General features: G+C 41.7%; 6 protein-coding genes across 9 annotated transcripts; 3 read left to right on the top strand and 3 right to left on the bottom strand.

Moving 5' to 3' along the window:
* Positions 1 to 1,453: 1,453 nt before the first annotated feature.
* gpr151 (G protein-coupled receptor 151) lies at positions 1,454 to 3,476 on the bottom strand. The gene has a single exon (XM_085247927.1). It carries the CDS (start codon positions 3,269 to 3,271, stop codon positions 1,946 to 1,948), a length of 1,326 nt encoding a protein of 441 aa, XP_085104053.1. The 5' UTR covers positions 3,272 to 3,476; the 3' UTR covers positions 1,454 to 1,945.
* Positions 3,477 to 6,450: 2,974 nt separating this feature from the next.
* On the bottom strand, positions 6,451 to 48,119 carry ppp2r2ba (protein phosphatase 2, regulatory subunit B, beta a). Of its 2 annotated transcripts, none has more exons than XM_085290164.1 (10): positions 47,184 to 48,119; positions 18,306 to 18,403; positions 16,974 to 17,139; positions 15,013 to 15,125; positions 12,545 to 12,722; positions 12,070 to 12,234; positions 10,016 to 10,185; positions 9,330 to 9,421; positions 9,101 to 9,224; positions 6,451 to 7,365 (listed from the first exon to the last, which is right to left on the bottom strand). In XM_085290164.1, exons 1-10 carry the CDS (start codon positions 47,260 to 47,262, stop codon positions 7,210 to 7,212), a joined length of 1,341 nt encoding a protein of 446 aa, XP_085146290.1. In that variant the 5' UTR covers positions 47,263 to 48,119; the 3' UTR covers positions 6,451 to 7,209. The 2 variants fall into 2 exon arrangements, with proteins under 2 accessions (XP_085146290.1, XP_085146293.1); XM_085290167.1 differs by lacking the exon at positions 47,184 to 48,119 and adding an exon at positions 26,050 to 26,811.
* A 118-nt stretch (positions 48,120 to 48,237) lies between these two features.
* On the top strand, positions 48,238 to 51,836 carry rpl26 (ribosomal protein L26). The gene is made up of 4 exons (XM_085290175.1): positions 48,238 to 48,395; positions 49,063 to 49,234; positions 49,330 to 49,470; positions 51,671 to 51,836. Exons 2-4 carry the CDS (start codon positions 49,067 to 49,069, stop codon positions 51,797 to 51,799), a joined length of 438 nt encoding a protein of 145 aa, XP_085146301.1. The 5' UTR covers positions 48,238 to 48,395; positions 49,063 to 49,066; the 3' UTR covers positions 51,800 to 51,836.
* Positions 51,837 to 54,405: 2,569 nt separating this feature from the next.
* Positions 54,406 to 56,306, top strand: atp6v0e1 (ATPase H+ transporting V0 subunit e1). Of its 2 annotated transcripts, none has more exons than XM_085290193.1 (4): positions 54,406 to 54,631; positions 55,134 to 55,181; positions 55,737 to 55,860; positions 55,955 to 56,306. In XM_085290193.1, exons 1-3 carry the CDS (start codon positions 54,528 to 54,530, stop codon positions 55,828 to 55,830), a joined length of 246 nt encoding a protein of 81 aa, XP_085146319.1. In that variant the 5' UTR covers positions 54,406 to 54,527; the 3' UTR covers positions 55,831 to 55,860; positions 55,955 to 56,306. The 2 variants fall into 2 exon arrangements, with proteins under 2 accessions (XP_085146319.1, XP_085146318.1); XM_085290192.1 differs by having other exon boundaries at positions 54,407 to 54,631; positions 55,952 to 56,306.
* A 247-nt stretch (positions 56,307 to 56,553) lies between these two features.
* Positions 56,554 to 60,582, top strand: bnip1a (BCL2 interacting protein 1a). The gene is made up of 6 exons (XM_085290191.1): positions 56,554 to 56,683; positions 57,903 to 57,995; positions 58,094 to 58,185; positions 58,267 to 58,371; positions 58,841 to 58,959; positions 59,148 to 60,582. Exons 1-6 carry the CDS (start codon positions 56,603 to 56,605, stop codon positions 59,342 to 59,344), a joined length of 687 nt encoding a protein of 228 aa, XP_085146317.1. The 5' UTR covers positions 56,554 to 56,602; the 3' UTR covers positions 59,345 to 60,582.
* Positions 60,583 to 61,665: 1,083 nt separating this feature from the next.
* On the bottom strand, positions 61,666 to 63,798 carry nkx2-5 (NK2 homeobox 5). 2 transcript variants are annotated; one of them, XM_085290188.1, is made up of 3 exons: positions 63,663 to 63,798; positions 63,214 to 63,551; positions 61,667 to 62,716 (listed from the first exon to the last, which is right to left on the bottom strand). In XM_085290188.1, exons 2-3 carry the CDS (start codon positions 63,455 to 63,457, stop codon positions 62,103 to 62,105), a joined length of 858 nt encoding a protein of 285 aa, XP_085146314.1. In that variant the 5' UTR covers positions 63,458 to 63,551; positions 63,663 to 63,798; the 3' UTR covers positions 61,667 to 62,102. The 2 variants fall into 2 exon arrangements, with proteins under 2 accessions (XP_085146309.1, XP_085146314.1); XM_085290183.1 differs by having other exon boundaries at positions 61,666 to 62,716; positions 63,214 to 63,781.
* Between the last annotated feature and the right edge of the window lie 68,243 nt (positions 63,799 to 132,041).

Genomic DNA, 132,041 nt, shown 5'->3' on the forward strand with positions numbered 1-132,041 from the left:
ACAGATCAGTTAATCTGTTCCATAGATTTTTTTATTGATTATTTTATTATTATGAAGTAAACACCCGACTGGGGGCATGATTTCCAATATGACAAGTGATGTATGTAAGCTCTGTGGTCTTGAGCAATCACACAGAAGTGTGAGGGAGTTGTTACTTGGGGCAGGTGCAGTCTGATCAGGCACAATAAGTAAAACAAACTCTAATGCACGCACTAAAAAAACGTGTGCATGACACCATTAAATATACAGCTATACTATATTTTGCATATTCGGTCTACATTATAGCATGTAGAGGAAGTGCACAGGCTCCTCTTGGCTGAAAATAAAATGATTTAATGGTAGCATGCAAATCTTGGAACAATACAAAAAAATCTTATGAAGTTTAATTGAAGGTTTGGGTTCAAGCCTGGAGTTTGATTGTTGTGCACATGCTTTTTGGAAATCACTTCACCTGCCAGTAACTGTGCCAAATGAGCAAGCGAGATGCCTGCCAGATATTAGCAGCTCCTGGGGTTTCTGTTGAAATTGGATAAAATCCCACAACTGCAGATTTACTGGCTCATTTACCAGACTAAATGCTTCAGCCAGAGGTGCCAACAACCATGGCTGTAAATAACATCCGTGTACTTTTGTTAAAGATAGTACAACAGCCACGATTAATTTTCAGTTACTGTTTGTTTTTGTTTTGCAATAACATTGCATTATTTCACCGCTGAAACAGCAGAGGTGAAAACTTCAGTCCACTAATGAGGGTCTAGCTTTTTGTTGCCTTCAGTGTTTATGGTCAGGTCACTACCCCAGGGACTGATGGTGGGTTGTATAGTTAAGTGTTGCTCTGATTGATGTATTTTGCCTCTGGCAATAAAAGGTCAATATAAATGATTAATGAGAGGAAAATGTCATGAGGGAGGGGAAAGAGAAAACAGGGTGATTAGAACCTAAACTTTCCTCTGCTCTCTCTTTTTTTCAACCTTTTACCCTCATTTTAGGATGTAAAACCCTGAGATTTAACTACACGTAAAAAAATAAGAATGTAGGTCTTTCATTAGGGAGGAGGAGGAAGATTATTCAGAATGGGCTTGAGTGTTAATCACAGCAGCAGACAGACAAATTGATTACAGATCAGCAGAGTTTCCACTCGTGATGTTTATCCCTTTTACTGTGATACCTGTTATGTGTGTTTAAATCAGTGAAGAGAGAATTCCTTGTGAGATTCCAGTAAAACTGCATGTGAGTTCAGGCGACAGCTCTTTCTCTCTAATTATAAAACTTCAGCAAATCTAATGAATACCCTTATGAAAATACATTCAATGACCCGATCAGCTTGAGACATGTTTGATGCATCCCTTTAGGATGCTACTGTATGTGCGTGAGTGCCACTGATTAAACCAATAACAAGAATATTTTTGACACCACAAAAACAACCACACTTGAGTTAAATTTTAATACTCTTTATTAGATCACAAAACAATCCCCACAGATCTTTTCATTTTTGTGCAAAAAAGCTGGTCTATTTTAGCATTACTTTATAACATTCAGAGAGTATTTACATGCAGTTATTGCACAGCTGCAAAAATTATTTTTTATATGTTCAAAGAGCAGCATGAAGTCCAAATAATATAAGCTGGCAAATATTCCACAGAAACACCAGGACATACAGGATATACAGATCTGTTCTACTGTGTAATTTACATAATCATTATTGCCAGAAGTTTCTATGTACAGCCACCAAAAATCACCTTACTCTAAATATAGTAATGCTAACACATTGTTGTGAATTCGGTCATTTACACAGATATAGATGTAGTCCACATTCACACCGATTGCACTTCTTACCTTTGAATAATACTATAAACACACCTGACAGAATTACAGTTATTTACAGTTCAGCACTCTGCAGTCCTCTCAGCTTCGGTCGGGTGATGATCGGCTGAAAAGGTGGTAGCTATTTTTTTCCCTCTATGCTTTGGTTCTCCCACGGCACAGGGTCGTTTTCCTGTGTGAGTGATCCACCTTCCCTCTCGTGCCAGAACTGCTCCACATCAGGCAAGACGCTCCCATCTTTAAGACTCACGGTGTCCGCTTCCCTCCCTCCTCCTTCTGCTCCGACTTGCTCCGGCTGAGGCTGAGCCTCCCTGGTGGCTTCCTTGCTGCAGCCTGATTGAAGGCTTCTCTCCCCCCGCAGCTGACCTGAGGTCTCTGGTCTAGGACAAGGGGACTGGAGAGTGGTGGGGTTGTGGGGTCCAGGCTTAGGTGGCAGTTGCTTGCGCAGGGTGAGGCGTCTCCAAAGCCCCCTGTAACCCTCTCTGAACTCCTCGGAGAGAGAAAGGACAATGAGAGGGTTTACCAAAGACAGAGAGAAGGTGAGCAGCTGAGCAGAAAGGATAAGGAGAAGGGGAGGAGAGGAAATAAGGGGCTGAGCTCCTTCAGTTTCCTTTTCTGCAATCTGGCGCTCCCAAAGCCACACAACCCAGTGAGGAATCCAGAGGACAGCCATGGCCACAGTGAGGCTGAAAAGCATTAAAGTGAGCTTCCTGGATCTGATCTGTGTACGGAGATTCTGACTCTTACTGGAACGGCGCTGGCACTGGCCATAAGCCTTCCAGAAATACATAAGGGCAATGCTCAGAGGTGCACAGTAGACCCCCAGAGGATACGCTTTCACATACACAGACATGAAATCCTGGGCTTCAGGAGGAACCGTCATTACGCACACCAGCCCACGGATCTCTCTCTGCAGCCGAGCAAACAGCCAGTGTGGGATGGTGACAGTGCAGCCAGACAGCCATATGAAGAAGAGCACCACCAGGATGGAGCCCAGGTGTATGCTCACCTGCTTGTTTGGATTTGACACGTAGCGGTAGCAGGCTTTGGCCATGATGGCCACGGTGAAGCTCTTCACAACCATGCAGGATTGGAGAAACCAGTCGGCTGTCTTGCACACCACCCAGCCTAGATTCCAGCTCGTCTTGGAGTATGAGGCAGCCCTGAAAGGCACTGTAAACATCAGCACCAGCCCATCTGCAAACATCAGGTTGAAAATGAGGGAGTTGATGAGAGACAGTTTGCCTTTGTGCGCATTAGAGAACAGGATGACCATCGCAGTGAGATTGCAAGCCGCGCCCAGGATACAAATGACTCCCAGAATAGCTGGCACCAGGACCCTGAGCTCAGTCGTGTCTAGGTGCTGGAAGGAATCGTGTTCACTAAATGACCACATGTCTACAGAGCTGTTCACCACAGTGCTATTGGTCCCACTAAGCTTATCCATTGTTTCCAGAAGATGCTGATCTGGTCACAAGAAGATAATAAATGAATTTTAAAAAAATAATTGAAGGCAGGCAGGAAATGTAGGGGAAAAATGCCCTGGGCGGAAAAAATGTCCAAAAACAATGTGACAATATATCTTGGAGTTTACACCTGTTCAAATTTAAGCACCAGAGAAGCAATGACTTCGCAGTGTACAGAGCACCTGACAGTCCTCTGGTTTATCCCGAGATGCGATGATGCAGCATCTCGAGCAAGTTATAAAGATGCTGTTTGATTGACAGCTGCTGTCCCCAGCTGGCAAAATGTGTGTAGACTACACCCACATGGGGCCAATTAGGAAAATCTCAGCACAGATGAATATACTGGATTGGTGCAAATGATTCATTAAAGTTATGGTCTTAACAGTAATCAGATTCCTTAAATAAGAGTTAAAAGTAACAGTGCCTACCCAAGGCACTACCATAAACTGTGACCTGCATTCACTAGACATCCTGACAGAGTATGTGATTTATCAATGAGGTGGTTGGGACATAATCACAAGCTTCATTTAAAATGTTTCTTTTGTTTTGTTTTTTTTCAAAATTTCATCATATATAAACAACAATAGATATTAATATTGAGCTTCCTCCAACGGGTGGCTGGCCTCTCCCTTAGAGATAGGGTGAGAAGTTCAGCCATCTGGGAGGGACTCAGAGTAGAGCCGCTGCTCTTCCACATCGAAAGGAGCCAGCTGAGGTGGTTCGGGCATCTGACAAGGATGCCTCCTGGGTTAGGTGTTCTGGGCATGTCCCACCGGGAGGAGGCCCCGGGGCAGACCCAGGACACGCTGGAGAGATTATATCTCTCGGCTGGCCTGGGAATGCCTTGGTGTTCCCCCGGATAAGCTGGAGGAGGTGGCTAGGGAGAGGGTGGTCTGGGCTTCTCTGCTTAGGCTGCTGACCTGTGACCCGGCCCCGGATAAAGCGGAAGAAGATGGATGGATGGATATTAATATGAATAAACCAACCAGAACCAATCAGAAGAAGTCTCCTGTAAATGTGCTCAGATGAACAGTTTTTATAATTTTGTCTTTGTAAACCACCACAGTGAATTTGAAGTTAAACACTCATGGCATTAATTGTTTAAGAAATACAGCCCCTCATTTTCAGCGACTCAAATGTAACTTCACAGACTAACATCATTTTAATTTTAACACGTTTTAATACTTGGGTGAAATTCCTTTAAATCAACGAGTGCCTGAAGTCTATCACCAAATGTTGTGTTTCCCTACCAGACCTTTCATTGCAGCCACCTTTAGTTGCTCTAGTTGCATTTTCTTACTATCAGCCTGTCACAAAAACACATAATTTGTTAGAGTTTGACATACAATCATACCAAAGATAAGTTTGAGAGGCATAAAATTATAGTTTTGCAACAACAAGATCTATTAGCTGGAAAACTTCATAGGCAAGTTGAGGACAAAAGGTAGCCAACATCCAAAGAAGAGCTTTGAATGTCTATACTACTCAAAGAAATTACAGAAAGCTTGCCTCAGGATGTTCAGACTGTGGTGAAAAATAAAGATGGTCATAGCAAATACTGATGAAATGACAACAAACAGCCTAAAATGTAGGAATATGTAGTATGAGGTGTGGTCCAGAAATTCATGTGTAGTGAATTAAAGCTGAAAATTGCATCTTGATTGATTTAAAATCCAACATAGTGATATACAGGCACAATATTACAAGTACTTATGGACCTAGCTGTAACTTTGCTTAACCTCCTAGGACCTGGCATCCACATATATGGACATCACATTTTGGGTTATTTAGACCAAAATACCAAAGACCAAAATTTTGCTCTCCTAAGGCCTGATATCCACTTACGAGGACATTATACTGCTACTGTTCTATCAAAATTGTAAACAAATATCCTTATATGTGGCTCTTATTTTTCTTAAAAACAAAAATAAGGTAAAAAAAAAAATCTGTTAATTCTTTGTTTTTACATTCATCAGGCCCCAATCAGCCCAAATATCAAAGAGAAATTAAAAATGCATGCTGTGGAAGAGTTCGGGTCTTAGGAGGTTGAGGAAAATCCCATTTCATCAGCTGGACTGCCTTTATTTGTCTTAATTTTTGTCCACACGAGGGCGCCCTAACACCACAAGCAGAAACGGTCTTAGCCCATAAAACATCTTACATAAAGTTTGATAATTGATTCAGCAGGTGTTAACAGAGAAAGTCCACCAGTGCATGATTTGAACTTGCACATCTTTATTCTTTTTTTTATTCAAAAGAAAGTCCAGTAAGCATAAAGACTGCATGGTATTTCATTGCATTTCAATACATTCTGAGCTATAAAAGTCTTTTTTTTTTCAATTAGAGTGTCACAAAGGAGGTTGTTTAGAAGACATTACTGTTTAAAGGAATCACACTTAATTATTCCCTGATTTCACAGAGTTCACTTAGACCTTTGACTGCTTTGCTTTACGGGAGTTGGCCGGTAAGAGCCGAGTGCTGAAAGACAATCTGCTACTGTTCCATGTTACCCATTTTCAGCTTGATGAGAAACATGGAAAGGCATTGCAGCAATCTAATATTTATATAAAAAAAACTGAATAGTGCCCCAGATGATCTGCAGATGTACAAATATAGCTATACGCAGGCTGTCAGCTTCATCAGAATCAGATCCAACGCATGCAAAGAAAAAAAAAAGCTATGCTAGCATTGTTAGGCCAAGAAAATCTCAAGTTTTAAATTCAATATGTCAACACGATGAGTCGACCAATCTACAGTCTACAGATCATTTTTAGTACTATCCAAATAAAGAGAAAATGTGGCAAGAAATTTAGAAATGAATGTGACTTTGTTTGTGTCTCTTGCAAACTGACAACATCAGACTGACTTGCAAGGTGAGAGCAACAATTACTTTGTACATATCACAGCATTCTCCCCTGAGCTCACAAGCATGAAACCAGTGCTCTAATGTAGAATTGTGACTACATTGATTCAAGCACTTTTTCTACTTGGGACCTGTGTGGAGCTTTTTTTGTGTGTGTTTGTTTATTTAGAGAGAAAGAAAGAAAGAAAAAGAACAAAAAAAAATCCTAAGTTAACATTTCATTTGAAACATTCACACACTCCCTCCTTGTAGCCATTACCCCTCCTCCCCACCCCACCCGACCCTCCCCTCCCCTCCCTTCCACTACATCGAACCCCCACATACCAAAAGAAGGCACCACAGCTTCTAAACAGACTCATTGACCGAGAGAAGGACTCAACAAAAACAAAAGCGTTAAATAAAACCCAATGACACAGCCTGGAAGGGCTTCATTCACATTACAGACTACAGCAGTCTCACAAGGAGACACGAGATTGGTACTAGAAAGACTGTCTGTGTTGTGTCACAGGCAGCGAGAACTCAGTTTCTGCGGGTCAGAGATTAACAGTCTTTTCCTCTTCTGCAGCACATTGCGCTGTTCAGGAATTTTGCCTCACGTAGAGGCTGCAGGGTTGATCACATGCATTGCAGCATGAGAAGACCGAAAGACAGGGGGCACTGTTGCTACATGACAGTGAGCCACCATCACGTAGGCCTGGTTTCTGTCAGTGTGCTCTATTTTCTGTTCATTGTGCCCACATCTGCCTCTGTCCTTAGGGTCCAGAGTGCTGCTACGTCATAATGTGATGGTAGCAATCCTCTTGTTGCATAAACGCATGGGAAACAATTCTTCGGGTGTCCGCATGGCTAAATAAATTAAATTATAAGTCAAATTGAAGAAGTTCATTCTTGATTTCAAGGAATCAAGTTGTTGCTTCCTAAAACATGTGCTGTCCACTTCCCCCACTTTAGTCACTGGATACTTTTACCCTGGTCGTCATCAGCAGAGTCGGGGAATTCAAGACAGCAGCCCCTTACAGGTGCAGGGTCAGGGGTCAGCAGGGGGCAGGCTGCCCTTTAGTTGACCTTGTCCTGAAAGATGTATAGGTTGTTGGTGGCTGCTACAGCAATGATGTTTTCATGTGGGTGCCACGTCGTGTGAAGGATCTTCTTGCTGAAGTCAAGGCTGTCGACGCTGATCTCATCCTTACGCCGCTTCCCACCTACACACACCTGGAGGACAACAACAAAAATGAAGAGGCATTAAGAAGTGGGAGTGTGGCAGCTCGCACGTTTCACTGATGTCAGTCATTTGAAAGATGACGGGGTGGGTGGGGTGCTGACTAGGCTTGTAGCTGGCGTCAATGGCGTCACTGAGCTGGACCTCTAAACCGTGTTGGTGCTAAGCGTTAAGAGGCCCATGCTCCAGTTTTGGTGAGTTAAAAGTCTGGCTGTATTTATTAGGTATCTGTGTCTGCGAGATATAAATGGATGCATCTTGATAACGAGCCAAGCTAGTGTTAGCTGATAGCTTTGCACCCTTCCAGATATGGTCAGTTTGGTTCAAAAACCTCTAATGGTGATAGCCAAAATGCTAAAAATAGGACTTAAAAAGGGCTATTACCAACATTTGTTTCAGGTTTGGTCACTTTACAAAGTTGATATAAGATTGAGTTAGCAAATTAGCTAGCCCCATAGCTAGCTGGTATATAATGATGTGCTACGTGATCGCTAGCATGACAAAGCTATGTTAACATAACATAAACAGTAAAGCTGGAGGGCAAACGCTAACAAACGGAGGACTTTTTTCCACACGATAAAAGTTAACATAAGGGTTCCCAATGGTTAGGGGCAAATGCAATTGCATGGCAGAAGACATTACTGTAAACTGACCAAACGTCAGTCAGGAGAACCACCTAGATAATCCATTCACAATACAAGGTTAGTCATTAATATACTGCTGCACGGGCTGGGCTGTAGTTACATCGTAAGGGTTTAAAAACTGAGCTTTAAAGTGATTAGCAGTAATAAAAACCGAGAGAAGCTGACAGTGATCACTGACTGTTTTTAGGGGCTTGTTGAGATTAAATAGAACAAGATACAAAGCATTAAAACATGTTAAAACACATGACAGCCTTATTAAATGCAGACTACTTTGGGCCCGGAAGCAGTATTCATCACGTCATCACTTAAAGACCGGATTACTGCAGTTTGAAACATAAGACTGCACTGTGTACATATACTAAACACATTTCTTTTGTTCATTTGTGTGTTGTATTCAGTCATGATTGTCACTGTTAAGTCAGGTCTGTTTTGATATTGAATTTCTGGACTTGTACAGCAGATTTCTAGTGAGGACATTTTTATCAAAGTTACAGAATATAAGGAGGGGAAGTGAATTGTTTTTAGTGACACCATTACTTTAAAATCTCAAAACCGACTGGTCACAAAAACTGCTGGTATTTACTTAATCCTTTTTTTTTTTTGTCATAAATGAATATCATAGATGAACTCAAAGACATCTGGAGGTGCCACTTTCAATCAGTGAAAATTACAGCAGGAAATTTCACTATTGACCAGCTTTTTATAGATATTCAATAAATCATTTGGCTTAGGAAATAATTGACAAATTAATCGATTATGACAATCATTGCTTAAACCCTGAACTAATTACATTATCAATGAGTCTGTCAATGATTGCCTCTGATACTTTGGTGAAAACATGTCAGAAAATAGTGAAAATAATGTCAATCACAGGTTTCCAAATTAACAAATTGAATACTTTTGCTTGACAAATCAAAAGATATTAACTGTCACAGATCCACACAATCCAGCAAGAATCACAATTTTGGAGAACCAGTGAATAATTAGCATTTCTCCATTAGAAACTCACTTGCGGTGAGGCATTATAAGACTAAAACCAGATGTCTTTGAATTTAAAAAGGATAACTTGTGTTGGTGATGGTACCTTGCGAGGCTTCAGAATAGCTCTGGGTTTGCTGTTCTCTCTGGATGCTTCCAGTGTGACATCGCGTTTGGTATTTCGGTCGAACATTCGGAAAAAATTGTTGTAAGAGCCGGTCATTATGACGCTGAGGAGGGAAAAAAGAAGAGAGGGGGTGTTATCGAGAGGGGTGGCTGGATGGACCGAGCGGTTGGTAGATCTGGTCGATGGCGGCGCTGAAAAGAAGTCTCACCTGTCTGATCCATTCCAGACGCACTCAAACTTGTCAAAGATGCAGTCGTTTTCGTACAGAGAACACAGCTTACCCCGTAAATAGTCGTGAACCTGAAGAACAAAACCAAAAACATGACAATCTGCAGTACTTTTTGGATCAGTCTTTATAGGCCTTTGGAGTTCTTCGCATTGCCTTTTAGTGGGCAAACACACCGAAACCATAAGCTGCACCACCATATGCTCTGCTTTCAGTAATCCCTCAAGACCTGGTGACCTGTGCTAAGATGCTAGGTAGCAGGTGGAGGCTGAGGTGGAACTGGACAGAGAATCCCTTGAGCCCGGTTGATGGCCTTATCAATCATGATCTGCCCTAAGATGGCTTCCCCTGATCAGACAGCGTGGACGTGACTGCCGTGACCACACAGTGGGAGGTTCTGCCCTCCGGGTTCCATCAGCGCCTATACTATCCGTCTTCTTACGGACATTCAGCTCAATAAGCCCTCCTGGGGTAATTGCTACACATGACACGGTTACAGATTGGCAGGGTGACAGTGAAACAGGATTATATTGAGTGATAAGCCTGAAATCAATAAGTTTTGATTTGATCTGGGCACAGCGGTTATTTACTAACTTCAGCAGCGGAACATTTTCTTTGGAGCCCTCAAGCTATCCAAAAAGCACACGAGAGAACAATGAAAAGCGTACCTGGTACGTCTCGAGCGGCTTGTTCTCCATTTGAAGGTCCCACACCTTTACAGTGAGGTAGTCTCTTGTCATCAGGTAGCGTCCGCTGTGGCTGAACTTCACGTCAGAGATGGATGAGATGATTTCAGAGAAGAAGGAGCGAGTGGATGGATCCTCTGGCTCCTCAAAGTCTACATGTAAAAGAAAATGTATAAAGCAGTTATCTTTCAACAGAAGATTTTACACTGTTGGTGCTCGCTGCTTTAAAGACTTTAAATCGCTTCAAGGAGGAAGATTCGGTTTGGGCAGTGGAGGCTGCTATTAGAAAACAATGACAGCCACGACAATGCCTGGATGCTGAGTTTTCTGCAGCAGCTGCATCTCCTCACAGAATTACATGTGTGTTTAGGGAGATAGTTGTGGGTCAGCATGGTGGGTAAATATTGGTTATGATTCATATTGATTTTGGCAGCTGCTGTTCTGTGTGTAGGCCAGCACGCTGGGGATAACAGACAGGCATTCCATCGTTAGCTGTCAAGTTATTGTTCCTCCTCCTCCTCCTCCTCTTTTCCTCCCACCCTTCCTACCCTCTCTCTCTCTCTCTTTAAAAAAAAAAACCAAAAAAAAAAAATTCCCCCACCATTCTCCCCCCACTTCCACTCAATCCCACTCCTCAGCTGAGGCCTGGAGAATAGCTCTGTGATGTGTCAGTGGGGAGTCTAACTAGGGATGCAGTGTGAGAGATGAAAAAAAAATGGGGGGATGAGGAAGGGATAAGAAAAACAAATCAATGTCAAAGTGCTGGGTCCATATGAGCCCTGCTGGATTTGTATGTGCGCGCGCCAGCGAATGCGTGCGAATAAGAGCAAGTGTAATGTGTGCATGTATATATGCATGTGTTATGTGTGCCCCTGCCCTCCCTCCCATCCAGATCCACGGGTGGATAATAGGGTCCCCGGGGAGTCAGCAGGGGGGCTGTTTGGTCCCTCTCTCTATTTGTCCTGGGGCTCAGCTCACTGGCAATCCTCGGCGGCCATTCATCCTTCCTGTAAAACTGACTGATAGCAGCGTGCTCCAGAATTTATTTATTTATATATATATATATATAGCCTTCTATATAGAAGGAGATACACTATGATTGTGAGTTTGTGTTGTGTGTGTGTCACAAAAAGGAGGAGTGGTGTGTGAGTGCAGGAGAGAAGGCTTTACATCGCTCTGAGCCGTAAACGTTAATGCAGTGAGACAGTAGGTTGGTATTAACAGACCTCTCCTGAGGCTAACAAGAGCACCTGCCTGCTTTGCCTGTGTGTGTTTGCTACAAGCACCTGTCTAGGAATGGCACACACATGCCAAACAATCAGAGTATGAAGCCGACAACTTCAACTGCCCAATGTCTCCAAATGTAAACATTTTTTTTCCAGCTCTCATGTGATGCTCATGTGAAATTCAACAGGCCGTGTTGGTGCTGGGTCCAGTGGATCCATCAATACGTCTGAGGAAATGAGTGACATTATTGAACAACAGGGTGTGTCCATGAGGGACTAATGCGATTGCTCTTAAGCCATTGATTTCCCAGCAAAAATGTCAATGTATTCATTATTCATTCAGCTAAAGTGTATCCATGTGATGTCAAGCTTCGGAGAAGGCCATTCATTGTTTGAGACGCGCTACAAGATTTATTCGTGTGTTATCAATCGTGGCATATTGAGCAGGGGAAGCCCACATGTCACAGCTGAAAAAAAAAGGTGGAGCTGAGTGTGAATTTACAGCCAAGGTGTGGAATATTGGAATCGGGCTATATTTCCCTTGTTGACTACCATCACCTCAATGGCAATAAAGGCATCGATGGAAATTGTTGATTTTTGCGGTTTTGCGTCCCGTGAATTTTGCAGTTCTCCAGTATCTAAATTTTGTCTGCCTTAAAGGAATAAATTAATACAATAGAACAAAGGTGTTCAGTATTTCAGTGAACCTTTAAAGAATTGTGGCTAGATAAAAACAGCCACGTTTCTGGTAGGTCTACCTGAACACTAAGACACTTATTAAATCTGCTCCCATGATGCTCTGGTACTCACATTTGCAGTGCTTGTCGCAGAGTGCGGCTTGTCTCATGTCACAGAGGCGTATTGAACCTTTGCTGCTACTGTAGGCAAAGGTGTTACACTCCTGCGGGTGGAACTCTGCAGAGGTGATTACTTCCGTCAGCTCCTCCATGTTGGCTGGTTTGATGTCCACAATGTCTGAGAGAGAACCGCTAAGGAACAGAAGACTACAGTGGACATGTAACCCACAGAGTAAAATGAAAAATCGTGCCACTACTGAAATGCAGCCCTGGAAAAAAATACATATTTTATGTACAAACTGTTACTAACAATGATTTTTTTAGAACCTCAAATCTATTTATCACCCTATCATTATTATCATTATTAATTAAAAAGAATTAAGTGTGATTTTGAGTGTTTTTTTCTTCTCTTTTTTGTCTTTTTAAAAAATGAAAACAATGATAATCATAGGAAAAAAAAAAAAAAAAAAAACAGAACAAGAGGATACTGAAGCTGCGGTCGGTGATCTCCAGGTTCCACAGGTTTATCCGAAGGTCATCGGTGGAGATGAAGGTCTGAAGGTCGGAGTTGACAGAGATGGAGTTGATGTGGTAGGTATGGGCGTTGCTGAACACCCGTCTGGCTGTAGCCTCGACCATCAAATCCATAGGCTGAAGCACCGGCACCTGGAGTGAACATTTAAGGGAAAATGTAAAGTAATGCAGACAAATATGCAAGAATAGAAAAATCAGCTTGAGGTTTTTGAGGGTAGTAATTACTAGGCTGGCCTTCTGTGAGTGTATCTGTGTCTATACTTGTGTCGGTGTGTGTGATTGTCCAGATATTTTAGTGAGGACCATTTGGGCAGTTTTGTGTGTGTCTGTGTGTGAGGCACAATCGGATGACTCCGGGGATTTATTTGACATTTACTCCGCAAATCTTAATGACACAGAAGCTCAAGGGCTGCTTGATGAGTTGGTTCAATCAGACCGCAAATATCTCTCTGCTACACAGCTACCCAGTAATCACGCCTCCTTCTCTTTCTCCAAGTCACTCCTGCTTTCTTGTTTGTGTGTGTGTGTCATGGAGAAAGAGAAAATGGAGAGAAATCGAAGGAGGTGGAAAAAAAGACATGGCCCGAGGGCATCGGCAGGCCCTGCTGAGGAATGATAACTGAACTCTGCAGAATTAAGACAAGCTTGCACAGACACACACACACACACACGCAGACACACAAGAACCCAGAGTTGCACATTGCTGCTCGGGCTTCAAAGAAGCCCAGTACCAGTCTGCATGCAGCCCCCCGTTGGCCAGATAAAACCCAGACAAAGAGAAGAGAGGGGAGGGAGCGAGGAGAACAAATCGGCTGCTTCTTCCCTTTTTCTCTCGTCCGTTGCTGGCACTGACAGAGACATGGCAGCCCAGCAGGCTGCTGTATCTCCGTGGATGTCACTTTATTTCCATGTCTTTCACTGGCTGTCCAGAGAGACACAGAACATATTAACCCATAACCCCCGAACACTGACAGTTGTGCCGTTCAGCTTGCCCCTTGCAGATTCGCTGTGATCTGATTGTCTTTGTAACATAATATATTTATACATTTCTGCCTTAAAAATAATACTTCAAAGTAAATCAGTAGGTTATAATGTTTTATATATGTCTTTATGAGATACTGAATGATAAACTTTAAATCATTGTATGAATTCTAGGATGAATATTAGTGAATTCCTCCCTCTCCTCCTCTGCTTTCTCCCCCTGCTGAGATTTCACAGCCTCTAAACAGGATTGCCACAGTCCCGGCCTGTCCTCCAGGTTGCTATGATCCCCTGGCCAGCCAGACAAAGAGGGACAGACACGCTGAACACAGCACTAATCTGCAATGGCAGACACACACAGACACAGTCCTGTGTGTCTGTGTGTGCCCTCTTTTGTGTGAAAATTAAATAGGTAGCGGAGTGATAAAAACGAGAGAGAGAGAGAGGATGATCCCTTCACGGTGTTCATCTCAGCGCACATATTGATCGCTCATTCTCAATTTCTTCTGCCAGAAGTTCAAAAGAGTCCAAAGATAGCAGGTTGCTTTGTTGGTGTCAGACTCTCATTTATCGGGACTGAAACTGATCACAAATGAAAAAACAACTGTGACACACACAGGCGTGCAGCATATGTCACTAAGAAGTTTATGCTGGATTAAAGGCTATCATAGCATAAAAGGCTGAATGCTAAATTTTGACTTAATCAGCTTATCTGAACTCTGCTTGCTTGGATTCCATGTGCAGGTCTTTCCAGAAACGCTGGTTCATTCAAAATACGTGAGCCTGGGTTACAAGCAGCAGTTGTGGGATCTGTAAAACAGGAATCTACCAAAAGGTTAAATGAAAGATGCTACTGCTAGGTGATGCTTTTAATTTCATTTTTAAACTGAGCACCACAAATATTCTTAAATATTTCTGATATCCATGCATAAATAAATAGTTCTCCATCCATCTACCCTCTATCTGTTATCTGGGTCATGGGGGGCGCTGGAGCCTATCTCAGCCTCCACAGAGCACAAATATACTTCATTTTTGTTATTTATGGATATAGTGGCAGTAAGTTGTCATGTTTTACTTTTTTCTATAGTAGTTTTTTCAGTCTTAAGCCACCCGGACCACTGATGCATGGCTTCAAATATTTCATTTTTGTCAGATTTATCGCAGTCTCGTTGGGTCATCCAGCCTCCCCTCAAATAGAAAATCTGTGGTTTTTAGTGACAGAGAATAAAAACTCTGCCATCACTGACTCTAATTTTCACGTCCATAAATTGCAGTCCATTTCATTGTGGACTAATTCAAAGTAGTGCCATCGATGCAATGTTTTCATTCCACTCAAATGTTGTGCACTGTCTAATAAAGTGAGTGTAATCTAGTCGCAGCCTATTTTCACCGCAGTGTATGTGACATCATGGGTGTTGTGACATTCAACAGTTTCACATACCCGTAGAGTGGTGATGGTGGATGGGTCTCGGATCCGTCCGTCCTCATCCTTCAGGTTGTAGCCTTCAGGGCGCTTATCCCTCTCACTGATCTTCCACAGCTTCACTGTCTTGTCTGAGGTGGACACGTCACACAGGCGCACAGACATACACAAAATACAGTTAGATCACGGCTCAGCAGAGTGAATCTCAGATACAAGATGGATGCGGGGGGCTGGGGATACAATCTGGCAAGTAGCTGGGCAGAAGCCAGCAAGGATGATGAATGGCGACTCCTGCGTAGATTCTGATGTCACCGATATCAATCTACAAGTTGACTTAATTTCCCTGCTGCTGTTTATACCCTCGCCCCTCCCCTCCCACACCCTGGAAAAGCCATCTGGGTTGCTTTTCAATTTTTGCATCATATAAACATCGGTTACATCTCATCTTCTTGGTCTACTGAAGTGGATGGCAGCCGCAGTCAGGTTGTCTGCTTTTTTTTTTTTTCCTCTCCCCTCTTAATTTCCGCTGCGATGCCGGTGTCAGAGCAGCGAGGCCATCGCCACAGGACTCTCCACCATCTGCTCCAGCCACCGCAAGCACGTCTGTAGCAGCCATGCGTGAAGCCCACAATCTGCAAGACGTCTCTCAGCTGATGTGTGTACTTGTCTGCTGTGGCTCTCGTACATGTACGGCGTGTGTGGTGGCACATGCCTTAATATGTGGCCCTGCTGTGACAGCCATGCATGAAGCCCTTAATCTGAAACTCTTCTGCAGGTGACACTTGCTCACCCAAGCAAAACAAGCAACACTGTGTTCTCCCAAAAAGTCAAACAGACACTGTCAAGTGATATTCATCACACCTCCTTTTACATCAACTGCAAATCTGAGCATTCTGCAAAGTGACGAATGAATCATTTTGCACAGTACCTGACTAATAACACTAGCTCACATGTAAACATACTCCAGTGTAGGGCTGGGCGATATGGCCTAAAATCCCTATCGCGGTATAATTTGAAGCACGTGCGGTAACGATATATATCGCGATATATTATTTTCTTCTGTATAAGGTATTTTCCACACTATAAGGCACACTTAAAATCCTTTAATTTTCTCAAAAATCGAGAGTGTGCTTTATGTATGAATTCTGGTTGTGCTTACTGACCTCGAACCGATTTTGGCGTGCAGAAATCTGTTAAAAAATGTTTTAGTACAACTTTGGTAAGCCACACTGCTTGATGAATTGTCAGAGCATTACGGCTGCCGTAGTGAGGAGCTTCGCGGAGTAATCTGGGTCCAAAACTCCGTCCTCTTCAGGTCCCAAAGTCAAACGAACACAGAGTTAAAAACGGTCTAAATTCTTTCATCTTTAATAAAATCATCAGCGATGCTGCTTTACCAGGTGTAACAATTAAGTTTAACATCCAGGCATCCATGAAAACAGAATTTATTAAATTTAACGGAGTTAGAAGTTAACAGGAAGTTAGCTCGCTAGTTTCCACCTAAACATGATATACCATGTTCTGACTGAGAGATTTTTGAAACTAATTCAAACGTACAGCTCTGCTACCACTTCCAACATAAATGAAGACAGAAAACTAAACAGCATTGGTGTTTGCAAGGTTACTGAAGTAGGACTACCTGGTATATAATGTTGTGCTACGTGATTGCTAGCGACACAGCTATGTTAGCATAACATTAGCGCAGTGAAGCTGGGGAATGAACGCCAACTTTTTTCCATTCGATAAAAGTTAACGTGAGGGATTCTGGTGGTTAGGGACAAATGCAATAGCTGCGATGCTTTCAACCAAAACAGGCGCTGCTTGATGACGTCATCAACATGCGCTATCACGATAGAGCGGTGTAGTCAAAATCTTTATCGTTGGCCAAATTTATATCGTTTCTATCGTATATCGTTTCTATGGTTCTTTTGACCATTCTGATAGTTGTGCTGCTCTTACAGCACCTTAGGTGTACTGACCGTTGGTGGAAAGCAGGAAATATGCTGCATTCTGCTGAGGAAGCCATTTGATCTTGTTGATCTTCTCCTCAATCTCCAAACTCTTCAGGTAGTCAAACTCTGGCTCATGGCTCTGGAATGTGCTGTAAACATTGTACTCCCCACGACGCTGGGGCTGACTCTTACTCTGCAGAGGAAGAAAAAAAAAAGAAAGTGAAGCACAGGTAGACTTTGTTTTTTTTGGTGAAAGTTTCATTAGATTCCCGTGATTATAAGACAGGTGTAAATGATTCAATATTAGATCTAACATTTTGGAAAAGATGTAATTTATCTTTAATTTATCTTAAATTCCCCCTTAGGAAGCTTACTACCAATAATAATAATGCATTTTATTTAAAAGCACCTTTCAAGACACCCAAGGACACTTGACAATAGAATAAAATACATAGTAGAACAATGACAAAACGTAATAAAACACTTTAGTCAAGCTTTGCATTTGGGGATCTCCTCTCCTAATTCTGGTTTGACAAAATTACATCAAGCCCCTACCTCCACGGATGAAAAGTAAAAGTTACATGGAAATGATATCTCGTTCTGAGGCTGCGAGATAAGGGTTTTGGGGGGGTCACCATCTTGTTTGGAAAAATGAGATATGACCAGGAGGGGCAGGTCATTCACTGGCTAACAACTTGTGACTGAAACAACAACAGTTGTTAGCCAATGAGCTAACGGGTAGATAAAATAATTTACAAAAAAAGACTTAATTTTTATGCCGTATGACCCATAATATGAACCATAAACGCAGCAGGTAAGTGTTTAGCATTTCCCATATGTAGGAAAATGGGAAAATATAGGATCAGAAGTCTTTTATGCAACCACAGCCATTGGCATTTGGTGGCCCTCAGACAGTATGCAGGATAGGTTTAAGGAACTTCCGCGAAGACTTCATTTCCCGACCTGGAAGCTATACTTTTTTTTTAGTAATATTAAAATGTTAATACCACAGGAAAAATTAATGAGCGATTTCATGGTGGCCACATCCATTTTTTTATACAGTCTATGATATATTTACATAGATTCTGGAATATTATATGTTGAGTAACAGAACAGACTAGATTTTCGAATTGGGGCTTTCAACAGTACTTTTGTGCCACATTGTTACATGTCTTCATAATGTTGGTCCAACAAAAGCTTTTTGTTTTTTAGCATATTTACAGCTGTCCTTTTGAAATACATCCTCTTGCTTGCTAGTTATCAAAAAAACAAACAATCCAATGTTAATGCTTTAAGGCTGTCAAATCCTTTTCAGCTGAAGGACAGCATAATTATCACTGCATTGTTGGCATTTCCTACCTCCTGCTCCCTTTGGAAGACAACCACTCTGCCTCCTTTATCCCCAGTGGCCAACAGCTCCCCCGATGAGTTAAACTCCACCGTTGAGATAATGTCAGCTGCAACACAGGAAGCAGAGCAGACAGGGGGAGAAAATGTCAGTGTGAACAAACCTGTCAAGTATCTGACAGAAAAAAGGAAACACTTTTTCAATGGGATCTTCTAGAAAACACTTCAGGAGAAAAGGGAGGGGAATCTCATGACAGTCCCACAGAGGACTCCTCGGTGCAGACAGCCCAGTTTGGAGGAAATATAGGTTAGGAGAAACCACTGGATGAGTCACTGCATGATAATTGAGACTCTTGTCTGATTGAAGTGAGCCAATCTGTGTTATTTAATTGCACTTCTGCTTATTAGAGGACTCTGCCGCCGCACTCTTGCTCATCACAAAACACATTCAAAAAGCTTTAATGTGTTTTAGCAACATCAGTTATCAGTTGCCTGTATTTTACATTTTGAAGCATCTCTGCATAGCTACAGGTTCACCAGAAAGTAAATATCGGACACCTACCCTTAAGGTAGGTTTTCCTCTCCTCAAAGACATACAACTGCCTGAATTTAGGAAAGGCTAATGGTGACTGTAATTACGTATTATACAGCCCAGGGATAAATTGTCATATCATAAAGTCTGTCTCTCACACACACACACACACACACACACACACACACACACACACACACACACACACACACACACACACACACACACACACACACACACGCAAACCACAGCAGAGGCTAGCCCGGTTTTAAACAGTGACAATAATATTAGGCAGAGAGAAAGAGAGAGAGCGCTTGTTGTTTTGTACCCCCCACGCCCTCTGTGGACCTGCTGCTGGTGGAGCTCTGAACAGGAGAGGGGAATGTTGCTATGGAGACCGTTTCCATCTCTAGCGGCAGTCAGAGAGAGCGAGAGAGAGAGAGAGAGAGTGTATGTGTGTGTCAATAGCTCTCTGACTTAGTTGCTGATGCTAGCTGTAATTCAGCAGACAGTGAGAGAGAGAGAGAGAGAGAGAGAGAGAGAGAGAGAGAGAGAGAGAGAGAGAGAGAGAGAGCTGCAATAGAGTGAAAAACCTGCTACTGCATCTGGGGGAACGAGTTCAGTTCAATGCAGCACACAAGTTCAGACAATAGAGTCCCCATAGACGGACTCATCGCTTCACAAAAACCTGTCGTGCATGGTGGAAATGACCATGCATCCTGTCTGTGTGTATACTGTGAATCTGGCTCTGTCCTCCTCCAGTTTTAATTTAAATGTTAGAGAAAGTCACAGATGAGGCCAGAGGGATTCTTACGAGCACGTGTTGATAATGACATGATGTGGGAGGGCAAAACTAATTATATTTGAATGAAGAAATAATGACCTTTCACAGAGAAGACAAAGTCTGACCTAATTGCAGCCTGGGAGAACCCTTCAATGCACCATGCTGGTGTTGCATGTACTGTAGCAACACATGCTAAAGGCGCTCTGTAAATGCATTTGTACACCTCATACATGTAGTGCATGTATGAGGTCTCTCTCTCTCTCACACACACACACACACACACACACACACACACACACACACACACACACACACACACAGTAATGTCTTCCAGTACCACCAGGCCAAAGTCACTCATGTGAATCGAATGGAATCGGCTTAGCATTCAGCATTCTTTAATCAAAGCTGGTTTCGCCCTTTTTTGCCCTTCTCCTCTCTGTTTCTGCCCCCTCCCCATCCCCCCCCACTGCCTCTCTTCTTTTCCCTTCCCTCATCATCATCATCATCCACACATTAAGTCACTGAGGGGAAACAGTAATTGATGGATGCTATTTAACAAGTTTACACACGAATACATCCTTCAATCATCTCTTTGAATGATCAACCAGGCAGAGCCAGTGGAGCTGAAACACACGCTAACGTGATGGAATGCTCCCTTAAATGAGTTTTTTTTTCTTTCATGCAAATGATTTCAGACCAGACATGACTTGTAATTGCGTTTGTGAATGGCAAACATCTTCTTCAAATGAAACTTTATGACAATAGAAAAATAAATTCGCAGCACTGTCACAGGTGGGCAGGGTGTCTCAAATGATTTCTGCTGTTGTCAGTTGTTACATGACCAAGATGACTTGAATTAGAGGGAAGCCAGACACTGGACTGATCAAATGCTTACTTGGATGGACACACACACACACTTTCTCTCTCTCTCTCTCACACACACACACACACACACACACACACACACACACACACACACACACACACACACACACACACACACACACACACACACACACAACCAGATGAAGCCTATAAATCCTGTGGCCAGCCAGGTCTGACAAAGACAGGTCAGCGCTTCCTGATGCATCAGAGGGATGCTTGAGATAACACACATCCATCACCAGTAATAACTCAGACGAGCCTGCTGGCCTGCTGCTCAGATGTCTACATGGAAGACTGAATTAAAACAGGCATGGCACAGTTCTTATCTGCTTCTATCCAACAATCTGACCCCCAATAACCCCTTCACTGTGCAATATAGAATTGGCAATCAGACCAGCTGGATGGAAACATAGATATGCATCGATTCTGGAATGAAAACCCCGTACGAAGAGCCAGAGACACAGGAAAACCAGGAAGGGAGGGAGAATATTGAGTTTATTTATAGAGGCCTGTGCACAGCACACCACCCAAAAGAGAGAGGTGCCACTAAATGCAATCACAGAGAAAGGAAAGGTCTGGGGAGAGAAGTCGGTTTCTCAAAATAGCTCAATAAAAGCTTGTACAGCAAGATTCACTGGCACAGACACCGGCAGAGACCAAAAATAAGAGTGCCCTGCCTAACCTCTAGACAACGCATAATCCTGTCAGGAGCTAAGGCAACAAGAAAGCAAATTGACGTTGATCTCGTGGCACTGCGGAGTTGTGTAAGACACAAAGACTTGAAAAAGGTGTGCCTGAATAGAAAGCAAGTTGCATAAGGGGTGTGCAGTATTTCCAGGTAGAAGGAGGGACGTGAGCAACCTGGTGCTGTGCAAAAGCTTTGTTAGAGGTAGAGAGGAAAGGATTACAGCACTTGTGCTGAGCTGCCTGCGTCAAAGGATCAAGCCGGAGGATAATTCAAGTCTGTTCTCACACTCCCTTTCACCTGCCAGTCTTGTTCCCTCAATGACAATTAACAAATGTGTCTTTAGTGCCATTCTTCCTAGGGAATGAATAAACACACGCTAGTATTACATGCTCTGGAAATGGAGACCATTCATGTGCTGAACAAGCAGCTGATAATAACTTCAATTCACACCACCAACAATAGAGATCAATCACATTTTTGAATAAACCCCACTACCTACTGGTCCGGTACCCCGTCAGATGATTAAGGGTTTATTCAACTCGATTACCTTCACATAAAGCAACAGAGCACAATGCAGGTCTCCTCATCAGAAGAGAATGACTCTTTGTAAGATCTGGAGTGAACAAGCTAATTAACCTGGTTTCTCCAGGATCAGCCCCATGAGACTGAGACAGGGTGTGTGTATTTTGTGTTCCTTTTTCTTGCATGTGTGTGTGTGGATTCTTTTGTGCATGTATCTTTGTGTGTGTGCATGTGTGATTTTTTTTTGTATCCCCACACTCCAGGGAGTTGAGGGTGAAATGGGCAAGACGTGATACTGCTTCTCTTCTCACACTTCATTAACACATCGCCGTGGTACACATCTGACTATAGACACAACACGAGGCAAAAATGGAGCAGAGGAAGAGGGGATAGAGGAACCAGCATTCATCCCCTGCAGGCCCTAAGCTGAATACCAAGAAGAGTGATTTCAAATTCTTGTTATTTGGTATTCTTTTAGAAATTGAAAATAGAGAGCAGGGGGGATGGTAGGAAAGCGAGGATGCGCAGTATTATAATCCCCCACCAAAAACAAAAGCTGACACTCACGCTCGATCTGTCTGCCTGCGATGCTTTGGTGAAATCCCTTTCATCTTCCTGTTTCCATCAAAGATTAGATGGCTGCTGTACAGACTAAAACCTTACATTTATTAGTGACCTTATCACCAGCACATGTAGCATTCTGAGTGGCGCTGCTTCCTCGACAGGACACGGGAATTAGCTATCAAAACTTACAAATATATCCCATTATAAAATCCCAGAAAGGTCAAGAACTGCTTAGCCTTGAGGCTAGCTGCACCCCGAATGACTCACACACAGTACGTCTATCCCAGTGCTAACTCATCTACTGACCAGGAAGCCATATCACAGTAGAAAAATAGGACATTTTTGTCATCGTCCTACAGTAGCAACACCACGGGTATTCTTTAATAAATTCTCATTAAACTTTCATGGTGCTTCAGACTTAATAAGAAGCTAATCAGGGGATGAAAGCAGCTGCTGAATAAGGAGTGCGACTCGCCCCAACTTCACAGCTTGCCATTAAGCCTCCGCTACCCCCCGCACCATCTCCATACATGTACATGCACAGTCTTTCTTGCACTATGTGGTGAGGCGGGGCGAGGCGTTTTGAGTGCTTCATAGTAAATAATGGATGGGACCTGAGGGTATGGTGGGCTAAGTCTTTTTATGCCGGGGTCCTAAAGTGTGGCCCCAGGCCGTTTGCCTTGGCACAGCCGACAGAGCTCTGGCTCTGTTCTCAGCAGCAGCGGCGGCAGCAATAAAGGCTGTGAGCCCTCTGTAGTGGGACTGCATCAGTATTCAGTGGGGCTAGAGAGGTCACATCACACACAAGCTTGTATCAGACAGATGTATAACAGCAAAGCAAAGAGCAAGAGGTAGAATGTGAAGAAGAGGGGGGGCAGGGGAGAGAAAGAGGAAGGGATTACATATCCGACCAGTTGTTCTTTAAGTCATTGTTCCACTAACAAAATTGTAAAGGACCAGAAATCAATACTAAAGCAGGCGTTATGTTAGGTCCTGCCTCACAGCCAGAAAGCTATTTGCATTTTTAAACCCAATGTGGTGCTATTTCATCCATTATCACAACATCCAAGGAGGAGGTGGCTGAAAATGAACTGTTGTAGGAGCACCACAGTCCACTGACTCAACACGCGTATACACAGCCACGGTGAGAAATCATCCATTCTGTCACCATTAGCAACGTGTCATCTGCAGGCGGTTGCCGAATGCAAATCAGAGTGTAATACAATTTTCTCCCCTCTAGATAATAATGATGACTCTGGAAACTTCACTTTAAAATTGAGGAGACTTTGAAATTTCATGCCTGACTACGAATGACTACAGCGTGTTCAACAGAGTCAGTGTAACCACCCACAGACCCACCAAGCACTGAGGGGTGGGATTGGTGCAAGACAAAGGTCAGCTTGAGTGACATCATTAGAGTATCCTGCTTTTGTGGACAAGGATTGCCTGAGGGGAAACCCAACCAACTCACTGCTGCTCATCAGAACCATTGTGTGTGTGTGTGTGTGTGTGTGTGTGTGTGTGTGTGTGTGTGTGTGTGTGTGTGTGTGTGTGTGTGAGAGAGAGAGAGAGAGAGAAAGTGTGTGTGAGTGTGAGAGAGAGATAACGTGTGTGTGAGAGTGAGAGAGAGAAAGAGAAAGTGTGTGTGTGCGTGTGTGTGGTCTGCACATACTGGGTCTGATAAAAAATGTGCAGTTTGGGGAATTCATAGAGATGGGCAGAAGACTGACTTTATAGCACTTAAGGGTGACAAGGATTTAGAGGTTGAAAGGAGACACACACACACACACACACACACACACACACACACACACAGTAATTCATGATATATGAAGTGTGATGATCAGTCATAAATTACAGCAATAAAACATAACAAAAGCAGACATCTGAAAAGCACAGATGGGCTTCAGACTGGATGGTCCTTTGCTTTGGGAGGACATATTTGACAGTCCTCGTGCTGAATGAATGAGATGGTAGATGGAAGAGTGGGAGAGACAGAGAAGGAGCGACAGGGAGATGAAGATTCCCTGCCGTTTTTAAATCTCAGCGCACACATCAAACAAAGATATTCATCGCACCCTCTCGCGCACTCGCTGCGAACCGGTGGCAGTGAGTTTAGTTGTGAAAGAGAATCATCTAAGCCCTAGGCAAATAATGGTGCTCTCCATTTGAATGAAGAAAAGGAAGGAAAAGGGACGAGGGGAAACGGCACAAAAGCGTGCAAGAATGAGAACATACGTATGTCTTTTGAGCCCTGACTTTGTTTCTCCTCCAGCCTGCAATGGCATCTGTAACCTGAGCCCCACAGAAGCTCTGTGGTGGCTCTGACCCACCCTGCAGCCACTCATAACCTCCAACAACATCCATCCTGTTCAATTGTGTAGAGTGTGTCCATAAATATCTTATCCCATGTGGAGCTCCATAATATTTGAAATTACATTCCTCTTTTCACTGATTTTGTTCCTCACCCAATCTTATGGTAAGTGGGTGGCAAAATGTGTCTGGTGTGAAAAAAACTAAAGGATTTCCCAGTTCTGCAGTAACTATTTATACAATTGGCAAGCCTTCCACTGAAACACTGCATCAAACTGAACAATAAAAACCACTCAACAGAATAGGACAATTAAGCTGAAGATGGGAGATGTCCACTTATTAAGGAATTGAAAATTGAGCTTAATCTGTGGTTAAAAATATAAAGTTATTCATATGTGGCCCTTGGCATTTACAACAAATACAGTACAGAAGGGCATTTAGCCTCTATGAAGTTTGATTGTACTGCAATAATTTTAAAACAAAAAGCCATCAGACCTCAATGTTTTTGTAATCTCAATGCTATCAGTGCAGCAGATAATGTCTATGAGCAATCTGCATAATTGCATAATGAGATCAACCACCATTTTCACCTATAAATCAGTGTTTTATGTTCATTAGCGATCCAAGGAGCTCATAGAGAAAAGCTGGAGCTAATTGGCAGAACATAAGGGAAGTATTAAACATCACTTTTAACAGGTTGGAACTCAAAAGGCTGATGTCTGTGGTCAATGAGGAGAAACACATGCATGGAACAGAGCAACATTTGTAGCTGCAGGGTGGGAAAAAAAGGTTATGTGCATTGCATACAGTGAAAACGTGTGTCTGTGGATGCATGTGTGCTAGAGAGAGAGAGATGGATCCATATTTCATTGTGTTGTCTCCTTGAATTAGGGCACCTTGCCTGCTCCTTTTTTTTTTTTTTTCAACAAGTGCACACAGAAGGAAAAAAAATACATTTTTTCCCACTACTTCACACATTCTCTTTAAACTCAGAAACTAGGGAATAAAACATTCTGTACTGGTGCCTCTACAAGGAACAATCCAAACAGATTAAAAAAACCCTGATTACTCTGATCAAGATGCTTATTATAGCGCTAACCGGTGATGGGAAACCACCCCATCCTGCCCAGTTATTACATTCTCACTGGATCTTCACCACAAATGACCAGAATGTTCCCGTAATAACCCCAGCTTATTCTGTGACTAAGGTGATTAAACGAGCTTTAAGTGATCCCACCTTTATGCATTTAATAGTCCCCGCACAGCATCATTATATAGCCTAACATGAGGATATTTATTTTTATCATCTATTTATGCCATCTTATGTGTAACCTGCTGTCATTTACGGGCTACTTAATAATTAGATTGACCAATTTCTTGCTGTGATATTAGCATCCCTTTAGCTACAGCCGCAGGTTATTTACTGTCAAACACCTTTAAACTGTGTTTCTTTTCAACATCAAAATACCTTCGGTTGCATAGTTGTGGTCGCGAAGGAAGCTGTTGTTGATTTTCCGGGTGTCACTCTCCTCCTCCATTGAAAAATCGGCTGATTCGAAATCCTGAAAGCGGCAGACCTGCTCCCATCCTGCCCGGTACCGTCAGCAGGCGGGCTGTGGGACCAGCGGGGGGCCTGTCATGGCTCCAGATCTCCGGTGTAATCAACACAATCGCGATCAAATACCTGTGATGACGACGGTGCACGGGGCAGGTCCTGTCCACACCTCGGGTGGCATCCAACAGACCGACCGTCCGCAACGCAGTGACAGTGTCGACTCCAACAGTGGATTTAATAGCCTAATTATTGCAGCGCGTCATAGGTGCGTCTGCCTCAGGGAACTCTTCAAACGCGTATCTCCCAAAAATGTCAGCACGGAAAACCTGCAGCTTAGAGCTGATGATGATTTCAATAAACGTGTTCTTGAAGGTTGAACCTGAAGTAGCAGCAGCAGCATGGGCGCACTCCGTAAATCTGTTCTGGAGGACTGGAGTTTAGGCAGGCGAGATTTTCCCCTCCCAGTGCCAGCGGGGCGGGCGGGATTATGCGTCAACAAGCTTGCTCCGATCACCTCCGCATTTCCATGTCATAGCCTACAGCGATGCATCTCCACTTTTTCTGGATCCAGATTCTGCATGGTCTCCTCGCTCTTTCTCATTCATTCATTGATCGAAACGGCCCGGCGCCTGCGATCCCTGCAGCTCAGCTGACTCACTGTGCCGGATAGCGCAGAGCTTCACTGTAGCTGCCCACTCTGCTGCTGCGCTTCAGCAGGGGCCCCTCCCTGCTGCTTGACGGCTGGCTCTTTAAAAACCTACAAGCAGCAAACGTGACGCTCAGTTGAACCACCAGGACTAGTAAAGACTTCAAAATCTGTTCACAGATTTTTGAACCACCGAGGTTTGTGTGTGTGTGGGTGTAAAGTCACTGGTAGCAGGTTGCTCTTAAACTACCATTCCTCCATTCTGCTTCAGAGGCATCTATGCACTGCAGTGGCTTGTGTTACTTTTCTTCTAATTAAGACCCTAAAAACAGCTATTCAAGCCACAACACTGAGGTTTGGATGGATGTGTTATGAGGTGCATGACATGTCACATTTCTGTCCGAACACATGACAGAGGATTCAGAAATTAAAGGCAGAGAGGGGTCACAAAGCAGAAAGACCGAGACAGAGAGAAGGAAAGGTGAACTTAAACTAGAGAACAGAGGTGACTAGAAAGAATAAGAAAAAATAACCAGAGGCTGATTAATTAGATTAGTAAGGTCACCATCTGCGGCTCTTTCGGGAAAGATCTGATTTCACTGCTGAGTTTAATGACAACGCACAAAACGAAGCTTCTTCTGGTCAAATCATAATCTTTAATGAGTGTGTGTGTGTGCAGCATCAGAGTGCAATGCATCTCAGCTCTATCTACTCACTTTACGCTAAATCTCTTTGGTACCACAAAGGGACTGGGTATCTCCCCTGCACAAGCCTCAGCGCACATAGCATCAGCAGAGATTGTGGAGCCCCCTCTACTAAATGCATTAGCTCTCTAATCCACAGGACCATTTGCACATCCAATCCTCTTCTCCTCTACTAATGGGGATCTGGCTGTGAGGGAGGCATGCTGCACATAGCAAAAAAGACAGGGGCCTCCTACACATGCTGTTTTACACCCCATCAACCTCCAAACTCCATCTCCATCAGAATACATTACGGGGCATTATCCATGCAGGGGGATAATGAAGGCTGCTGGAGCATCCGTGAGGACTCGTGGTTCACGTTTCCATATTTACAGTCCTCCACACCTTTAATGAAATCAGCAGAGAAATGCTGCCATCCTTGACCCTCTTAGATTTAACTGAGTGGTCAATAGCATTTCCCACCTCTATCAATATTTAAACAGGATATACGGGGACAAAAGAAACACAAAGCCCTCCTCTTCAACAAAGACTTTGGCTAAGTCACAGCTGAGCAGGCCGAATAAACTGAAATGGAATCGGCGAGACAAAAGGGTTTTATAGAATGAAGCCACATGGATGAGCGGTTCAGTTTTGTCAGATTTTGTTGGGAGTTGAGGGGGGAAAATTATGAGGCAGAAACATGGTTAAAGCACAGATATTTGACTGTATAATGAAGGAATAAGTGGAGACTGCTGCTTGGAGCCAGAGCCTGGGATCAATGCTACAACATCCATACAATATCCTCTCTTCCTGCCTTGGTCCCATTCGCTGTGCATACAAGTCCTTACCTGCATTCCATTCCCCTCCAGCACTTCATAATGTGACTAAGAAAGTAATTACAGGTTGATACACTCATATTCTCAAAGCCTTCACTCAAAAGGCCCCAAGTTTCTTCACCCCGCGGCTCAATTGATGCTGTCCTCCTCCTCAGAACACCAAGCTACTTGTTCTCCTCCGCTACCTCAGCTCTCTCGCTCATTACACCCCATCTCCCACTCCACTGGGTAAGACACTAGTGACTGAGCGTCTACAGCCCAGCTGCTGCGTGTCAGACTTGTAGGAAATGCTCTGGGGGGCGGCCAGAATTGGAGAGCGTGTCCTCAATTCTCCTCGATCGTGTGGACAAAGTGGGTTAAATTAGACTCCAGCAGCACCAAACATAGGGACACAATCACGTGGCAATGATATTTTAGTCATGGCCAATTGCTTTCCTTGATGTGTTGTAATTGCTTGACCCGGGGATTCCGGTGAAGGGCTACAGGAGGCAAAGACGCTGTCTGCATACCAAAAAAACGCATGCATACGCTTTTACATATAGATACTTGAGAACACCGCAGCTGTTCGGCACAGTTCCCTATACTTCTACACCTTCATTGCAATTACCTCATATCTCAGAACTTCAGTCAATAGTGTATTGATCGGTGGATAATGTCAGGTTTAAATAGGCGAAGATATTGACTATTGTCATCAGTTAATCCAATAAATAGGAGGTTGTGGTAAATAAATCCCAAAGCATATACGCAAGGTAACCATAGTTTGGGCTGAAAATGCAATAATTTATTTTACACCAGTTATCTTGATTGTAAATTGGTCATGTCAAATCTTAGACACAATGCTACTAGAATACCTTTATTTGTTATTGTACGGCTATATAACAAAATCTCGATCATCTCTCTGAGAGATTTGTTAAGTCCTTGATCCACCTGCATGTGTCATCACCGATAGCTAGATTTAGCAGTTTGGTCATGATTATATCAAACGCAGAGCTGAGGTCTACAAACAACAATCCTGCATATGTCCCCAGGTGTTGAAGGTGAGTCAGTGCAGCATGGAGACGGCGTTTATAAGAACCGCTGTTGACCTGTTGGTCCAGTGTGGCTGGAAGTGAAGTAATCTAGTGATGCTTTTTAGCATGTTCACTATTTATTTCAATGTACTGACATGCTATCGTTCTTCAACTACCAGTATACACGAGACTGGAATGTTTTGCAGGGTTTGTGATTCATAAATCAAATTTCCTATAAACATGACATTTTCAATTGATGGTGCAAAAGGAAGAGGTAACTAAAGTTATTACAATTATTCCAGAGGGGAAAAACAACATCTGTGCCACATTTCATGGAATATCATTGAGTAGCTGTTGGAGGCGTTTCAACAGAGAACCTCGTGGTTTCACAGAGGGAAATGTCAAGAGATGATCAGTCATAGGGACACGCCATTTGGAAACATAAATGAAGACGCAAAAAACTGTGCCCCGGGCCATCGAGCTGGTTTATCATATATTTCATCAGATGTCAAAACTCTGATGTGCTGGCAGAGTAAGACTAAAAGTCAGCTTTTTTTCCACACAAGTAATTTCTATCATTCATTTTATGTTCATGTTCATCACAGCTTGACTGAAACATGCCCATGTCAGAAGGCAGAACACAAATGTTATAGTCTTACCTGTTCATTTAACTGGATGCAACATGACCAGGGCACTCATTCAAATATGAAGAAACATGTTCACGTGACATTTGATTAATGATGAACGGAGCATTAAGATTGAGCTGCTGAGCAATAATAATATCTATAAAAGATTTCACAGCATGACATGTTCAAAATTTCTTGACAATTTATTTGACACTTGGAACAAGTGGTGGACTGACCGACTGAGGCTGCCTAAAACTGCTCGCTGCTGCAGCTTCAAATCCAATATTGCCATAATTGCTAATTGATTTACAGCACTACCCACAATGCTTTAATACATTCAGATATTTTAAATGAATAGCTGCCGTCCCTTGAACAGCACAACAAAATCTGTGATGGAAAGCAAATCTAAACTGCCTGAAGTCATACAATCATGCAAATTGAAAACTATGGATTATTTTACTCAGGAAAGCTGTGGTTACAGAATTAAGATTTAACCCTAGGCAATGTTTGACCTACTTTGTTTCAAGATTTATTGTAGAATTATGAAGCAGGTATTCTCACAAAACAGCTGTTCCTAAAAACTGCCATCATTTGACCAGGATGCTTTAACTGAACATAAGAAAGGACTGTATTATTATATTATAATAGTCCAGAGGTTTGAAAGCACAAAATGCAAAATAAAACAAAATACATTAAAAACACTAAAAAAGGCCATTTTCTTCCTCTTTAAGGTAGAAAGGTAAAGCTGTAATTCAAAACATATACAGTAAAGCCTATTTAGTAGTTGAGCTGATTTCGTATGACATGCCTCAGTGGGACAAGCTGTATCAGAGCACAACATGCTGAGCTACACAGTTGTTATGGTCATAATTTTTAATGTCTGTTCACCGGTTTTAGATTTTTTCTGTGTTACCCAACAAATCAGGATGATAATCATTCAATGGCATTAAATTCCCTCTCCAAACATTCATTGCCTGCCATTAGCCATGCAACCCACCCTGGCATTAAGAGCAGCTAAACACACGGGGGTAATAGGATTGGCCTGGCAGTCCATCTGTCAGGGGACTGAGTAGCAGCAAACCCCAAGGAACAAGTACCTGGCCTGGATACGCTCTCTCATTCTGCCCTTTCTTTGCGGTCTACTACGGAAATATTTATACGGTTTTTAAATGTAACCTCTGTGAAACTAAAACACTGCCATTCAAGCACATAAATGCCAGAAAGAAAAGGTAAAAAGCTGGAAAATACAGTCTCTAGTGGGAGTTTATAACCTCCTGGCTTTAAGTAATATAAAATGCTGCTACTCTTCTGTTAATAGACTACAGATGGAGATACATGTAGTCGGCAAATGAATTGAGTCAGGGTGGGGGAGGGATAACAGAGGAGAACTCAGGGCCTGGAAGAAGGAAGGGGAGAAAGATAAAAAGATGGATGTATAGTTTTGGTTGAGGGCATTAAATCAAGCCTAGAGGCTGTCCCTAAATCAGTAGGCTTTACTCTTGGTGTCATTCCAATTACATCAGGATGAGACTAATGCTTCATTGCTCCGAGACTTCAGACCAGCAGGACTGGATTTTCTGTTTCCCCCTGACTCTCTAGTCCCCTCCCCCAACCTCCCCCCCTTTAGCTCTCTATCTCTCCCTCCTTCGCTCTCTCTCTGCCTCCCTTGATAATAAATTAATTGAAAAGAATGCATGTACAATGATTAGCGCAGGACGTAGCATTTTGGTTGAACATTAATCAAGCGAAATGATTGTGTTTGCATGTACACACCTCAAGAACAGAGGCATGGATGCATGACCCACATTGGCATCTATATAAAGCAGGTACCCTAATCACAAAACACACACATATACACACTTATAATAGCCTTTGTTGTGTTAAAATGTTACGAGCAATAAAGCAACATACAAATTGGCCGACAGGTGAAGAATCCTACAACGCTGCTACACATTTTGATTTGTTTTCTGACTACACAGTCTAGTCTTGCTGAGAGGAAATGGTGCCACTTAACAGAAAATCATTGCATTGCGCTGCTACGGTTGCTAGGTAACTGCAATTGAACTGGCATTGCAATGCAACACAACAGCTGTCCACATAATTGGACAATTAAGATCTTAAAATGTCATTATTTTGGTTATATTCATCTCTATAAAGGCTCAAGCACGTCCCAACACATTTTGTACTAGTTGGGTTAATGGGAAGAACACAGAGGGCTCATGTTCGGAGGAAAGCTGGCTTTCATTAGTGAAAATGATCAGCGCTTTATTGGGAGAAAACAGCAAAAACAAAGTCTGTCTGTGCGGCCCTGAAAGACTGGACAAACACAGTGTGTTGTCAAGTATGCTATATTTAACCTACAGGACTTTCCTCTATGTGTGGACGCATGAAAGACCGACTGGTAGAAAGTAGGTTAAGCAGGTTAGTGAGTGCCTACAAAGCCACCTACCCATACACAAGTAGGGATCAATGCGCAGCTTGTGTTCAGAACCGTGGACAGCTCTGCACTGTGCTGAAGCTAGCAGAAAGTGAAAAAGGCCTAAAGGGGAAATACAATTTCTATAAAATGTTTCTCAGATGTCGTATAGCTCGGCTTTCATTTGAACAAATCAGAGAGAAAAGCTAGTGGAGTTAGTTCAGGAGCTGCTTCTAATATGAATTAACTAGTCAGTATAATAAAAAATGACTATCACGAGTTTTCACAGCCTTTTGTGTCTTCAAATATTTTCTCTGTATCAAACTAACAATCAAAAACTAAGAATAACAAAACAAAGAAACTCTTTTCTGTAAATGGAATTCTTTTCCAGCTTTCACACAATTATACGCTGTTGTAATGTACATGCCTACTGTGTGTGCTGTAGTACCATGCTGAAGCACTGTTATGTGCCAGCATGTAGGTAATCACGCTTGTTGGACAGGGAGTGTCTATTCAAGAAGAACTCCTGTTACTAACAAGAAAAGCAGCAGTGTGGAAATAGCCTGACCCCACATCTGAACATTCTTTTCTTCTTTTTTTTTTTTGCTACAGCTTGCCAGAGAGGGTTCCCTGCAGCCATTCAGTCATGTTTCAACCAGCCCCATGTGACAACAGAACATGTTCTCTGTGCACCTCGGTTCAAGACTCCCCCACCCACACACACACAGACTCAAGCTCTCACACGCAAATGCACATTGCTTTATTACAATAGTCCACACACACGCACTCCGTCAACAACAAAGACAAACACATGCAAGCATGTCACACTTAGAGGCTGTAATCTCCAGGAAAATCCCATTTGGCAGAGCAGCTGCCAGCGTGGATCACAGATAGACTGTAGTTGTGGTGCCCACAGGGTAGCAAGCTGTCCATCCACACTTTTCTATCAAGTAGAGTCGCCAACCACCCACCCACCCCCGAAACCGAGACGCACACCTAAAGATGAGCTTAAGATGGGATCAGGCCCTACCACTGTGATGGTAAATTCTTGCCATTTGCCACTCTAATAGGTAGGTGTCAATAAGCTCAAACAGCCTTTTTCTCATTTAAACAGGGCTTTGCTTTGTTATTTAATTTATTGATTTGTTATGAGTGGGATCTATGTTGCAACGTAGCTGCAGGGATTTGCCATTTTTGATGTAGCATGATGTGAGGAGACTTTCTGGCAAAAGTGGTCCGTCCATCTGTCTGCTTATCGTGCTGGCTGGCTGTCAAAAACACTTTCTCTGTTGATGTGAAATGAGACTTGGATAATAAAATAAAATATTAAAATCATTCTAAATCTTTCATATGCATTACAGATCTAATAAAAAACAACAACAAACTATATCCACCCATCACAGGATCCACAAATGTATACAAAATAAGATTAAACATACAATGACAGCATGTCATGTGCTCGAGGCTCCAGTATTAAAGGAGATAATCTTATAGCACCACCAACTGGTAAAAAATTAATATTACATGCTTGAACCTAGGCAACGATTTAAGATTGATTTAGCTTATTTTAACTCCGGCCATGATCCCTAAAAGCTGTTTGTCAGCCTGTACAGTTTACAGTACCACAGTTATGCATCTGTGTAATTTGGGTTTGTTTACTATTACATTCACATATTTATTGATTTTTTTGGACATAAGTGTGCCTACATTGTTAAAGATAAATGAGGCTGGGTCCTGTCTTTGTTAAGACCAGAAAAGCAGGATGTGCATGTGCATTGTTGAGCAGTGATGCACCCATCTTATTCGCCCTTTTGTATTCACTATTCATTTACTAAAGTGTCTCCATGTGATGCTAAGCTTAGAGAAGGTCATTCACTGGAAGAGACCTATTGACTGGTTGAAAGTCGTGGCACATTGATTGTATGTGTGTGTGTGTGGGAGGGGGGAGGGGTGAATTTGTGTTCAACATTCAAAGATGTAATTACTTTATTTATTTGACACTTGTCTATCTGGTGCAAAAAGGCATAAATAATAATCAAAACAATACAAAAAACCATCTTGCTATTGATTTTGTAACCAGCTGGCAGGCAAATGCATTTTTTCAAACACTAAATTTTATAGTGCATCCCTTGTTTTGAATATATTTTGTAGAATAAATTAGTCAAAGATAACAAAAAGCAGACCTTAACCATATTAGAATTCAGAGAAATTTACCAATATTAGCACGAAAAAGAAAAATGTCATAAACATATAATGTAATGGATGTCATTTTAACAAGTACTTTTGTGAATGTTCCAGTATAATGGGTCATAACACAGTTCAGACATTGAAGCGGGCATTAACAGTTATTTATAAATGATTAAACAAACAGGTATCCTTTTTATTGTTCTACTGTGAATGAACCAAATTAATTAAACACACACACAAATAAAATATATTAACAGTCAAATATAGTAAGCCAAATTAAGATAAAAGTGAAATTCACCGTTGACTCTTTCAATATATAACTTGTCATCAATTCATAATTCTCTGAAAAATGTGTTTATTATTTCCAGCACACTGATTCTTGAGTTATTTCCTAAGAACTTGCTTTGTGAGGTTAAAACTGAAATCTAATCATTTTATCCTTGAATCCCAAGAAAGTTTGTGGATTTTTTTTAATAGATTCATGACGATTTGAGATGCAATTGTTGCCAGGACAGCAGACGTTAATAGTAGTTTTCTCTGATAAAATATAGATTGCATATAAAAGATGGCTGTAGCCATTAATGAATCTCTCTTTGGTTTGTGAGGCTGTGTTATAAAGCCTCAAGATATGATGAGCAAGTGAGTATTATACTTTAATGTATAATATTGTAAAGGAAACAAAACAGGAAACAAAACATCAATCAAAAAATTGCTCTCTTTTTTATTCGGGCTACTGAAATTTATTTTGGGCTACCAAAAACTGAAGAGTCCCTGCCCGAAGGGCTACCAGGGATTTTGAAATTTTGCGAGCCCTGAGATATATATATTTTTTTCTTACTTTTTTCTTTCAGCAACATTAAATTTAAAAACTGTACTTTTGAGTTAAAATATATATTTATAATTTTAATAAATGACAAATTAAAAAGGCATGAACATTTTTTTTGTATCGAAAAAATATCGAACCGTGACACCAAAGTATCGAACCGAACCGTGAATTTTGTGTATCGTTGCACCCCTCATATCTATCTATCTATAGATATAGATATATATACTTTGATCAGGCGTATCAGCATTTTAACTTCTCATTCTTTGTTCCACATTGAGAAAATGTCCCATAATTTTTATGGACTCAACCCTAGGGACAGGAACTTTTCTAAAGTCTACTTGCTTCCAAGGCCACCCTCAAAAAGTCACCAGGTACACTGATTTGGCCACAATTTGATGGACCAGCCACAACAAACACTGGGAATTTGCTTAGGACTTGAAGCTGGTGGAAGGTGACTGTGTTATTTTTCAATTTCACAAATGGAGAATACACAATGTGGACTCACTTTCAGCTTTAGTGTCTCAGACAAACACACTCTTTGCTTCAGATTTAGTTTTAGTTTGTTGGGATCTGGTCACCCTACTGCCATGTGATATGAATTATACATAAATTAAATGTGTGTGTGTGTGTGTGTGTGTGTGTGTGTGTGTGTGTGTGTGTGTGTATAAGATGTGGGTCACATGTCAGTAGGAACAGTTATCATATACTGTATCATCATGTACAAAGAATTAAAAGAAGTACATGTGAGTATAAGATTACACATTTTTCATGGTCATGCCAGGTTCGTGCATGTATGCATGTGTACTGCTCTCCCTGCATGTGATGTGACAGCATCAATATGGAATCCATAATTTGCTCACCCCTGGCCTCAGAAACAAAGCATAGCTAATTACTCTGGTGACACAGAGGGCACAAGCTGCCAGCTGAGGGCCTGGAGGAGAGCTTTGAGCTGAACTAGCTGCGAGAGGTCGACGTGTGGAAGCGGCCCTGTGATCTGTGATTTCTGAGTGTTCACCACAGATGTTAGAGGCCATACACTTGGCTGCACAAGTATGCAGATAAACACATTCATACGGATTTTTAAGGGCAGTGGCGCTAAGAGGACCTCCATCTCCTCTGACAGACGAGTGAGTGAAACCGCCGAGAGAATGTGAAACGAGGCGGGGAGTCGGGCTGGGAGTTTTGCCTTACAGACATGCTTCAGTAATCACACAGCAAGGAGGCAGACAGATAGGATGTTTCTTTGTGAAACAGCCATTTCCTCCATGCGGAGGTTCTTCCTGGCAAATCTAGCTCCTGGAACCTGACCCTGCTGCTTACAGTGAAAACCAGTACGCTCAGACAATCACATGTTACATGTTCAAACTGTTGCTTTTCCACTCAAGTGCTATGTTAATGTAAAATAGCAGCAATCAGACACACTGAAATATGTCACACACATCTGCGGGGCACACGTACTAATCTCACAGCTAATGGCTTAAGTTTGAGGTAAACAGTAAACAGCCCTGTGCGCCAGGACAGCTTGGTCTAGCGGCACACTGTCAATACTAATGACATCAGGACACAAAGTATCACTATGGAAACCTGGAGGCCCTGGGTCTGTCCCACACCCCTGTGTACTACCGGAAGGCTGCAAGAAAAAGAAGCCCAACTGGGGAAATAAAATGAAAGCGAAGGTAAGGAAAATCAAAAACAGAGAGTGCTAAAGGATGGAAGCTAGTGAATGAGATTCAGTAAAATGAAGACGGGTGAAATCAAGGGTGAGCCAATTGCCTGAAAGAAGGAAAGAGAAAGAGGGGGAACGGGTGAGTTGTGGGGTTTGGAGGCAATGGTTGGTTGAAGCTGGTTTGGAGCCAGAGGCGAGTGCTTGGTATGAAAACAGGCAGAGCAGTGTGCGGCAGCCAAGCCTGAGATTTAACTCTGCCGGAAGAGAGCTCCTTCCCCCCACCAAAAAAAAAAAAAAAAAAAATCTGCACTCTCATCTTCTACCCCTCCTCCTGCATGCATCACCCTATCCATCACACACTCCATTCCACAGCCCGACCGCCTCTCCTTTTACTCAGCCACACTTTCAAACAGACCAGATGGGCTCAGTACACCCCACTGTCTGCTGCCATCGACATCACTGTAATGCTACCGGCCTCCTGAGCTGTTTTACTTCCAAGTACAGTTTTGCTAAAGTGACTCCTGCAAAACCAGCTTGGCACTGGATCACTGTGAGCAGGTCTAACAGTATGAATTAATGTGTGGCTCATTAAGGGGAAAAAAAGCAATACCTCTCATGTTAGATCAGTCAGAGCATGTTGGGTCTTGGCCTTCAAAAATATTTACTATCAAGCGTAAAATTGGCTGCTGGAGGGAAACTTAATTTAGCCTCAGTATTGTGCTTTGTCACCTGCCGGGCCGCCAAACACCTTTTGTGCTACGTGGGTCACAGAGGCATTTGGTCAGAACAATGTGAACTAATCACAGGAAGCCACGGTTAAGAAGGAAACGAACATCGTAACAGAGTGGGTACAAACCCACTGTAGTCTGAGTTAAAGTCAGACTATAGGTGCTGGAAGATTAATAACTGCCTGTTTGTCTTTAATTCTCTTGCACAATTTTATATGTAAGAAATGCAATGTTTGAGCTTTAAAATGTTTTTGAAAATTTCTTCTTTACAAGCAATTATGTAAATTGGGGTTTAATAATATGGGCTGATTAGACTGAGATTTAATCAGTAATGTGATTTGGGAAATCGCATTGTCTAATTTAATTTGAGTTAAGCTTTTTTCTTTCCTCCTTTTTGGACTCATTGCCTTCTGACTCAAATCAGTTTCTGTTGAGCCTCAGCAGGCTCGAGAGATGGCGCCTAAGCAAATGAGATAACAAGTGCTGAACTGACAGACTGTCATCCAGTCACGTCTGCATAATCCCAGAGTATGGTGCTGGTGTCATGGTGGGATTTAAAATCTGGTTGCAGTGAGACAAAGGTGGTCAACAGAACACTTGGCTAAGAGTTATTTAAAAAACAGAACTACTGAAAAATATTCATCCAGTTAAAACCTGTTTTAATATGCCTGACATCCTTTACTTTTTAAATTATTTTTAAGCATGTGGATATAGTACATGTGTTGCATTCATTTCATTCTTTTGTAAAATTAGTTTAAATGTTATGTAATAAATATCTAGCACAAATATTTTTGATTTGATATTTTTCTTCTAGAATCAAATCAAAGCATATTCAGAATGTATTCAAAATTTAAGCTGTTATTACCTGGTACTGTAATGTACATAACAAAGTCACAACAAAGAAAAGCGATATTTAGAGTCCTCCTATACAGTGTTGGTCAAGTTACTTGAAAAAAGTAATCAGTAACTAATTACTGATTACTTCCCCAAAAAAGTAATCCCGTTACTTTACTGATTACTTATTTTCAAAAGTAATTACTTACTTAGTTACTTAGTTACTTTTTAAAAACACGATTTACAACCTGAAGAGGTGATAAAGCGATAGATCTTTCAGCCCAATTCTACCTTTTCTACATAATCCATCATACAAAATGTAATCAAATGGAAAAGTCCCTTTTTTAAAACTTGTTTTATTAGTTTTAATCTTTTAACTTTATGCATCAAGCAAAAATTTAATTATATGCAACATTCTCTGACTGGAAGAAATTTGTTTAATATTTAAACCTATTTTCTGCACATTCCAGCACATAAAATTATTGGTTTTTTTGTGTTTACACTCACTCTTTCAAATAGATGCAAGTAAAACACAGCAGAAAATAAATAAAGTCAAAGACTCAGCGGCCCTTTTGCTCTATTTTCACCTGTAAAGCAGGAGCAGGGTAGGCGGAGGTTTACCCTGGTGCAGGTGTGCCGCAGCGGTCAGTGGAAGAATCCGCGAGTTTCTCTGTGAGTTTCCCATTACGTCGTAGGGCTCTCGGTGCTTGCTCGGAAGTTTAGGGGGTTTTTTTGCTGTAAAAAGAAGTTTTCTTCCCACGCACGATGGACGCTAATGTTTTTGTCACTTTTTATGGAATCAAACTTAAACTAAGGTCAGTACTTCCACGCTTTAAACGCTGCAAGCTCATACTCGCTCCCGCACTCGATATATTATCCACTGTTGATCTGCACACAGCTGTTTTCACGAATGTTGCACTTGCTTACGTCACTGTCATGAGACATTCTCGCAAAAAAATCACAGTTTTAGTAACGCAGTAACGCAGCGTTCCTACGTGAAAGTAATGGTAATCTAATTACCGTTTTTGCAATAGTAATCCCTTACTTTACTCGTTACTTGAAAAAAGTAATCAGATTACAACGCGTTACTGCCCATCTCTGCTCATATATCATCCACCATATACTTATATGTTGTCAGTACAAACAATGGCAGTAAGAAACATAGTTTTAATAGCCCTGTATAGCATAAATCATTAGCTTGACTCTGAAGACCTTGGTGGATTTAAGCCAAAGTGTAATGGATTGTTGACATCACTCTACACCTTCAACTTCAAATCTTTTATTACACCCAAGAAACATATAACCAATCATAAATACTAAATTGCTCACTTTAAGTGTGCGGCAGATAGCTGCTGTTTATCACAAGTCGTCAATATCAGACGTGACTTATAGGTGAACAAAATATAAAAAGACTGAGTTCTGGTTTTCATGTGACATCACGTGTCGGAGAGCTGGATGTTCTGTACTCTGTGTGCGCTTCCATGTGCAGGACTCGGGGGTTGTGGGGTAGCACAGTGAGTGAAAAGAGACCGCAGGGAGAGGTTGACTGGTACTCCGTGTACTGCTGTTGTCTGCTGCTTCATACTGTAACATCTGGTTACATTATTTATCCAGTGCCATGTCTTCAGTGTATAACACCATTCAGATAGGACAGTAAAAGCTTTCACTGCAGTATGGCGTGAGCAGTGATGAAGCATTCCTCCCTCTTCCCTTCTCCCTCACACACACACATGCAACACTATACTCTGTGGTTCTGACAGATAGAAAACATAACAGATGACTCATAAACATCCTGCTATCTAAAGCTGTCTCTGCTCCAGACAATGTTTTGGTTTTGATTCCTGCCTCTTATCGACCCTAATGCTCAGGTTGTTTTGTACAATCAGAAGTGCAATGACTCTGCAACGGTGGATGGCTATTTTCAGAAGGATATAGGAAAAACTATGCTGGGAAACCATAAAACGGGCACCTAAACCAAGATCTAATTGGATCACAGCTATTGCTTCTATGGGTGCGGTTGGGTTTGGGTTTCTACAGGCAGCTGAAAGGAATACCAAGTCATGTCTGCTCCTTAAACTGAATGCTTACTATCCTCACAGCAGATGACATTGTCACCTCTCCTTCACTGTTTTCCTGCAGCTTTTTGGTAGGATTCATGTGAAAACAGCATTATTCTATTTTATTTTCACTATTCCCAAAAAAGAACTATGGTACAGTAACACTACAATTTTCATGCAGTTATATTGTTAGTTTAAATTATTTTCTGTATATTTTCGAAACCTAAATAAAAAGATTTTTAGCCACTTGGGGGCAGCGGAAACTACATGTGAATAAACAGGTATCAATATTAACTCTAGCTTAACTATTCTGGCCTCACCAGCTAGCCTTAACTTTGTATTTTAAGTGCTGCAAACTATGCAGTATCAAGAAAAATAGATACCTGCCCCAGTATACACATATATATGTTATCATCCCCACTGCACTCAGTATACATATGAAAAAAATATCTGTGACTGTATTTACTGTATATAGCAACTATTTTTGTAAACCATTATTTATTTATTTTCCATTTTTTTCTAATATCTAATATTTCTAATAATTCACTTTTTCTCATTGAGCCTTGTGCTGCTGTAACATGTGAATTTATTCATATGGATCCATTGCTGAGACTGGACCGAAAAATAATGTTGTAGGCTATGAAGCCATAAACCTTATAGCTCTTTGTGGTTTTATTATTATAATCCCTCTGATAAGCATCCAGTTATGATCCATTAATACAGATACATTATTTATAGCTACTTTAAGACTATTAACTGTAATAAAATTGGACATTGTTAAAAGTGCCGGTAGTTTGGTTTGCATTTGTGCTACATGTTTCTGTTGCACTCCTAAAGTTCTATTTTTTTCCACATTAGCTCAACCCCTACATCTGAACTGTACAAAAAACCCCACTGAACTACAAGTGCCAGTGTGTACCTCAACCCTTACACAACAAATACAACAACACCCACACAATCGGTACGTCTGCTTAAAGTGAAAAACCTGATTTCTTCCATTTTGGGCTGCATTGTTTCAAATACGCGTGGTCGCTTTGTTTTGTCATCTCTTGTACCATTTGTGCTTCTAATCGGCTGTATATTCTTGTCACAGCCGCAGCACAGTCTCATTAAAGTTTCATCCAAGCTAGTCTATTCTTCCAGTCTAAATTCACAAAGCTTTAAAAGGCTGCAGCGCAAACAAGAGAAGTCTGTGTGTGTCACCTTGGCATGCTGAACACTTGTTATGCCTTCCACTCCGGGAAGTCTAATTTTAATCGTATTGTGTGCGCTTCATAATGGAAATCACCAAAATAGGAATTAAAGACGAGAGCTAGGTATCAAAACTATTTTAATTACACCACAACAGTATCAAACGAATACTTCCTCTATAAGCTTGTTTAGCACACTCAAGACTATATATTGCACTGACTGCCTTATCTTTTTTTTTCCAGGGCCTAATAATAATACAAGATACAGGAGCACTGTCATGCCAAGGGTTTAATGAATTGATTTTTATTGCACCACTGTGAGCATGTTCACAATAACCTGCCTCATTCAACATCTCTTTTATAAAACCACAGAGGCAGATGGGCGGAGAGAGGGCAGAGGAAGCCCATCCTGATGTTCTATATATACCTCAGTCCCAATAGTAGTTGTGTCTCTGCTGCAGCCCGTCAGCTGGAGCACAAGCCCAGCAGTCAAGCTTGCAAAGGAGCCCCTTTGTCTGGCTCCCAACCGGGGCACAGTCGATGCTGTTTAACAAAAATGAAAGGGGGGGGGTCGTCTCACCGTTAAGTTGCAGGCCAAAGGATGTAACATAATGTTTATTCTACTTCCACATATGACGAAACAGCGATAAAGAAACAGGACAAAGAGACCTGTGTCACTGTGTTTGCTGTAATAATACACTAACCCCTGTGAGGCACAGAGTCTCACTCATACTGTAAATGTGCGCTTCTTTTCTTGTTTTCCTGCAGATTTGCTGCGGAAACTTAGCAGGAAGTGTTTGCTGTAAAGTGAGATTACGGGAAAATCCTGTGTGAGGAGGACACTGATATGTTATGGTGTTTTTGTCTCACTGTGCAAGAGAACGTCATGTTTCTTTCAGTTGTCAGTGGCTCCTGAGATCCTCTGCTTTTTCCAGATAGTGTATTATCTGCCATTTATTTCCGTCTGTTACAAGCACCCAACTTGTCTCGCTTTATTTAATTCAGTATTTAAATAATTCTTGTATACTTCATATTCCTCGCCATTGTCTATCTAGGCTCTCCTTTTGTTGCTCTCTCTTTCCTCTCACATCCATCAGGTTGCAGCAGATGGCTGCCCCTCTTTGAGCCAGGTTCTGCTTGAGGTCTCGTCCTGTTAAAGTTCCCCAATATTCCGAGGTGACTGATTATAGGGAATTTTCCTCTTAAGGTCTTCTCTCAAATTATTGTAAATTCTTTACCTTGCAATATAGAGCAACCCGAGATGGTTGTAGCTCTAAAGTGGCACTAAACAGAACAGAACAGTTTTGTTTTCATGTTACTGTAAACTGCCTGTGGAGCAAGGGCAGGAGCTGTCAAGAACCAGACTAAGATACATATTTCTAAGCTTAGGCCTAGGCTGCCACTCGTTTGACAAACCACCTAATTTATCTCCCATTTAGGACGGGCCAGTCCATCTACTGGTTAAGAACAGTGACAGTGAACCAAAGCAATACAGGTCATAAAACATAAACAGTGCACTGAATGACACTAAAGGGATCCGCATAATTGTTTAGTTACTTGGAGTTGCTCGGCCCCATGTTAAAATACATTTTTATTTAGTACAACTTTAATCTTTACACAGTTGGGAAAAAAGAATGGATGCATGACTACAGCTTTGGTCATTCGTTTGCTAAAACCGAAAGAAATCTTCTACTTTGTCATTCTAATCCTTTGCATGCAGCCACACTTCTTTTTACATTTACACCACTAGGCCTATGTCATGAGAGCACCTGCAGGCAACAAGCCAGAAAAGTGTCTTGCTCTAGGGGAGATACAGCATGGGACGTCAGAGGAGCAATCCAGGTGGGAAGAAAACCTTTTCAAGTTTACTTTACTTGTCATTAGGGTACTGTTCAGTCTTTGAAACCTCCTATTAGTTGTCTTCTCTGTTTTAGATAAGCTTTCTAGAATATGTGGAAATAACCCCATTTGATCTTTCCTATCTCAGCTTGGATACTATTTAATTAACGAGTTAAAAAGCGAGCTAATGGACATGCGATACTAACTGCAGGAGTATCCTATCCCTTCAAGGGCTGTCTCCTTTTTGACAAGCTGAAGCAGAACAGTCACACTTGTAAGTGTGTGAATTATGTGAGTTTGGTATGTAGGGTGTTTGTCCCCAACGGCATGCAAGGGCAGGATGATTACGACAAGTGTGTTTTGAGCCGTGAACTGGGTGTCTGCCAGGGTAACAACAACAGAGCAGGATGTAAGATAAGGGAATGAACACACACACAAGCATATGCGATGTTCCTCAAACACAAACACATGCTGTGTTCTTCAAACAGAAAACTCCAACTCAGTGTCATGCTTTGTCAGACTGTCGACAGAAGTTCCCCTCCGGCAATGCCACGAAAAGCTCTTACAAATAAAAAAACCACGATGTAGCAAAAATACACAAATGCACATGCGTGGCACGAGACACGTGTCAGCTATACCTAATAATCACAGAGACTTGACACAGATCTAATCTTCAAAAGTTTAATTAATTAATTAAAAATCACTTCCCTTTTCAGCTTTTTTCCCCCCTAGCATAATAATGTACCACAGGTTTCCCCTTAGACACTACAGCCAATAGACGAGGAAGCTGATGCAGGACTTGCTCTGCTGATTGATGGCAGTTTGAGATGTGGTGAGATGTCAGTTGGGGGTTGCACTTTTTCTTTTTTTCCTGACTCAAACATAAAGTATCAGCAAAGAGAGACACACATATGCAGTCCCTTCAGAAAACTTGAAGACTTAATCCATCACACCCCTACTGACAGACTCATGAAAAAAGGAGAAAAGTGAACACCAGGGGACAAAAAAAGACAGATAAAAGCCACAGAGAGACCAATGCAAACTTATAAACTTATACAGGGAGGCAGACAAAAGCTTGCAGTGTATCCCTCAGAGACTGGACCCAGGTGAATCCGAATGATGCTGGCACATTGCTCTCTACAATGGCCCAGATAAACAAAGAGAACACACACCGACACACACACCATGGTCAGTGCAGTGCTTATATAATATATTTTCCACTAACATGGTAACTGCACACTCATCTTCCCTGCGGTGAACTCCGCTCAGCTGGAGCGGACATGAAGGAGGACTACAGTGATGCACCACCCAGCTTCCTTCAGACCAGCATGTCTGAATAAGGGGCAATAAATGCCAACAAGGTCAAAACGGGACACGCGAGCAAAAGCTTTTACGCAACGCAAGCGCATGCATAGATTCTAGCACAAAAACATCTACCTTCTCTTACTTTTTAAAACACACCCAAACACATAGTGTGCAGAGGTATTTATCTCTCTTTTTCTTTCTTTTGTTTTTAACACATCATATTTCTAAGGTGATCTGCTGTGTCATCTCACTCTGCTGGCCTCCAGCACATGAGATTCAACATCTCTTACTCCTGCTTTCGCCATACAACTGTTTCATATTTCTTCACACAGGGAGCAGCACAGGATCGTGTATCATATTACTGAGGCTGAACAAGGCAGCCGTGGTTTTTTTCTTCTTCTTCTTGATCTATCACTTCCTCTATTATACCACTCTCTCATGTCAGGCGGAGGGATGGAGACTCAGAAAGTGAGTAAACAAGCTTGGAGTGAAGGCAGTGAAAAACATTTTGTATGTTGGCCGCACCTCTTAACATCGGGGAGCTCAAACTGGGTTGTATTTGCGATCGAATGCAGTAATGATAAACATTTCTATCATATTTACGCCATGTGATCATGGTGAGAAACTAGGCTACAGGACAAGCAGGTCAATTTATATTTTACAAGATAAATATAACAAATTTATTAAAATCCACATATGTACACTCTGAGTATAAAAGAAATGTTTTCCAAACTCATTTGTTAAAAACCTTTTTTGTAAGTTATTTTGTTGTGATTCACATTTTGTGCAATGCATTGCTCCTGATCTCATTAATAGCCTGCATCCAGTATTAGATAAACACACTTTAAACCTTGGACCTTGGATTTTATACAGATTCAACATTAGTGTGGCCGATATAAATAAGATGAAGTTTATTGACGTCAGATACTGATGTTTATCTGATGTGTTGTGTCACTTTTGTGCTGATTAAATGTTCAAAAGCTGTGTGATGGAGATCTAAATGACTTTGAAACAGGTATATGTTCAAAATGCACTCAGATTTACTTCCACTGCACAATCAGAGCTAACAAAAAACAAAATAAACTGGCACTGGCTATGAGGCAAACTGTTAGCCATAATTTCACATCTGATGCCGCTTTAAGTGCTGTAATTAATGTTTGATATTCATACTTTTAATGGCTAATCAAGATTAAATTAGCCAGAAGGATGGGGGGGAGAAAAATGAAATTTAGGACCGGGAAAGATCTGTGATGAAATAGAGAAGACATGTAAAAAGTGCAAGAGTAGGTAGCCTCAAGTGCTTCTTCTTCTTTGGTGAATATATACAGTATATAGGTCAGCTCTACATGCTGTGAAAGACCTTGTTGATGCCCACAACATACTGGGATGTACAGTGTATCACACTATCTTCCCTTCTACCAGAAGGCTGAGGGCAGAGCGCACACAGGAAAGAGGGCAACCATGCAAAGCTAAATAATGCAATGCCTCAGTCTCCACATTATGACCTAGTAAGTGGTTGGTTATACAAACACTCAGACCCTCTTGGGCTGTGTCTGACAGCACAATCAACAGGATTATGAAGTCATTTCTCGGTCTAACGGCATGTCAATTCACCATTTTAACTTCAGGGACTCCAGAGGAATAACTGGAATGGGTGAATGTGAGAGGTTTGGGCGATATCTGGAGATGCCTAGATGCTCTTGAATTAAGTGATCTAGGCAGTGTGAGCTGGTGAAATGAATGAGAGAACCATGAGTAAGGAGCAATGTGAGTACTTGTCATGCAACTCCACAAACTGACTTTCTCTCTTGGCATCCTGTAGGCCTGTGTGTTGACACCTTTAAAGGGAGCAAAATGCGAATGGAGTGATACTGTTTACAAGACACAGTCTCTCTCACACACACACACACACACACACACACACACACACACACACACACACACACACAGAGCCTTGGAACACTTTCTATAATTTGCATCAGAAATTGAGAAAGGGCTCCTTCAACTTCATGCATAGTGTCAAATCTGCATTGGTCTGGGTTAACTACTGGTTAAGCCTTAGCCCTTCAAGTGGCCAGCCTAACTTCTGCACATGTGTATCATATGTGCAGCAGCATAAAAACATTGATGTCACAAGGCACAAACTAAGCGACTCACAGACCCGTGAAAGCCACCCCCGGTTAAGCGTTCCACCCTACCTTCGGTGTGGCAAGTGGAGGACAGGATGGTGCTCGGAGGGCGGAAGAGATACGGGAGATAACGGGAAAAACATTTCATCTTCTTCTCCGGTGCTTGCTAACGGGTGTAGAGCGCTGCGTTGCGGGCTCCACATCCGCACTGCTGCCGCCGACAGCCAGCCACAGAGGATCCGGGGAGGTTCGGAGAGGAGGAGGGGGGAGTGAAATAGGCTCTGTCCGCGGTGCAGGGGGGCTATGACAGCATCACTTTTTCACAGGCAGGCAGGGAGGCAGGCAGGCAGTAGGCTCCGGTAGATCTGCGCTTCACCCGGGGAGCGAATAGCGCACGGTGTCAGCGCGTCTCCGCTTCGGCAGGTCTCTCCGTGTATGTGGGCGAGTTTGTCTGAGCAGGACAGGGGGTCGCTTCTGTCCTCTTATCATGGGAGGTCAATGTATGTGTGGTCTGCTGGTGTGAACACCCTCCTCGTGTTTATTTCTCAGTGTATTTGGGTTTAAATAAAATTAAAAAAAGAGCAGGAAAAGCGCAATTACATCTGCGAGAGCCAGGAAGTTTTGCCTTATAAATTTGGTAGTCTGTTTTATATTAAATGTAGCTAAGGGCAAATACTTTGATTGGAAATTACACTGAATGTTTTTTGGGGTGTGTATTACCGATAGAACATGTGTTTTGCCGATCTATTAGTGCTACTCACACTTATCCCTGATGCCTAAAAGAGGGTTGTGTGGTGCACAGAGCCCAGAACTTGATGAATCATAGACAAAACTTGTTTGTAGACCAGGTTACCGATTAACTAAGTTTAGCGCCATCTTGTGGAAATATTTAATGTAGCTAGAAAACACAAGTTATAACGTCACAAAAAACAAACCTAGTAAACATCGTTGTGCATGTTTACTAAAAACGCCCCTGCAATTTTATCAACTAAAAATTATTACGTGGCATTATTTAAAAAATAAATTTGTTATGGTGAATAAAAATCTTAACGGTCACCTTCTTTTAGTCGAATTTAACTCCTCGTAGCACACGCAGCACTTAAACAAGTTTCAGTACGACGAAATTGTGTCATCTTTGCCAGACCCCTCTGTGTTTACGCTTGCGTTTATCTGTGTTATCATTTTAAACACTGACTTCTCGCGAGACTTGAGTGTGAACTAATGCCAGCGGAAGTAGTTTGCGAGTCTCTTTTCCGCCGGCCATAGAGGAGCAAAGGCAGGGTAAGAATTCCCGGCAGATGAATTCGCCAAAGTTATCGTTATCCATCCTGCTTTTAATACCACTGTGTGTCCGTATGCAAGTGTAAACCCCACATATACTTCAGTACAATTAAAAATCAGCGAATATTGGCTTCGTGTTGACGATGGATTACTAAATAAACGCTGTCAGTAGTTGGTCTCCCTGTTAGGTCCTTCAGTATCCGCATGTCGGTTAGCGATAGTGAACCAGCTCTACTCCTGGTGCTAGCCTTTAATATTTGACCAATTTTACATTCTGTAACTGTAATGGGCTTTTAAAAACATTGTTTTGGAAGTGTGTAGTTTGTTCAACCACTGTACCGAGTTTATGTTGCAGAAATATCCCGCTTCGGTCTGACGGCTATCTTATGCTAACTACTTGAGCTAGCTTAATAGTCGCCTTTAAAATGTAGCACAACCTAGCCAGGTACCTAATACAGCAAAATAACACACATAGTGGACATTCTAGGTTTGGGTTCTCAGTTGCTTTATGTGGTGTCGGAAGATAGTAGTGTGTACTTTAACCCTACATTCTTATATTTTCTTAAAACTGTCGATCCTGATCCACAATTTGAGTGGACTGTTTTGCAAGCAAGTGCAGCCTTTATCGCCTGGGTTTGTCAATGTGCCATTACTTGTTTCTTTACAGCATCATGAAGCTCAATCCCTTTGTAACATCCTCCCGTCGCAAGAACCGTAAGAGGCACTTCAATGCCCCCTCACACATCAGGAGGAAGATCATGTCTTCCCCCCTGTCTAAGGAGCTCCGCCAGAAATACAACGTGAGGTCCATGCCCATCCGCAAAGATGACGAAGTCCAGGTAATGTGGTTTGTATTGCTGAGGGGTTCTTTTTTATAGCTGATGTGCAACATGTTAGGCAGATTAGTCTGACCTCCTTGTGTATTTACATACAGGTTGTCCGTGGACACTACAAAGGCCAGCAGATTGGCAAAGTAGTCCAGGTCTACAGGAAAAAGTATGTCATCTACATCGAGCGTGTGCAGAGAGAGAAGGCCAATGGAACAACAGTCCATGTTGGCATCCACCCCAGCAAGGTGAGACGTAATTGAATAGATACTGAGTTTGTGTGAGTAGACTTGTTCCGTGGTATAGTCACACATGGTGCTTACTGGCTTCATATCTGTTTGGTTTGTTTGTGTCAGGAAGATGTAGTCTTGAGCTTTTCATGTCACAAGCTCTTAAGCTGATCAACACAAATTCAATGTGGAGGGTAGCTATATAAGTATTTCTTGGGTATTTTGGGGTTCTTAGTGTTTTTTATCTATTGTAATTTTGAAAGTTGAGGTATTTTAGCTCTTGATGTTTGTTTCTTTTCCTAACAGCTGGCTCAGAGCCCTGTTCCAAGAAGCATGTTCAACAAATAAAGTTTATATATAAACTTTGAGTTTAAGTCTAAGATCTGCAACTCTTAAGCTGTGTCCACACTGAAAACAATTGTTGTGTTGTGCCTTTTAGCCGTATTCTTCATTCTGTGGTAGTCTTTTCAGTCACTGGTCTGAAAGTGTGAGGGGTCCCACCTACTTCACATTGATAACAGTTACTTCACTCAAAGTCGACAAATATCATTCACTTTTTGTTGTCTGCTTACCAGATTGCTTTGAACTGCTAAAGATTTTGGTTTCAGAACAGCTGATCAGAATATCTTCATTGAACTTGAGTGTTCACCTTTAGTTAAGCACATGCATGAGTAGAAAAAATGTAAAGGAAGCCATCAGTGGAGCTCTGACACCCAGAATCATAGGATCGTGGGATTCCAGCATTTTCCTCATGTCTGGATTAACAAACCGAGGGATGTTTGCTAAATCTGCTTCCATGAGTGGGCCCCAGTCACTACAGTTGTAAACTTCAATAGCATTCAGGTGCTTGACTCTCTCATCTTGCAGTCGGACAGACTACTTGACTAGTTGTGGTTGTGTGGGACGGTAGTAGCCAAAGGCGGTGTGTGTTGTGATCTGGAGATTGTAAACTGGTGTTATGGTTGATGTCGTTGGCATACTCTCTGCACATGTATGCAGAGAGCAAAGTAAAGTGGAGTCAAATTCCTTACTTGTTAAGCACAAACCAAATAAGGGTGACTCTGATGTATCTGATTCTGCTCATTGCACTTCAACGCCACCTTAGACCCATTTAAATCTGGATACTGGGTGTTGTCCAGTCGCTGTAGTCTGCTGCTAAATTGATACATTTTCAAGACTCAATCACTGCATTAGTGCTGGTAAAGAAGAAGTCAAAACAAGTAAACATTTTTATTATGGAGAATTTTTCAACTGCTGCGGTAGTATCCCGCTGTGCTATTGGGAAATCCCTATGTTCCTGAAGTTAATTTATCAAGGGACCAACTCACTCCCACTTGTCTCCAGTGAGGCTGCAGTGTTTTCAAAAAGAAAAGGAAACTTTACATCGAGCCCAAATGACACCAAATCTCACTATGCACCAGCAACTCACTAAGGACTTCTTTTGTGGACAGTCTAGGACTACTAGATATAAGAAGATGCCATATCTAAGCCAGACTTCAGGTTTCTATATTACACGTGTGTAAAGCTGCCTGTTGGGCTAAGATTTGCTTCTAACTAATTATGTCTTAATCCTGCTCCCGGGTGCACACCCTAAACTCTGATTACAGGTAGACTTGAGAGAAATTTCACTTGGTATTTGACACAGTGTTTCATCATACTCTGACACTTGGTGTTATGAGCACTGAAATTGAAAAATCAAAGTGACCAAATAACATTTTGTGAAGTGCAGTTGCTCTGGTTTAGCTGGATTATAGATTTTTTTCTTTCTTTTTTTTTTAAATTTGCTGATGCTGTTCGGTTTTAAATTGCAGTGTAATGCATTAAACTACCACAGAACCTCTTTCTGTCAGTTCTGTAAATCTGTAAACACTGGTGGATAGCTGAAGCAAGTACAGAGCTAATGGGAGAGCATGTGACATCCTAGATGCGGAACATTAGTAATTTAAGAAGAATTATATTTGAATTTCAGCATGTCCCTTTTGATTCAATTTTTTATTTTTTTTTTATTTTTTTAAACGTAAACTGGAAAAGCAAGATTTTCCTTGTAGAGTAAAAATAATAATCCTTGGTTACAAAAACAGTGGGAAATGTTTCAATTATTAAGCAATGTCTTTTTGTTAAATTTTATTAAAGAGATTTGAAGGTAATTTCAGACATATTGCTGATGTATCCATGAGAGAATACATGTTTGTTTACCAAGATGTTTTTGTGTCTGCAGGTGGTCATCACCAGGCTAAAGCTGGACAAAGACCGCAAGAAGATCCTGGAGCGCAAGGCCAAGTCTCGTGCTGATGGAAAGGAGAAGGGCAAATACAAGGAGGAGACCATTGAGAAGATGCAGGAGTGAAAATGATCTTTTGCTATCAATAAACTCTGTAAATGGACCTCATGTTGTCTGTCATATTTTCGTTGTAACCCCCTAAACTCGGGAATGTTTTTTAATGTTTTATTTTAAACATGCTTGTCTTTTTTATGGAAATTAACACTTGGGTATACTGTATGCCTTCAAAGTCATGTTCAAATCTCTAAACAGCACACTGTATTATAAGGAATTTAATGAATTGGCCAGTGCTGCTGCTTAATTAAAAACAAGCTGTGGCCAAAATTGCATAGGTTTATTGTTTAAAAATGTTAAAAGTGAACTACACAAAGAAATGTTCTTTAATTGCACAATTAACTGCAAATATGAGTGTAGTTTTGTTACAGGCAAGGAAATTCATGTGACTGACTACACACCACCTCAGCTTCTATGTTAATTGATTTCACTATGAAATGATGAGGTGAAAATCCAAAATACTGTGCAAGAAACAAAAAAATATTTCAAAGCATTTAAGCAAAAATATGGAAACCCAGCATTTGCTCTAACAGATCCAGATTAATATACTTTATGGATCCTCCAAAGGAAATTTTAAGGCACCAGGATAAAGGATAAAAATGAAATCTTATATCCTGACATGTGTGTTCACCTGTCACAGAAGAAGAGAACAGTAGGAAACCATTTTGGTTTTAAACGAGCTGATGAATGAGGATTGTGGTGACCGTGATGGGCTGTCCATGGTGGACAGCAGGTAATTCAGTGACCTCTTGCTCCTCACTGAATGCCTCTGGGTCCCTGCTGCCATCTCTGACAGTGTTTGAGAGGGAAGAAGAAAAAAATAGATTTTGCAAGAAATTTTACATTAAATTTAGCGAAACTAAAACATCATAGGAGGAGAGGCTACCAATTGAATGAAAAAAAGATATACAGGTGAAACTCGAAAAAATTTGAATATCGTGCAAAAGTTCATTTATTTCAGTAATTCTACTGAAAAAGTGAAACATAATAAAAACTCATTACATGCAAAGTGAGATAATTCAAGCCTTTATTTGTTAAAATTTTGCTGATCGTGGCTAACAGCTTGTGAAAACCCCAAATTCAAAAGCTCAGAAAATTTGAATATTGTGAAAAGGTCCAGTTGTAGGCTCAAAGTGTCCCACTCTGATTAGCTAATTAATCCAAAACATCTCCAAAGAGTTCTTGAGCCTTTAAATGGTTTCACAGTCTGGTTCAGTAGGAATCACAATTATGGGGAAGACTGCTGATCTGACAGTTGCGCAGAAAACCATAATTGACACCCTCCATAAGGAGGGAAAGCCTCAAAAGATAAGTGCAAAAGAAGTTGGATGTTCCCAAAGTTCTGTATCAATGCACATTAATAAAAAGTTATGTGGAAGGGAATGGTTTGGAAGAAAAAGGTGCACAAGCAGCAGGGATGACCAGAGCCTGGAGAGCATTGTCAGGGAAAGGTCATTCAAAAGTGTGGGGGACCTTCACAAGGAGTGGACTGAGGCTGGAGTTGGTGCATCAAGAGCCACCACACACAGACGGATCCTGGATTTGGGCTTCAAATGTCATATTCCTCTTGTCAAGCCGCTCCTGAACAATAATGTCAGAAGTGTCTCACCTTGGCTAAAGAAAAAAAGAACTGGTCTGTTGCTCAGTGGTCCAAAGTCCTCTTTTGTAATGAGAGAAAATTTTGCATCTCATTTGGAAACCAAGGTCCCAGAGTCTGGAGGGAGAATGGAGAGACACACAATCCAGGATGCTTGAAGTCCAGTGTTAAGTTTCCACAGTCTGTGTTAATTTGGGGAGGCATGCAGGTGTTGGTCCACTGTGCTTTATTAAGTCCAGAGTCAAGGCAGCTGTTGAAGCTGAAGCTGGCTTCATTTTCCAGCAGGACTTGGCACCTGCCCACACCTACAAACGTACTAAAACCTGGTTCAATAGATTCTCTATGGGGCATTGCCAAGATAAAGATGAGAGTCGTGAGACCGAACAATGCAGAACAGCTGAAGGCTGCTATTGAAGCATCCTAGTCTTCCATAACACCTCAGCTGATAGCATCCATGCCACGCTGCATTGATGCAGTAATTCATGCAAAAGGGCCCAAACCAAGTACTGAGTACATATGCATGATTATACTTTTCAGAGGTCTGACATTTCTCTATTTAAAATCCTTATTTTATTGGTTTCATGCAATATTCAAATTTTCTGAGCTTTTGAATTTAGGTTTTTCATAAGCTGTAAGCCACGATCAACAAAATTGTAATAAATAAAGGCTTGAAATATCTAAAAGGTGAACCTATATTAGTTTCACCTTTTAAGTAGAATTGCTGAAATAAATGAACTTGTGCACGATATTCTATTTTTTTCGAGTTTCACCTGTATAACAATGTGTAATATTCATATACTATTTTTCACGTTAATGAGAGAAATGTAGTAGAAATAAACATAAATATGGCACAGTTTGTCTTCCAGTTTGTCCGCTTCATTTTATGCATATGGAATATAACCACAAATAAAAGTTGGGTTAAACCGCAAATACTTTTCGCCATTTATTTAATTTAAGAATTAATGAAAACGTTTCACAACACAAGCACTTTGAAATTTGCAGTGCAGTCCCTCCACTTCCTCTTTCTCCGGTTCACAGTCATGTGATACGTGTTGCCTTCTGCGTGTCGTCGTCGGCTGGGCAGCATACATTTAGTTGAAAGTTTATACCTCTGAAGTCTTGTGTTTTTAGACGAAACTCACAATGGCAATAACTTCGTTTGCGATCGCGATTTCCGTGATGACTGTGTTCTGGGGTATTGTTGGAGGAATTGTGCCTTGGTTTATCCCCAAAGGACCAAACAGAGGGTAAGTTGGTTAGCTTAGCTCCGGCTGGCTATAAGGAGTTTACGGAAGGTTTTTATGTCAACGTTGTATTATTTTCTTAGTTTTTATACAAACAGGTGAAGTGTGCGTGAGCTAAATTTACTGTTGGCGTTTTGTAAAGCTGTTTATTACACTTACATATCACCTTTAAACCCTGTTAGCTACTCTAGTTACTAAAACTTAAGAGTTAGCTAACTAAAGCTAATTTTACTCTGGCTTCGTGCTAAAGTTCCTCACACCCCTTGGCAGTGAATCCTGCTCTTGTATTTCAGTACATAATACGACCATTAATGGATTCTATTTTTGGGAAAAAAATGCCAAAGTCAGTACAACTTCCTTTATTTGTCTGATTTTCAGTTGCATCACGAGATCCAGCTCGTGAATGTGGATGAATGGCTGGATGTGTTTTAAATCCAAAAACTCGCAGACATTAAATATTAGATGTGCTGTTTATATATTTAAAATGTATATTATTTCCCCACAGTGTGATAGTGACGATGCTGGTGCTAACTGCAGTCTGCTGTTACCTTTTGTAAGTATTCACCATCCGGATTCCTTTTTTTTTTTTTTTTCCACAGACAGGCACACACACACAGTGGTACTATATATATCTAAAAACAATAGAGGAAGCCTGCAATGAATCAGGCCTATAATATAAATGGCTGAAGTGAGCAGTCAGTTAAATATAAGAGAACTATCTTCTTGATAGGTGATTAATGCATTTGGATAATTACAAATTGGTCCACTTCTGTTGCTCCAAGTTAATTGATGCACGTTGCTTGAAAATAAAGCAGACTATGCGTATCTTATTTAAGTCATAAATTATTTACATTCACAGTTTTGAATGCATCTGGTGTTTTGTTGCATGCTGGCAGACAAAAGGGGGCAGTATAGTCACAGTAGTGTTACAGCCATGTGAGGTTAATCTCCCAAATGCCCCCCAAGCTTGATGCTGTTATAATAAACCCAGGAGCTGGTTGCAGTGTTGTGACAAACCGTGGTGTTCATTCAAGATGACATTTTTATTAGAGAATATGATGTGAGTGTTTTGTTTGTGATCTTGATGGTGTCCTCTCTGTTCACCCAGCTGGTTGATAGCCATTCTGGCCCAGTTGAACCCGCTGTTTGGGCCTAGCCTGTCCACTGATGTTATTTGGTACCTGCGCTATCACTGGCCTTAATTTGCCTTTCTGGGGCTCCCAACCCTTAAGGTAAGCTTAAGACTATACCTACATGCTACTTTTATGTAATATATTAATACTTGGATGCCTCTCGTCTAATGTTGTGTTATTATTCTCTCAGCAGCAGGATGACCTTGCAGTGCTGCACACCAGTGGATGTTTGCCATTGCAGAGATCAGTTGTCCCCAATTGCCTTAAAACTCTGAACCCTGTATGATTATTGAGTGGCACCAGTGCCTTGTGTATATAATGACTCCCAAAGGGCTGTGAGATCTGTGTGGATGTGCTGTGACCTAAATTAAAGTAACATTTCCTTGTTGCAGTTTTGTTTATATATTATGTACATTGTGTTCAACAATATTGTTAGCATGGATAGCAGTTGTTGTGTGAGTGTGTGTGTGTGTGTATGTGTGAAGTTTGTGTCAGCTGGTTCATCAGATAATTAATAAATTAATAAACAAATCATTCATCCATAATTGTTTGTAATTATATATTTTTTTCAAATATAAAAGTGTTCCTTTCTACATAATTATGTTGAAAGTCATTTACACATTAAACACATTTATGTCACTAAAATATTTTCATAGGGCATAGAAAATGCTGTTGTTTTTTTGTAATTTATCTGAAAAAAATGACCCCATAAAACATTTTTCATGCAGTCATTATCGTTGACGTTTTTTGCGTAACAAAACACGTCAAACAGCGACGTTGACGTACGGACTTCAAATTGGCCTCTTTGCTTTCCGTAGCTCCAGCCGGCTACGTTGGCAACATGGCGTCGTCAGATGTCCACGTCCGAATATGCGAACAAGAAATACTCAAATATGACTTGGAAATTAAAGCTCTCATCCAGGTGCGAATATTTCTTTGGTAAGACTGCTTAGTGCTGCGACGGGACACGTTATTTTTTGAGCGTGTCACATAGCGGAGTTGTATTAACTTGGCCTGATTTTATGAGGTGTAGCGACCGTCTCCGAAAGCCTGCACCGGAACATTTTCTATCAAAGTTACAAAGAGGCTGTAAAAAAAGAATATTTTCAGCCAAGATTTTATGAACAAGATGTTGTAATAATAATGTAGATAACCAGCCGGTGTTGTGTTGCGCTAACTAGTGATTTCCGGTATATACCAAATGATGATCCTCCCAAAACAGGTCACTTCTTTATTTTATATATAACCCCTTCATAAATCCCGTTGACTGCAGCCCGTTTACATTATAAGCAAAACGAATACTTGCCATAAAAACACATCTGAGATCACTTTTTGGTACATCACCTGTATTTAAACTGTTTAAAATAACTTAAAGCTCTAGTGTGTTAAATATTTCTATCATGAATAATAGAAAACCATTTAGATTCAGAAAATTGAGATTGAGATTAAACAGCTCCTTTTTGTAGGAGAGATGTGGCCAAGAGGCTAAGAAATATTTGCAATGTTTCTTATTTCTTTATTCTCTGTTTTTAATTCCTGTTGACTACAACCTGTTTATCGGTGTAAAAAAAATCTTTCTGGCAGCAGGTATTTAGATGTTTTCATTTAAACGAAGGATTAATGTAACTTATGGACCTAAATAAAAATCTACCTACGTTAATCTTTTTCAAGTAGTCAATGGACAGGAAAGCAATTCAATAAAAGGCGCGCTGGAAAATCAAGCATTATTTTCCAAACATGTACCGGATCAAGTGCCTCACTTTTGCGACACTAGTAAGCACAAGGCAGTGTAGGACCATATTTGGTAGAAACTATTCATATTTTAAAATGATTTTAGAGCATATTTAAATATAAATGGGTAAGTTAAACTCTATTTTGCAAAACTTGTCAAAAAATATTAGAAAGCTGGTTAATTTGGGGGGAAGTGTCGATAAATAAATACATTAAAAAAATCCGCTTTGCAGGAAAAAGTGAAAATAGTTAAAAGGTGAGGAGGAGGTCTAAAACAGTGCGAATTCCACAGTTCAGCTTGAGAAAGCAGTGTTAATATGCAGAACAGCTGTCGTTTCAACATGTGAACAGTAACAGCAGTGTAGCAATGAAATGTCATGACTTTTATCCTTGGTTCAACATTTTACCAGGATATCAGTGAGTGCACAGGCCCTCAAAGCAAGCTGACAGAATTAAATGGAGAAGTGAAAAAGAACTTCCTCAGCTTAAGACTACGGATTCAGGTGAGAGATTTTTCCCAATTAATAGGCTGTACATCGGTTGCTTGAACTTTTTTTTCTTTTAATTGTAAGCCCTTGTGGTTGTTTTGCTTCCATGTTAGGACTTTGAGCAGATGGCAATGGAGCAGGACAAAGAGTCAGACAAGCAGGCCTTGATGACTCAGGTAGAAGGCCACAGAAAACAGATGCTCAGGTAATGCATTTTGCCCACTTTAACACTTTAAAAGTCTACTTAATAAAAGCTTATTCATTTTCTTTTTTGTATTTTTTGCAGTAACCAGACAACCTGGAGGAAAGCCAACCTGGCCAGCAAACTTACAATCGACAACATGGAAAAGCAGGCCCTTCTTAATGGAGCTGATGATTCTGTGAGACAGAGGTGAGCTGAAGATTGTCCTAATATTTAAAGACCACTAAATCTCAGCTTTGCACTTAAGCAACGTTTGCTTAAATGCAAAGAAAAAAGACTATCGGGGAGCGTGCTTTTTCTTTACGTGCCCCATTTTTGTGGCACAATCTCCCTCAAGATATTAGGCAGGCATGCTCGGTGGAGGTTTTTAAAGCTAAGTTGAAGACCCACTTGTTCACCCTATCCTACATGTCTTAATTCTATGCCATTTAGTTTTAAAAAATTTTATTGTTTTTAACTTTTATTATGTTTTTAACTTGTTATTGTGTTTTTAACTTGTATTGCTGTGTATCGCTTTTATTTATTTATCTCTTTATTTTCAAATAAAGAGATAAAAATATTATTATTATTATTATTATTAGTATTATTAGTATTATTATTATTATTATTATTATTATTATGTGATGCATTCTGTTTGCATGCATTCTTTTTAAATCAGGAAGATGACCAAAGAGGGTCTGGCCCAGACCACCAGCGACATCACCGAAAATCTTATGAGCATCAGCCGAATGATGGCCCAGCAAGTTCAGCAGAGCGAGGAGACCATAACGTCACTAGGTTGGTGAATGAACAGTATCCTGTTGTTTTGATATACTTTTTTAATTTTAAATGGCATTAAAGCATTCTTGTTTACTGAGAGTAATTTAACAGGTTATACTGTGTTAATGCACACGCTCGGAATATAATGTCTATTTATATCAGTGACAAATGTGTAGCCCCACATTTTTTTTCTTTTCTGTTTAAAGCAACCTCCTCCAGAACGATCCAAGAGACAAATGATGAGTTTAAGACAATGACAGGGACCATTCAGATTGGGAGAAAACTCATCACCAAGTACAACCGGAGGGAGCTCACCGACAAGCTGCTCATCTTCCTGGCGTTAGCTCTGTTTCTCGCAACAGTGCTCTACATCCTAAAGAAGAGACTGTTCCCCTTCCTGTAGACCAGAAGGGTTCTCCCGTGAGCATGAATGGTACTTTCCATAGTCAGTGGGAATGATTTAAACAACTCTGAATGCTGCGTGCTATGCTAGACGCATTACGGCGTCTGCACGGCAGAATGCGAACCGCTTACTTGACTGAACTGAGACGCTGCTGAGAGTGAAATATTGTCCACACAGAGGGAGAGCGACCTACAGGCCTGCAGCTCAGAGGCAGACTAAAGGAAAAAAAATATTTTGGCTTCAGGATGTAAAACGTGTCTTTGTGTGAGGGGAAACTTGTTTGCTGATTATTATGAAACATGAAATATGGTACAGCATGAGTAATATCATGGTTTCATTTGGAAAAAAAAAAAGTCATTTTTAGCTTCAACAGTTTTTTTATTGGCAAGTCAATCACTGAACTATTAAAGTAGCATGCAATGCTATTAATTACTGTTAATTCAAGGCAAAAAATGCTATGTAATGACATTATATTACAGACATATATATTTGGGATCAAAACAAGGCCTGTACATGTTTTTGCATCACCAGTGGAAACCAAGCCATTTACCACGATCCAGTTTCCCACAATTACTGTTAATAACGTTCCAGCTTTATATGTAAATGCTATTTGTGGGAATGCACTGTGCAACTTACATTACTGTACTCCGTAATGATGAATTAATGTTGTTTATGTGAAAAGAATATTTAAGTACTTTTTAACTTTATTATGATTCAGGCTCAATTGCACTCACTCCTCACTGTGTTTTCCTACTTGAACAGCACTCGTAGGTTGTATATACACTTCTAACTGTCCCTATGTTTATTCACTTGGCATGCAAATCAAAGTAAAAAAAAAACAACCCTTTATTAAGTGTAAGACTGGATGCAGTCTGCTCCGTCTCTGCCGGTGTGGCTCTGCAGCAGAGCAGAAAAGCTCCGAAAAGCACCAGCAGTGTTCGCACTGGCAGAGATAGGACAGCATGCAGCCCTGCCTTTCTTCAGATAAGACCCGGAAAAGCAGATTATTCCAACCTGTTTCCCTCTCCCTTTCCAGCGTGAGTGGAGGGTGAGGGATATTTTTAGGTTTGTGTGGCGCTGTTATCTGACGTTCCCTTTTCAACACTACAGAGGAGAGGGTGGCCAGAGAAGCCACATGACCTTGCCACCCTTTGGGCAATTGCCTGGCATTGCTGTTTCATTTTTATTATTTGTAAATGTCATCGCTAATTATTAATAAACACAGTGGCTCCCGTCTTCTTTAGTGTGTCTCAAATGTGCATTTGTCACTGTATTGTTTACAGTAAGATAGCAGACAATAGAGTATGTGTGAAGAGACCTGAGAGATGCCTAAGCATCTCTTACTTGTGTAAAGTGGCGGCAGTTGGACAGAGCCAATTTCCAGCCTGTTCGTATAGCCGCACACTTAGACAAAGCCTTTGGCTCTCTGTCAAGCAAATTGGGCCATTCTTGCATTTAGCACCAAGATACTGACAATTGAGTGTTTGGGTTTGTATCTGGATAAGTGGGCAGAGGTCTCTGAAGTGTACACGACACCACACTGATGGTGTAAACACGGGGATCGGGTGGCTAATGGGAGACCTCTGCAACTTCACATTCATTTAGTAAATTTGACTTTATAGAGCTTTGGTATTGTTAGTATTTAATACATCATTTTGATACTGGGTGTATGTTCAGTTGGAGAGTAACAGCTGTGTTACAATAAAAAGCGAAAGGTTATATTACAGTAATTTTCAGTAATCCAGTGTACTGTCCATAAAAAGTTACATATATTTGATCTGGTCACACCTTGTATTTGCCACCATGTTTCCAAGTTCAGGGAATAAGACTATTGACTTTCAGGAACAAAGAGAAGATGAAGAAATAATTCATATAAAATTTATCTACATAAAAAACTGATCATTCGTTTCAGGTTTTCCGTATTGGAACCCAGTTTGAAACATTTTAAAAGGTCAAGGTCACGGCTAGTCAAAGCAACCTTATAAACATGTGTAAAAAGTACATGCAGCTGACAGTAGGTTGTAAAAAAAGTGTAAACATTTAACAACCTTTTACCTTGTTGAAGCCTACTGAATGAAGCTTTCTAATAGGTACTTGAGCAGTTTAACCAGAAACAAACCATGGGGTGGTTTGATAGATGTCAGATTTTTTATTTTATTTTTATGCATGTTTACCAGTATATAACCCACAGGTGTGCATTATATGTGCTGTTAAAATTATCGTTTTTTTTATTGGATGATTTAGTTGAATTCTTGTGGGGGGTTTGTGATGTACAGTTAGATAACAGAGCCAAAACAGACACGATGAGGACGTGGTTGTATGCTAAAAATTTTAATGATAATAATAATGGTAGTAACAATAATAATATAGAATACATATACAATTATATCATATAATTAAGTTGTAAGTTGTTTTGTTTTCCACCGAAAATACTTTTCGTAAAAAGAAATATGTAATAACCACCTTAAGGAAGATATGGAAAAATAGAAAGTGAAATCTGGCAATTTTTAAAATTAAAAAATGGCATTTATTATGTTGTTTTTCGCTCAAATTAAATGTGCGCTGAAAATAACTTAAAATGTAACACGTTTAGAGGAAAAACTGGTGCTGAATTCAAACGGAAACTACGAGAAATAATTCATCAAATATAAGTAAATTACACAAACTCCTCAATGTTTTAATTCGTTGGTATACACGCATGCAGTCATAAAATACTATTAAGGTAAATTAACATCTTTTTTTCTTCTTCTTCTCTTGTTTACCACGTCCTAATGCCGTGTAAGGAAGACACCCCGTTACTGGAGGAGTATGTGTTCTGGACGTTACTGAAATCCCCTACCCCAAAGTTCATGTAATTGCCGTTGCTGGAGGTACCTTGCATAGTCTGCATTGCGGCTGCGGGGTAATTGCATGCATAGTTCGTGTTGCAGCTGGAGCCGGTGTAGTTGCTGAAGGCTGTGTAGTTGTTATAACTAAAATGGTTAATGTGACCCATACTGTAGGAAGGATTGTAGCTGGTCGCGTCACTCGCGAGACAGGGCTTCCCATCCCTCACCAGCACCGGCACCGACACCCTCCTGGGCGGCGGCAGGGACACCATCTCCAGGCTCTGGTCCTGCTTCTGCCGCTTGCACTTGTACCTCCTGTTCTGGAACCAGATCTTCACCTGCGTCGGGGTGAGTTTGAGAACACCGGCGAGGTGATCTCTCTCCGGGGCCGAAAGGTACCGCTGCTGTTTGAAGCGGCGCTCCAGCTCGTACACCTGTGCCTGGGAGAAGAGGACCCGGGGCTTCCTGCGCCTCCGAGGCTTGGGCCGGTCCTGATCATCGGCCTTTATGTCCTCCACAGACTCTGACGGAACACTGAATTCGCCTGATTAAGACAAACACAGACAGAAAAAGCACAGAGAAATAACTGAATTAGATTAGAATTCTTCACGATTTTAGAATTTATATTCATATTTTTTATTTTGCGCTGTTATAACGATCATAATAATTGGCACAGGTTCGGGCAGATTGCCCGGCCATCCGTGCGACCAATCATTCCTAATATGATTTACGCACAACGCTATGATTTGTCATTTCATACCAAAGACGTCAATGATAGTTTGGATTTTATTACATTTTTCAAATTAATTTTCAAATCAGTATTAAAGTTCACCAACTTTCATTTATGTTTAAATTTCAAAGGTTTCGTTTTAGGGCCTTTGTCCAGCAGCCCCCGTTTTTCTTGTATACTTTCTTGTGGTACTTATTGCTTTAGTGCAGATAACATTCAGAGAATCTGCCATTATTCAAATCAAGCACATGTGTATCCAGGCCTAGGTTTAATGGGCCTCCAAACTAAAGACAATTCTTTCTTTAGCTCACCTTTTCTTCTTTTCCCCTCAAACGCATCAGATTTTCCACCCTTATCTATTTCCATCTCCATGAGGGATTTGCCATAAAAGGTAGAAGCAAAGTTAAGTGCATTGCCTCTGCCGGCTCTGGAGTCGTGTGTGTCCTCTACAAGAAGCGAGGCGGCGGTGGACGAGATGTCCCGGAGAGGCTCCTGCTTCATTCGGCCCAGCATACAAGAGGAGGAGGAGGATGTCGCCACGGTGCAGCAGTCCATGCGAGAACAATCGTCCAAAGAAGACGCCAGAACGTCATGAGTCTGCTCCAAGTTTAATATATCCTTAACAGAGAAGGGAGTGGACGTGCTAGGGCTGGGAAACATTGTCAAAAACCAGAAAAAGAAAAATAATCTGTTAATCTGTCACATGGAGGCCAAAAAGAAGTCACCAAAAAAAAAAAAAACCCCAAACAAAAAAACCCACCTTTCCTTCTTGGATTTACGTATAAGTTTGGTATACCGGACTGTTCTTGAGTGAAGTGTGCATTTTGAATGTCAACTCTGACTCCAAACTTTTTTCTTGGCCCCTCTCTCTCCCTCCTTTCAGTGACGCAGAGAATGAGGGAGGGACGGGGGATCCAGTGGGACCTTGAGCTCTGGTACTCCCATTTACTGACGTAAAGTGATGTTTGGTAGGTTGCATGTTAGGCCTGATGTTGGTCATAGGTCTATTTCTTAATTTGCAGCAAAGTAGCCTGCTTAACCAGCCTTTATACTCTGCCCAGAGCAAATAGGATTGCTGTAAATATTCCACTAAATCAGTACATCCTTTCATCCTGTTGGAGAAACACATCTTATTGTGCTTTGATTGAGGATGTCACTGGTTTATAAAGCTTCTAAATGAAGTATCCATCTCGCCGGATAGTGTTTAGCACTGCTGTAGTCCATTACGCACAATACAAGCTCCGGATGTTTATACAGGTCTTCAAGTACCAAATAAATAATTTATCTGACATACACATCAAAAACTTGCATTAGCGACCACTGACTTGCATTGTTTAACTTTCTGGGTGGAATCAAAATCCATTAATGCGCCTAGATGGTCGTCTGCGCGTGTGTGCTTGGGGTGTCGGCCCGTGGCTCTTCTGAGGGGAAACGGAGCAGACAAGCGTCAAGAAGGAGGGAAGCAGACAACAGGTTGGGTCCCTGAACAAGGAACCTGAAACCAGGAGTGACACACTCTGCTGTCTGCCTCTAAGAGATTTTTGGAGACGCTGTCTGTCTTATCGGGACGTGATAACAGATGACAACAAGCTCCCACCCAAGCTGCAGGCCGGGTTATCCTAAAAAAGTGTCATGTGTGACACTTTTGTCTTATGGCAGTCAGAAAGTCCCAATTCGTTCAGCCGGGTTTACATTTTCTGTGCATCTTCTCTGTCCTGTTAAATACAGGCGCACTGAGATATCAATTAAGCATACAATCATTTAGTTCTTAATTTAACAATGATAATTTGGGCAATATGACTTCAGCTGTCAGCAGTGAAATAGAGACAGCTGTGCGTAATGACGCGTAACCTACATGGGTTCCCCCTCGCACCATTGGCACTAAACCTCCTATTAATGCCTGTGGAGACGGTCACAGGAGACAGACAGTATTATCGTTTGTTTTATCTTAAGCGTTTAGCGCAGCCACGGGGTAAATGGGTCCCCCCGTCTCCGATCCAGCGATTGTGTTTATAGTTTTAAAGACTATTTGTGCGCCTCGCGAGCTGATGAATGGCCATAAAATCTTTCTCCGGCCCAGCGAGAGTCAACACTGGCCCGGCTCTTGTCGTAATAATTGGTTAAATAAAGTAAACGCGCTTCGGGGAGGCTCAGAACGTGATGGAAACGTTTTCGACATGATTAATTTAGGCTGCCCATGCGCAGTCAGAATGAACGTTTCCATATTTTTTTATAGCATCAATTGCAAAAAGAGATTTAAAGAAAGGAGCCATATTATGAACATGCATGCAGAATTAAGTGAAACTCCCAGTCCTACTGGATACTAACTTATTCTGTCAACTGTAAATTGGACATGACAGGTCTGGCATGTGTTTCATATCCCTAATGCTTCGTCCTGCAGAAGCCCCGCGGTCCCCTTTGACCTGTCTTTCTGCAGCACATCTCCAGCTCAGATAAAGCTTCAGATAAGGTTGCTTAAAAACTTCCGCTGCAGGAACGTGTGGGTATTTTGAGGGTTGTGTGTTAGAGGGAGGCTCACTGCGTGTGTGTATGAGAGAGAAAGAGAAAGAAAGATAGCAGGATTTTGTGGGGTCTTAGACCGTTGGCTGGTGCTCTCTGGCCTCGAGGCTTTTGGATAATTTAAATCCTCTAACTGGCTGATTATTTGCGTTTTGCTATATAATAGTTAACAATTAGATTACACTTTCCCCGTTAACTTTATTGTTTCAAATGTCAGAATATTGCAGTGGTGGACAGAGTAGACCGATACAATTAAAAATTGTCCTTCAGCTGACCTTAGCTGTGCGTGCATGTATATAAAGTCAGGTTTATTTTGCGAACGCTGAATGTACTAATGTAAATAACTTTACCAGTCAGTGATGAAAACAAAGGACATTTCTAGGAATTCTTCAAATAAAATAAAATTCAACATTTTATTGAAATTCGTGAGTCCAAATACTTTTATCCATTAATGTTGGGAAGAACAAAGAAATAGTATAATCTACATTTTATACATGATATATTACACCAGCTATATTATATTCTATAATTTGTCTGTTATTCCAGTGGTTAAGTAAAAAATAAAAAAAGGAACCAAAACAAAAAACCCACAGAAACTACTGTTAATACATGTAAATATGCAGGTAAGCATGCACATAAACAATTATGGCATATATACACTAAAACACAAATATGTGGTCAGTTCTGAATAGTGCTTATTGAAAGACTTATTTAAAAAACAGAAAGCAAAACAATACGAAAACTGTATTACTGTGCAAAGGTTTATGTCAGTGTCTGATCAGGCACACAAAGTCTGTTGGAAGACAGCAGCCCCGAACATACAGGAGAACAATGCCTGTGGGAGATTTGGTCCGCTCCCTGCAGAGGCCAGATCTCAACATCATAGTCAGTCTGGGATTATGTGAAGAGACTGAAGACAATGAGAAATTGTGGCAAAGCTTTCCAAACTGCTTGGGATAACCTGCTTACCGAAAACCTTTGAAGACACTCTTTAGGAGAAATGAGTCCTTCTTTTTTCTTCAAGGGAAAGGTTTGTGACACTGCATCAGTTTAATTTTTTTAATCCATGTTATGTAGTTTATTATTAAGCTTTATGTGATTATATGATGTTTATTAATAAATACAAAATGTTAATGTTATTATTTTTAAATGCATCCTAATTATACATGTAGAGTATGAAACATTTACATAGCAACACACCCAAGTTTACACACTAGATACACTCAAACTTTTGTCTTACTTGCTAGAAATAAAGGCAGAGAAAAGTGAATTAGTGTGGTGACTTTAACATGAAGGCTCTACCAAAGTATACCGGCAGTCAGAACAGCAACACACCCGAGTTCATACAGAGGTAAGGAATGGATGATGCCGAACTCTGTAACAGCTCTAAACTTCTTTGAAAGTTGCCATTTAATTAGGGGATATCTGATGTAAATTTAAATGTGAAACAATAATTTACATGAAGAAAAAAAAAGAAAAAGAAGCACTGCTTGAGAATTATTTATTTAATTACAAAAAAGCTCCTTCAGAAAATTTGGAATGTAAATTTGTCATAGTCTGTTGCTATATTTTCCAATCATTTCATTTATTTCATTTCATTTATTTGTTCATTTTCAGGCACAACAAATACCTATATTGAACATAAAATGCACAAAACAAAAAACAAAAATTGCCTGAAAAAGGAGTGGGACGAAGAAAACTTATTAAATCCCACCCCTATACTCACTCATCAACAAAAAAAACAAACTTCCCGCAGCTACGCCCATCATTGCATACAGACCCATCAACAGCCCCGGGCACATACAAGCATCTAAACGGCAGCTCGCAAACAACAATTAGAGCCTTCATAACTGAATACAGAATATATAAATTATAAATTGCATTACCACAGGTAACAGGCATTAATAACTACAAGTAACAAACACACATACATATACATACATATATATCTACACACACATGTACATATATGTACATACATACGCACACTTTTTTTTTTTTTGGAATCCATACCAGCAGTGGTAAGAGAACAGACATTACAGAGCACACTAAAAACCATCATTGAGTATACTGTGACCAGACCAACTGTTTGTAGAGAAATTTAAATCTATGAATATTTTTGCATTGTTTCAATTGTAAACTCAGACTGTTCCAGATTTTCACACCACATACAGACACACAAAAGCCTTTACGGGTTGTTCGAGTTCTGGGTAATTTGAATTCTCCAAAGCCTCTCACATTATAAACCTTTTCTCGAATTTCAAATCTAGTTTGTTAATTTGCCGGTAAAAGTTTAGTAAAAGCTTTATACAAAATTATGGATGTATTGTAATTAACCAGATCCTGGAATTTAAGTAACTTTGCCTGAAGAAAGAATTTGTGAGTATGATCTAGATAACCAGCCTTGTGAATAATACGCAGTGCTCGTTTCTGTACTGTGACTAATGGATTAACATTAACATTTTCATTACAGTTACATTTTCCTACTGTTACAGAAATGAAAACAATGAGTGACTTGTCCCATAGGAACAAGACATATCTCCTACTGTGATACACTAAGTCAAAATCAAACTAATCCAACCAACCATCTAAGCATACAACAGCATGTTATACTGCTCCAAAGGAGAATATTTTCAGCAAAAATCCATCAATTTCACATGAACAGCAGTTAGTTCAAATTTGTGAACCATTAAAAAACGTTTAACTGAATATCTTCAAAGTCCCAAGACTCAGAAAGAGTAGTAGTTAAATTGAAATTCTGTATCCTGTATCCTAGTTCAGCATAACTGTAGTGTAACCTTTTTATGCAGAGACCACTTAGGCTGCTCCACCCTGAACTTATATGTCACGTTTTAAGGTAATTCATTGTAACTTACAACTGGATTTCAAATTGCAGTTTTTTCCAAAAACATTTAAACACATCTCCAGAAACTGTGGCTCAGTTTTTCAATACTCCAAACACAGACTGAAAATACTTAAAGAGTTTGTCAAAAATCCACACACCTCTTAACAAATGAAACACAGCACTCAACGGTGTGCTCTCTCTTCTCAAAACGAATTTCTTGCATCAAAACAACAGCCTATGCACAGCAATTATATGTCTGTCTTATAGAGTATCATAATAAACACTGACGTGATCATTTGATCTATGTTTTAGCTTCATGTGGCTATGCTACATATTTACATCCATACACAATTGAATGGTTCTTTCAATTGAGATGAACGGATGCAACATGAGTGAAACTAATTGGTAATCAGGGTGTTGTATGCCTGTGTCTCTAGGTGAACAAAGTGTACTAAATGATGCAGTTTGTGTTTGGAGATTTGCAAAACCTCCACAATGTTATTTGAGTGAGACCAGTGGAATTGTGCTTAGGGTTAAAGTGTTGTTAAATGAGTTTCCATTTTCAGAACTGTGTGCACAGTTTTTTCTGTGTTTAAAATATGTATCTCCTTAAAATTCAAATTACAGATGAGCCCTAAAGTATTTTCTTCTCCCGGTCTTAATATAACACATCACAGTTCTTGTGTGGCCCAGAAGACCTACAGTGTCAGATGCAGCTGAAATTCATATCACCACCTGTTTTTCCATCCTTGTTTTCAAGACTTCATTACATATTATGTTTCCTTGTGTACTTTCTTCTTCCCCCCATGTATAACCCATAATGGGTTATACAGTCCAATTTGCTTCCAGTTCAAGGTCAGGTCTTGGCAACTGCACTCTCATGCTGTGTCTCCATCCACGCTGCACCCTGGATGTTTCTCACAACATAAGTAAGAGAAGGGGACCTGATTATTATGTAGCTAATACTGGTGTGGTTTACTGATCAATAAGTCAAATCTAAATCTATCTCTTAATTTTAAGCTCTAAGACTTCCATGTGGTTCCTACAAGAAACAAAAAAAGTGCTTGCTGTCGTGATGAAGTGGGTTTTTATTAGTGAATTAAAGCAATAGAAGTCATGCTGTTGCAGGGATCATTCAGGGGTCAACACTGTCTCATTCATCAAGCGACACAAGTGTAACCATAAGCATCCGCTGATCCAGATTCAGGTTGTTGTAACTGGAAACTATCTGAATATGGCAGTGATGTTGAGTGCCATCTGTCTGTGGATCATTTATCTTTTTTTGTGATGGAGAGAGCAGCATCCCCTTTATCTACCCTCCATCCTCTCACCCTCCTCCCCCATCCCTCATACACACTCCCCAGGTCATGTTCATAAGCTTGGCAAGGCTTCACACAATCTTTTGCTGGGTTCAAGGTGATGTTCGAGCCCCCAGGGGACATAAGAGGATGGATCTAACTCTGCGCCTAATTTAGTTTTGTCTACGGCCCTTCACAGCTGATGTTTGAGGTCAGTAGTGGGATACTGTGTTGTAGCTTATGAGCTGATGAATGGATTTTAAATGGGCAGATTGTGCTTTGCTGACATATACAGATTGTACATGCTACAGTGATTTTAATGGGGGTAATCCAGCAGTTTAGTACTGCACTTCCATAAATTTAGGAGACTTATGAGCAGTAGAACAGTTTAGGAGCCACTCCTAAACTTATGCACTTATCTCTGCAACCAAGTCCTTTTTAACATCCCTCATATTTTTTTTTACATTTTATTACACATCTGTTACACAAGTTCCCTCCAGAGTCATAAAAAGCCTTATCTTGTCACACTTGTTTGGTTGTTGGGTTTTTTTTTTTTTGCTTGTTTATTTGTTTCTCTTTTTCACTTGTCTTATTTCATGTCCATTCTGACCAAGGGTGATTTCCTGCACTGTGTTTACCTGCCATCACAGTTTTTTTTTCTTTCTTTCTTGCTAGTGTATTTTGCTTGCACCCACCCACCAGGTTTGCAGTCCTTTCCTGGTGTTCATGTGATTGCTTTGTCTTCTGGATTCTCCCTTACCCTTCCTCCCGTCCTGCTGCCTGACATGTTGCCTTCACCAACTGTTGAGACTGTTCAGCGACCCAGTGACACAGGTGGTTGCAGGCTATAAAAACTAAATAAAGTCTAAATAAATCTGTTTTCTTTTTTGTAACCAAAAAGAGATTTCTTAGTAACACAAGATTTTACATTTCATAGTAAAGCACTTCTTGTGTAAAAATGTCTTAAATAAAATAAAATAAAATAAAATAAACACTATTCCCTGACCTCATCAGTTTGAATTACTTATTTATTGTTATCATGAAAACTGGCCACAGGGGGGCAGCATCACATAGTACTTACTAACTGTCACACATCAACATCATATTGTTTATCTAAATAAACACCATGACATATTTTATCTTATACTCCAGTCAAATTTAAATGACAGATTTTTTTTTTAAAACCCAAATTGTTGGAAATTTCTGAATGCAGGGTAGATAAACATCTACAGCCCTGTTCCTTAAAATCTCCCTCTGTGCTGTGTAAAATATGGGGTTCTTTATAAAAGTGTATTTGTCTTATCTGAATTCTGCGTAAATTATGTATTAGGAGCTGTATTACTCCCCTAATGTTTACCTATTTATAAATATATATGAATTCTGTGTTCTCCCTCCTTTAAATATTAGTTTTCTTGATCCTCAGCTCATGGGTCCTCAAGTGAACTGGGACCGACTACGTGCCCCGAGGTTTGTAGGTTCTCACTGCCAGCCCGTTTGTGCTGCATCAGCTGCCATTGCTTTATGGTCCTTAAATTACCCAGAGTTTACCAGCCAAGTTCACATGTTGAGTAGTCTGTTTTTCACACCACTGGAGTTCACCAAGAAATGAGGTAAGAGTATTGCTAATAGGCTAAATGACCAACATTAGAATAAGTCTTGTTGGTATAGCTTGAGTTACACACATGGCTAAATGCATGAAAATTCATGTGGAGACAAAGAGCGCCGATCTCTCTTCATGGATGAGTGATTTGCCACCCATCAGATCCTGATATGCACATAAACACACACACACGATACTGTCAGCTGTAACATATTCCTCCAGAAGCTATCATGTCGTTGGCATCTTCATGACTGCTTCCTGTGGAAAAACACATAAACACGTCATTCACTTGCTCTGAATCAATTTTCATCACCTCTAATTGTGTGGCAGGTTCTGCAGCGTTGAGGGGTTCGATCATTGTGTTGTTATCTTGGCAAACAGATCCTGCCGGGCAGGTCTGGACACTGATTCATCCAACTCTGGCCTATTATTTTCAGTATTTGACAGTGGACTTCTGGGAAACCCATGTGATAGCTTGACCCAATGAATAGGGCGTCTTTTAAGCAGGCTAAAAAAAACACTTTTTTTCAGTGCTTACTATAACATACTGTACTGTACTGTTGGTGCTTCTGAGACACCATGCTTACTACCTTAGTAAGCATATGTCTGTATAAGGTTACTGTACGGCCACTGTGTGTTTATAAGTGGGAGAGAGAGACTGTTATTGTGTATCCTCCTCCTGTCTTCCCTCACTGCCTGTCTCTCCCTCTTTAATGGGGACAGTATGAGAAGAGAGCTTGTGCTCCGTCTGGACCTTTCTAATTGCCCCTGCCACACAGGCCTGATACAGCAAGACCCTGTGTTCCCAGCAGGTCAAGCATGTGTGTGTGTGTGTGTGAACGAGAGAGAGAGAGAGAGAGAGAGAGAGAGTGAGAGAGCGAGAGGTAGCTAGAGAGACTTGGGCAGACAGACTCATCACTCAGGTGGTGATCCCTTGAGTCCACCACACATATTCAGGCCCCACATAGAGAACACCATTCATTATAAATTTCAGAGCAGAGGAGTGGTTAGGAGAGACATGAGAGGGGGAGGAGAAGGGGATGGAAGAGAGTACAGGACAGAAAGATGAGCAGAGGTGAGCATGTAGCACAGGTAAAAGTTATCTGTCACATTATAAGCCCAATGAATTCTACTTAAGCTTTTGAATGCCCTTATTCACCACTCTGGTGAGCAAAACCTTCTTGGGATGCACACACATAGACACAGGGATCCATGCAGCTCTATATTATCTTAACATATAATCTTCTCGCAGCCCTAAGGCTCTCTGCTACTGCCAGGCCAGGTTATGAAATCCACCCAGGGCCAGGTTACAAAAATCCTCTCTGTGGCATCTGCCATGGAAGGCAGCTCTGTGTTGACAGATGGGCACAGCATTCCTGGGCCTGGACCTTGCCAGCACACTGCCAGGAGCTGGACTGAAGGAGCCATGGAGAGGCTGGCTGGCATTTCTTTACACCTATGTGCTTAATTTCTGTGGCAACCTCGAGGCACGTACGACAGGAGTTACATTCCCTGAATGCTGCACGTTCAAACTGACACGTAGAGCCAGTGATGACTGTTACTGGGAAATAAATAGATGGGTTCGAATTCAGGCATGTGTCCATTAAACAGACACTAAATTGATTTGTCCACTCTCTCTTGTCATGTTGTTCTGAATTTGTGTAATAAGGCTTGACTTTCAGCCACAGAAGTGTCTTCATTCTAGTTTTGATTTACACGCAGCACTGAACTTACACTGATTGGCAAGTTTCTTTCTCCCCCCCTTTCCTTTATCAAGAGGTTTACCTCCACAGCTGAAGCCGACTTAGACCCATGCTGGCCCAGTTATGTGATCTATGTCTAGTCAGGGAAGAAAGTTTGACCCCTTCCCCCATGCCTGCCTCGTGCTTCCACAGGGATAGTGTTTTACATGCTCAAGGTGAGTGGAATACCAGCGCAGCTCTGTTAGCCCAGCGTTTTACTCACTCAGGGTACCTAAGTCTTTGCATAACTGGCCACCTGCTTCAGGACAATCCAGGTCACACCGATAAAACCCGCTTAGCAATCGCCCATGCTGCAAATGACTCTGAGTTGCAACTCAGATGTTTATGAAGTCGATATGCAGTTTTTCATTTTAATATTCCAGACATGGGAAAACAATGTACAGTGCCTTGGATTGTAGAGCAGCAGAGCGTTTGGAATGCAAATATAGCTCTTGGCGTGGCTGAACTTATTAAGCTGGCATTCTGCAAAACCATGCCACATTCTCTGCAATCACCACTCTTTAACATCTAACACTGCATGAACACAATGTACCAAGACGCAGTGTACAGAAAGTGCCCTGCCAAGTCCTGCAACAGTGAAAGATAACAGTGTTTACTCCTGATTCCTGAACCAGTCCCAGTGTGGACCGATGTATGCATGGGGGTCAGAAAGAGAGACTATTGGGGAGAACGGGAACATTGGCAAGTTCCCTACTGACAGCCCGGAACAAAAAAGGCTAGCAAACGTGAGCGAGTTGCTGACCTCAAAAATCACTGTTAAAACACAGTGTCCCCATTTAGTAATTATCCTCCTCCAGAGATGAGGTCAGGCTGAAAATCAGCTAAAAACAAAGTGGGATGATAATGGCAGCGGTGATGAAGGAAGCGAGTGAATGAAAAGAAGAGGACATACAGGGTGAAATGAGAGAGAGAGAGGAGAGAGTGAGGTGGAACTCTCTGCTTGGTGTGAGTGAGCATGGGAAATGCGTGGGACTTATGGTCCATCGTTGGCACCAATGATGGGGATCTGTTTGGTAACTGATGCACATATATGTATGGAAACAAGTCATCAAATGACATTATATTGGCTTACCCTCATCCAGACCTCAGATTTAGTCTTTTTTTTATTAGAATTATCCACCTCAAATGGGAATTGCTTTTTGTCCCCGTAAGAGGAGTAAGGACCCTGTTGTGGAAATAAGTTTATATCCCCGCAACATTAGTAATACAAGGACACACAAAGATAAACACAATTGAGTTAACAGCAAGGCAATCACTTTTCATCTAAGCTACTCGCCTGCAATTGTTTTCTTTTGGAGCCTTACATTTCTTTAATCATTTAAACTCATCACTCATACACAGTACACAAATGTCCTTTTCACTCAGATGGGTGGGAGGCAAAACCAGTGCTGCCTAAATTTTACCACCAGGGGGCAAAATCTGGTCAGAAACCTTAATGTAGTGTCTCTGGAGCTCACGTGCACGTGAGCAAACGGCACAGAAACACACATATTCTCAAACATAGGTGCATAGATGGCTTTAAAATGTCAGCAGCCCTTTTACATATACCAATGTTAAAATGTATACAGTCAATCTAGATTTCTAGCAATCTCGCTGAGCAGTGTTATCACATGAAATAGTCCAGCGCTGGCTTAATAAACTGACCCAGCAATTAAATCCACTAACATCTGCACAACTGTCATGTTTGAGCTGCTAGGGCTCCAGTCTATTAGCTCAGCTCATGGCAGATTATGGCCTGTGGTATGCTTACGTTTAGGCCAAATTTTGGCAGGATTCAGCACGATGCAGTCTTTTCTCATGTCTAGGTTATTTTTATGGCCGAGGTGGTGGTGAAACCACTGGGAGGTCTGATTACCCTTCAAAAAAGCCAACACAGTCAAAGCTGTCTGCAGTGGTTGATACAGAGTGCTGCACTGAGAACCCAGTTTTGATGAAGCAAGGCTGCACAGGGCTGCTGTGTGCAATGGCAGTATGTTGTTAAACAGCATTTTACTGTATGCTGCACGTCTGGCCTACGCAGCTTTCCTCATGTTATGTTTCTAGTTTTCCTATATGTCTTTGCAGAGACGTTAGCCATAGGTGGTTTAGGTCAGCTGTTGTCAAACCCATGCTGAGGGCTGAGGGAAACAGAGCCTCTCAGGGCCATGACGTGTGCTGTGTTACTGCATGCGTGTGCACTTTTATACGGCTTTAATTACAGGCTGTGAACACAGACAGACTTGTTTATTCTGCTGCATAGTATACACTGAGGCCTGGTTGGCACCACAAACACACGTGCCACACACACACAGACACATGCACTCACACACACTGCTTTGTAGTAGTAAAAAGTATCTATTCTGAACAGGTTGTACCTGCCAGTTGAGTGACTCACTTGTGTTTTATGTCCAATAATTCAGTCATTTGTGGATATCTGAGTGCAGGACACCATCGCAAACAAGCATTAAAGTGTTCCTCTTTTCATCATTGTATGACGAATTGCTCACATCTTTTTCTACTTTTCAGGCTTTAAGCAAATTAAAGTTAGAGTATAATAATTATAGCGAGCGATCGCCACCATGGAGTTGTATTCTAATTCCCTTAGCTTAAACTAACAGGCTATTTAAAGAGCATCAGTCTAACATAGGCTGCTTTATTTTGAGTAGACGGAGAAAGTATAAATAGACTTTGAGTGCAACAAGCGAATGCTTCATATGAAATGGCTGGCGTTACATCATTGCCTGTGAGAGTGAAGTTCTGGAGAGGCACCGGGCTCTTTGGGCCAGCCATTATGGTTTGTACTAATGTTCTGGTTTCACAATCCAAACATTCTAAGAGCTGTTATTTGCTCTCTTTTTCCCTTTTACTCAGTAATTCTACTGCTTTTTTTTCTTCAGCCGAGCAAAGCTGTCAACAGGAGAGTATAGGAGGCTTTAAAGTGGGAGACAGAAAAGCGATGGATGAAGATGAGTAGATAGACAAGATGAAAAAGAAGGAGAAACGAACGGAAAGCGACGCGACGCGACGGCCTTGGCTTTCAAGTTTATTAACCTGGATTCAAAGTTATAGCACGTCCGTGTCTTTCCATTTAAGCACGAGGGGTCCATTGCCCACAAATCTTGATAATTAAAGCATAAAACATCAATAGTAAAGTGTATCTCTGTGCAGACAGTATGAGGTCTGAGGAGGCTGCTAGTAAGGCAGCAACTGCCATGTGGTTGTACTGCAGGGGTTGTACTCATCATTACTGTTGGCTTCAGCTGATGCTACTGACATGACTTGTATAAGTGAATCAGTGCCGCTGTGAGACCTTCCAACTGGTAGCTAAATCACAGGACAAACCATATCCCCCATAAAGCATCTCTCCTGCATTTATCCTCTGTCATCTGTAACAGACCCTGCTCTTTTTCAAACACAGCATAGTGAAGTATGGCCGAGTCAGCATTTTCAGACACCAGACTTGTGTCTCTGCGTTGGCTCATAGCTATGTTATTCCCTACAATGTCTGGTATTTGAAAGAAGTTTAATTTTGAAGTGCATGGATAATGAGATGAAAATATAATTTGTGGCGGGGACAATTATGATGGGTGCCTGTGTGTGCTATATATGAAGTAGGACTGTGTCATACCCAGCTGCGTTTATACACTTTTTGTTTTTTCCTGTATTCTTAGAGAAAAGAAAAGTTCATTTGTCACGGTTCTGGGTCAGTTTGACCCAGTATTTTGAGATATGTTTTGGTTTATTTTTGAATGATGGATTGTTCTTTATGTTTCTCTGGTGCTTTGTTGGGTTTTATGATGAATCTGCATTTCAAGTTACTTTGGTGTGTTTGATTGTTTCCTTATTCTTTTAGTGCTTGTGATGATGATGATGATTATGATGATGTTCTATGTTCCAGCTTATTCTGGTTTATTTTTAGTTCTGCCCGTGTTAAGTCTGTGTTTCTTAGTCTGCGCCCTTGTGTCTTAGTTCCTGTTTTATTGTGAAAGTCTATGTCTATGTTAGTGCAATTTCTCCTAGCTGTGTCTCCCTCCTATTGCCCATTCCCTGATTACCACCCTGTGTATATTAGCCCTGTGTTTTCCTGTGCTCAGTGTCACGTCGTACCCTCAGAATTATGCCTGTGTGTTCAGTTCTCAGTGTCATTGTTCAGTTCATGTTTTTGTTTATCACCAGCAATAAAGCTAAGGTTCTCAGTTTCAATTCAGTCTCAGAGTCTCGCATTTGGATCCTCCTCTCCATCCGCCTGCACACAGAGCCCTGACATCATTAGATAATTTCAAATCGTCATTTAGGCTATTATTACACAATCCAATACACCAATTGAAATACGGATGTTCTTATAAAAGGTCAAAAAGTAACATGTCAGCCATGTGTGAGACAGTCATGAACACACATCATTTTTGTGCCTAAATACATGAAAAAAAGACCTTTTTTAATGATTATCCTAAATGCTAACAATGCAGCAAGATAAAACCTGGAGCATAGCAAATGCAAACAGAATCACGCTAACCTTAAATTTACTTTGGTTAAATAAAGCTCACGATCCTTATTTCTAGATCATTTTCAAAAATAAATCTATATATTAAACAAGGAAAAAAATCAGAAGATTCAGATTTTATTACATCATTATGGTCATAGTTCAGCTGTGGATTTAACACAGCCTGTTAATGGCTCAAAACAAATGGATAACACACAGTTAGTTAAAATTTAAACAATTATACAGTATTAATTGTCAGTTATCTATCCATCGATCTTCTTCTGCCCATTCAATTCATAATCGTAGAGCCTATCTCAGCACTCATATGGCAAAAGGCAGGGTGCACCCTGCAGAGGTTGCCAATCTATCATAAGGCTAACATTCACACCTCCAGCCAATTTAGCCTTACATGCATGTCTGTGGGAAGAAACTGGAGTACCTGGAAAGAACCCTAAACATGGGTACACATCCACACAGAAAGGCCTCAGGTGGCCAAAGATTTGAACTCAGGACATTACCTGTCAGGTTATTCTAACTACCACTCCAAGATGCCCTCCCTGTGTTATAGTACCGTGCAAGTCTGTGCAAAAGTAGTGTGTCACCCATATTTCTTGAAATTTTGCTAGAAAAGATGGGAAATAGATGGAGTGATATGTATTCTTAGACAGGCTTTCTTGTCATTTCTATAAGAAAATTTCAGGAATAGTTCTCCAGAGATATTCCAAAGCTCTGGATGCTGGATGAACACAGTGCTCCGCTATACATGTATAATTTTTGCTGAAATGGGAATGTGTTTGGGATCATTGTAATGCTGAAAAATAAATGAAAATATTGCTAATCCGATTCTTTCCAGATGGTATTGCACAATGGATCAAAATCGGACTTTTCTGCATACATAATTCCATCAATTCTGACAAGATCACCACATGATAAAATGCAGCACCAAACCAGGAAAGAGTCTCCATCATGTTTACAGATGGTTTTAGATACTTCTTGTTGTACCTCTCTCCTGACCTCCTCAGAACGTGACGATTATGATGATGATGAGTTGGGCTAAAAGTTTCATATTTGGATTCATCACTCCATCAGATCTGTTGCCGGTGATTTTCAGTCCAGCTCTTGTGTAATTTGGCATACATCAGCATTTTCTTACTGTTTCCCTTTCTTAAGAATAACTTCTTGAAAGCCACTCTTCTACTGAGACCATTTCTGACTAGGCTTCAGTGAACAGTAGATGGATCAGCTGAATGGCCAGATGCATCTCTCAGGTCATGTGTCAGGTCTTTGCTGGAATTTTTTCCTATTTCTTAAGGAAATGACATGATACTGTTCATGTGCTGTAGATAGTTTTTAAGCCTGCCAATTCTTTTTTGTCCTTCAGTTGTCCAGTTTCTTCAAATTTTCAAGGACAGACTGCATACCATTCTCAGCCATGTTTCCAAATAGCTCACTGGAATCAACTTATTGGTGCAAAAATACTCAGTCAAACTGTGTCATCTTTTCATTATCTGGTAAAGAAATGGGAACAAAATTGTGTGTTTTGGAGACAGTACTCAAAGTACTTAAAGACACAATTAGATCTTTGCTAAGTTGTCTGCAATGTGTAAAGACAACACCAGTTGAGTGGCACATGAACAGTATCATGTCATTTCCTTAAGAAATAGGAAAAAATTCAAGCAAAGACCTGACACATGACCTTGAGTTGAGTGGATTTTTTTTTTGTACATGAGTGATTTATTCGTCAGTGTTAAGTGGTTTAACAGACGCACAGAAACCAAAAAAACATTTGTCTGAAAATAGTCAGGTACAAGGAGTGGACTGAAAATGACTGAAAAAGCAGCAGGTGTGCAAAGAAAAACTTCGAAAGAGCTTCAGAAAGCCTGGAGAACTACTGCTCAGATCGCCAATAACTACAAGACAGTAAAACTCCTTGGAAGCATAATATAAAGAGATGAGGGGTGGCTCAAGGCTTTTGCACAGTTCTGCCCTTTATCATTTTATTGTGGTGCAGGGATGCGACAAAAGGACTGGACAGGCAAACATTTGAGACAGTGGGGGCCTTTAGATAACCGATTCAGAAAGGGATAAACTATGATTGAGAAGTTGTTACATACAGTATGTGCACAACTGTGTTTGTATTTGAACACGCAAATCAGAGGATGCACAGTATGAAAAGTGTAAGATTTCATTTTAAAACGAATTCTGCAATTAATAAAGTAATGCACTGGTGCACCTTTATAGACAACATAACAAATTCAAGAATATTAAGAACAAATATCAGGAAAATGTCAGTGTAGCCACATTTTCAAAAGTCTTGGGGAGCACAGTGTACAAAGCAGGAGAGACACTATCTCAAGGTGCACAAGTGGATTAGTGAACTCACCACACACTGGGACAGCTGGAGTTGCCAAATTTGAGGGCAGGATCTCCTCAGCAGATTTCCATTTGTTTTGCCATTTTCAGTGAGCTCATACTTTAAAGCTAGTTGCACAAACTGATGAATGACTTCTTCGTAGTTCCAAATAGACATAAGGGACATGAGCAAACCTGACTTGCTTTGGCTCAAACGCTACAAAATCATCAGTCTAGATGTGATTTCAATCAGCCACCTATCCCCAGTGGGATCAGTTTCCTCAGTAATGCTAGTTTTGTCAGAGGCATTATGCTACAGTTAGCTAAATTAACACGAGCTAGGCTGTTACTGTAATGACTTTTTGCCAGTGTAGATGTCTATATTACTAATTTGTACTTATAGTTGTTAGAATATGTCAGTAGAATTCACAAACTGGACAAGTAGTCCCTGCGTGGACCATACAAGTCCACATAAGAATAGATAAAATTTTTAACATGTGGTTATTTGCTTTCTGTCTGACTTTTATTTTGATAATGTGCTTTTTGGTAAACTTTCGCTGGCAGATGCAGTTATCTCTGAAAAGAGCCTGGACATTAATTTCCCTATATTTTAAATTAAGTTAGCTTGTTCCAACTTATTTCTACATGCTACATGAACAAGAATGAGGGCTAGTCAGTATAACAATTTGTTAAATAATGAAAATGACTTAATGATTTATGATTTATTCAACTACTTTTTAACTAAATAACACCTGATAATTCATACTTACTGGGATATGGCAATACATTTGCTGTTAAACGACACATCAGAAGAAGTATGTGTTACTACAGGGAAGTTACAACCACTGTCACACTGTGATATTACATGTTGCTATACAAAAAGGGGATAAATGCAATGTCAAAGACTACAACATCAGTCAAAGAATGGTGGAAGTTCTTAAAAGCCCTTAAAAAAATAAAAGAAAGCATGCTCTGCCAGGTAAAAAAAATATCACTGCTCATTTGAAAGCACGTGCACTATTGCTTGAAGACCTTTCTGTTTGAGATTCCCCACTTTCATAGCCACACAGATTAAATAGTCCTGTGTTTAGAATGTAATAGGGCCAAAAAAAAAGCAAAAACTCTGGACTGTTAAGTCAAGGCCGCCATCAATCAAGTCACCAACTCAACTGGACACTGTGATTGTACATGCAGTCCTCGCAGATGGAAATGTAATATTTTGACTAATAATGTGTGAGTTGAAGGAAAATCAAATCACCTCTGGGTGATTGAAAAAGTTATTGGAACAAAATTTGTTTAAGCATGATACAAATGGCAGGTCCAAAAGAAAAAATGTTGGTTCATTACAAGAACTAATGTTGGAAAAATGAACCCGCGGTGTTTTTTTTTCAAGCTGGCATGCAGTTAAGGCTAACAATTGGTCTTTCACCAGTTGTTGGGCTGCTAAAGGCACTTTTGTCAATGGCTTGCCATTATTTCATTGACATAAGTCATGTTTTCTTAATCTCTAATTACTCTGCAATTGCAAACCAGCTGTAAAATCACAAGTGTGGCCCTTTTCTAAATGCTGTTGGCATGAGCTGCCAAAAATGTCCCAGCACTTTCTTTCTTTATTCTTTATATAATTAAAGTGAAACTGCTGGAGGTCATTGAGAGCATTCTCACTGCATATCCACTGTAAATGCAGATCCATGCATCAACCTCATATAAGGCCACTGATGGAATCTACACTAATCAAATAAACAGCTTTATAATAATGAATCTATAAACGGCTTCAATAGGAAATAGTAAAGCTTTGGCTAAGCGCTTGATTGTAGATGGCTAGGTTTTCCAGGTGCTTGATTGCAGTTCCAGTGAAAACAACTTTTTTGGATAATTGTCCTGCCATCTCTCTACCTCCCAAGTGATCCATTTTGTGAGAGACAGAGAGAATAGAGAAGACAGAATCCTGGAAAAAAAAAATTAGGCATCGGACCGTTTTCCTCCAAGCATTTCTCATTCAAGTTAGACAAAAACTGCAAGACTAAGTCACATAGAAAAGAAAGATACAGATACTATAGTCTAGCACTTCCAACACAAGGCGCATACTGGAAAACGTTTTGAGGGAGTGCCTGGCACGGTTGGCACAGTGCCGTGGCCTGTGCTGCCTGGTGCATGCCACTCATTTCTGCGTGAAGCTGAAGCTGTCGCCACATGGACAGCTGGCTGAGGCCTGTGCAGCCCCACAAACAGCCACATCCTTTTTACAACATCAGTTTGAATGCATAATGTCCATAGGATCTGCATCAGTTTACCCTCTCTAAATCACTACCATAGACATTTGTCTCGAGACTGTGAAACTGACCTTAGACTAGTGCCTGGAAACAAAATGACACCCTCCGGCATTCCACAGCAGTGCAGCAGGACTCTGTCCTGAGTTAGATGAGCCTGCTTTCAATCAGCTCACATCAGGCTGTATATCAGGTCTAATTAGTGTTTGTGGGGCCTGCAGCACAGAGCTTGTTGTGAGACATGAGCTTTCCGTGCACTGCAAGCTCTCCCCTGCACGGCACAACCAGACCTCGTGCCTATACAGCATGTATTGCGTGGGATGTGACGCACAAGTTTTATGGGCTCTCTATTTCTCATCTTAACAGCACATGTGTCACAGTCTGAATAAGATTCCACAACAACTGGATCAAAAACATGAAACACGGACAGCCGTATCCGTGCTGCCCTCGCACACACATCACGGTGCTCATCAGTGCTAAACGTCTTCCAAAGCTTACAAGAGTGGGTGGATTTAAACTTTTAAAAGACAACAGAGGGCTGCAAGGAAGGGGATTTGTGGGGAAAAGTTCATATGATATGTCACTGTACAATGCACACATTGTAAAATAAACTTTAAGACTACAGGGGGAAAAAGCTGCGAAGCATAGGTGTAACATAGGTGTGGGTTTCTGAGAATGGAACAATACCTAAGAACTTAACGCTTTTATCTGTTAGGATAGATTATTTATGTTTATTTTCAGGAAAACACATCCTTAAAGCTCCACTTGTTGGTATTTTTGCAGTTAGTTTTAATAATTCATAATCAGATTTTTGTGCTGACAAATGCACAGAAAACTTCTGCAACTCAGCTGTTCTCAGTAATTCAGAGCTGTTTTGTGTCCCTCAGTGCATTGTTTTGGTTTTATGATCCAAATTGTTACTGCTTTGCCTCAATCTTACCGCTGTTATGATGACAGTGAGAACTGTTTGTCAGAAGTTGGCAGAGACTGAATGTTAGACTTAGATTCGGGTGGATACAAACATGACTCCAGATGACGCATGCTGGATGTGTACATAAGAAAAATGTTGCTAACATTTTCATCACAAAATCATAAAGGAGAGAGTTATGCTAATTTGCATCTCTGTCATTTTATTCTTGGACCCTGCTGGTTTAGCTTTGCATGATTTGATATTCAAGATAACTTTTATTTATCTTAAACAGACCCAGGCTGCAGCGCCTCAGTATACTGCTAAAAAAAAAAATAGAAAAACTTGTTAGTCAGAGCATAAGTCAGTTAAACTTCTGTGATAGTGATCTGGTCAGTTAAGTAGCTGAGGGGTTGGAGGTGGAGGCCTCTGACATTTTTCCCTCCTCTAGTTTTGCATTTGGTTAGGGTCACTGTCACTACTGGTAGCATGAGGTGATGCCTGGACCCTAAAGAGCTTGCACAGGTAGTCCAGGATGGCACGTCAATTTTCTGCCATTGACAGAAAGTTTGCTGTGTCTCCCAGCACAGTTTCAAGAGCATGAAGGAGATTCCAGGAGACAGGCAGTTACTGTAGGAGAGCTGGACAAGGCTGTAAAAGGTCCTTAACCCAGCAGAAAGACAGGTATCTGCTTCTTTGTGCAAGGAGGGACAGGATGAGCACTACCAGGGCTACAAAACGACCTCCAGGAGGCCACTGGTGTGAATATCTTGGAGCAAACAGTCAGAAACAGAGTCTAACATCCTCTAGTGGGCCCTGTGAACTGGCCACCTGTGCTTTTCACAGGTGAGAACAGGTTGACATCTGTACATATGACAGATGTGAAAGGGTCTGGAGAATCCGTGAATGTTACCTGCAGACACATCGTTCAGCATGACAGGTTAGGTGGCGGGGCAGTGATGATCTGAAGAGGCATATCCATGGAGGCACACACAGAGCTTTACATGCTGGGCTGTTGCGATTTCATCCCAGTACCTCTTAGACACTGCAATGAAATTCTTGGACCCATTGCCTGACCTTACACTGATTCAGTAGGTCCTGGGTCAGCCTCATGTGGTAAGACTCTGCAGGCAGTTTGGCGAGAGCATCTGACAGTTCCTGGAGGATGAAGGAATTGATACGGCTGACTGGCCCCCTAAACCCAATAGAAGACCTCTGGGACACAATGTTTTGGTCCACCGATGGTGTTGGGTTTTGAGCTCAGACTGTTCCGTAGCTCAGTGATGTCCTGACCCAGATCTGGGAGGAGATCCTCAAGGACACCACGCTTCATTTCATTAGAAGCATGCCCTGATATTTTCAGGCATGCATACAAGGACATGTAGGCAATAAAAACAGCTGAGGACCAATTTGAATTGCTGCAGTGAAATTTCATCAAAATGGAATAGCCTGCTACATCATTTTTTTCACTTTGATTTCAATAATTTGTAAGTGGATAATGTTCAATTTCCATTAAGCAATGTGTTCCCCTTTCATTTCATTATAGAGATCCAGCATGATTTCTATTAAATTAAGATCTGATGTGTTTCCAAAGTGTTTCTTTAAATTGTTTTTTGAGCAGTGTACACTATCTTCATCGAGTTTTTTAAGCTTCTCTCCCTTTAAGTCAACTTTCTTCTGATTGGCTGCCCCTCACAAATAGAAGGTTTCAGAGCTCTGTGCCTCTGATGATTATATTAAGGCCCTTTCACACAGGAAGTGGCATGCACCGCGTTCACCGCTAGTTTGAGCGAACGGCCCAGAATTTGTGTTGAGCAGACCGCTGCACGGTGCCTCTACTACGTCATTTTTGTGGCCACTAATGGTCTCCATGTGTTGTATATATGCCCACTGTACGTCACACCGCATCAAGTGTGCACAAGTGTTCCCTGGCCGACACATTCACGCTGTGCTGTACTTTTCAGAATTCAGGCTTTTTTTTTAAATCAAAGATTTCTGACTTTAATTTCAGAATTTTTACTTTGTTTTTGTCTTCCACAGTTGTAATAAGCCTTCTCATTCAAAAGTAGAAAAGCTTTTTTAAAACATGTAAAAATAGCTTCTTTTTTTTAAACTTATGTAGTAAGGAATTACTTATGAAGTGACCTCATTATCAGAAACCTTTTTAAAGGACTTCACATTGTCTCAACAGATGTGAGCTCAACAGTTGTTTTTATTTGCACACAGTGATCTTGTACTGAACAGGACTGCCACAAGCATGTGATAAACTTTAATTAGCAAGAAACTCTGGGTTTTTAAATGTTTAACACGATGGTATTACCAAAGCCAGGATGAGGAATCAGGACAGTACAATGGAAAGGTGTGTGCAGGCTGGAGACGTGTTTTGAACCAATCCACTGTCCCCCACAGCGTCTGTGTACTTCCCTGGCTAGACGCTGGCTGAGTTGTGCGACTTTATTGGGAAAATTAGGGTAAGTGGTGTGGTGGGGAGCATGTGGGCGGGGGTGAGTTACTGACAGCGGAATTTACTTACTGGCCTTCGGGAGACGTTCCTCAGTTACGCTGTGGCTGTTGAAAAACTAATCCTCGCTGTAAATCATGACATTATACATCCACACACCTAAAATTATCCAGCAAAGGTCAGGCAGAAAATTGTGACCAGGGTTTGGCTGCATTCTGACAAAGTCCTAGCAATCCAAAAGCAGACAAACATCCAGATAAACATAGTTCTATCACTCTGGCGACTTCACAAGGCTCTCCGACAATGTCCAAACATTGCAATTTCAATTTGCACGCCCTGAATCATTACACAAAATGCAGGTATTTTAGGTAGGCCGAAATTGTTTTATTATTTTTAACACAGTAATTGCAAGGCAAATGGTCTTAATTGTAACCCCAGCCTCTGAAATAAACAAGGCTGAAAAATGAAAGTGGTGATTATGGTTTCCCAGGGCCTGATGTGGGATTTGTGAAGCCACTGCCAACTGCATTTTCATGTCACTGTTTCGAGTTCCTGCTGAATATAGACACACTGAATCACTCATCAGAGTACATGCCTTAATGGAGGACAATTCGAAGGCTCCATCCAACACAGGGGAGATGCTGAATCTATCCACCCCCCCAACATTCCTCCCTCGGTGGAATGTTCCATATGTTGTACCCTCCACAATTACTCCAATCCCTGTGATTAATGGTGGAAAAACTGGACTTGACAAATAATATCTATCAGTGCTCCGTTTTTTCCCACAAAACAGTTAAATATTTACAGCCCGACCAGCAGACATGTACAAATTCCATTATAACATACAGGAAGGATTTCAGTGCTTGAGTTTGATTAATGCTCAGTGAGAGACAAAGTCTGTGAAGTCTGTGGACATGGATCTCTGCTCTTCATGATATGCATTTAGCTACCTTTAAACAGAAGCTTACATTTTCCTTGAAGGCTTACATCGGAAAATATGACCATGAAGTTAAGATGCATTATGCAAGCAGTGGTGTGTTGATGGGTTTTAAAGTGAGATGCTAATCTGTCATTGAAGACTGTTTTGTGGCAGCTTGCAGTGTGCAGCAGAGGTGAGGGTGTGACCTTTTCCTGCGTAGACTTGATTTTTGCCGCTTCAGCTTGGCATTCTCCTGTTGGATGGCCCTGCCCTATTTATGGCCATTTTGTTGCTGTGCCAATGTTATCTTTGGCCAGATGTAGGAAAAACTCAAGTGATGGCAGCAGGCAAAGCTTCACCCACACATACACACAATAACCAGAGAGCCTGTCACAAACAGGTGCAATGGTTTAAGACCCAAATTAGGTTTTAATTGTGCTTCTGTCTGACTTAGGTTGTTTATGGATCATTTGCAGGCTGATGTGGTGACCACATTGAAATCCAGGCTAGCAAAAACACGCAGACACATGCACACACACAATAATGACGTACCTACATGGCTTTAGTGAGAGATAAAAACAGTACATTAAATAAATAGTTGACGGTTTTGTTAAATATGCGTATTCACATTCACCACAATGGCTAGTTATGCGACGACTTAAAGACACCTGGGAAATTTCATAAACTGCACTTCATAAAATGACCACTTGAGGCTCACTCCAAAGAAAAAAAACAAAACAAAAAAAACAAAAACAGGCAGGATAAATGTCTTGGCCCCTGTATGGACTTCTTCATTCTCAGCTTTTTGAAGGACATTCAGCGCTCTTCTTTGGATGATGGCTGTCGTTTGCTCCTTGTCTGTCAAGATGATCATAATTCAGTCAAATTAGGCAAGATCCCTGATACCACTGGCTCAAATGCAGCTCCGAACATTACAGAGAATCTACTGTGTTTTATAGATGGGTGGAGACACTCGCTGTTGCACCTATAGTACATATTGACGATGATTTGAACTAAAAATGTCAAATTTCATCACTCCAGAAGACATGTTGCCACTAATTATCAGTGCAGTTCTTGTGTTATTAGGCATAGCTCAGAATTTTTTGTCCCTAATTCTCTTAATGGCTTCTTGACAGCCAACCTTCAACTGAAACCATTTCTGATGAGGCTTGAACAGTTTACAGTAAATGCATCAACTGACGGATCAGTTGAATCTCTCAGGTCCTGTATCATGTCTTTGTTGTCCATTATGTGGACGCAACTCTGAATCATCACTTGAGCTAGGTGCCTTTTTTTAGTGCTTGAATGACTGACTGGCTGGTGTCAAGTGGCTTTACAAACAAACAAACAAAAAAAAATTCCTCTAAAAAAATGGTCAGGTACAAGAACTTGATTGAAAACGAGTACAAAAAAAAAAAAAAAAAAAAACTTTTGAAAGTTTGTCAAAAGAGGCTGGAGAACTGTTACTCAAGACCACTTTAACAAAAAGTCTCTGACTTACTGGAAAGTTTTTGTTTTTAAGTTTTTGCTTATAAGGAGCAAAGCTTCCTTGCCATTTCATACGTCATTGCCATAAAAGGGGGCAGTTGCTAAGAATTGTCTGCTAGGCTTCCGAACTCTACCCTCTCAGCCATATTTGTGGCATTTGTTTGGAACATTTGTAATGTATTTACTAACAGTCTATCCAAGATGTCTGAGCTTCAGTTTTGCTAAATGTAGTTGCCTCTTTTGGTCTGATAATTAGCACTAACTAGGAGCTATCTGTGTATGTGTGATGCACTCATGCGGTTTGCTAACCAAGCAGTGAAAGTAAAGAGTGAGGGAAAGAAAAGCAAAACAGGGAGGGAAAATAAACTGAAATCAAATGCAAAACACAAAACTACTACACAAGACATGAACATCAGCGTCATGGCCATCAAACTTGTAACTTACTCCACAACCAACCTTGTAATTTAGACTTTATTGCTCTCTAAAAGAGTACAATTATCTCTTGGAGTCTAATGTTGTGTCAAGGCCAACACCTTGTGCGCATCTCTGCCAGGTCAAACACATACTTGATAGTTTGGTACATAGTGTAAAAGCTGGTATTGAATAGATCTTGGCTCAGATCCTGTTTTGATGCTAGCATAAATCAAAGCCAAACCTAAATGGAAAAGTAATTGTCATGCATCTTTAGAATCCTTAATTTGTTATTCATATTGTTTCAGCCATAAGTTCTAACTTAAAACTCATTACAGAAGTTACACATATTCAAAAATGAATTTCATAAGTATGCATATCAGCTGCACCCACCTTCCAAATTCCACATTCCTTCAGTATTTTTCTCCCTCTGTAATTAGCAGCGAGTCTGATAATGAGAGTTGATATCGGTGGGCAAATCCCTGAATAGCCAGTGGCAGCTTATCTGTCACAACAGGAGCTACCCTCTCTCAGCTTGTCTCACTTGTGTACAGATTTTCACACACGTTTCCCTGCAGCTGCAAAAACACTCACTCCTCCATGGTTGCGCACACATTATTAAGCTAATTTGGAGCTTTAAAGAGAGTGTCTTGCTCCCTTTAAGCTGTGCACGCGGTACATCCCGTGGTGATATTTTAATGAGGGAACTCTGATCTACATAAGCCAATAAGCAGGAGGGCATTAGACGTTACCTCAGTTCATCCCTCATGCTTCCACTAATTTCTCAGCTCACGCATCTTTTTCTCTCTTTCCCTCTGTATTTTTCATGGCTACAGAAATATGTCATTTACTTTGTTTTTCTTTTTGTGCCATTTAGTTTTCTGCTCCGTTTTCTGATCCTTAACCTGTATTCGTTCCCCCCCCTATCTATTAGAGTTTCATCAATGCAGAAGAATGACAGCTTTTTGGCTCATTCATGCAAGTCAGCGAGCAAAAGTACCCCTTGCTGGTACTTCTGCCTGGACCATATAAAACTAGCCTAATGACAGTTCTGGAGTCGACTCAAACATCAACATCAGTCTCCCAGCTAATGTTTTGTGACAAGCCAAAGAGTAGCATAATTTTCACCACCAGCCATACAACACCCTCTCAGTGTGAGAATCTTTAAAGCATCAATTCACTGTCATGGTGGAATGTGTGTGAATATGCACATACCTTCACATGTGTGTGCGCAGAGGCGCAAACGTGGCACAGTGTCTGTGTCATTCCAACAAAAGTGTTCTGGCAGTAGACATGGTTATTCAGTATGACTAGGGATGGGTATCGTTTAGGTTTTATCCAATAGTACCGGTGCCAAACCGGTACTTTTGAAACGGTGCCGGTGCTTAAAAGGTGCTCAAACCGGTGCTTAAAGAATGGAGAACACAAAATTGGTCCTAAAACCTCTCATGTTCAGCTGTTTTTTTGTAAAAAGATAACAATGTTAGCCTTTCCTGCAGCTATAGGGGATTTATGGTATCACTCTTGGCTGGAAGCAGTGCTTAAACAACGGAAAAAAACCTCTCATGTTTAGCTGTTTTCCACTTTTTCTTTGGTCATTTTAGCCTTTTTGGCCAGGGTGAAGGGAGTATCTGCCATCAAACAAGAAGACAGCTGCATGTAGCTATGATGATGTTTGCTAGTTCACCTTACATGCATTAATGTAATAACGTGGTTAGCCTGCTCAACGTAAATTACACACGAACAACATTAAGCTACTCACGCAGAGAAGAACGGCTGCTGCTGCCATCATCATCAGTCATCATTTCTGCTACACTAGGGGCCAGGACTCTCCTCTTCGTGTTTTTGGGGATGTTGCTAACTCCGGGTCCGATAACAGGCACCACACCCGAAGTAGATGTGCTCAGTGTGAGGTCTCGCAGCAAGCTATCAAATACAGCGCATTTCTCGGCTTTTAAAAAAAACACTATGCGTCGCCAGGTGTTTCATCGGATTTGAGGTGTTACCTCCTTTGACAGTATCACAGTAACAGCTTAAAGCACTTGTTGCAGGCTGCTGAGTTTGCATATTTTGCTGTGAAGTACAGCCAGACTTTTGACCGCTTCTCCTTGGTCATTTTTAATCTGTAGCTCTGCTCTAAAAGAACGTACGTACCTGGACTCGCCTACTATTCTCAGAAACGTAAAATGATTGGCTAGAATCTAAAGTGTATCACAGCTCAGGAAAAAAAAGCACCGAAATAAAGCACTGAAATGTGCTCTGCTTTTCGGTCTTGTTACTACCGTTTATGATACCAGTACCCATCCCTAAGTATGACCTCGGGTTTTCTGACTGACCATTGTCACTTGAGGCTTTTAAAAATAGTTTTGGACTCCAGAATGGTGTACGTTTATCCCAAGCTTGAGTACAGAAGCCTTTTCACTGTTTGAGACACTGATGAGCCAAAACATTGTGACCAATTCCACCTAATATGCTGTTTTCCTTGTCAGTGCCAGCAGAACAACTCAAACCTGCCAAGGGATGGACCCTGAAGGTGCCCTGAAATATCTGGTGTTATGATGTTAGCAGCAGATTTTTTTTTATGTCTCGTTAGCTGCAAATTAGAGTTGCAGCACATCAGACTAACCCCAGTCCTTTGCTGACGTTTATTAATTAGATATCCTGCTACTAAAACCACTTGTTTTATTTAGCTCTAATTAGATCTGCTAATGTCACGAAGTGTATCAGTTTGCTGTTTTGAAACAAATAACTATGTAATCAACCACTAGGAGGCTAAAGAGGCTTATAGCTGCAATGGATTTGCAAAAATCCATGCTAGGGTCTAGAGCCGTTTGCTGCCATTTATTAAAACACTGTCAAGCAATAGTTTCACTGGATAAACTAAAGAAAAAAGTGACGGTCAGCAGAACATTTTGGAGCCCTACTCACCTTCTTTGCCTCTGTTACGCCCCAGTCTAGGGGTACAGGAACGCAACATAAGTTTGAAAAGATTGCCCCACCCTGGTCCCCAAAACCATACAGAGGGAAAACCAATTTCTTAGTGAACGGTGGTTTATTTTTCTACACTGCAAAATGAAGCTCCGGGGTGAACGAAGGCCAAAATAACAAACAAAACAAGCTAAGTCAGGAGGAGGTGCTATCTAAAACCCTATGTGAAATCAAAAATCAAACAAAAGACAAGCGCTACACCTAACTCCCTAACTGAGATAAACAGGAGAAAACAGTGCAAGGGAAAACAATAAGGCAGCTCACCCCTTCTGTTCCAGTGCTATTTAGAATGTGCTATTTACAATGAAAACTAATGTACACATTATATACAGAACTCAGAAAGTCACAAATGTCACAGGTTTTGGAGGCCAGGGTCAGGTCTGCTGCTGCTGTCAGTGGCTGCCCCAGGACAACTGCTGGTGAGGGATTTTGAATGAGACCACATGACCAGGGGACCAATCAGCAGCCGTCAGCTCATCCACTCAGGGACCTGCAAAGACTTAAAGACACAGACAAAGAAACAGCCACCAAAACAGATTATGGCCAGGGCCATAACACCTCCAACCAGATGCCTGCCGCCTGGAAACCCCTGTGGTTGCTAGGAAATAACGGGGGAATTCCCAACTGGTTGGTGAGTGGTTTCTGGCAGTTGCAAACAGGGCACAGCACCAAAAACCTCCTTGTGATTGCTTTGGTATCACAGATTCCAGTGGTACTTTGCAGGGAAGATGCCAACTTCCTCAACTATTCATCGAGTAGTAGTTGAAACTTGAAAGAGTGAGTCACAAAAAGAAAATGGAGAACATTTGCCTTCAAAGTAAAAGGCACGCCTTACCGCAGCTCTCAACATATTTCAAAGGCACAGCTTTTACTTTGAAGGCGAGTAGTCTATTTCTGGTTCGCGCTCCACTTTTCATAGTTTCACCACCGCTCGGCCAGTAGCTCTTGTGTGTTTGCAAGGAATCCGGCAACTTGCTAGGGACCAAAGAAATCGCAAGGGGGCAGCACCATATACCTCTTTGCAGTTTTACCCAGTGACTCTCAGAAACCTCTAGCAAGAAGTCTGAGAATACACATTTTTCTCTCGAGACACAGAGTTGTCAGGGTCTGACTGCTCTGTGCAACTGGGGCCTGACAGTGACTGACTGTCCCCAGATCACCCTCAATCTATACATAAGACATTATTCTCATAATTTCATATTTATTGAAATTATGAGAATCTTTATTTATTGAAGACTTGCGGAAAAGTTCTTAGGTAGAGTGACAAAGTGGCACAAGCACACCCCTTTATGGCAAAACTATCACTTGCTAACTGGGTCCAAAACCTTCGCTAAAGGCCCATGGGCTCAAAGCCCTATCCAGGTGTTAGAAGGTTTAAATGGTACAAATTCCATGCTCAGTTTCCAGGAGCTGGTTACTCGTTATAGAGTCCCAAAGCAGTTGCTATTTCATTATTTTAGATTACACTCGGCCCTCAAATCGCATAATATTCAGTGGGGAGACAATTTAAAACTCTCAGTTGTAGAGCTAGTACAAAACTCACCTAAGAGAATAGTTTCATTTATCTACGTGAATCTATTAAAGCGGTTAAAATCCCAAGATTTTTCTATTAAAGAATGGCAAAAAGACCTGGTTGACCAACAGGAGAAGATAGCCAGGACCACAATCTGGGCCAATGTCACCAGTTCATCAAAGAATCCCGGCCACCAATTTATCCATTATAAGATATGTCCTCGAACGTACTTAACTCCTCAGAAGAGATTCCAGTTGAAAATAACCTCTCACCCTTACTGCACATTCTGGTCGACTGCTACTGTTGGAACCTTAATGCATTCTCTATGGGACTGTCCTGATATGTTCTTATTCTGGGGCAAGGTAATAAAGTTACTGTCATCACTGAGAAATATCAGTCTTCCTGTTGACCCATTACTACACCTTCTGCTTGATGACTCTAGGCTTCCAATGACAATGAAAGCTGGCAGGCATAACTGCGGCCAAAAAGCGAGTGGTTCAGAGGTGGGTACCACCACATGATCTCTCGGTGAAACACTGGTTACATGCCTTCTTAGATATCTTGTACTTAGAACTATCCTCAGCTAGGGTTAATCATGCAAACCCCTCAACAGTCCAAAACTGGCTAAAGGGAATTAGAGAGACCAAAAGGTTACTCAGGAATGTGCAATAGGGAGTTAATACATGTAATTCTCTTTTTGTCTTAAATCACTGACCTACTGTACATTTCTCCTTGTTCATTATGTTAACCTGTAGTGTCATTGGAATGTTATGGTTATACTGCAAAGGTGATATGTGTTGGTAGGAAGGGCGGGGGTGGGGAGGGGGAGGAAAGGGACTTGTAGGGTTTGGGTTTGGGGTTATGTTCTCAGGAAACCCAATAAGTTGTATGTTTGTTGTGGGCTGTATAAGACAGTTTCCCTTTGTTCTAAAAGCAAATAAATATTGCATTATATAAAAAAATAAGGCAATATTCTCTCAGCCACAAACTTCAGGCTCTTTCTCTATCACTGCAATTGCCATAAATTGCAAGTGCACACTCATAATATGGACATAAATGCATGTGAACTTGCTTATCTACAGGTAATGTTAGACAAGTCGTCTGGTGAAGCTGATTAAAGAAAAAGAATGCTGGAGGAAAGGGAGAGAGAAGGCATGCAACGATGGTGAAAATAAGTGCCAGTCAGGAATCTGGTCTTTCTAAAACACTGCCTGTTTTATATTGTTGATGATCAGTTTCAGTCAACGTGGGTGAAATGTTTTTCGTACTCTTGCTTGATGCTTGAATGCAAAGTTGTTTTAAAGCGCTCTCTGACTGGCTTATACACTGGCCTTCTACATTACATGCTGTGACTGGTGTACTCCTAGATAATTTCAGACCTTGCACCCACCGACATGACAGACCTTGAAACCTTCTTCTTTCTAACATGCATGTGTCTATTAATCCCGATGTTTTGCATTTGTAATGTGGTTCACGTTCCCCTTACCACAATAATAGTGGACAAATTTGAATGTTTGATGTGTCTCTATACCAGAATTGATAATAGCCATATCTCTTCTTATCAAAACACACAACATCCTAATAGCAATTGTACCTTTTCTATAGCTCTTGTACAACTATGGTTACAGACTGCCTCCTCCTCCTCCCCCCCCCCCCCTTTTTAATCTGTAATTCACTTTCTAATAAAAATAAATTTGACTAATAACACCTTTACTTACCACAAATTCTCTATAGATATCGCAATAACATCATTAAAGACCATTCTTTTGGTTATGACAATTGTGCAGCAAAAACCTGGTATTGTGACAGCCCTAAACAGCAAAATTATCCCAGCTGCCAGGGATAATGTCAGATTCCCAGCTTGAATGACTGTCTTAGTCCTTCTCTGGATAGTAACCAAACAATGTGAGCAACCCAAACAAATAACAATTAATTTAAGTACTTTGACAAGTATTGAAACTAATAAAAATCTATATAATCACAGTAAGTAAGTTAGCAGCAAAAGCTTTGTTTATTGCACCAGAATTCTCCATTTGCTGTGCTAAACTCTGTATTACAGCTGCATTGGTTCTATAAAATGGTTTGGAAGTTGGTTTTTTTGGGGGGGTTTTGTGTCCCGTTTGGATCTTTAACCATCAGAATTGTTGTCTTAAGGCCAAGAAAGATGCCAAGCGGATTTATTTTACCAAGTGGATCATCATGGCCTTGCCATATTGGTCCATTTGATTGACCTTTATTATAATTATGAATTTATTTTATTTTCGGTTGCTACAAATGGGACAGACATGACTGGGGGATAGGACAGGGAGAAAGAATGAAAGAAAGAGAGGGAGAGAAAGAAAACCAAAGGGGAGAAGAGACGGTGAGAAAGGGGGGAAGAAAGAAAAACAAACAAACAAACAAACAAACAAACAAACAAACAAACAAAACACCTGGATCACCTGTATGGAGAAAAAAAAACAGAAGAGAAAGCAAACAACAAAGAGCAACATAATAAAAAAAACAGCACCATCACATTAAACTAGCTAGCAGTAGATAACAGTAGATACTAAATAATAAACGATATTGTGCAGCACGCAAGATAGACAGCGCACAATGTGCTTTGAGGCAGCAGCCAAGAAAGATGTAGTCCGCGTCTGTGAATACCCGTGTGTACACCTGTGTGCATACCTGTGTGGATCAGCATGCTTGTATTCCAAAGGTTTCTCCATGTAACGATCTGCTAGGGAGTGTGGGGAGCCATAGCCCCGTCCACCAGGGTATGAAGCAGGTATGGAGGAGATCCAGGCCCCAGATATCCACAGGCCCCAGAGTACAAGGACCCGAGGAGGACCACCAAAGGGGGGGAACCGTGCCACCCTCCTGGGAAGAGCTGAGTAGAGCCCCAAACGAGAGGTCACCCCGCAGCTACGGAGCAGAGGCCAGAGGGGGTTGCAGTGGCGTGCCCGCGGGCTCTGCCGGCAGCCAGCTGTGCCAGATAGGACCGAGCTTCAGGCCCAGAGGCCAGAGGCCTGAGGGGAGGTGAGGGGAGATAGGCCTCCGTACTTTAGAGGGCCTGAGATGTACCCAGAGAGGTTGAGTCTAAGACCCAACCTGACATATAGACACAGACGAACAGGCACACGCGGACACAAACGTGCATTCCCACCCCATATGCACAACCAAATACTCGGCACTCACCCAACGTGTAGACAGACACAAATAGACACTGCACAGACAGTCACACTCCCCAAACATACTCTATATCCCAGGTCCATGTACCCCCGCCCTCAGAGGGGCAAGCCGCACCTAGACCCAGGAGATGTAACCCTTCTCTCTGGGGTGGAGGCAAGTGGACCACTTCCTTATCTGCAGTAGCAGGGAGGCCCCGCATCCCAGACCCCAGTCTGACGCCCAGCACCTCCTCCCAGCCCCCCAGCCCTGACGGCTAACAGAACCGGGGTTAGTGAAGACCTCAAACCTCCCTACGCCCGCTCATATGTAGTGTTGCTGTGTGCTGTTCTAAAGTGCATTTAAAACTCAGGAGAGCATGGTTTCTGCTTCCTCTCAGAGAGCAGCACGGCTCCTCCCAAAAACCCTTAGTGTCTAAATGCATTTAAAATTGAGGGTAGGGCACCAGCGCCAGAGGTGGGTTGGAGTACACCGACCATCCTCTGGATTGGATGCTGTAAAACGTGCCCACCCCCAAGGCCCTATATGTATGTGTTATGTGAGAGTGTGAGTAATGTGGATGTCTAGGTTGCAGAATAAAATTGAGGCACAGGCGGCCAGAAGGGGACAGAGGGGGAGTGCCTCCCCTGCACCCTGGTGACATACCTGCACCCCAAGCCCTGCGTGGGTGGGTGGGTGTGGTAGAGCGGGAATAGGGAGGCAGCTGAGAATGGGGAGGGAAGAAAGGGAGGGGCAAGCGGCCCCTCCCTGGGGCCAGCTCCCCCGCTGACCCCAGTAGGCACCCCCACACTCTGGAACCCACCAGGGCAAGGGGGCCCAGGCCCATCCGGACCGGGGCCCGCAGCAGCAGCACCGCCCAGCCCCACAGCGTCCGGGGCAGCCCACCCGACTCCACCACAGAGAAAACTGCACCCACCCCATCATCCAATCATCTCCCAAACTACACAAGACAATAGACACCCAGGTTGAGTTCATTCTCCACCTCTCCTATATCTCTCCCCCCACCTGCAGAGTGAGCTCCTGTAGTGAGGAGACCACCTGCAAAGATATAACAACCTCCCCACCAGTTAGAGAGCCCCCTAGTTGGGCCGATGCACCAGAGGTCCCCAGCACTGCATGGGGCTGAGCCCCCCTGCACCCACCCGCCCACTGCTCTGGCGACACAATAGCCAGGACCCAAGGCCCCAAGGCCCGGCCAGCACCCCAGACCGGTGGGCGGAGCACCCCCAGACCCCCTAGCCTCCACGCCCGTCCCGGACCCTCCCAGGGGCAGCCAGGCTACCAGGCCAGTAACCAACGTCCGCCAGCACAGACCCTCCCCCATCTCCGCTGTACGCAGCCACAAGGAAAACACCATCTAAGAGCCCCCAGAGCTCCTAACCAGGTCATGGCCACATCCGCCAGGTTAGGCCCTCTAGGGAAACGTCCCTAGGGACTCCCCAGATGCCCCAAGGCCGTCCCTACCCCCATATCAACCACAATAGCGAAGGCAGGATCAAACCATGACCCCCCACCCCCACTAGGTGATGAAGCCGATCAAAGGGGCCCAAAGGGATTGATCAAATGGCAGAGGTTGTATCAAGACTAATGTGATCTATTAGATGGTCTTTATATTGGTTAGAATTAAGATTATTTTTTATTTTTCCAGTTAATGAGGACCATTTTCTTGGCAATGCATAGGGCCGTAAAAACAACGTGGGCTGTGTTTATTTCTGCAGTGACCTCATCCAAGTTGCCCAGCAAGCACACTAAAGGGGAGGCTGGAATGTTACATTTCAGACACTTTGATAAGTCTTCACATATCTCACGCCAAAATTTCTGAACTGGTGGACAGAACCAAAGAGCGTGGATGTAATTGTCCGGTGTATTTGCTGTGCAGTGTGAGCAGTTGTTGGAAGGCGTATAGCCCATCTTGAACATCCTATGACCAGTATAGTGCACTCTGTGTAATATTTTGTATTGTATTAATTGCAAACTGGGATTTCTGATCCATTGAAAGGTTTTTAAGCATATCTGAGACCAAAGGTTTGGGTCTAAGTTGATTGATAAATCTGCTTCCCATTTTGCAATAGTAAGGGATATTGATTCATCTATTTTAGAAAGTGTTCTGTATATTTTAGACAATAATTTGGGGGGTTTTAGACTAAAAATTTTACCACACTTGGTGGTGTTTGTAATTCAGCTTCACTGGGATTAAATTTCTGTTTTACTATGGATTTAATTTGTTGATATTCCAAAAATCGTTTCTTGTTGATCCCATATTGTGTAACTAGTCTGTCAAACGAAATAAAGTCTGTTCCTTCCAACATATGTTCCATTTAATTCCTTTGCAACTCCAATCTGGAAAGTTTATCATATTATTGTTTTGTAATATGTCCGGATTGTTCCAGATAGGTGTACGTTTGCATGGGATTAATGAAGACTCTGTCATTTTTAGAAACTCCCACCATGCTGTCAGAGAAGAGCTAATATTGATGCTTTTAAAGCATTCATGTCATTTGATGTTTGAGCTGATAAATGGTAGGTCTGAAATTTCTAGGTTATTACATAGTGCCTGTTCTACATCTATCCAAGGTTCATCTAAGAGGGTGTGTTTAAACCATCTAGAGATGAACTGAAGCCTGTTGGCTAAAAAATAGTGATTAAAGTTAGGCAGATCTAATCCTCCTTTATCCTTGGTCCTTTGTAGTGTTTTTAAGCTGATACGTGGGGGTTTATCTTTCCAAAGGAATTTAGAAATATACGAGTCTAGAGATCTGAACCAATCTTGTGATGGCTTATTTGGGATCATCGAAAATAAATAGTTTATTTTTGGCAAGACCATCATTTTTATAGCAGCGACCCTTCCCATGAGTGATATGGGTAAAGATTTCCATCTAGCCAGGTCGCCTTCTACTGTCTTTAAAAGTGGGATGTGGTTTAATTTAGTTAATTCTGAAAGTTTAGGAGAGACATTAATACCTAAATATTTTATATTTCCACATTGCAGTGGGGAAGGAGAAGAACTATGGAAGGAGCAATTAATCGGAAGAACTGTTGATTTCGACCAGTTAATTGAATAATCTGAGACACTTGAGAAAGAATTTATCAATGCAATTACCCCAGAGATATTGGTTTGTGAGTTTTGGAGAAAGTTTAAAGAAGCTAAGAAGGAGTCTAACAACTCAGAATTACAAGACAAAGCTAACAACAGGCTTCTCTTCAGTCCCAGTATAATTTTAACAGGCAAAATGAAAACTGTGGCTTTGTGTTCATGGCCTTTATAATTATTTTGCCATCTCTTTATGTCAAAGTAGTTTTGAGGCTGGGAAGTCTTCATTATGCTCTGGTTGCCCTTGAGGAAAAAACACATACATGAGCGAAAGCACACACATTAAGAGAAGAAGACTGAAAATGAAGGAATTTTGCAAGTAGACAAACACACACAAATACCCTCACATATCCATAACACAGAACCATCTGCAAAGTCATCCTTGTAAACTGGGAAAGAGTTGGCACTTTCAAAAAGTGCTTGGCTGTTGATTGCACGAGCCATCTATCTATCAGCACCTACCGCGGCCTAATTTCAACCAATCAGATAAACAAACCGCAAGACACACAGAAAAACAAGCTGCTTAAGGAGCTTTAAAGGCTGTCAGTGATTACAGCCATCATTGTAAGGAAAATTTATCTCTAAAAGGCATTCACAGGCTCTCACAAAATACTTGGCAAGCGTTTGGATTAATCATTGGCCTGTTGTCACACCAAAAAACGCTCCTGTTCCAGCCAGAGTACAGGTTGGTCTGAACTCACTGTGGTTTGCCTCCATACATATATCTTGCAGGCTAGTAGGCTGGATTCAGTCATGATCTTGCCATCTAACGAGGATCCAGATGAAAAAGCAAAGAAAAAAATAAAGTACCAGGACATGTGATGGGCATGTTAACATGATGATATTTCTGTCAAGTCAGAATTTAAAACACGTGCCCTCTTTATCCAAGAACATCTACTTTGAAATCGGCTGCATTTTTCCGTGCTCTTGGATTGTGAAACTCCACCGTTTGTAATGACAAGACACCTGGAACTATATGTGGACAATTACTAGTTCATTTTTATGCCAAGCTAATTATCTCTGGCCTGCAGCCTCATATTTGGCATGAAGACCAAAAGAGGTGCATTAAATTTATCACCTAACTCTTGGCACAAGAAATATAGCCGTTTCTCAAACTATCGAGCTGATTTTTTAGTATCTTTGGAAAAACGTAACCTGCATCCACTTCAGGAATTGATGGTAGCTATCCATCTGGCTCCGCTGTCCAGCTGAATGAAAAGGTAATAGAGAGAGACAAAAGCTGCTGTCATTGCTGAGACCTCAGATTCAGGTATGAGGCAGTGAATGGAGTGAGGTCATCTTGGACCTCAATGGGTAACAAACAGAAAAGGAGTGAGAGCATTCAAGAACTGTCCCCTGGCTGAACTTTAGTTGATCAATTAACTCCATTATGTTAATCTGGGATGCACTCCATGTTCCCTGTGGCTCTTAGTCTACACAGGAACCTACAGACGAGCCAAGACACAGAGAAGTTTATTTCCCCGCTTATCGGTGAATGAGGTCGTGAAACGAGGAGCCTGGGGGCATCTGTGCTTGTGTGAGGTCACTCAAGGTCCAAAAATACAATGCACGTCCTATGAGTGACCGCTTAGATGCTTTGTCATGCTCAAATGAATATTTAGCAGACTGTCTATTTTTATTGTGTTGTCATTTGCCAAAACTTTAATGAGCTTCAGATTTTTCAGTGCATGATACCATTTAAACCTGATGGAGTGAGGGGCGAAATCAAACACGCACGCCTTCTTGTAAATGCACACCCAAACATGAGCCGTCACACGGAAGAGCTAAAAGACAGACACATTCTTGTTTCCCAACAGATCCAGGTGAGTGGTCACATCTGCGGCTTTTAAAAGCAAAACAGAGCTCCTTTTTGTGTTGGTCGGAAAGGTTGTGACTGTGGGGAAGAATGCATCCCTAAAGGTGATTCATGACAGTTTAGGATCTGTCGTTTTGAACTAACACACCACATCAAGGCCATTTAAATGACCCAGAGAAGCAGCCCTGACTAAAAATAAAGAGGCAGCAAGGCCAAGAATAGCCTTGGCATGAAAGGAAGGAGTGAATTACTGCCGCGATAAGCCATGATTCCTACACATGCAGTTGGATCACGATGTGGCGGGGGAATGCAAATTGGTACCAGCTGTGTGGCCTTGGAGTATGCCGCTGCAGACAGGAGACAGGGTCCAACTATGCGGATTAATCATTTACTCATATAACACAGCCACGCTGGAAACCTCAGGCACTCACTGCATTTATCTCCATTCATGTGTGGTGGCACTCAGGCTTGGCTCTGGGCAATCGCCGTGCGTGTGTGTGCATGTGTGCATGCGTGTGACTTCGAAAACAATGCAGGCCTCAGTGCCCACCAACTGGTCCATCAAAGTTACCAAAGAAGAATGCTCACTCAGTTGATCAGTCATCTCAGTGCTCCATATCACAAGTAATAAGACCCAACCACAACCCCATATCATCTCATTTGCAACTATAAAGTTCTCTATTGAGATTGCCCAAAATATCTTTGTGTTAGTCTGATCCCAAGTTTGACTTTCGTAGAAACCATTTTGGTTTTTGAGGCATTCCAGAGATTTTGCACCCAGTTTTCTAGGAGCAAGGAATTCTGGGAACACTTCACCATGCAGTATTTCTGAGAACTATACTTCACTGGAATTTTTGATTCAGGGACCTGTGATTTTGAAAGTCAAGCCAGTGGGAGAGCCAGCCAACACATAAAGTTTATTACCATGAGAAACCCAGGCATTCAAGGAAAAGCTGAGATGTCAATAAGGAGTTTGCTGACACAGTGCTAAAAAGACTACAGATATGCAGCATCTCTTGTCAGGTCCTATTAACTGCTGTGATCCTGTATACACAATCACACACCTGATTTTATAGATTAGGGTTAAACTCTCTGTGTTACAACCGAATTTTAAAGGCAGCACACACACATACAAGCAGATATAGTAAAACCATTGCCTTGATGAGTTGTTGGTTTACAGGACGAGACCCCCATGTGTTACTCAGTGAAGCCTCTGTTTATGGTGCTGTTTTTATAGGTCTATAAAATATTAGTCTGAACCACTCTGCTCATGTGTGTGCAAAAAAGCCACATCTGAAGCCAGCTGGTTTGTCATGAGTGGCTGTGGGGAATAGGAGCTAATGCCGTGGCTTGGGACCCTTCCTGTAACAACACATTCTTCAAGGGTCCCACTGTGACAGCCATGACCACTGCTTGGACCTTGAACATCAAACACTCTACAGGGGACCTGTGCTGTGTTTACCAACCAACCTGTCTGGTCATTTGCCAGGAGCAGGCTCTCAGACATTACTGCACGTTGCAGCCTGGGAAGGATGGATGGTAGTGCTGTGTGAAGCTATAAGAAACTATGATCAGATGCATGCAAACCTCTGGTTTCTGGAGAAGAAGAGGAGGCTTGGTATGTCCCTGTAAAACCTTCAGCCTGTCTCCATCAGCATTCTGTCCTATGTACAGTTTTGTTACTGTAAATTACACTCTTTTGGATCTTAGAAGCCTCAAAACCTTCCTTAACTCTTAGTAAAGGAATATCATTGTTAGCTGACTGGATTATAATAATCGCTGAGAGATAAAGCAGCTGCAAAGTCTTTATTTGCTGGTCTCTATTACTTATTCATCATGCAATAATGATAATAATGTATACTTTATTGATCCCCGTGGGGAAATTACTTGTTTTTCTCTGCATGTGAACCATTCACTCAGTGAACCAGTGGGCAGCCCCTAAGCAGGCGCCCGGGGAGCAGTGTGTAGGGACGGTACCTTGCTGAGGGGTACCTCAGGGTAACCGTTCAGTGGATTCGAACCCCCGACCTTCCGATCATGGGGCCATGTGCATGGGTGCACAAGTTCTCCTTGGATTTTTCACTTGCATAGCCAAGATCTCTGCTCATTTACAGTCCTGTGAAAAGCTAACATGATTCAGTAGTTTGTAGAATCACCATTATTATGAAATAATCATTTTCTATGTGACTTTATCAGTTTCTCACATCATTTTAGAGGATTTTGGATTTGTGTATTCACAGCTTTTTTTCTTTTTGGGTATTGCCAAATATTGCATTGTGCATTATAGACAAACATTCAGATTTGTCCATAAACATGACTTCTTGACTTTTTAAACATGTCCAAAGGACATTGTTTAAGAAGTCTTGCTGTTTGTTCAAATGCAATTTTGCAAACCTTATGCAAAATTGGTTTGCATTAGGTTTGCAAACTTAATGCAACATACATATGCAACAGCTTTAAGGTTTAACATACTAACTGAGATCTGTAGAGTGTGAGACATAGCTCTGGCTTTTTACAGTTTCTCTGAGCATCACACAATATGAATATCAGGTGAATTTGCCAGGACATCCACTCCTGAGAAGATCGTGGCATTATATTAACACACTCGAATGCTCCAGGCTTCAGAGGTGCTCTCATTTGCTGATGACCAATTAACCAAGTGCATTTGATCATCAGTATCTGCTTGCTACTTGCCCTCTCGATTCCTATGAAAGCATTATGGGTGTACTTACCTTTTCATTCACAGAGTCTTGTGAAAACTGTCTTTTTCACATGACTGATATTTGGAAGGCATTTATGGAGGGTGTTGCTAGCTCATTTCATAACAGGTACACTTCAAACCCATACCAGCAATGTCAGCCAAGCAGATGTTGCTATCTTTGCTTATCTGGAAAGTGTGCAAACAAGAGATGCGAAAAAGCACTTTTTTCCTAATGAAAAGAATTCATCCTCTCTGGAGACAGGCACAACTAATGCACCTAAGGCTTTGCACATCATTACAAGGAGAATGTTTGGAATCTAACATACACACAACATATAAACAGACTGAGCTATATTTGTATATTCAGCAAATAACTCAGTCGCTGAAAAATGTAAATAACTCAAAAAGATAAACTGAATCTGTACAGCGGATATAAACCATGAAAAAATAAAGAAGTGAGAGAGAAAGGGAGAGCACTTGGACAATTAGGCATTACAATGGAAGATGGCCCAAGGCTTTGAATGTGGTGGTACACACCATATGCAACACTTTGAGTACTGAATGCATGCATTTACCACACACACGCATGTGTGCGAGCACACACACACACATAAAGTGCATCATAGCCATCAACCCAGCAGGAGGAATGAAGGTCCAGTAAATATCTAGAAGGAGAGTTGACAGATTGCAGTGCTGAACACAATAATTACCACATACTTCCCACCACTGTGCATGTCTGCTACATCCTCAGCTCCTCAGGCCAACTCCCTCTAACCCAAACCAACAGCGCACATTCAACCAGCAAGTAGCCCACACAGCAAAGTCATCCAGCTTAGATCTCATAAACAAAGCCTGGCTTCCAATTATCAGCTCAGCTTTACCCACTGCGCATATAGACTGGCTAGCTATTAACTAAAGGCACTAGCCCAAAGACATATAGGTTTAACCTAACATGAATCATGTGGTACTGCAGCTGAGATCAGCTCTCACTAACCACAGAAGCACCAGAGGAGCCATTGTCTGTTTCTCTCACCAAACCTACCATGACAGACTCCACTAAAACCACGCTTAAACCCAGGGCTGCTTCTCACACCATAAACGCTCAAATTCAATTCACTAGCTGTCTGCATCTCCCACCCAACCCACAGGTATGACTGTACAATCCTGAATGGCCGAGACAGTGATCATTAGATTTGGGGGGGGGGTTGAAACCATGAGGATGAGTGGCGCCCACCATTACACTGTCATGAAAACTAAGCTGCACCTCCCTGAGGCTCCCTGGATTTTAAAAATGTCTTGCTCTGCTATGTGGTCTCCCAGAGGCAAAAAAGAGGTCCGCACTGGAGGAGGAGGACATTAGCGTTGCAACAAGTACTCGTTGGTCCAGTTTATTTCAATTTGTTGCACAAGAGCAACAGAGCTTTAAATGTTTACACCAGAGTTCTGAGCCGTGGGGTCAAGATGCTATTTCTGTCACAGGCTGGGTCTCTGACCCAGCGCTCTGAGTTCATGTTTGTATTTGTCTCATTTTGTTATGTGATTTAGTTTGTGTTATTTCCTATCTGCCTTTAGTTTAGGCAGTTATTATTCCTGGGTTTTCTATGTTTTGGGGTTTTGTATTTATTCATCACATATTAGGTCTGTTAAGTTGTGTTGTCATGTTTTAGTTTTAGTATTTCCTGTTTTATTCTGACAATGTCATGTGTTCTTTGTTTATTGTATTTAGCTTTCCTCTCCTGGTCCTGTCATTAGGTTTATGTCTGTCAGCTGTTTCCCCCATGTGTCTCCACTTCCCCTGATCACCTCATGTATGTATTTAAGCCCTTTGTTTTCTGCATGCCATTGTCAGGTCGTCTGCTCATCCATGTCTCATCTCCAGGTACCCATGTCAGTTCACTATGGTTAAGGTTTTTCATGTTTTGTTATTAGTTCACCCAGTTTAGGTTATTGTTTAGTTTTCACCGATGCCCTATTATTTTGTACCCTCGTTGCTAACCTCAATAAACGGCTTGTTTTGTTAATCCACACCATGTTTTGGTCTGCGTTTGAGTCCTCCTCTGCAACACATACGGTCTGCCCCAGTCAGACCGTGACAGTACGACCTGACCACTATGGACTCAGCAGACCGCGAGCTTTACGAGCGTCGGGAGGCAGCCTTCGCCCAGCTGGAGGAGGAGCTCCGCTGGAAGCCGTGGCGTACCCCCGACTACGAGCGCATTTTCCACGGGACTCGGCTAGCTCTCGGAGGTCCCAAGAGCTGCCGAAAGTCCCCGCCTGTTGCGCTGCCTGCATCTAAGCCTCGCTCGCTTCAGGTGGGAGTCCTCCGTGTGGCTTCAGGCGCTCACGCTCCAGCCTCGGTGTCACCGTTCTGTGCACCAGGGGCTCAGTCGCTCGCTCCGCCAGCTTCTTCTGTTCGCAGGAAGCGGCGCACACGCCGCAATAAGATGGACCATGTTAAGCAACTCCCGGTGGTGAGTAACACTGATTATCCTTCTTCCGCTTCTCTGGACATTAAGAACAATAGACACACTCCTGATCCTGTCGATGTGTCCCTGATGGACGATGACATAGACTGGGAGAAGTTTTTTCATTTTGCTCCCTCTGAACAGGGAGAAATCACAGACAATAAGCACTCGCCAAAGGCTGTAAATGCTGTTAAAGGGAAAACTGTGAACCACTCTACCAGGTCAAACACACTCAGTTCCGGTTCCGTCTGTTCGGGTTTTGTCAGGTCCGGTTCAGTCATCCCCAAGTCAGCTCACTCTACAACTGTCAACCCAAGGATTTCAAAATCTATTAAAACAAGGACTGCTAATACTAAGACTGCAAAACATGAAGTGGACGGCGGGTTCATTTTTGATAGATCTGTTTTTGTCGACCCTGAGCCTGCCGTTTCTAAGACTGTTTTTTCTGAGCCTGCTCCTTTTCCTGCTCGTGTTTCTCCTCCCGGGGCAGCTCGGGCCCAGCGTACCTCTGCACCCGTACCAGTTCCTCGGGTGGGGGAGGCTGAGGCCCAGTTGGTCCCTGCTCTGGTTTCCAGGCCGGCTGAGGCTCTGTCCCTTTCTGCACCCGTACCAGCTCCTCGGGTGGGAAGGGCAGTTGCCCAGCCGTTGCCTGTTCCGGTCCCCAGGGTGAGGTCAGCCAGGATACAGCCCGTCTCCGCACCCGTACCAGCTCCTCGGGTGGGAAGGGCAGTTGCCCAGCCGTTGCCTGTTCCGGTCCCCAGGGTGAGGTCAGCCAGGATACAGCCCGTCTCCGCACCCGTACCTACTCCTCGGGTGGGAGTGGCTAGTGTCCGGCATGCTCCTGCACCCGTCCCTGTTTCTACTGAGGGCTCAGGAGAATTCAGTCCACAACCATCACCACCATCACTACTGCATGCTTTTCAGTCTATAGCTCAGTCATTAGCTCTGTTAGCAGCCCAGTCCATAGTTCACTTTCCTGTGCTTCCGTTAGCTCAGCCCTTAGCCCATTGTTCAGCTCAGTTATTTGCTCCATCACCTGCTCAGCCTTTTGTTCAGCCAGTAGTCTCGGCACCTACTGGTCCTGCCACTGCTTCTGCTGGAGGGCCCGAGGAGCCCGTCCAGCCTCATGCCACGTCCGCTGGAGGGCCCGAGGAGCCCGTCCAGCCTCATGCCTCGTCAGCTGGAGGGTCCGAGGGGCCCGTTCTGCCACCTGTCTCCGCTGGAGGGTCCGAGGGGCCCGTTCTGCCACCTGTCTCCGCTGGAGGGTCCGAGGGGCCCGTTCTGCCTCACGCCTCGTCAGCTGGAGGGTCCGAGGGGCCCGTTCAGCCTCCTGTCTCCGCTGGAGGGTCCGAGGGGCCCGTCCAGCCTCCTGTCTCCGCTGGAGGGTCCGAGGGGCCCGTCCAGCCTCCTGTCTCCGCTGGAGGGTCCGAGGGGCCTGTCCAGCCTCCTGTCTCCGCTGGAGGGTCCGAGGGGCCCGTTCAGCCTCACGCCGCATCAGCTGGAGGGCCCGAGGAGCCTGTCCAGCCGCCACCTGCGACCACCTCGTCATCGCCTGGTCCGGCTGCATCCGAGTCGTCGTCATCGCCTGGTCCGGCTGCATCCGCCTGTGCTTCTGCTACGCCTGGTCCTGCCTGTGCTTCTGCTACGCCTGGTCCTGCCTGTGCTTCTGCTACGCCTGGTCCTGCCTGTGCTTCAGCGTCGCCTGGTCCTGCCTGTGCTTCAGCGTCGCCTGGTCCTGCCTCTGCTTCAGCGTCGCCTGGTCCTGTGCCCTCCAAGCCTCGGCCGGTACGCCTGACACTTGGGCGCCACTGTCGCCTTCCGCGCGGCCGGCCCCCTGATCGCCATCGCCTGAGTCGCCGCCGTCGCCTTCCGCACGGCCGGCCCCCTGACCCGTTTCCACGCCGTCGCCTTCCGCACGGCCGGCCCCCTGAACAGTTTCCGTGTCGCCGCCGTTGCCGTCCGCACGGACGGCCCCCTGATCAAATGAACTATGGACTTCTGGACCGTCACCCTCCGGGTCGGCCCCCTGAGGAGTCATGAACTGTTCCCTGCGCTCCTGTGATTTTGATGGACATTTTGTTTTTTTGTTTTTTTGGCCTTGTTTCTGGCCCTCCGTCCTGGACCCCCACCGCCCGCCCTTGGTGGGTTGTTTTTGGTTTTGTTTTTCGAGGTTTTGGGCGTCTGGGATCCGCCCTTGAGGGGGGGGCTCTGTCACAGGCTGGGTCTCTGACCCAGCGCTCTGAGTTCATGTTTGTATTTGTCTCATTTTGTTATGTGATTTAGTTTGTGTTATTTCCTATCTGCCTTTAGTTTAGGCAGTTATTATTCCTGGGTTTTCTATGTTTTGGGGTTTTGTATTTATTCATCACATATTAGGTCTGTTAAGTTGTGTTGTCATGTTTTAGTTTTAGTATTTCCTGTTTTATTCTGACAATGTCATGTGTTCTTTGTTTATTGTATTTAGCTTTCCTCTCCTGGTCCTGTCATTAGGTTTATGTCTGTCAGCTGTTTCCCCCATGTGTCTCCACTTCCCCTGATCACCTCATGTATGTATTTAAGCCCTTTGTTTTCTGCATGCCATTGTCAGGTCGTCTGCTCATCCATGTCTCATCTCCAGGTACCCATGTCAGTTCACTATGGTTAAGGTTTTTCATGTTTTGTTATTAGTTCACCCAGTTTAGGTTATTGTTTAGTTTTCACCGATGCCCTATTATTTTGTACCCTCGTTGCTAACCTCAATAAACGGCTTGTTTTGTTAATCCACACCACGTTTTGGTCTGCGTTTGAGTCCTCCTCTGCAACACATACGGTCTGCCCCAGTCAGACCGTGACAATTTCTGGTTGTTTAATTTGCAAACACGGTTGCAAGAGATTTGTCAAATTGATACATAAACATCTGATATATTTAGATGAAAAACAAGAAGTTCTGAATAAATCCAAACACCCAAGGGATCTTTTTAGGAGATTCCACTTTACTCTTAAAAACCAAAAAAAATCAAACAGAATTCCGACATACAGGATTTCAGGACCTGAAAACTGGGTCAAAAAGTTTCAAAAACCTTTATCCAAATGTAAGAAATAACAGCCCTTTATTTCCAACCACACACAAAACAGATTTATTTCATGACTCAGTAAAAGTTGCTCACAGGCAATGGAAAAGAATGGGTTTAAGGGATAGATAAAGGATTGTGAGCAGGATAAAAGTGTGCTCTGTGTGTGCACAAACAACTAAAAGCAGCCTAATCCCTCTGTCTTACTGTGATCTTTCAGCATAAAGTAATGATGAAGGATGAACTGGCCTTCCAGGGTTCACTGAGTTGGTCTACAAGTCCTCCACTGGCCCCTCCTCTCGGTGCACTCAGCTCCGATGCGTGCCCATGCCAGGAATGTTCACACATACAGATATAAACACAAACACTCAACAGGCGTGGCTTTAAAACTGGTAGAAGGTTATCAAACATTCCTGACCTGAACGGCATTGGCTAAATTTGGAGATTTGACCTCACCAGAAAAAAACTAGAGCACCGGTTGTTTGTTCGAATGCCTTAAGTGACTTATGTTTATGATTTTTCTGAGAAGGATCTCGTGTGGCTGTGCGAATTATGACTGTTGTCTGTCAGAAGCGAAGGTGGAAGCTGTGTGATGTTGTTAATGGACCACAAAAAAAAAACTTCTTATGGAAGAAATCTGGGAGACACCAGGGCTGTTGTTTACGTTCTATTCACTACCAGCTCTCAGCACCGTGACGTTGATCCTTTAATATCCTTTAATTATTATTTTTATCAAACCATACCCTTTTTCTAACTTTAACAAAAACACCATGCCATGCTGGCTCTAGTCATTCATATATTTCAACAAACTTCCAAACTATTTTGTACAAGCAAGTTTAACCCAGTCTATATGCAAGGAATGTGTTTTGGCATTGTCCTGCTGAAGTTTGTAACACCTTCCTTAAAAAAGATATATATAGCCACATATGCTGCCTTAAAAACTGTATATATTGATCTGTGCTAATGGTGCATTCCTAGATTATTCCTAGACTTACCCATGCCACAGGCACTAATGCACCCTTATTTTTGCCAGAGCGTTTGTGCTCTGTGCTGATAAATGATAGTTCCCTTCCTCTTTATCACTGAAGCTGTGGTGCTCATGATTTGCAGAAAGAATTTAGAAGTTTGATATATCAGGTAGATTCATCATCTGAATTTGCCTCAGGCTAGAGAGAGCGCGAGAGAGAAAGTGACAGCATTAATACATCTTATTTATATGTGGGTTTTCTTTCTCTGCATTTTAGAGTTTTAAGTTGCATTTCTGGATGAAAAGATACCATAAATTGTCTATTGAGAAACCACAAACTGGTGACCTGTCCGGGGTGTACCCCGCCTCTTGCCCTATGACAGCTGGGATAGGCTCCAGCGCCCCCCGCGATCCTGAAAAGGATAAGCGGAAGCGAATGGATGGATGGATGGATGGAAACCACAAATTCTTTGCAATTTTACTTTGAAAAACACGATGTTTAACTTTAGGTGAACTACATTATGTAATTTAAAAAACACAAACAAACATTTTTTCTTGGTCCTGGGGTACTATGTGTGATTCCTTATGCTTCCAAATGAGAATAACACATATACTCAGCTGCCACTTTAGTAGGCACACTTTGCTAATATGGTTTTCCCTTAACTCTTCATGGTACAGATTCAACAAGGTGCTGGAAACGTTCTTCAGCGATATTGGCCCATATTGACATGATAGCATCAGACAGTTGCCGCAAATTTCATGGCTGCGCATTTGTGAAGAAAATCTCATCATTTCACCACATCAAACAGTATCTATTGGACTGAGATCGGGTGACTCAGAAGCCTAATTGAGTACAGCGAACTCATTGTCCCGTTCAAGAAACCAGTTTGAGATGATTTGTATTTTGTGACATGGCACTTTATCCTATTGGAAGCAGGCATTAGAAGATGGGTAGTGTGGTCATAAAGGGATGGACATGGTCAGCCACAAGCAGGGCTCTAGAGTGCGACCAATTTGGTCACAAATGCGACCAAATTTTTCAGTGGTGTGACTAAAAAAAAATATTTGGTTGCACCTGTGCGACCAACTGTTCGGGTAGCAAAAAAAAAAAAAAAATCTGCAACCTTCCCTGTGGTCAACAACAGACACACATTATGCCCCTATCGTGGACTAAACCAATCAGAGATAGTAAGGGGTGGGACCTCTCTGATTGGCCGTGGTCCAGTTGAAAGTGCAGGTGGGAGGTGAGTAGCTTGAATAAAGCGATATCAATTCATTAAATCCTGAATCGACTTTTAAATATAACTGTGTTTTGCCAGAAACGCCAGATTCTCAGATTAAAGCTCACAAAACCATTTCAACAACAACCAAACAGCAAATGAGAGCAGGTACACGGATTCCACACAAAGACGTAAAAACAGAACGGACCCGACGCATCAGAATCAGCTTTGTCTTTCTCGGCTTTCTCACCCGACGGCCCGTAGACGGACACGCTGTCGGAGCTTAGCGATCCTGATGCGTCCGGTCCGCGCTGTGATTACGTCTTTTTGCGCTGATTCTGAGCTGCAAGTTTTGTCTCTCTCCAACCCAAATTCACCGAGCCAGCAGCAAAAGAAGCAGCTTCTTTAAACTGCGCTTCACATTTGATCAATGTCGTCATGAATTTTGCTGTTTTGCTTCCACGACTATTAAAATCACATTCATGCACAGCTAGCTCTCTCTCTCTCTCTCTCTCTCTGTACTTCAAGAACAGTTTCCCGTCTCCAATCTCTGTTTTCTGTATTATTCATTCGCTTATTACCCACTTTTTCTTTTTCTTTTCTTTTTTTCACTTAAATGACCTCGGACAAGAAAGCCTATTTTTTCTGTTGTTCAATACTGAAGAAATGTAAACTTTATATGCAGAACATTGTAGAATATTTTTAAGGTTATCTGCTATAAAAAGCCAGACCAGGAAAATCTCCTTCATGTTTTTCTGTGTTTTATTCTCAGTTACTTTCACACAAAGGCATCTGCTGTGATGTTCACAATTCTGATGAAGTCAGTACTGATAAATGATCAGAATTATAATATTTCTGACTGTCTGAGGCTAAGTTGAATCGAATCGGGACTTTGAAAACTTTGAAAACCAGAATCGAATGGATTATAGAAATTATAGAAATCAGTGATGATACCCAGCCCTAGTGAGCAGCTTTTTAAGTTAGGCGTACCGGTACGCCCATGGCAAAAAGTTAGTCTAGAGCCCTGCACAAGACTCAGATAGGCCACGGCATCTAAAAAAAAGCTCGGATGGTACTAATGCAAAATTCTGACCCTATCAAATTTGCAGCAGAAATCAAGATTTGGCAGACCTACCCTCGGTTTCCTGTCCTTAGCTGACAGGAATGGCACACAGTGTGATCTTATGCTGCTGCAGTTCATCTGCTTCAAGGTTCAACATGTTGTACATTTAGAGATGCTTTTTTTTTTTTTTGCTTTTTTTTTTGTTTCTGTTGTTGTGTTTTGTTTTGTTTTGTTTGTTGTTGTGTTTGTTTTTTAAACTATTTATTTATGTAGTTATTCTTAAGTTCTGTTATTGAAGTTTAAAATGAAATAAATAAAAATTGTTGATGACAGAGATGCTTTTTTGTATACCTTGGTACACCCATTCAACTCCTTGTTAGCATAAATATCTAGTCAGCCAATCATATGGCAGCAACTCTGTACATTTAGGGATGCAGACATGGTGAAGATGACCTGTTGAAGTTCAAAGCAAGCATCAGAATAGAGAAAAAAAGGTGATTCGAGTGACTTTGAATGTGGCTTGAATTGTTTGAATTGTTGGCGCTAAATGTGCTCATATGAGTATACTACCAAAAAGGGCATGGAATCAGTAAACACCATTATCAGTAATTTTAGAGTTGGATTGAATAACAAGCAATAAATCACCCAAAACTTCTGATGTAGGCTAATATAGCACTGGCTTAGAATAATTAGTAGCTTGATTTTTTTCATCCAAAAGCGGTGCTCAGAACTTTTATAAGAAGTTTAAGATATTTATCCAACTACTTCTGTATGATCTTGGTCCAGTATATCTAGAATTTGCCTTCCCTTTCTTTCTCTGTCCTTTAGTTCTGGGTTTATTCTGTCTCTTTCCTTCTCTGGTAGCAAGTCTGCCTTCCAACCACGTAAGACTGGACTCTATCAGCCATGAACCATCAGTGATGGAACCACAAGCACTGGTAATCACACTACCAAATGCTTATGTCAGATGTTATAAAGTGCCCATGTGGGCCTCATGAAGGACTCCTCTGTGCCATCTCTAATAAAGGGCCCTTTTATTCCCACAGCGACTCACTGAGTGGTCTGGCCAAGGCCTCAATCCTAAAAATAAAGAAACATACATATGCATTTTAGGCACTGGTATATTTTGGTCATGGAGAATTCATGCATACTCATTGGTTGTTATATTCATTTTGAAGAATTTTATTTCAAAAGTGGAACCTCATTTCTCAATTTAAGTGATTCATTAAAACTTTATAGTCTGACAAAAGCACTAAAAAAGGCAGTCTTCTGACCCTTTTTTCAGACAGCATTGGAATGAGGTTGGAAACATGTTGGTCAGTAATGCTGTTTACAGAACTGCCAAGCACATAAATTCATCTTCGCTCCCTGTGAGTTGACATATTGTCAAAATAGTAGCACTTAATCAGCGAGATTTCCCCAAGGAACAAAATGTACAGAGCAAACAGAAACACCCATGCTCAGTTCATACCTCCCACGATTCACACCAGAGAATTTGAGTCCAAAAGCATTTCTGGCACATGAAATGAAGAGGCTGTACGTGGAGCCAAGCCTACAACACAGTTAATAAGCCATACACTAGTTGAAGTGAATGAGAAATGTTGGAGCTAGAAAATATTTTTTTGGAGAGACTACATTACTTTGCCTCCTTAGGGTGGTCGATTAACATTTCTTTAGTAACAACAGATCACATGACTAGAAAACTTGGGATCTTCCCTTAGTGAAACCACTGAAAGCCATTAGCAAAATCTGCAATTTATCATCTGTGTTTTGGCAACTTTTAGGTTATTGTTTTTAGCATTTCAACTGTCTGATTGACTGTTACTGCTCCCATTAAAAGGCTTCACATTTGCTCCTATCCAGGTGCAGGTGCATTTTTCTGATAGGGTTGGACTTTTCAAGAAGAGACAGCACCCCAGTTATGAGCAGAAGCTCCATCCCGGCTATTTCTTTTGCTGTCCTGTTGAACCTAATTACATGCATTTCTTTTTCTAAAGACACCCTATAATTCAGTAGCTTGTAGAACCATCATTAGCAGCATTAACTTGAATTGTTTTCTGTATAACTTTATACATCCATCATGTCATTGTAGAGAAATTATGGTCCTTACTTCTTTTCAGTGTTGCCTTGGTTCATTGAGGTTCGCAGGTATTCATCTGTACACAGTTCTCTTAAGGTACCAGCACAGTCAGGGTTGTCATCTGGACTCTGACTGGGCCATTGCAACATTTTGATTAATTTCTTTTTCAATTTTTCTTTCTCAGCCATTCTGTTGTAGAGTTGCTGCTGTACTTGGGATTATTGTTCTATTGCACAATCCACATATTACCAAGCTCTAGTTGTCAGACAGATGACCTCACCTTTGACTTCACAACACTTTGGAATACAAAGGAATTCATGGCTGACCCAATGTCAATGAAAACAAGGTCATGTGGTTGCAAAACAAGCCCAAATGATCACCCCACCGCCACCATGCTTGACAGTTACTACAATTTGTTTGTCCTGATATGCTGTGTTTGGTTGATGTTGAGCATTATGGCCAAACATCTCCACATTGGTATTTTCTGTCCAAATGACATTGATCCAGAAGTCTTGTGGTCTTCTGAGTTTCAAATCTACAAGCCTAAGTTGTGCTGCTATGTTATTTTTAGAGATAGGAGGATTTTTTCTGGCAACCATACTTGTTAAGCATTTTCCTGATAGTACTGTCATGCAGTTTAACAGTTAACATGTTAAATAATAGAGGTGGGAATCACCATACATCCCACGATACGATATTATCACAATACTTAACTCACGATACGATATTATTGCAATTTTTTAAAATATTTTGCGATATTCAGATTCTGTATATAAAGGTAAACTTTATCAATATTCATTTTATCTAATAACTCAGTCTTTCTCTCAGTCAGTCAGTTTTATTGTTGACAAACTGAACGGTTTGTATTACAATCTAGTCCAACTTAACTGAATGCAACCATCTGGTACAATTATAGCTGTTCTGAACTATGCAATTTATGAAAACTATGCAGCCCATTCAGCAACTGAAGAATTTGAAAGTAAATTAAAACAAAATATAATTTTACATTAAATAAAAAAGTTTTAAACTTAATTAAAATAATACATGTCTTAAAGTAAAATAAGTAAGCTGTCATGTTTATTGCTGCCAAAAAAAAGTTAAACACATTTGGACAGCGAAGGAATGTCAGGATTCTTGCTCAGAAAAAGGATCAACATGCTCTGAAGTCAGAGCACAAAACCTTTTTTTGTAACAAAATATCGATTTCTGCTGTCCCTGTATCGATACATTATTAGCAAACAAAATATCACGATACTACACAGTATCGATTTTTTCCCCCACCCCCATTAAATAAGTCTGTAGAGTTTGAGTTATAGCTCTTAGGCTTTTTGTAGTTGATCTGTGCATTGCATGTGGTGAATTTGCTGAGGCATCCACTCCTGGAAAGATTGTAGCATTGTGTTAAAACACACTTCAATGCTGCAGATCAGCAAACTGCTCAAACTTCTGCTTTTATGGAGCTGGACACAGATGCTGATGATCAATTAATCAAATGCATTTGCTTTGCAGCCCCTGGCGGATACTTACCCTCTTAATTCCAATGGAAGCAGTAAGTGTGTACTTGTATCCATTAAAAACAAACAAACTAAGAAATAAAGCCAGTATTTTTTTAAAAGCTTTGCCACGTTCCTCTGTTCATCATGCACACTTGCAGTTTTAAGCTTTGAAGTAAAACTTCAAACGACTTCAAACAACTGTAAACAACCTCATTTTGGCTTTTTAGCACATCTAATTGAAAAGCCTGGGCTTTTTTCCTCCAAAAAGCTGAGCGAAAGGATAGTGTCATGGTCCGTGGGTTGGTGACCCAAAGTTTTGAGTTTTATGGCTTCAAGATTTATTCTTTGGGATTTGTGATAGTTATTATATTCATGCTCCCTGTGTATGATAGTAGTGCTTCTGAGTTTGTCATCTTGGACTCTAGTTCTAGATTTCTCTTTAGATGATAATTCTTTTCTGTGTCCCGTCCATCCTGGCCTCATCTCTGTTTTCCTTCTGTCTGCATCTTTGTCTCAAGCATCTTTGTCTGGGTCTACGTGTTAGTCATGTCTCCATGTTTATCTTCTGTTATCTCCATGTCTTAGTCTCTGTATTTGTTCACCTTCAGAGTCAAGTCTGGGTTTCTGCTCCCATGTTCTGTTACTTCCTGTTTTATTTTGTTACCCTGTGTTCCACGTGTATTATGTTCAGTTTTGCTTCCACTGTCTCCTCAGTCTGATTAGTGTTAGCAGTCTTCGCATCTGTGGCCTGTTCCATGTTGTTCACTGCATTTATATATTGTCTGAGTCTCTTGCTGTTCCTCGTCGCAATCTCCCATTTGCTGTGTGATCCATTTGAGTCTAGTTCATGAATCCCGGCTTCTTCCTTCTCAGAATTATTTTGTATTTTGTTTTCTTTATTTTAGCAATAAAGCCGCCTGGAGTTGAAGTTTGTCTCGCCAGTCCTGCATTGGGGTCTTTTTCCTGCCTGTCACGCAGCGATTCCTGACACATAATAGATACTGGACTTTGGTTTGTATGATTTATGTGAATAATTGCTCAAATGAAAACTGAACATTTCAGATGGTTTTTTTACAGTTATCTAAAAAGTGCACCATGTCAAGGTAAAAAGTGATCATTTGCTTTTTGTTTAAAGTTTATTGCCATCATGTGGCCAAAATAGTCAGACATTACAGGCTTAATTCAAGTAAAAGAAAGAAAAGTAATTAAAGCTGCAAGCAGCGTTATGAGGGCCCTCGCACCCCCGGCACGTCGAGCCACTGCCAACACCTCAAACCGGCACGTCCGATGTGATGTCACATTGATGGATTTCATGCTTTTAATCACCAGCTAACATTTCATCTTATTCAACCAGGATTATAGTCATGCCACTAGGTGGCGCTCTAACCATTATTGACAAATAGCATAACAAACATTTCCAAGCTCGAGTCTCATCACACCTGCGACCTTTGGGAGAGATTGGACATTGTGTTTTTTAGTGACAGCAGATTACTGCTTTTTGCGAGTGATTGAAACTCTACGTGCCGCCATGACCACCCCGTTTCCCTGAACGGAAAAAGCTTCGCAATTTAACATCACAAAGGTCTTTAGATTCTACACACTGAAGAATGCTTCAATATGATGAAATCCCTTGGAGGAGTTCGTCAAAGAATGATGCCTGAAAAGGGGGGAAAATGTTGCCAAAATTGCACATTAATTTTAAAATGGCTGACTTCCTGTTGGATTTGGGATATTGCTCCAAGAGACTTTTTTGTACATCTTGATATCTCCTATAAGCTTACCAGGTTTCAGACTCATACATAAAACACAGAGCAGGGGCTGTGATTTTGAAATTTTGTAGGGGGCGCTGTGGAGCCATTTTGGGATATTCAATGAAAATGATCACATAACAACAAAGCCTTAATCACATTGGAGGTGTGCGCCAAATTTCAAGACTTTTTAAACTTTCCAAGCCCCTCAAAAGCCACTTCATCTTTCATGGTGAACAGCGTTGCCACCAGGGTGCGCCGTTCAGTTTAAAGTCACAATTTTTGCACTGAAGCATCACAAGGGACTGATGGTGATATTCACCGCTTTTGAGGTGGCCACGATGAACCTGTGAAAATCAGTACAACAAAATTAAAGCCATGACATTTCCTGTTGCCACTAGGTGGCGCTGTCCGTATTCCCGACAATGGGCACATCAATCTGTTCAGGGCGGGTCTGACATCATGCCTGTAAAGTCTGGTACTGATCAGACTGGATTTCATTGAGTTATACTAATTTGTTTCTTCATGGCGTGACATCAAAGTTCGCCATGCTGCTGGGGTCACACCCTTTCACGAAAACTCACAGTTTTCACTGTAACCCAAGACCAACTCCTTAAGGCTTTTCTGGAGAAATTTGAGGCTGCAGATGTCACCCATCACTATACTGTACCCCAAAGTGTAAAACATGACATTTCCTGTTCCCACTAGGTGGCGCTGTCCTTGAGGTCAAATATGGCAGTTGAAATATGTTCAGGGGTGGAGCCTTATCATATGTGTTCACTTTGGTCAAGGTCAGAAAATGTATGACAAAATGAGAGGCAATAAGATTTTCATGGCGAGTCATCGAAATTCGCCATGGCGCCACGGCCTCATAGTATTGTGAAAACTCAAAAGCTCCGCAATTTAACATGGCACAAGGGTGTAGTTGACACTGTCCAAATTTGAAGGTTAAGAAATGAAACCCCAAGGAGGAGTTCGCAAAAGTTCGAGGCATGGAAATGGCAAAATTAGAGCCAAAATGTCACCTTCTCTTCCAAATGGCGGACTTCCTGTTGGGTTTGCGTCAATGGGCCCACAGACTTTTTTGTTCGTCTTGACATGATACACATGTGTGCCAAATTTCATACATGTAGCTCAAACGATGTGGTCGTAGGGCTGCATTTAACAAGGCATAGGTGGCGCTGTAGAGCCATTTCCCAGTGCTCATATGTAAAACCATTAAAATACAAAATTTTTCACCAGACCTGGCATGTGTGCAAAATTTCATGAGTTTTTGAGCATGTTTAGGCCCTCAAAAAGGCCCTTGTTTCGCCTGAATAATAATAATAATAATAATAATAATTAAAGCTGCAAGCAGCGTTATGAGGGCCCTCGCACCCTGGCGTGTCGAGCCACGCCCAACACCTAAAACCAGCACGTCCAATGTGATGTCACATTGATGGAATTCATGCATTTAACCACCAGCTAACATTTCATCTCATTGAACCATGATTATAGTCGTCCCACTAGGTGGCGCTCTAACTATTACTGACAAATGGCATAACAAACATTTCCGAGCTCGAGTCTCATCACACCTGCGACGTTTGGGAGAGATTGGATATTGTGTTTTTGAGTGACAGCAGATTACTGCTTTTTGGCGAGTGATTGAAACTCTAAGTGCCGCCATGACCACCCCGTTTCCCTGAACGTAAAAAGCTTCGCAATTTAACATCACAAAGGTCTTTAGATTCCACAAACTTCAGATCGGTCCAATCTGATGAAATCCCTTGGAGGAGTTCGTCAAAGTATGAAGCCTGAAAAGAGGGGAAAATGTCGCCAAAATTACACATGAATTTTAAAATGGCTGACTTCCTGTTGGATTTGGGATATTGCTCCAAGAGACTTTTTTGTACATCTTAATATCTTCCATGAGCTTACCAAGTTTCAGACTCATAGATAAAACACAGAGCAGGGGCTGATATTTTGAAACTTTGTAGGGGGCGCTGTGGAGCAATTTCGCGCTATTCAATGAAAATGATCATATGACAACAAAGCCTTCATCTATTTGGGGGTGTGTGCCAAATTTAAAGCCTCTATAAACTTTCCAAGCCCCTCAAAAGCCACTTCATCTTTCATGTTGAACCGCGTTGCCACCAGGGTGCGCCGTTCAGTGTAAAGTCACAATTTTTGCACTGAAGCATCACGAGGGACTGATGGTGATATTCACCGCTTTTGAGGTGGCCACGATGAACCTGTGAAAATCAGTACAACAAAATTAAAGACATGACATTTCCTGTGGCCACTAGGTGGCGCTGTCCGTATTTCCGACAATGGGCACGTCAATCTGTTCAGGGCGGGTCTGACATCATGCCTGTAAAGTCTGGTACTGATCAGACTGGATTTCATTGAGTTATACTAATTTGTTTCTTCATGGCGTGACATCAAAGTTCGCCATGCTGCTGGGGTCACACCCTTTTGCGAAAAGTCACAGTTTTCACTGTAACCCAAGACCAACTCCTTAAGGCTTTCCTGGAGAAATTTGAGGCTGCAGGTGTCACCCATCACTATACTGTACCCCAAAGTGTAAAACATGACATTTCCTGTTCCCACTAGGTGGCGCTGTCCCTGGTGTCAAATATGGCAGTTGAAATATGTTCAGGGGTGGAGCCTTATCATATGTGTTCACTTTGGTCAAGGTCAGAAAATGTATGACAAAATGAGAGGCAATAAGATTTTCATGGCGAGTCATCGAAATTCGCCATGGCGCCACGGCCTCATAGTATTGTGAAAACTCAAAAGCTCCGCAATTTAACATGGCACAAGGGTGTAGTTGACACTGTCCAAATTTGAAGCTTATGAAATGAAACCCCAAGGAGGAGTTCGCAAAAGTTCGAGGCATGGAAATGGCAAAATTAGAGCCAAAATGTCACCTTCTCTTCCAAATGGCGGACTTCCTGTTGGGTTTGCGTCAATGGGCCCCCAGACTTTTTTGTTCGTCTTGGCATGATACACATGTGTGCCAAATTTCATACATGTAGCTCAAACGATGTGGTCGTAGGGCTGCATTTAACAAGGCATAGGTGGCGCTCTAGAGCCATTTCCCAGTGCTCATATGTAAAACCATTAAAATACAAAATTTTTCACCAGACCTGGCATGTGTGCAAAATTTCATGAGTTTTTGAGCATGTTTAGGCCCTCAAAAAGGCCCTTGTTTCGCCTGAATAATAATAATAATTAAAGCTGCAAGCAGCGTTATGAGGGCCCTCGCACCCTGGCGTGTCGAGCCACGCCCAACACCTAAAACCAGCACGTCCGATGTGATGTCACATTGATGGAATTCATGCATTTAACCACCAGCTAACATTTCATCTCATTGAACCATGATTATAGTCGTCCCACTAGGTGGCGCTCTAACTATTACCGACAAATGGCATAACAAACATTTCCGAGCTCGAGTCTCATCACACCTGCGACGTTTGGGAGAGATTGGATATTGTGTTTTTGAGTGACAGCAGATTACTGCTTTTTGGTGAGTGATTGAAACTCTAAGTGCCGCCATGACCACCCCGTTTCCCTGAACGTAAAAAGCTTCGCAATTTAACGTCACAAAGGTCTTTAGATTCCACAAACTTCAGATCGGTCCAATCTGATGAAATCCCTTGGAGGAGTTCGTCAAAGTATGAAGCCTGAAAAGAGGGGAAAATGTCGCCAAAATTACACATGAATTTTAAAATGGCTGACTTCCTGTTGGATTTGGGATATTGCTCCAGGAGACTTTTTTGTACATCTTGATATCTCCTATAAGCCTACCAGGTTTCAGATTCATACATAAAACACAGAGCTGGGGCTGTGGTTTTGAAATTTTGTAGGGGGCGCTGTGGAGCAATTTCGCGCTATTCAATGAAGATTATCACATGACAACAAAGTCTTCATCACATTGGAGGTGTGTGCCAAATTTCAAGCCTCTATACACTTGCCAAGACCCTCAAAAGCCACTTCATCTTTCATGGTGAACAGCGTTGCCACCAGGGTGCGCCGTTCAGTTTAAAGTCACAATTTTTGCACTGAAGCATCACGAGGGACTGATGGTGATATTCACCGCTTTTCAGGTGGCCACGATGAACCTGTGAAAATCAGTACAACAAAATGAAAGCCATGACATTTCCTGTTCCCACTAGGTGGCGCTGTCCGTATTTCCGACAATGGGCACATCAATCTGTTCAGGGCGGGTGTGACATCATGCCTGTAAAGTCTGGTACTGATCAGACTGGATTTCATTGAGTTATACTAATTTGTTTCTTCATGGCGTGACATCAAAGTTCGCCATGCTGCTGGGGTCACACCCTTTCGCGAAAACTCACAGTTTTCACTGTAACCCAAGACCAACTCCTTAAGGCTTTCCTGGAGAAATTTGAGGCTGCAGATGTCACCCATCACTATACTGTACCCCAAAGTGTAAAACATGACATTTCCTGTTCCCACTAGGTGGCGCTGTCCTTGATGTCAAATATGGCAGTTGAAATATGTTCAGGGGTGGAGCCTTATCATATGTGTTCACTTTGGTCAAGGTCAGAAAATGTATGACAAAATGAGAGGCAATAAGATTTTGATGGCGAGTCATCGAAATTCGCCATGGCGCCACGGCCTCATAGTATTGTGAAAACTCAAAAGCTCCGCAAATTAACATGGCACAAGGGTGTAGTTGACACTGTCCAAATTTGAAGGTTATGAAATGAAACCCCAAGGAGGAGTTCGCAAAAGTTCGAGGCATGGAAATGGCAAAATTAGAGCCAAAATGTCACCTTCTCTTCCAAATGGCGGACTTCCTGTTGGGTTTGCGTCAATGGGCCCACAGACTTTTTTGTTCGTCTTGGCATGATACACATGTGTGCCAAATTTCATACATGTAGCTGAAACGATGTGGTCGTAGGGCTGCATTTAACAAGGCATAGGTGGCGCTGTAGAGCCATTTCCCAGTGCTCATATGTAAAACCATTAAAATACAAAATTTTTCACCAGACCTGGCATGTGTGCAAAATTTCATGAGTTTTTGAGCATGTTTAGGCCCTCAAAAAGGCCCTTGTTTGGGGTGAATAATAATAATAATAATAATAATAATAAGAAACGGAGCAGATACAATAGGGCCTTCGCACTCTCGGTGCTCGGGCCCTAATAATAAGAAACGGAGCAGATACAATAGGGCCTTCGCACTCTCGGTGCTCGGGCCCTAAAAATGTAGTTGTTATTTAAATTCTATGTAGCAAGGATTGACAGCTAATGTTAGCTTAGCTCAGTAGTTCAGTGAGCAGCTCTGCTTTATTAGAGAACATAGTTTATATTTCTAAATGATGAATGACTAAAACAAAGTATATTTTAATTCTAAGTAATTTATATGAAATGTTTTTAAAAAAAAATAATAGGTGCTAATAATATAAATATAAATATAAATAATAATATAAATAACACAAATGGTTTGTATACACATTAAACTGTGAAATATAATAAGTATATCGTTATATAAACAAATACCCATGATAAGGTTTTTCTCAAACATACCTCCAGAACTGTTAAAAATCATGGAGAGATAGAAAAGCAGAAATAGAATTAGCATGTAATTAGCTTTTCATGGGTACACTACGCAGATGTAAAAAGTGTCATAATTCTCTCAGTTGCAATAACTAACAATAATTAGCTAACTTATAACAGTCCAGTCTGGTGAGTTGGTGAAATTAAGCTAGATGGCATGTAATGATCTGCCACCATGTCGCTAGCTACAGGGGGACTGTTTAGGTTAAAAATACCTATGTATCACCACAGGTAATGCCTTTTTAGGGTGAGGCTTAAATAGTTCTAAATAACAGTACACTACACACTGAGGTCCAGTCAGCACAGCATTTTGAAAGTTCTGACAGACAAGTACCAAGATGGCACCAATGCCACATGGTTGGACATATATTCTACAAAAAGACACGGGTAAGCTTAACATTCATTATGAATTCTTAGTTGGCCATTGGGTTAAAATATTAGTGTCCTAGACCCTGACCCCAGATGCTCTTTTGAACAAAATGCTTCCTGTTTTTGTGAAGTTTTACAAATTGAGCTTAAGCACACATAGTGCTAATAAAAAGCTGTGAAGGGTTGAATGAAAAAAAGATTTTTTTTAGGTATTATATCTTTTAAACAACAAGATGAGGGAACTGTGGCATGTTGGGACAAGAGTCCAGCTAAACAGAGGAGGCTTGGACCTGGAAGTATTATTATCTGAGAGTTCATAAGTCAACCCTTAACAAGGAGACCCTTGAAGACCAGTTGCTCTTCCTTTGCCTTCCTTTGCATCCTTTCCTTTCTTGTACAATGCCACTTTCAATCTCTCCTCTGTGATGATGCTAGAAGGGTGGTAATTAGTATAAGTGCACTTTTGCATGTGTACGCATGTATTTGCACAAATCTTTGTGTGTAATCTGTGTTGTAGTCCTGCTGGTGGTGGTGGGGTTATTGGACTTCTGCTCTACGGATGTCATAATTAGGAACTGGAATTCTGTGAATTCCTGGGAAGGCTACACGGTCCTAGAAGGCTTTTCATCTGCTGCATCAGCCCTGCCCCCTCTCAGCCTCTGGCCTTATGGAAAAATACAACATGTTCCAACACACACCATCACGGCAATCAATTACCCCTAACTGTAGAAAACACATCGTAAACAACAAATATCCCAAAACATCCTACAATTGTAACCTCATGGCACTGAGGTTCACAAACATCTGTGACATGCTGGTTTGATCTGGACCCAACCACTAATTCATGAGCTGGCTAATTAACCTCAACTATTCTAAATATATCGTGTGCTTTATTTGTACCACTATAAGAAAATAGTTCCTTACTTGGTGTTTTTGTTTTCCAAACAAGAAAAAAAGTGGTAAATGCATCCTCAGCAATACAATAAAATGCTTTCCTTAAAGACAGGTACTCATATATAAGCTGGTTATATGAACACAATAACAGTCAAATGCTTTCTGCATATGCAGGCGCCAGAATAGAAACAATGCTTTCCAATCAAGCCATGTCAAACAACACTTTTCTAATGAGCTGCCTACCAGGGTTATTATTGCTCGCGGATGTTGCGTCCAAGATGTATCTGAGAAGCATAAGCTAATCAACGACCCAAATAAAAGTGTGGCTACTCCTCCTACAGAAAGTAACTGCTTATATACCAGCGATTCTTCAAACCCACATAAAGCTAAGCTGAGAATTTGGCAAAATTCACAATTTTTTACTTTGAGGTTTGGCACTACACACCAAGAGTGAAGTAGCTTTTCTAGACATTTTTGGCTGCTGATTTTCAACTTAAATGGGGGCTTTGGTGAAAAGCCTAAAATTATCCTGCTGGTTATCGTGAGGTTAACTAAATTCTTTTGCTTCATTCTGCCATGAAGTACTCGTATTGTGATTTTTGGACTCTGGTTAGAAATGGAACAACAGAGGGTTCGTTTGATATCACCAGAATTACTGATACTAATACACCTGGTGCTACTATAAAAAAGACAAAAAAAAAAACAATAATAATAAGAGTAATACGTATTTAAGCAATTTTAGTTTTATTTGTTTTTGGATTCTGGTTTTAGCGTTATTGTAAATTATAGCAGCAAATATTGCTTTACACCTAACATGACAAGTGGTAACTCTAAATTGCCCATAGGTGTGAATGTGGGTGTGAATGGTTGTCTGTCTCTATGTGTTAGCCCTGCGATAGAATAATGGATTGGATTTATATAGCGCTTTTCAAGGCACCCAAAGCGCTTTACAATGCCACTATTCATTCACTCTCACATTCACACACTGGTGGAGGCAGCTACAGTTGGAGCCACAGCTGCCCTGGGGCAGACTGACAGAAGCGAGGCTGCCATATCGCGCCATCGGCCCCTCTGGCCAACACCAGTAGGCAAGTAGGGTAAAGTGTCTTGCCCAGGGACACAACGACCAGGACAGAGAGCCCAGGGATCGAACCGGCGACCTTCCGGTTACAGATGCGATTCCCAACCCCCTGAGCCACGGTCGCCCACCATAGACTGGCGACCTGTCCAGGGTGTACCCTGCCTCTCGCTATAAGACAGCTGATATAGGCTCCAGCCCCGCCGCGACCCTGAGAAGGATAAGCGGAAGAGAATGGATGGACGGATGGATGACTAATAGGTTTGTTTTTAAGGTGTACTGACATTTCTGACATGTCAGTTTGTCCAAAGGTCATGTAACGCGAGAGTATTTGCACTGGGAGAAATGCATGTTGCCAATTATTTAACTGCCGCTGATCAGCAGTTGATCAAGTGCCATTTCTTGGAATATCTTGTTTGAGCCTTGTGTTTAGGGCTCTGTTGAGTTGTTTCCTTTGTGTTTTGAGTAATGAAATGGATTTAAATGTCCCTTCACATTTGGATACCTTTTAATAGCCCTGGATTGACACCCAGTGCCCAAGACCTCACAGTGCCCTTATGTGTAAAAAATCCGAACACACGCCAAAATTCAATTTAGTTTGCCAGCCTTAGTGATGTTGGAGACATCCAACCTATTAGTTTTTCACAGGTTGGCCTAACATCAGGTTTCACTGGCCTCCATGTAGGCTGGTGTTACTATGTGATGATAATTACACAATAAACATACTGAAAAGTGTAAAACGTATTTCAGCATTAATACAAAACCCTATTTATAAATCCATCAAGGTGAGGTTTCAGCCACTGAACACAGGCCTCTGTAATTCAATTACATTCAGTTCTATTTTATTTATATAGTGCCAAATAACAACAACAGTCACCTCAAGATAAAGACTCTACAATAATGATGTAATGACAGCAAAAATCTAATTGTACCGAAGCAAGATATGCCACAGGATCACGGACTGCAAGAAGTTTATGTTTGTGTAGGTTTGTGTCTGTATTTTTTGTGTGCACATTTTTATTAAAGGGCAGTGATCTGTCATGGTAGGCGTGCTGCCAGGAGATGTGGTGACAGATGAAATGAATGACATGGAAGAAGCTGTGTGGTTGAAAAATCCTTCAGAAACTAAATTAAGTCAATATGACTTCACCTCAAATATATATGCATACGTCACACAGTCAGCTCATTCACGTATCTTCCATATTACTAGCAAGTGAATAAATTGATAAATGAGGTTGCCATATGCCCTCTCAAACACATTTATATGCCAGGACCAGCATTTTAGTCTTACAGTGTTCCAATGCAAGAATACTGTGAGCCAGCTTGTCTTCTAACACAGTCTAATGAGGCAGCACCAAATGACTATCCACTCTAACACTCTTTCTCTACGTGCACTTCTCTGAATATCCCCCATGTCTTGGCTGACCTGACTCTGAATATGGGTCACAGGCTACACAATCACCTTGTAATTACCAGAGAGTAAACAAGCCAAGCCAGAGGAGAAGTTTTAATGATTGTCAGGCTGCCACAAAGGACCCTTCATTTCTAATGAGGGGTAAGTGTGTCATATTATGTTGCACAATTGTTGGACCTGACCACCACGATAAATATAGCATCCCTCCAATATTATGGGATCAAGAACATTTTGGGTGATCAGTGCAATCAAACAGAAGTGTAACCCAGAAAGACTTCCTCTGCTTCGACGATGATGTCAAAGCTGACCTTACATAATAAACACTTTGCCCAATTCTTGAATCAGATGATTAATTGCTCACCAGTCTTTTCAGCAGCTATGACACTATGTGCCACCCACGTAGTCCACTCCGGCCTCATGTCTCACTCTCATTAAACAGGGCCTTTGTGTCCCAGCTGCTCTCGTTTTGTCCCAGCATGCCCACCTGTGTCTCTAGCCATGATGACATCACCTCTGACCTAATCGAGGTTAGCGCATCCAAGGTGAGGGCTCTCACAGGCAGCTACAGTCCATCTCTTTCCCCTTATCACTCAATAACTCCTTTGTGCTGGCGAGGCCTGTGGGCTTATATGGACAGTAATGAGACGGGGCACTTTGTAATCTGCCAGCACTGTAGCAATATAACCCATACAGAGCAAACTCTATAATAGCACATTGTTTGAGGCAAGTTAAGTGATGGTCTGCGATGTGGTGCTTTCACACCACTTGGAGTCACAGCCCAGAGCTGGCCTGCTGAGCTGGGCCAGTAAAACCTCTCTTTTCACGAGTCAGGTGAGTTAATGGTCTTATAAAATAAGTTTTGAATGTGGTCAGGGTTTGGGAGATGCAAGGAGAGGAGGCAACATCTCATGCACGCACACACACACACACACACACACACACACACACACACACACACACACACACACACACACAAATGCACACAGCCATAAACTGAGCCAGATTTAGAAACTAAGATATCATATTCAGGTTCCTCGAAGACTTTGGTATGTGATATTTCACAGCTTCTTCTTCTCCCAGCCCAGCACTCCTGCTTTCTCGTGCGCTTTCTATTCTGAGAGAGTTACTGAGTTATGTTTACACAGCAAAGTTTAAAATTCTGCTTTGATTTACTGCTTAGATTTTTTTTTACAGCATCGTTTTTATTAAGGTTTTTTTGTGGCTTTATTTAACAGCCCTCAGACAACGTAGCAAGTAAAGACGTGGTATGCTTGAGTAGAATTATGTCAGTGATATAGAGGTCATATGTCATCACACAGTTCCAGTGGCTCACTGGTTGGGTTGGTTTGCACAAGCGACTAACTCAGTATTAAAAACTGTTATATAGCAGTTTTATTAGCATATATTTTGGTTTTAAAGGTATAGTTTACGTTTTATCTCTCTTGCTGGGAGTTATTTGAGAAGACTGGCACCACTTGTGCACATGTCTGTACTTAGCACAAAGAAAGAAAAACAGCGAGATAGTCTTGTATTACGCCCTCGGGGGAACCTCGTTTTGTCAGCATAAAACTGCACTTTACGTGTAGATTAAAAAGAAAAAAAACAGACACAAGTTGCACGTTCAGAAATAATATCACCTGAGGTGGCTTTTTTTTCTTAAGTTACTGTTTTGACAGCACGGGATACCGTAAGGTTTCGAATCAATCCTCGGTGGGGTCACTCAGGAGTTATTGTCCGGCAGTTTTCCACAACAAAGCCTGAACTTGTAACCAAATTACACACACATGCTTCCCGTAAAGCACCGTAAAGAGTCTGTAAACTAGTAACATTAATTGCTGTCACAGAAGCCTCTCTCGCAGTGAAGCGTCCCCCTAATTCACACACAAATACGCACACACTTGCACACACACCCCAGCTTGGCCTCTCTGTTGTGGTTTCATTGGTCGGTCACTTGCCAGGGCCCCAGGGGTCCCAACTCAGAACACATGTCCGCTTTCTGTATGTTTACAGTACAGCAGTCAAAGTGAATGAACGTTACGGCTGTCAAAGCACACTTGTCTCTTTTCTGGACGCTGTCACCGCAAGAAGACAATGCCTTCGTGCAATGTAAACATGAAAAATATTCTTAATACACCAAAAACAAAACACAGTTAAAAAGTAAAAATAACAGCTTTAGCTGCCACGTGAACCAGACCACAATGATGCTCACACTTTAGATGTCTCTCATCCACAAACCGTCACTGCTCTGCATGCATGCATGTAGATATACAAGTGTGCAGTCAAGATGTAAATGACAAGTGCTTGGAGGCTGATGCGCAGCATCACTGTCACATCCCCAAAATGTGAAAATAGCTCAAATCAGCACTGTAGACTTTATAGATGGCAAGACATTACTTAAAACATAGTATGTTAACCTCTGTAGTGGGTACCAAGTAGTAAACCTAACCTGCTACTGACAAAGCGATTGGACTAAAGGTGCAGATTAGTCACTAAATGGACGTTTATGTGAGATTTTTCAGTCGAATTTACAGCTGTGTTTTGAAACTATACTGCAGCTGGACAATGTCTGATCACAGCATAAGATTATCTTTAACCTTGTGCACAACATTTTAAGTCATGTCATTCATTTGGTTTGTCAAACCACTGAATGTTCTGGCTCTCTGTGCCAATGCTTGGTGTTTTGTGTTGCATTCAAGTAAAACATTAAATATGCATTGCGCGATAGAGGTCCTCGTCTCTCCACCATTCACCAAGTAACTTTTTTTTTCATTGGTTGTACTTATCTGTATTTTTGTATTTCCTTCAGATATCTGTACCTGAGCTGAGGTAATGCAAAAATGTCCCTGTCGTGGGATCAATAAAGTCTTATGTTATCTTATCTGTAAATACTGGGATGCACAATTATATGAAAAGGATGAAAATGCCACAAAACCTGTGAACCATCTCTCGAGTTGCGATATTAGCATCAACTGCATTTATCTTGTAGGTAAAAGAAATAAATGAAAAAAATTTACATGTCTAGGTGTCCATCAGCTGGTGATTTCTCTGTTGTCTGTGTTTCTGAAACTGTATGACAGGCCCAACTAGGCTCCACATAGAGCCACTGCAAATGGGGTGTACACAGTGAAACCAAGTGAAACAAATGTTGATGCTATTGTATTTGCCTAAATATTTCACTTTATTCAACTTTGATCCTTTTTTTTATTCTTAACGACTGATTTTTTTAATGTGGTGGATGGTGAACGAAGTGAAGTTGTTTCTGCTTCCAACGCGAGGCATGCCAGAAGAAGTTTGCAAACTGCTGATGTGCACTGACTTGCTGAGGACTCAGGTATTCCTGTGAAAAAGCTGCAGAAAGAAGCAAGTGCACGTGCCAAGAGTGACACTTTTGCTGAAAGTTACTGTGGCTGTTAAAATGCCAATGATCACAGCAGAAAGGTCATTAGGTTTTTGTGCCTAAACTCTCCAGAGGTTGTTTTTCCCATACGGCCTGAATGCAGCGTCAGTAGGCAGCGGTGATGCACACGCTATTACGAGCCTGTGGTCCACTTCAGTGCCCTGATTGGGCCAAATCGAGGGTGTGTGGACAGCGTGGGCAGTTTTTAACAGACGTGAATTGAGCAGGAGACTTCACTTTGTGGTACAGACACAACTGGAAACGGATCAAGCTCTTCTCCAGACACGTGCCACTGCGCGCTATACACCCTCCTGCGTGGACGTGATGGAAGTCGGCTGGACTTTTAAAATACTGGAGCGTTGCAATTTCCATTCCGTGCACATCAAGCTTAAGCCAATTTCTGATACTATGTATCACTGTACATTCTATATAGCTGTGTGTTTGAATTGAATATTAATAGCATATTCAAAAAAAATCGAGTATTAGGACAAGTAGAGAAGACAGAGTGGGGCAAGATTGTCATAAATTCATGGCAGAAAAAAAAAGTCTACCACATCCACAAGAGGAATATAATGGGAATATTGAAATGCTGAGGTTTTCTGTGCTGCATCATCTCCTAGCCAAAATACCTCCCATTTCTCAGCTGTGGTGACTTCTCCAAAACTCATTCCACTGACTAAAAACCTCAATTAAAACGATAGATACTGCAGTCTCGAGACAATAATTATCTATATTTAGAGCTATAAGTGATCATCATTTTGGTTTAGGTTAAAGCGGGAGTCCAGTTCCCACTCTAGGCTAATTTCATTGATGGTCTAAATATAGGCTAGGTTCTTTTTTTCTTTTAGTTTCCTTTTTTTCCTTTTAGTTTTTTCCAACAGTCAGAGCCAGAGCTTCCCAGGAAAATGATTTTTTCTTTCCCTGAAAATAAATTAAATGTTATGATAAACAGATTTCAAAGTCACAGATCTATGAAATTTGGGCTGCCACAATCAGATGCATGCTTGTCTGTCTCTTCCTCTGTCTGTCCTTCACTCTCCCACACACATGCACACACATGCACACAACTTCCAATAGTTTATGGGGCATCTGAGCAGTGGCGTAATGTATTTACCTTGGGTTCTGGTCGTAGATGGGCCGTTACCACCCACCCTTCCACCCCCAACGTAGTTTGTTACACACCTCTGGGTTTTAATAGTCAACCGATGCCTGTGGTTTGAGGAGGTCTCCTTTCCTTGCACGTTAGGCAAAGAGGAGAGTTGCTCAGGTTGTGGACGTGAGTGCGTTCATCCTCCTGTGTGTGAGTGTAGACAGCTGGGTTCATTACAGAATGGTCGCCCTAGTGCTGTGCTGTAATTAAAAATGAAAAGGAACAGACAATTAGTATCAGTGGGCCCCCTGGAGGCTTCAGATATAAATGCATTTCCCACATGCTGCACCTTGACGGTCATTTCCTGCTGTCCTTGCCATTTCTTTTTTCCACATGTAGCAGCCCTCTGGCATCCCAAGCCATGCACCCATGCTTGCATCACTCTACCGACTCCTATAGAGGGCTTTACCTGAAAAGCAGCAATGCCATTAGGTCACTGGAAAAATTCAGAATATGGAGACTTAATGTTCCTTCTGCAGTGAGCTTGCAGTCATTCCACATGGCATCCTCAAGTGTTGCTCTTGAAAAAGATTCCTCAAGCGTCTCCAAATGTGCAACCTTGCCAGTGTTTGTCCTCTATTCTTAGATCACTCCCTGTAGTAGTGAGTAG

The sequence above is a fragment of the Mchenga conophoros genome, linkage group LG2, assembly GCF_057382185.1.
Source record: "Mchenga conophoros isolate Kocher_MC1m ecotype Shallow Benthic linkage group LG2, M_conophoros_male_GT1.1, whole genome shotgun sequence".
In the NCBI taxonomy this organism is placed as follows: domain Eukaryota; kingdom Metazoa; phylum Chordata; class Actinopteri; order Cichliformes; family Cichlidae; genus Mchenga; species Mchenga conophoros.

Excerpts from the sequence above, each read along its gene's own strand:
- bnip1a (XM_085290191.1), top strand. The coding sequence starts at position 56,603 with ATGGCGTCGTCAGATGTCCACGTCCGAATATGCGAACAAGAAATACTC. Across the intron at positions 56,684-57,902 it reads AAATTAAAGCTCTCATCCAG|GATATCAGTGAGTGCACAGG; the intron begins GTGCGAATATTT and ends ACATTTTACCAG. Across the intron at positions 58,960-59,147 it reads GGAGACCATAACGTCACTAG|CAACCTCCTCCAGAACGATC; the intron begins GTTGGTGAATGA and ends TTCTGTTTAAAG.
- rpl26 (XM_085290175.1), top strand. The coding sequence starts at position 49,067 with ATGAAGCTCAATCCCTTTGTAACATCCTCCCGTCGCAAGAACCGTAAG. Across the intron at positions 49,235-49,329 it reads GCAAAGATGACGAAGTCCAG|GTTGTCCGTGGACACTACAA; the intron begins GTAATGTGGTTT and ends ATTTACATACAG. Across the intron at positions 49,471-51,670 it reads TTGGCATCCACCCCAGCAAG|GTGGTCATCACCAGGCTAAA; the intron begins GTGAGACGTAAT and ends TTGTGTCTGCAG.
- gpr151 (XM_085247927.1), bottom strand. The coding sequence starts at position 3,271 with ATGGATAAGCTTAGTGGGACCAATAGCACTGTGGTGAACAGCTCTGTA.
- atp6v0e1 (XM_085290193.1), top strand. The coding sequence starts at position 54,528 with ATGGCAATAACTTCGTTTGCGATCGCGATTTCCGTGATGACTGTGTTC. Across the intron at positions 54,632-55,133 it reads CCCAAAGGACCAAACAGAGG|TGTGATAGTGACGATGCTGG; the intron begins GTAAGTTGGTTA and ends ATTTCCCCACAG. Across the intron at positions 55,182-55,736 it reads GCAGTCTGCTGTTACCTTTT|CTGGTTGATAGCCATTCTGG; the intron begins GTAAGTATTCAC and ends CTGTTCACCCAG.
- nkx2-5 (XM_085290183.1), bottom strand. The coding sequence starts at position 63,562 with ATGTTTCCCAGCCCTAGCACGTCCACTCCCTTCTCTGTTAAGGATATA. Across the intron at positions 62,717-63,213 it reads TGAGGGGAAAAGAAGAAAAG|GCGAATTCAGTGTTCCGTCA; the intron begins GTGAGCTAAAGA and ends TGTCTTAATCAG.
- ppp2r2ba (XM_085290164.1), bottom strand. The coding sequence starts at position 47,262 with ATGAAATGTTTTTCCCGTTATCTCCCGTATCTCTTCCGCCCTCCGAGC. Across the intron at positions 18,404-47,183 it reads CTCCACTTGCCACACCGAAG|CTGACATTATCTCAACGGTG; the intron begins GTAGGGTGGAAC and ends CCTGTGTTGCAG. Across the intron at positions 9,225-9,329 it reads GTCTGGAATGGATCAGACAG|CGTCATAATGACCGGCTCTT; the intron begins GTGAGACTTCTT and ends TTCCCTCCTCAG.